General features: G+C 41.8%; 11 protein-coding genes across 11 annotated transcripts; 6 read left to right on the top strand and 5 right to left on the bottom strand.

The window, feature by feature from the left end:
• Positions 1-1,380: 1,380 nt before the first annotated feature.
• elmod3 (ELMO/CED-12 domain containing 3) lies at positions 1,381-12,986 on the bottom strand. Its single transcript, XM_083978903.1, has 13 exons — positions 12,830-12,986; positions 10,313-11,123; positions 9,447-9,518; positions 9,291-9,365; positions 9,135-9,204; positions 8,723-8,785; positions 8,536-8,624; positions 7,921-8,044; positions 7,680-7,802; positions 7,291-7,421; positions 6,726-6,802; positions 6,498-6,625; positions 1,381-5,956 (listed from the first exon to the last, which is right to left on the bottom strand). The coding sequence occupies exons 2-13, from the start codon at positions 10,346-10,348 to the stop codon at positions 5,706-5,708; spliced, it is 1,239 nt and encodes a 412-aa protein (XP_083835029.1). The 5' UTR covers positions 10,349-11,123; positions 12,830-12,986; the 3' UTR covers positions 1,381-5,705.
• A 2,044-nt stretch (positions 12,987-15,030) lies between these two features.
• Positions 15,031-18,957, bottom strand: star (steroidogenic acute regulatory protein; the record flags this gene model as incomplete). The annotated part of the gene is made up of 8 exons (XM_083978909.1): positions 18,818-18,957; positions 16,886-16,982; positions 16,492-16,599; positions 16,277-16,407; positions 15,924-16,082; positions 15,583-15,767; positions 15,296-15,389; positions 15,031-15,150 (listed from the first exon to the last, which is right to left on the bottom strand). Exons 1-8 carry the CDS (start codon positions 18,854-18,856, stop codon positions 15,031-15,033), a joined length of 933 nt encoding a protein of 310 aa, XP_083835035.1. The 5' UTR covers positions 18,857-18,957.
• A 3,705-nt stretch (positions 18,958-22,662) lies between these two features.
• On the bottom strand, positions 22,663-46,004 carry grk5l (G protein-coupled receptor kinase 5 like). The gene is made up of 16 exons (XM_083978896.1): positions 45,539-46,004; positions 31,627-31,722; positions 31,411-31,523; positions 27,322-27,399; positions 26,936-27,033; positions 26,707-26,799; positions 25,089-25,152; positions 24,844-24,984; positions 24,571-24,761; positions 24,399-24,436; positions 24,176-24,265; positions 23,874-24,082; positions 23,641-23,778; positions 23,272-23,409; positions 23,024-23,155; positions 22,663-22,892 (listed from the first exon to the last, which is right to left on the bottom strand). The coding sequence occupies exons 1-16, from the start codon at positions 45,588-45,590 to the stop codon at positions 22,809-22,811; spliced, it is 1,755 nt and encodes a 584-aa protein (XP_083835022.1). The 5' UTR covers positions 45,591-46,004; the 3' UTR covers positions 22,663-22,808.
• Positions 46,005-48,319: 2,315 nt separating this feature from the next.
• Positions 48,320-51,210, bottom strand: lsm1 (LSM1, U6 small nuclear RNA associated). The gene is made up of 4 exons (XM_083978916.1): positions 51,064-51,210; positions 50,869-50,937; positions 50,571-50,686; positions 48,320-48,844 (listed from the first exon to the last, which is right to left on the bottom strand). Exons 1-4 carry the CDS (start codon positions 51,107-51,109, stop codon positions 48,674-48,676), a joined length of 402 nt encoding a protein of 133 aa, XP_083835042.1. The 5' UTR covers positions 51,110-51,210; the 3' UTR covers positions 48,320-48,673.
• A 487-nt stretch (positions 51,211-51,697) lies between these two features.
• On the top strand, positions 51,698-56,044 carry bag4 (BCL2 associated athanogene 4). Its single transcript, XM_083978906.1, has 5 exons — positions 51,698-52,013; positions 52,597-52,716; positions 52,912-53,142; positions 53,346-53,615; positions 54,037-56,044. The coding sequence occupies exons 1-5, from the start codon at positions 51,921-51,923 to the stop codon at positions 54,505-54,507; spliced, it is 1,185 nt and encodes a 394-aa protein (XP_083835032.1). The 5' UTR covers positions 51,698-51,920; the 3' UTR covers positions 54,508-56,044.
• Positions 56,045-56,399: 355 nt separating this feature from the next.
• Positions 56,400-57,991, top strand: LOC310991271 (dual specificity protein phosphatase 26-like). The gene is made up of 3 exons (XM_083978913.1): positions 56,400-56,844; positions 57,328-57,539; positions 57,634-57,991. Exons 1-3 carry the CDS (start codon positions 56,666-56,668, stop codon positions 57,828-57,830), a joined length of 588 nt encoding a protein of 195 aa, XP_083835039.1. The 5' UTR covers positions 56,400-56,665; the 3' UTR covers positions 57,831-57,991.
• Positions 57,992-58,996: 1,005 nt separating this feature from the next.
• LOC310991264 (serpin A3-5-like) lies at positions 58,997-61,317 on the top strand. Its single transcript, XM_083978904.1, has 6 exons — positions 58,997-59,089; positions 59,559-60,189; positions 60,294-60,364; positions 60,501-60,694; positions 60,809-60,956; positions 61,042-61,317. The coding sequence occupies exons 2-6, from the start codon at positions 59,565-59,567 to the stop codon at positions 61,234-61,236; spliced, it is 1,233 nt and encodes a 410-aa protein (XP_083835030.1). The 5' UTR covers positions 58,997-59,089; positions 59,559-59,564; the 3' UTR covers positions 61,237-61,317.
• Positions 61,318-62,081: 764 nt separating this feature from the next.
• On the top strand, positions 62,082-68,027 carry carnmt1 (carnosine N-methyltransferase 1). Its single transcript, XM_083978905.1, has 8 exons — positions 62,082-62,448; positions 62,922-63,117; positions 63,236-63,402; positions 63,566-63,706; positions 63,919-64,097; positions 64,367-64,480; positions 67,029-67,132; positions 67,221-68,027. The coding sequence occupies exons 1-8, from the start codon at positions 62,315-62,317 to the stop codon at positions 67,413-67,415; spliced, it is 1,230 nt and encodes a 409-aa protein (XP_083835031.1). The 5' UTR covers positions 62,082-62,314; the 3' UTR covers positions 67,416-68,027.
• Positions 68,028-69,912: 1,885 nt separating this feature from the next.
• Positions 69,913-71,518, top strand: LOC310991272 (uncharacterized protein). Its single transcript, XM_083978914.1, has 2 exons — positions 69,913-70,420; positions 70,700-71,518. The coding sequence occupies exons 1-2, from the start codon at positions 70,013-70,015 to the stop codon at positions 70,868-70,870; spliced, it is 579 nt and encodes a 192-aa protein (XP_083835040.1). The 5' UTR covers positions 69,913-70,012; the 3' UTR covers positions 70,871-71,518.
• Positions 71,519-73,812: 2,294 nt separating this feature from the next.
• Positions 73,813-89,320, top strand: trpm6 (transient receptor potential cation channel, subfamily M, member 6). The gene is made up of 40 exons (XM_083978890.1): positions 73,813-74,018; positions 74,151-74,230; positions 74,453-74,491; positions 75,019-75,208; positions 75,531-75,744; positions 75,974-76,098; positions 76,182-76,353; positions 76,443-76,617; positions 76,767-76,890; positions 76,968-77,040; positions 77,285-77,379; positions 77,472-77,606; positions 78,239-78,292; positions 78,468-78,602; positions 78,729-78,851; positions 78,983-79,254; positions 80,691-80,919; positions 81,180-81,332; positions 81,431-81,571; positions 81,754-81,882; positions 82,061-82,312; positions 82,401-82,575; positions 82,997-83,111; positions 83,211-83,407; positions 83,512-83,644; positions 84,169-84,607; positions 84,870-85,548; positions 85,673-85,770; positions 85,920-86,022; positions 86,252-86,298; positions 86,435-86,496; positions 86,586-86,614; positions 86,728-86,778; positions 86,927-86,992; positions 87,114-87,409; positions 87,564-87,646; positions 87,735-87,940; positions 88,032-88,083; positions 88,242-88,354; positions 89,092-89,320. The coding sequence occupies exons 1-40, from the start codon at positions 74,001-74,003 to the stop codon at positions 89,184-89,186; spliced, it is 5,967 nt and encodes a 1,988-aa protein (XP_083835016.1). The 5' UTR covers positions 73,813-74,000; the 3' UTR covers positions 89,187-89,320.
• Positions 89,321-91,246: 1,926 nt separating this feature from the next.
• Positions 91,247-112,207, bottom strand: rorb (RAR-related orphan receptor B). The gene is made up of 10 exons (XM_083978901.1): positions 111,880-112,207; positions 97,115-97,200; positions 96,840-96,981; positions 96,212-96,643; positions 95,604-95,725; positions 95,220-95,352; positions 94,973-95,080; positions 94,653-94,763; positions 94,456-94,568; positions 91,247-94,310 (listed from the first exon to the last, which is right to left on the bottom strand). Exons 1-10 carry the CDS (start codon positions 111,884-111,886, stop codon positions 94,146-94,148), a joined length of 1,419 nt encoding a protein of 472 aa, XP_083835027.1. The 5' UTR covers positions 111,887-112,207; the 3' UTR covers positions 91,247-94,145.
• Between the last annotated feature and the right edge of the window lie 14,116 nt (positions 112,208-126,323).

The raw sequence follows: 126,323 nt of genomic DNA, 5'->3' as shown, positions 1-126,323 counted from the left end.
CAGTTAAGACAAACTATTAACAGCTATGAAAAATAGTATATGGAATTGTTATTTTGACTCAGGTTGGAAATATTTAAAAAAAAAGTTGGCTGAAATATTTTTCCATCCCGTGTGTGCTGTGATTCAGCAGGTCCACCGCAGCACAGTCATCTGGCACTGTGGGACCGGAGCCATGAGTCTGATTAAGGACAGATGTAGAAACATGCAGCACCAAGATTTCTTTGGAGGTGTCCCAAACTTTAGTGACCCACAACCAAAGCCCCTTTTCTCTGACCAGTTGAAAAATATTTCAACATTGTACTAGAATAAACTGGTTATGGTTATGTGACGTCTGAGAAATTTGTTTTGCTGATGATAGATGAAGCACAGACTGAAAAGAGTCCAGGAGGTTAAACAGCGTCTACACAGCCTGCCAATACTGGTGCTCTGGCCTAATGATGCTCTACCAGAGGAACTCATGAGGTTCACTTAAAACTAAACAATCAGAGGATGGATAAATAAGGATTAGGTTTAAATTTCACTGGAATTAGCTGAAAGCACTGGAAATACTTGGAAACATAATATAACATATAAATCAAACTCAGTATTTGCCACTGTACAGGCAAGAGTCGACAGATCAACCGGTTCTTGAAGGTATTTTAATACATACAGTGAACGCCACATATATAAAACATGGCACCTGTAGACTGTGGTGTGTTTGCTCACAGCCATGGTCGTTTAAGTTGTGGCTCTATCAGAGTGTGCACTCTAGTGGCTGAATTACAGAAATACTACAGAATAGCTGAAACCTTGGCAAACCATAGTGAATTCATTTCAAACTACATTAGCGATTCTCTGCAATTCCTGAGAGCTCAGAAATGTCACAATTGCTAAAAGTGAAACTCATGGTTTCTGTGCTGTTGATGTAGAGTACAGAGTTGTTAACAGTTGCATGGTTCAAAGAACAGGGAGGAGCTGTCGGTGAGATATAGTGAACCAATGAAGTAGTTGATCAAAATATTATCAAAATGTTTTTTTTTGTTTCAATTATAAATATATTTTTTATTTTGAACATTAAAATGTAGGGGGTGGTGGAAGAAATAAGTAATAAATCATTTTGTTCTCTCTTTGTATAGATTGACTTGCAATTACATTCAGTCACTATTTTACCCACGTCCATTGGTGCACTCTCATTTTTGTGTTAGCTGTCACAAACATAGACTTGCTGTATACTAACTGTATACCAGGACAAACAGTATCTTATGAAAAAGTGTATATGTAGTAAAGAATACTGGTAGATGGCAAATGTCAGAACAATTATTGATTAGAAAGTTTCGGGTGATTCAGTGATTTCACAGAGAAATGTATAGTTTTTAAACAGCATTTATTTAGCTTTCTCCATACAATACATTTATTGTACAACTGCACATACTGTATTCTGAAATAACTCTCAGTATAAAATAGGGCTTCTACAATCAAGGTACAGTCATAAAATGCTCTGAGGGACATGACGACGACAGCAACAGTAAAACACCTTCATATAAAGCGCAGGATATTGAGAAGTGATTGTATTTGCCGAGCTGCTGCTGTAGGAAGCAGAACTTCAGACCACACCTCTCAGAGCATACGACATCCCGCAAGAACCCGTGTTTTGTTTGTCTGTTTTTTAAATTTTTTGTTATCTTTCTCTCTTGGTTCTGGTTTCACAACTGAGGAGATTCCAAATGATGATCAACGCATAAGAATATGATCTATTACAACTGCTGAAAATAAAACTTTTTGTAATATGAGAGGATAAATCAGGCCTTGTTTGGATACTGAATATATACCAAGGTCAAAGCATACACAGTATTATGACTGCTAATCAAGCCTATATCTTTACAATCATATAATGAACGGTTTGTTTGTGACTGTAGCTGTGGAGACAGGATTGTTTCTGAGTGTTTTCCTGACATCAAACACTTAAACACAGCAAAAGTATACTGTACTATCACTGAAGCCACAAGAAAACCAGCTTATTTCAACATGGTAAACATCAGCCAATTATAGGTCGTTTTAAAAAGGATCTGCAGATGTGCATCAGAGCGTGTGTGGGCCTATATAGTGTCTATAAATGTGTCTTTAAATAGAATACACATAACATTGACCAGCTTCTGTGTTAGTTTGTTATTACGTAGTGCTTCAGGTAATGAATATACAATATATAACATGTCCAATTGGTATGAGAGAAGGCCTAGGTACAAGGAAACATAAAAAGATAGTGTCTGACTGAGAGGCCAAACAAACATCAGGAGAGAGAAAGGAGAGATTTGTCTCAAGTCTTGAGGTAAGCAATGTGTTTCAGTATAATGCCCTACAGACAATCATACAGTTACAATCATTAATTCTCTATATACAAACTTCCTGATTTACATACACTGTACTGCTCCTCAGTTTAAATTTTAATAAAACTAAATGCAAGATCATATCCATGGTGCAATTTTTTTTTAAGAGCAAGGAGGGGAATCTGACTCTATGAAGCCTGTTTAATGAGGTGGGCGATAATGAACATTATGGCTATTGAAGATGGCCTGTTTCCTCTTGCATACGTCACACATACTTTCAAAGATCTACAACAGTGCAAAAATTTCCGATCAATCAAAACACTCGCAAACAATTGGCAAAACTACATCAGCTCGTTTTCGAAGTTATACTGTGGAGAACGGAGATGTCAAAGAACAATTAAATCGAGAAGATGTCGACATTGAAAATTTACATGCCTGTGTTGTTTGTGTATATATCTATTAGGCCTGCATGTTTTAGGGGTCACAACAACTCTGTTTACTGCGTTAGATGAATGGAGGAAGTCTACTGTGGCACGGTGGCTCAAACAAATTAAAACAAAAACAAAACAAAAAAAAGGAGGCGAGGACCAACCAGCGTTCTACCCCACATGGCTGCACTGGATGTAGGCACCGTTTTTACCATCACCTTCTTAGAAGACAAGGTTGAGCTCAATAACATGTCAAGCCTATCCCAAATCTCTGCGAAACATACCACCGTAATGTGTGTCTACTGAAGGAGGCTTTATGAAATATGACATGGATGTGCTATAGTAGTAACAGTTTGCGCACTCATTGACACTACAGACTGTAACTGAGACATGACATCAACAAGCTTTACGAAGAGGAGGAGGCTATAAGATGCTACAGTACTAGTGCTACCTGAACATGCTACAGATTGAGACTACGACGATGGGAGACGGTTTCACATGAGCACAGAGCAGGAACCAGCTTTGCTGAGGAGCTCTACCCATTCCAGGCCACAGAGCTGCTGAAACCAGCTGTGTCCAGAGCCAACATCTGGCTTTTAAAAACGCAAACCAAAGAAGGTGTTCTTTGTTTTAAGACAAATCTTCAGCAATGTTATGTACCATTTTTAAAATGACAAAAGTACTGTCTTTGCAGCTTGATGGATCAAGTACTTAGTAAAGCTGGCTTATTGTGTGCAGAGGAAAGCACCCCATCTGTAGTCAGTTCCTGTCATACAACACACATATACACACACACACGCACACGCACACACACACTCTCTCTCACGCTCACTCAAACACACACACGTACTTACACAAGCACACAAACCCTGAAGTTAGGAACGATTTCTATCGTCACACAGCACTATCGTTTTGATTATCATTGAGTAAGAGCTGGGATTGCATACTGTACCATACATCTCCTAAGAGAGGCACCCTTCATCAATATCAGCTCAGTCACTTCTCCATGCACGCACACACACATGCGCGCTCACATGCACACACGCTCACACGCTCACATGTCCAGGCACTCACTCATACACACACACACACACACACACACACACACGCACACACACACAGAGGAATAAATTTCTAACTGGTCAAAAAAATTACAATCACATGCTTTGTAACGGAATGTAGAGAAAGCTCATACCAGACCTTTGACTTTAGCCGGGACCAAGCCAAGCACCCAGACTCTGTTATGAAGTGTCTCCTTGGCTTTAACCGTGACAACTCGAAAAGTCAGAGGACTTTCAGATGTTCAGGTGGAATTCAACAGTGTGGAAAATCCTCCTCATGGTCACTCAGCCATCAGTTGAACAACACGATTCTGAAGTGCTTTTATACATAACTGTGAAGTTATGACAGCCGTCCCTTCAGAAAGGACTAACATAGATATATTTTTTTAAATTATTTAAAATATATTCCCCCCATATTAAGTGGGGGCTCTGGACCTAGTCTATCACACCCCTGGCAACAGACACTACTAGAGTACACCAACAACTGGCTATACCTCCACACATCTGGACTGACGGTCCATTCTTGTACATCTTTCACATCTTTCACATAATGTTTGATTCATTCACACTCTGACAAAGAATGCAAAGTGATTAGACCTTCATAGCGAGCTGCACTCACAGGCTCTGACCTGGAATTAACATCTTCAGTGATCCGATCACAAGTTGTCAGCTCAAAGTGTGTCTTTTCAAACCTGCTTTAAATTAATCTCCACATGTCCTGGTATATGCAAAAACAAGTATGTTGTTTTTAGATGACGTTGTGTGTGTGTGTGTGTGTGTGTGTGCATAAGAGAGACAGAGAGAGGGGGGCTCTATAGCTCTAACTATAAATAGACAATAAAGTTTCATTCATTTAAAATTGTAAAATATTTTTGGTTCATAAAGAAACTGTGGCAGGACTAATTAGACGGTGGCAGAGGACATCAGCAGGGTCCGTCAGTGTGGCCAGGCTGCATTTGCACTCACACAGCAATGTGGACGCACCCATATCACCTTCAAATGTGGTCTGAGTGATCGGCTTTCCAATGTGTTCACACGTGTACTTAGAGCTGACCACTTGCAATCGGATCACTCAGGACAGATGTTAATACCAGGTCTGAACAGGACCATAGTCTACTGTTAAATTTCTGAGAACAGCGTACAATTTCTACTCCCTCGTCAAAAGCTTCTGTAACCTCTCTGGGTTTTCTATCTGCTCCTCCCCACTCATGCTGAGAGAAAAAAACCGACTAATGTTTGCTCTACAGAAGGGCTCGTAACTGGTTCACTTTCTCTCTTACTTAAGTTAACAGAGCGCTTAACAAAATGCCTAACAATGCCGACCTTCGGCTGCATTACGGGCTGTCAGCGTACTCATGTGAGGGAGTAGTATCTTGGAGTGAGAGGGATAGCCAAGCCTTTTAAAAAGCCGCTCCATGCTTTCTGCCCCTCTCTACAATGCTAACACAACCTGACTGAGAGATCCTTGGAACACAATTCAAGTGTGTATGTTTTGGATTTCTAGGCAGGTAGAGTTTATCCACAAGAATTTGGCAGCTAGTGATTTGGCTACTAAATCCACAGAAAAGTGCAAACATTCACTTTCTTGTTGTTTTTGTGACATCTTGTGTTTCTGACCTGCATCTGTTCTTTATATTTGACTGCTCTATGTTCTCTGTTCCAAAAAAAAAAATAAATAAAAAAAAGAGTCAAATATAACTCTGAAAGACCCCCAAGCATAATCTGATCAAAGTGCAGCACCCCAGCATCAATGGAAGGAGTGGAAGTGTTTGAAAAGGTCTAGAGAGGAGGTCCTAGATCAGGGTCTGGTAGGGTTCTTCTTCTAGCTGAGTAAGCCACTTGCAAATACACTAATAGATATACTCACAAGCAGGATTGCTCACACGCACACGCACACTCACACAGAGTCTAGCTTAGATGAGTCTGGCCTCTCCCTCCATGTCTGGCGGTAGATCACACACTCCTGTGAAGTGCATCTCCTTTCCCTTGCTGCCCTGTCCCGCCCCGACTCTGGCCGCTCGCTCCCCCAGGCTGGGAGAAGGCTGTTGGGCCTGAGGGTCTGACGACGTCCCACGGGGGATTCCACCTGCCCGCCTCTCTTTCAGGAAGACCTCTAATCGGCGCAGCATCTGCTTGGGGTTTTTTTTGGCAAACAGCTCCACTTCTATAGGGGTAGAAAACACAGAAGCTGAGGAACTCATGCTAAGATGACAATCTGTGTGAAAGTACATTTCTATAATATGAATGCACGTCAGTTTTTTATTTTATTTGACTTCTTTAATTTCTTGCTAAGAGTTGGATGAGAAGGTTGATACCACTCACATATCTATCTACTTAATATGAAAACAAAACCAGCAGCTGGTCAGCTTAGCTTAGCACAAAGGCTGGAAACGGGAGGGAAAAGCCAATCTGGCTCTTATGGTTACGTCACCCCTTACGTTTCTTACTACCATGTTAATACCTCGCCTGTTTAATCTATGCAAAAACATAAGTGTAAAAATGGCAGGTGGTGGTGTTTCTTTTCTTTCAGCAGAGTTATCTTTTCTTTCCAGGTATATTTTGTCAGCATCTGACAGAGCCAGGCTAGGTGTTCACTTCTCCCCTGTACAATACATCTGCTGCAGAATTACATAATTTCAACTTAATTAACAAGGTGATTTCTTAGTGTTTTATGGTTATAGAAAATGTTAACCACCATTCTTTACCTTTTAGTACAAAACCAGAATCGGCAATGGTCTTCTGTTGGGTCTTCCACAGTTGGTACAGGTGCAGATACGTGGCAACGTAGAACTCATTCAGCACACCAACCACTTGCTGACGACGATTGCACTCCCTGATGTGACAGAGAGACGCCATGTGAAAAACAGACAGCATACAACACATAGAGTCTCCAGAAGATGTGTTTAAACAATAAATGAGCAGCAGTGACTCACTTGGACAAGGCTTCCTCTCTGAGTACTTGCAGAGCAATGCGGGTCATGTTGATTGACATCACACTGAATGGAAAGTTCTAAACCAAAGGAAATACACAAGGAAGCTCAGGTCCCCATGGGATACTTAAAAAGGCCACATGAAGAAGTCCTGAAACATGCATGTCTTGTCATCAACTTTATTGATCCCTGAGGGGAAATTCTCTTTTGCCCTCTGGTTCCCTCTGCACAGAGGATGATGGTCAGGGTCAACTACAAAGCAGCACGCCTGGAGTGGGAGAAGTTCCACTCTCTCACTGTAGAGTTACTGAAATCTGACTCCTGAATCATTTCTCCAAAATGACACACAGAATTAGAGTTCATCTACATTAAATAAAGCACATTCATGCATTTATTTGCTGACTATGGAGCCTGGGGACCACTTGTTTAACAAAAAAATCTTGGCAAGTGAAATCTTACTGTTCTTCCTTCTTATTATTTTATGGTATAATATAAATTTTGCATATACTCCACTCATTATAGTTAAATTTTTTTCATTGGTTTTGAGAGCTGGCGTTTTGCCTTGTACCTGTGTAGGGTGCTGTGATAGCTTATAGATGTCTCTAGCCAAAGGCAGAGTCTCTGGGTCCATCACAAAGTACAGAGTATGCATCAGTCCCAGGAAACCAGTGCCACGTAGGTCAGTGGCCGGGTCTGTACCTACAGTGCAGAATACAAACCAACACAGAGATGATACAGCACATAGTCATGGTTTGGTGTGAAGTGAACCGTTATTAAAAAAACTCATATGCCTCAAAACCATTTATCTTGATTAAATAACATTTATTTAGAGACACATGAGCCTTCACGTTTATTAACAGGTACAAGACCAGTTGTTTACTATGAAGTTGAATCTTGAATGAACACCTACACACCTGAAACTCTGTATTTTGGTAAAGGGATATACAGGTGTCCTACCCTGAAAGCCGATGTTTTCCCAGTGCGCCCCATAGCGAGGACAATCCAGCCTGCTGCCAATCAACCTCTTGTAAATGGTCTGCAGGACACGCATATGGACTGTTTGGCTGTTGTCCACATGGCCTATAGAAAATACACGTAGCAGGTATGGAAAAGTGAAAATCTGTGTTTTTTATTAAACACACAAGTTTTACACCTGTTAGGATGATTACACAAACAGGCCACTCAAACACACACTCACACTGTGCGATGGCAAAAACCAGATCCCTTTCCTCCAAGAGTTCTCGGTGCAGTCGTGGAGGTCCAAAGAGGAAGTGTGTGATAGCGGCCAGACCTGTTCTGCGAATGGTTGGCTGGATGTTCTTCTACAGATGGAAAAGATGGCAAAAATACAATACCGTTTTTAAATTGTAGTTAACTTTAGTTAGCTATAGTTTGCTTTCAATACAATTCATCCACAAAAACGTTTTTGTGTTTACACATTTTTCTCTCCACATACGATACCACTTGAGATTGTTTAGATTTACCTCACTCACCAGATCTTAACTTGAGACAGATTTCTGTAAGTTCTGATTTTCTCTTCTTTCCTGTACATTTGCTAATTTCCTGGTGTCTGCTGTTTTGCAAACTCCACTTCCCCTGTTTGTTTCACAATAAAAGTTCCCTTTCCATCTTGCCACCTGGGAAGGTTTTACATGACAATGTTGTTTCACTGACAGAAATAACTGTGTTGAAATGAGTGTATGAGCCATTGTAATGCAGATAGACCGCATTCAGTGCAACTATTTGAGACTAGTCTACTATTTAAAAAACAGTTTTATCTGAGAATTGTGTGTGTGTATGTAGCATTTCTTACTAGCAAGTCCCCGAGGTCTGTGGTCTGGAAGTACTGCAGGGCTTCATTGAAGGAGATGAGTGGGGTCGGGGTTGAATCCTCAGTGAGAGCTGTGAGATATCACATAAAACATTATTCTTTCAAAACAAAAAAAAAGAGGTCATCTTCATCTTAAAGCAAATAGGTGAAACGGCATGATGTATCCGACCTGGTTGGACATTGTCCAGAGCCTCCCACTCCTGCCTTGCCTTTTCCAACTCCACATTTTCCTCTGTTGAGAGAATCACAAAGTTGGGTATTGAAAACAAACTAATACACTCAATAAACACAGTTTCACACACTTTCCACACACAAATTTCAGTGGCTGTAGTACTCAAGCTCTCCTCAGCCAATGAGATATGGTGTAACAGCCAACACCCATCCAGTTCTCTCATGTCATAAATCCTTCCTGCATCATCCAGAGTGCAATGCATGCACTCTGCGCTTCCTCCACACAGACAACCTTCACTCCTGAGGGAGGGTCTACGTGCAACAGCCGCCTGGTATCTAGGATACACTAACAAATTCCTGTGGGAAGAAGATGTGAGACAAAAGAGAGGCTGTGTGACTGTGTGTGTTACCTGTAGGCTTAGGCTGGTCCCCTCCAGCTGCCAGGGTCTGCAGAAGACCATTCTGCTTCAGTGCTGAAATCTGGACAGTAACAAAGAATGGATTAGCTAACATGAAAGGACGGTCCTGTGGGTTGAAGTGAGATACTATGAATGGAATGTAATTACCGGCAGGGATCTGAGTGGTGCGCTGCCGTTGGTGTGGTCTTTAACATTATGACCAATAATCAGTCCATTCATGACCTGTGAAGAAAGGAAAGTTTATAAGAAAAACAAATGGCAATGGATCAATGAGAAGTTTCTTGTTGTTATTGTTGTACTTACAGGCTTATGATTGGAGTGTCCATTGGTGATCTCCTCTAATGGTTTACATTCGTGGGACAAACCATTCAGACCCTGACAGAAGGGCAGTCACACAGAGCAGTTGCGTCAGACATGTAACATCATGTAGAAATAGTGCATCTTTCACTCAATTTAAGACAGCTAAACAATTATCACCAACATTTTATATTTTAATATTATTCATTTTAATCTTGGCATCCATGAGAACATTTGTTAAACAAAAATATTATATTAAGTACAACAGGCCAAAATTAAATCTCATAAGTTCACTTCTTCTGCCTTATTAGGATGTTGCTGCACTGGTAGATGTACACATTGAGAATTAGGTAATTTAAGGGTGCACTCCCTTTGAAGAAAACTTCCTCTGCCCTGTAAGGTTGCACTCAGAAAAGCATACTTGTCCAACTGTTTACAAAAGCAGCAATACACAAGGATAGAGGCCAGGGTGCAGGAGTTAATGTTACGGCTAGAAAACAAAGCTGTGGATAAGGAAATGCTCTGTCAGCTGCCGCCATGGAAACATGCCAAGCCAGACCAGAGATTACAGCTAAAGCAGAGAGAGAACGATTGACTTTAGGCCTTAAGTTAAACACATGTGACAGAACTGCTTAAACAAATGAGCTCTAAATTGTTTAACATTAAACAAGAGAGCAGGAAGGGAACATTTATCCCTGAGGGCGACTATATCAATATGGCGACGGTGGTCAGCTAGCACCCACTTCCGTTTTGTTGACCAACACAGCAGGTGTTGTCGTTCTGTTTTAATTGTGTTAACACTGGTGTAAACCCAAACACAGGAATGAGATTAAACTGTTAAACCTCCTGGATCAAAGGTGAAATAATGTTACCTCAGTGTGGGATGTGACATCAATGTCTTCTTCCATTGCATATGAGTGTGTTGGCTGGCGAGCGTGTTCCTGATCCTGGCCTCTACAGACTTCTGAAGTCTTGGACTGAGCTGGGCTGACGAGTTGATGCAAGGACCACCATGGTTTCTGTAGTGCACATTTGTAGCGACTGCAAGTATCTAAGACTTTCTCATTATCTCTTCATACGCATAGAGTACTCAACGTCCACAGTCTTCAGTATGATTTCACAAAAGTGTCACTGGCAATGTAAAATCCATGTTGTGCACATCATATTTCCTGTTTCTGTGCAATAGTGATGATTGTGTGGTTTTGATGGGAGCCTGGTTTTATTGGCTACTCCAAAGTCTAACCATGAAAGTGTACACAGAGAGGAATGTGCAGGTATCTGTCTACAAGAGCTGACCAAAGGAAATGGTTATCCATCAATACACAAGTTTCCTGGAAACTGGCCTCCTCCCTCTCCTCCACAGATCTGCTCTGCCGGTGGGTTCACTCCTCAGCCCCATCAGAGGTACACTGAAGATGGATGATGACATTGCTTTTCAGGGCTGGGTTCTCCCTGTCCAAGACACTTCATTACTTTGGCACTCAAGACAAATCTAGTATGCACCTAGAAGTGCCAGTACATGTGCAGTTCAAATGTCTTGCACCAAAGCTGTGTTATGTCTTCAGCTTCATCTGACACAGCAGCACACATCCAGAGCTGCAGGTGGACAGTGAGAGGTGGATCATGGATAGACTTCCTGTATGGCCAGATTCGTGAGGAGGGGCTGTCATAAGTACACAGTATCTGAAAGGTAGAACACAAAGAATTATTAACTATACAAAGTTACTCATATCTGTTTAATGAGCAACACACACATCAGATATCACCTACCTAGCCTACTTGGTGTACATAAAACACAGAGTAAAATACAAGCATTATCTCCAAATAGCCATCTATAGTCCATGCTCACTTGTCAAAGCGGGAAAAGGAAAAGCTATTTGTGTTACTATGGCTCTGTTACATCAACTAAGTCATGCCACTGTGCCAGCATGCACAGTATCAGTTATTATGTCACCAGTTACACCTACGGTTTTCCGACAAAAACATCTGCTGTGAAAAGGTCTATAAGATGAATGGCTTCAATATGTTGTCCCTTGTAATATTGTTTTTATATTTTACTTAATGGCAGAACAACCTAAGCTCTGTGGTGTAAAAGTAAAGAAGGGCATATATCCAAGTAGTGTTTATCTTGGATAAATGTAAGGTATTTGCATGTTGAAGCCATGATGCAAATGTATAGCTCTTATTCATTTTTATGTCATATTCATTTCACATTCATAATCCACAGTGAGCTAATGGCAACATTTATGTATATTTAACAGTATGTTACATAGTCAAAATCAGCTCCAACAGTAAAACAATACAACACATTTAGAATAAACGGTTTCTGAATTTGGTGCTGCCCAGTTATGGGAATAACGGTGTTACTAACGGCGCAGAGCGATCAAAAAAAGTTACTGTTTCTCACTTTATAACGCCGTTACCGTTACTGACAATAAAATGCGCCGTTACTTGACTCTAGAAGTCCCTACTTTGAGTTTGTTAGTTCCAGATAGACGTATTGTGGTTAGGAGGGTTAGGGGAGTTAGGGGGACGAGTCCAACTTAAATTTGACATAGCCTATTTAAGCTTTTTTTTAAGTAACGTAACGGTTACTTTCCCTGGTAATCGGATACTTTTATAATGTAGTAATTCAGTTACTAACCCAGTTACTGGTTGGGGAAGGTAATCGGTAACTATAACTAATTATTTTAAAAGTAACGTGCACAGCACTGGCGCTGTCATGAACGCGACATTTTCAATGCAGGACTTCTACTTGTTAAACAGTATTGATACAACACTGCTACATTTACTTCAAGTAAAATGCAAAAAACAAAAAACAAAAGAAGAGTCCGCTGCAGCAGAGTTGAAAGTAGCCGATGCAGAGCAGAAATGGCTGCAGTGGCGGACAGTGTGTTGTCTTTGCGGGCTGACAGTCTCTGTAGCAGCGCCGCTCTGACAGCTACAGCAGCGGACTAACTCATACCGTCAGCTAGCTCACTGTAGTGTCTGTAGCAGCCGACGAGCTAGCAGTATGTCACATAGCAGCAGCCCCGCAGGCACAAAGACGCAGCTACAGCTTCGTCTCAAACCGACAGTGCAACGCCCGCATACACACTGCGTGCAAGCTGACCTAAATGTGCAACACGCAGCTGAAAAGGTCAATGTCTTGAATTTAAAGTGCAGTTAGGAAGCTGAGAGCTGGCTAGCAGGAGAAAAGCCAGCTGTCAGGCTAACTAACGGGGCTAGCCTCTATTGAACTGTAACGGGGATGGAGTCTGTCCACAAATACGACAGCAACACACGGATAAACCTGCTTTTGTCTTTAAGGTATATCAAACACGCTACAAAACATTACATGCTGCTGCCTGTCCGAGTATATTATGTGTTATGGAGCATTTTAAAAGTACCTCAGTTTATGATTGTTTCTCCCTCCAATCTCAGCTTCCCTTCCCCCGTCCAGTGGCCACGGTAATTTCAAGTGCATCTTGGGAATTGTGGTTTCCTGTCGGACTCCAACTTCATTACGTCATTGCTCTTGCTCACTCTACCTCTCTCTCCTCGAATTGCAGACTATTGTTGAGAAGGCAGCCGGCGACCTCCTTTTCTGTCTACAACTCCCATCAGCTCAGATACTCTTCGTTGCTATAAAATACTGTAAACTGCTGTCTTTGAAACAGAAGACTAAGAAAAAGACCAACAACAGAGATTTAATCAAGGTTGTCATCAGTGCCAGCGACTGAATGCGGCTGCTAGATAGCTTGTTTTGTCTTCCTGGTCGACTTATCTGCTCTGGATAATCTTCCCCTTCCTACCCCAGAGTTTCTCCTCTCATTACCCAACGAAACAACATAGTATCTGAGTGGCTACAACAACCTTCCTCGCATCTGCTTATGCTCAGATTTTGAGGGATTTCAAGCAGATGTCAATTATTAGGGTGTTCTTTCAAGGAAGAAATGTTTGTTTTGCATTACACGCCAGCACTTGAAACTATTTTGCTGAAGTTTGTGTTGTTGTTTTTTAACACACACTGCAGTCATGCTCAACCCAAACTGGGAATTTCTCTCTCCCAAAGAGTCTAGTGGGGGAAAGTTTAAAAAAAAAAAAACACAGCTACCACAGTTCACAGGTTACAGCCAGCCATAACTTCCCATTTCACCTCAGAAATGTCCTTCAGGCTTTAGGTATGACATAATTGGGCAACATTAATCTAAAATAGTGCTGGTGAAAATCTTGCGGCCAACTAAATCATGTGAGACAGAGAGCGAGTCCTCAACTCGTCGGCTTAACTAATCTTGGCCCCTGAAGTCTGCACTGCATCCAAGCTGTTACAAAACATTTTGGATCAATTAAGGCTTAACAAAATAGGAAAAATGTTACACAACTGGCAATAATGGAGGACAGATTTCCTGTTTGGGATGAGATCCGCTGTTACTTGATCTCAGGGAATGTGCTGCTGGCTCACACCGGACTGCTCACTGCTGGACTCCTCACACATCTGAATGGCCAAACACCTGCTCATCCTGGCAGACTGTCAGTCTGAAAACCCATGAAGCAACAAAAAGACATTTTTCTTTATGAACTACATTTTTCATAGTTTAAAAAAGGACCTTCAGATTAATCCATCTCCCCGTTGAAGTGGAATCATTGTGCAACTGCTTTGTAGTTTCCAAGTTGAGTTTTCTGTTTTCTGTTCAGATTTATGTTTTGCTTTTGTGTGTCATTTTTTTCCTACAGGGATAGAATTGCTTTTATTTTCAAAGTAAGCATGTGTAGCCGATGTCATATCTGGCCCTCTGCATTGTGTTTCTATCGGTATATCCGTTACACATGCAAACTGTGTTTTTAGTCTTTATCTCTGCAGTCAAGCAGGCACTAAAATATTTTACTATACGTTTTATAAATTGTTATGCATCAGTATAAGGCAGCTCCAAAGCACTCCTTTCTTTTTCAACAGCATAATGTAAACATAAATATCAATGATATTGCAATCTTTTATTCACTTGGAAGTCACTGTAAAGTAACACATCTGTGCAATAACAATAAATAAAACACTGAAATGAAATTTCAATTTTACAGCACAGGGAGGGGACAATAAATGGGGTGTTATCAGAGGGAAACAATGTGCCATTTGTGTTACATGTTTATGGCTCACACTAGCTGAGTGTTTCTGGCAAGGTGGAATGGAGTGATGTGGATGAATGTGTCAGAAACAATCAAGGCACACAATGTGTAAGATTGGTGTCGGCTATGCAAAGTCTCACAACGGGGTTTCTGTTCACAGGGGCAAGAAAAACACAAGTTCAATTTCAAAATCATTTGTGTTTTTCTTCAAGTCCAAGTTCAAGTTTAACGTGAATTTCTTCTTCGAGGATAATAAAGTTAAACTTGAACTTGTACTTGAAGAAAAACACAAATGAAACCTACATTTGCGCTCAGATTTTCCTAAGATGGCACACAAACATCATCTTCATCAGATCTCCTTAATACTTTGGATTTTTTAAATATTTTTTAGCAGTTACAAGCAGATTTATATGTTTTTTTAATGAGCAGGGGTTGCTCTTCTGCCACTGTTGAGTGCACTGTGCCAAAGCTCAAGAGGCATCTTGTGTCAGCAGGCATGAGCCATCTCCATAGAAACATTATTATCCATCCTTTGCCTGAGGTGGTTGGCGAAGTCCATCTGCGTCTGAGAGAGCACTTTGTTTATGATTGTCTTGGGGATCCAGCCCTGTGTATGACAAGGACAAAAGACAAGATTGGATCACTTAATATATAGGTGCATTATTATTATTTTTTAACACAATTTTATGCTCCAGAATACATTTCAGTGCAAATCACAGTGGAAAATAAACTCAGACGTGACAGACATGTACCTTTAGATCTATACTTAGTAACCACGTGAACTTGGTCTTATTTGGGTCTTCAGCACATGGCTTCATAACTATGCAGGTGGGCCCATTCTCCGCCCTAAAGAATAGAAAGATCAGTGTACAGTTTCACTTTAAACAGCATGAGGTGCATGATATCTGCCTGTCACTGCTCACTAATAGCTACATTGCTCTTTAACCATTCTTTTTTTTTTTTTTACAGAATATCTTACAGAAACATTGACTTGCCCATATCACATAAAGTAAATGACTTTCGGCCACCCTTGACTCACCTGACTACCCCCCTCTGTTCAGGCATGTTTGGATGCTGGGTGGACATTCCGGCCAGGAAGCAGGTGGAGCCTCTGCGTTTAGCGCAGCGGACACTGACAAAGTCCCTCGGCCCCACCACGTTGCCGGGTGTCTCTGCAGAAACCTCATGGGTCACCATTGTGTCCTGGCCGATCTTTTGAAGGATCTGTGGAGTCCCATTGTGAAATTAGCCTATGAAAATAGCCCTGGATATACACTATTTGTTGAGATTTAAAAATTAGAAAAAGAAAGAAAGAAAGAAAAGAAAAGAAAAAGTCATGCACATTCACTTTTAAAACTCTTGGTGCTGCAACTATCGTACCTTGACCTTTTTGACATTTGGGTTCCACTCGCCCATTTGCTCCATGTTCCCCACCAACTCTTCATAGAGACTGTCAGGATGTTGCTCCAGCATCACCTCCAGCTTGAACACCTTCCCGATGTCAGGCAACACCTTACTCAGGACTTTGTCTCCGTTTGCCTGGATGGTGTAAACAAGCACAGGAAGTATTTAAATATCCTTTTCAAAATACAAATACAGTAGTTATACAGTTCTGTGGCTTCCCACTCAAACATTAAACCATGTGACAGCGCATTACCAGTGTAATAACAGCCATATGGTTTGAAATAACCCAATACTTTAGTGAACTGTTACTGTGAGTGCTTTGTACTCACAGCTACAGTTTCAATGGTCCAGCCGTCCTGCTCGCCGAGGATGCCGATGGCCTTCTGCAGTGCATCTTCACCTTGCTTGACATAAGAAGTCTCCTCCTCGTTGTATCCCTCCTCCTCTTTAATGCGAGAACCTGAAGGCAGAGTCATGTCTTTAAAAAAATACTACTACTAGACATCTTGCAGTGTACTATCACAAGTAATGTGTGACAACTCACTGAGAAGGGAACTTCGTCTGCGAACTTGGCTGATCCAGTTACTGGGTCCTGGACCTGCCAGTCTGTTCAGCTCACTGTGAATGGCCACCATGGCATTCTTCCTCAACCCTGGAAGACACAGACAAAAATAAGTTACTGCAGTTACTACTATCTAAAGTTACCTGAAGAAGCAATATATTAAATCCACCGATTATGCATGCAGCATAAAAGAGAGGATCTCACAAGAGAAGAAAATCATGAGAGAGCATATGGCTTTATTCTGTCTTTATCCATTCATTCAGCCAGTCTCATCCCCTAGCCCCATTCAGAACTCCATGAAGAAAATGTGCATTTTTTAAGGATAATTCAAAAATAACACTGATGAACATTTGCCAAAGTGGATTCTCTCACTCACCTGTCATGTTTCTCATGTGCCGGTAGGAGATGCCAGCGCACAGTTTGAAGGTTGCAGGCAGCATTTTCTTTTTCAGGAGATTTAAGAAAGCTGAAAACTATTAAAGTAGATCACAAAGATTCAAAATCTGGCTGAGAGTGCTGCAGAGAGGGATTTCTGGATTTCTGTCTGTAGCAGTTTGAGATTGTCTGAATATATAAGACCGCTGCTCACAAGGCCGCCGTGCTATCACCACGTAGATAAACACACTCATCACCTCACTGTACCAATGGCCATGTCACCAAGGTTGCCTCACGGACACGACGAGCCTGTCTCAGACTCTCATAAACACTGTGTTAGATAACATCCAGTGCCCATGCAGGCCCACAGACAGACACACACACACATTCTCATAACAGTGGGCGACAGAGGAGAGACAGCCTCTCCTCAGTGATGAGAGTCCAAAGCAGAGGTCAGAGGCAGAGACCCTGAGTGACTCATTCATCCCTTCATGGTCCATTACAGCCTAAACACTCACTGTGGAATTTAAGGGCAAAAAAATTCCACCCATTTTGGCTTGTTTCTTCCCCATAATGATTGATATCTTGGTATGCATCTCAATTGTCATTATCACTGAGTGGAAATGACCAGTCATTACGTAATCATAATGTTCAGCCTGGGGTCAAGAAGACTCTGGGCTCGCTACAGCATTTTAAAAGACATAAAAAGTCACCATTGTTTTATCACCTTGATACTAACTAACTTTAAGAAAGGTCTCTACCAAGAAGGTTTTTAATATGGTTTTAAAGTCAGATACAAAGATAAATGCATGACTTGTGTTATATGACTCAATTGTGTGACAATACACTCTGTATCAGTGATCCGAGTTCACATTACTTTCAGTCATTTTGGATTTTTCTTTTGTCTTTTGAACAATAGTTTAGGTCAGTTCAGGTAACAGGGAGTCTAAATGACCCCAAATAGGTCACATTACAATGCGCACTAACACACTGTTCCCGGTTGTGACATATTTTATATGAGACCATGTGTATTTAATATAGTTGGGTGTTAATAAGATGAGAAGAAAAATAAATAAAATTGGGTAATTTATTGATTTTTATCATCATTATATTGTTCCAAATAGAAAACAGCAATAAAATGTGGGGAACCCCAAATGCTGAGCAGGTAAAGCCAGTTTAATTCAACATTTTAGTTCTGTAAATTACAAAGATGAGAAACAAAAAGTAGCCAGCGGTTACATGACTGTAAGATATTGCCTGATGTGAGTGTTGATAACCAACCTCCCTTTGGAGAAGTGAATCTGCAATTTTTGAGCTAAGACCCCTCCTAAAACATCAACATCAACATCAACATAACTTTTTATGTTGCATAATGTGGCAGCTGCTTATGTTTTCTAACATATAAAATGCAGCATTGCAACAATATGCTCCGTTACTAAACCCCGGAGGAATAAAGGTTAAATAGTACTTCTCAGTCAGAGTTTAACATTTCTCAGAAGCAGCCCTGTCAGTTTTTCCATGGTGGTTAGACTCGTCAAACGCATCAAATTTCATAATGCCAACATCCAAACATCGGCTACATGAATCTGCTTCAGCCTCTTTGTCAGTGAAGGCTGAATCACCCTCTGGAAGTTCATCCGGCAGGCTTGCTTAATCGTCAAGTGACACAGCGTGATCTGTAACAAACATGTTTTATCAAGCTGTGCAAGTGTTTTGACAACCTTACTCACTCCACCTAAGCAAAATCTAAACTATCTAACAGCAATATTGTCTCAGCAAGCTGCACGTCACACACGCTGTAAGAGTCAACAGAGCACATGACTGCAGGAATAGAAACCTGTCAACAGAGTAGCAGGCTATCTGATTAGAGAACAGGAATGGGCACAGAAAAAACAAGAACAGATTAACAAATTGCAAAGAAAAAGTGAGTCACCTTAACCTGCAACCCCGCATCCCTCTGGCTGGATGGCATGACTATCCATCAGTCCCTTTGGCCTTCTACAGGGTGAGGTCTCTCATATAATATGAGAACACACAGACCTAGTGCTATCTGCCCCGTTACTCAGCTATGTCTCTTGTAGTGTAACGCTCTTTTTTTCTGAGACAAAGAATCAGGAGCAAAAGTGGGTCACATGTATCTATTGGCTCAGTATGTGACAGCATTATGTTTTAATGAGCCTCAGTCCTGGTGCAAACTGTAATGTGGATCCTGGTAAGAGCCCGAAGAAAGAAGGTTATGTGAGCATGTCCTGACAATCATTACTTTGTCATAAATGGTAGGCTAATATTTGTTATGGTCATGTTAGATTGGTGATGTGTAGCTTTGTTGGGTACTTCTTTTACTTGCATTTACTGCATTTAAATAAAGATTTATTCTGTAGTGAAAAGGCCTTAGGAAAAACATTTGTGTTTGTGTATTTCCCTGCACCTCTGTTTTTCCCCATAATTCCATCTGAGTCAGGCAGTGACGGCATTCCTTCACAAAGACATGGAGTTACAAAAGAGGTGTCTCATACACTACAACTTTCACAATTGTCTCAATATATTTACCAGTGAGTGACTCACAGTATCATAGGCTGGATGAACAAATTTAAAGGTATGTCTGAACCACGACACTATGTGCAAGGTTACCAGCTTTTTATTGCAGTATTTGTTCCTGCTGTTGTTAATAACTGAAAACAAATGGCAATTAAAGTGATAGAAAGAAGCACTGTATGTTTACAACTTTAAAGGGATAGTTCAACATTTTTGGCAAATTGTTCCATTGTCATAACCCCTATAGTTTTAGGAGTAGCTTCGTTACCTTTAATTGTCAGTGCAAGCTATTTTTAGAACGGCGGAGCAGAGCCGCGAGCTGCTCAGAGCTACGCTACGGAGGCTAATGGGATTTCTTGGTTTCCCTCATCAAATAGGCTACACAATCCAACAACTCCAAAATTTCATTGTATTTTAATTTGCAGTGAAAATAAAGACCTCTAAAAAAAAACCTCTCGTGGAGTTGTGACTGTTACGTTATTATCTCATAGTGTGGTGAATGTGCAGGTCACAACTTGTCCATAAGAGCGTTTTGGAGTTTAGTTGTTGGATTGTGTATTTGATGAGTTTGATGAGGGAAACCAAGACATCCCATTAGCCTCCGTAGCGTAGCTCTGGGCAGCTCGTGGCTCTGCTCCGCTGAGGCCAATGTTGGGCCAATTTGCCAAAATGTAGAACTATCCCTTTAACTGAAAAAAATATGAGGTTTCAGCTGATTATACAACCCAATGAGTATTTTCCACAGAACACTGTTCATCATGTAAAATACCACTGAATCCCTACACAGTGCTGCAGAGGAATGATTACAGCCACCATCAATTCTTTCACTGTATAGTGTGTATGTCTTTCATATGGACATGAAAGACTTAAAAAATGTTAACTGATTCAAAGTACACTTATGTTTGCCAGTAGGAGATCATGTTATGGTGACAGTGGAGTGGTTGTGTAATACTTCCACAACTAATAATAACAATAACAATGATAATCTATGGGGTCTATGACCTAATGGTCTCATTATGAAGGAAATTAAATAATATGTTTAAGAAATGTTAAAAGGCCATTAAAGGATGACAACACCACTGCAAACTGCATTACAGCAGTAATGTATTCCTATAAAGATAAAAGCTTTGCTGTCTGCTGCTCCTTGTACACGAGGAACTACAATAAAATGATGAGTAGGAACATACTATCTCTGATCAATAAGATTTATTCGCCTATGAAGGTTGAAATGTTCTGTGGTCACATGGGAAAAAGAGACAGACAAACTGTGGAGTACTCAAACTATAGCACAGAGTTTATTGGGACTTGAAGGACACAGTGGGTTTGGCTTTCACATGCACTCAGCACTTTGCTGTACATCACAATAAGAAAGAAAACTCCCTCATTCATCATCTCCCTCCTTCCTGCGTCCTTCCTCCCTCCTCCTTCCCTCCACTTCCAGCAAACTGGTGTGAGTCTATGTGTGTTTGTGTTGACGCGTTCCCCGGTGAAACAACCAGAGCCTGACAGTCAGAGAATAAACAAAGTGCTGATGTCTGTGTGGGCATTGTCTGGGAGATCATGCTAACAAGGAGGCACTTCAGTCTGATTCGTTATTTCCTTATCAAGTACGCAGAAGAAAAAAAAACAGGCTTGCAGGAGATTGTAAGGACGATTAAAATTACTGCATGGACCATCTTTCACTACCTCAAAGACAGAAAATACCACATTCTTAAAACAAGCACAAGAGACCGAGCTCTTCCTCCCTTTTGATTGGCTGTGCTGCTGCGAGAAGGCCACTTCTTTTGTGGTTGTGTTTGCAGGATCCTGTGGTGTCTTCCTCCCCGACGACCGTTAAAAATAAAAATTCAGATAAATTGGATAAATCTTCCACGCAGCCATTGATACCCTGTGTCCTCGAATAAGGTTGAACACAACACAAGAGGAAGACCCTTTAGATTTGTGAGGCATTTTGAAGAGCACATCAAGAGTAAGTGTAAAGGGGCAAAAATATAAAAACCTGTACATGTGACAACAATGGCTATGCAGCAATAACTTTTACATGGAAAAAAGGCATAGGGAGAGCAAGAACACTTAAGTTTCGGATGTAGAAAATAACCGGCGTGTGTGAGAATATCAATACAATAATGTGCCTTAATGATCAGAGGTAAAAACATTTTTCATTTGGTGACAAAACAGCATGACATTGTTTTAAATTGTGCAAATTGTAAGTCAGGCTGAGTGCATGTGTTGCTCTCCACTCTCCATGGGGGACTGTGCAGAAAATTGAGCAAAAAAAAAAAAAAGGAAAAAAAGGAAAAGAAGAGATTTTTGTTTCTGTACAGCATATTAATTTTTCAAACTCCACATAATGTCAAATATAAAGTGACACTGTAAACCGAGGGAGATGTCCGTGTGTATACGATGCTAACATCAGTGGAATGAGGTATGCAGAAGCGAGAGGGATATAGCTGTCCATACTTACACTTGTCCATGCAATGAAAACACAATTCACGATTCAGTCTGTGTGTGTGTGTGTGTGTGTATGTGTCTGTGTGTCTGTCTATGTATGCACTGTATGTGGTGTGCTTTACGTAAGCAATATGATATGTCTGCAGGCTCATATTTAGAGAAAGTGTAGAAAATGGATCACTCGTTCTGATCCTCCTGTGGTTCTAAACAATGGCTAAAAACCTTCAAAAACCAGGAAATCAACATGACAACAGTATCACAAAACTAAACTGTAATCTTTGGCCTGAGTGTACGCAAGGCAATGTACATTATGTGTTGAGGTTGCTGAGGTGATGTGTTCTGAATGTTTAAGGAGTGATCTGAGGTATGGGAGGTGGAAACACAGAGAAAGAAGAATAAGTTAGTGAGTATGAGTTGTACAGGTGGTGATGCTCAGAGGGCTGTGAATAGATCAAGAGTTACTGGTACGAGATACAGGCCAGAAAGTAAATGACTTAAAGTGAGTGAAAAAGAAATTCAGTTTCTGGAAAAACAAAAACAAAATTCACTAAGACCCCATCTTCTATTCCCTGTGGTGGTCTTTATTATACAGTGGATCCCCTGAATATTAGCTTGTTTTCTATCATTTTTTTTTGTTTTCATCAACATCAGTGGCTCTGTTCTATAGTCCAACAATCCTGAGGGTGAGTTAGCTTTGTCCAAATATTTCCAAACATCTCCGCAACATTGACCATCCCACTACAAATGCCCAGGGTCTCAGGGCCTGGTCACCCACCCCCCACCCACCCCCCATGGGCTGACCATTTAGGCTTTTTAGACAGGCTGTCTCCGGCTGCTGCTCAGGCCCCGGCTGTGGACCAATCAGCAGCGGGGAAGCCCCTCAGAGCTCCTTCCCTTTGTGTGTCTGTGTGTGTGGCTCCCACACTGTCGCTGTGCCACTAGGGGGCAGAGTTGGACATGGAGTCCACAGAGTTTACGCTGGAAGACTGCACACGGCTGTGGGAAATGGACAAGTCTTGAGGCTGCAGCAGATGAGGCGAGAGAGGGAGAGAGAAAGAGAGAAAGGAAGAGAATTGTGTGGGGTTAATTTCTATGAATGTGTGTAAATCCATGATGCGCCTGTGTGTCAGTGTGTTTGTGTGTGTATACTTACATGCCTTCTGAAGAGCCTGTCCAGCAGGCTGCGCCTGGGTGGCTCTGGTGGTTGATCCCAGTCCAGATCTGGAGGTCTCGTCCCTTGAGGCCCAAACACATTCAAATCTCTGAAACATTCAGTTTCTATCATCTAGAGGAGAGGAGAGGAGATGAGATTTGGTGAACTTTGGTAAGTGTGTTTTCTTCCAGCAGTTATACAATCTGCACTGAGCATTTAAACATGTCATATTAAGCGCACACACTTACCTCATTCTGCCATGGGATGGAAACACAGCCTGTAGCAAATTTGGAGTAGAAGTCATTGTCAGTTTGGTCCAAATTTACTCCCTTGACTGTGGAGAACTGCTCTATGTCCAACACATCCTTACAGTACACTGCTCGGGGCTGGGAGAGGGCAATGACCATGAAAAAAAACAAGGGGTTGGGAGGAAAAACAGGAGATTAGTTTATCTTAATAGGTGATTAATAAGAATGGAGTTTTTCTTCCGGTGGTGGTCAGTCCAGATAGATTATATTTGTTAGCATAAGGATTAAAAGAAAAGGTTTTTACTGATAGTTTAACACCAGATTTTAGCAGTGGGACTGACACTCTGTACAGTGATATGAGACACTCACATCAGGCACAAAGGGTGGCTCGACTATCCCAGCCTCCAGCCTCTTGAAGTTGATGTTTTTGAAGAATGAGTGGGCCTTGACACTCGCTGCCCTGTCCGCCTGGCACCCCAGCCTCTGTTTGGGGTCTTTGGTCAGCAGCTGTGTGAGTAGAGGCGAAGATGAATCATGAAATTGTTATATCATTCACCCATTTTTCCCCCCATACATATAAACACGTCTCCATCACACCTCACCATTCTACAGATGGCCTTAGTGTCCTCTGTAAACTTGTCGTTGTACTCCTCCTCTTCCTCCTGCACCCTCCTCTCCACCTCCTCCCGTTTTACCCGTTCTTTGCGGGCGCGGAAAGGCGATCGTCCGGCGGTCATCTCGTAAACAAGACAGCCCAGCCCCCACCAATCAGGACTCATGCCGTACTTTTCATTGTTTATCACCTCCGGAGCTAAAGAGAAAGGGAAGCAGGTTGTTATGGTTAAGGGCTTGTAATTACTCAGGTTAGTTTACTCATGGAAATGTTGACTGCTGTGTTTCTTACCCATGTAACCCACGGTTCCCACCCTGCCTCTGATGTGCTCTCCTTCAGGCACTTTGATAGCCAGCCCCAGGTCAGAAACACGGATGTGTCCTGCAGCAAAGCGGCGACGAGCATGATACATTCAAGTTATTGAAAGTGCGTCAGTGTCACTGTAGTTTGAAATTGTGCGTCAGCAGTGAAACAAAAGTAGCCGTAATCAGAAATCGAAGCTTTCAGAACTCACCATTATCATCTAACAGGATATTCTCTGGTTTCAGATCCCTACAATAAACAAGGCATATGAGTGTGTTGAGCAATTTGTCCAAGAATAGTATCAGTTCATTTGCAGGTCAAGAAAACTTTTAAAAACCCTTTTCATAATGTATTTAAGGCTGTGTAACATGTACTGTGCTCACCTGTAGACAATACATTCCTTATGCAGATGGTCCAGTCCACAGCAGATTTGAGCAGCATAAAACTGGACCCTGTCTTTGTCAAAGCCCGGCGTGCCCATGTTGTAGATGTGAAATTTGAGGTCTCCACCGTTCATGATGGTCAGCACCAGACACAGAGCGTCTTTGGTCTCATATGCATATGCTAAGCTCACCTAGAAGAGGACAACAACACGTTAAAGGAGGAAACAGACGACGTTTGGTGTGCTACAATACTCTTCTTTTATGTTGACTTACAACAAATCTACTGTTGACTTTCTCTAAAATCTGCTTCTCATTGAGTGCCATGGACTCTCCTTTCCTCTTCTTTATCCTCTTCTTCTCCAGCTTCTTGCAGGCGTACATCTTCCCTGTTGCTCTGACTTGGCAGGCACACACCTGAGAAGAACAAAATCACAAACATTACTGTTATTCAAATGACGAGCATCGTTATTATTATCATCCTCATCCCAACATTTATCACCATGAACTGTATCTCCTACCTCTCCGAATCCCCCCTTCCCCAGCACTCGGTACTGCCTGAACGTGTCTTTAGTGATTGGTTGCCTGACAGAAGACAGAGACAGCAAAATCCATTAATAGATGCTCAAGTATTATCGATTAGGACAGGGATATTATCTGTGGAACTCAATACCATCCTGTTTCCTGTACAGAGGGTGGGGCCTCTTGGACGCAATTTCACTTTCCAGACATTGGATGCAATCAAGACAGCTCTGAGAGCCTGCTCTGTCTCTAACTGCCTGTCCAGAGAGATGACACTCCTCTGAGCAGTCTCTGATGTGAAGTGTCGTTCTGTCCTAGTCAATTATTTCTACCTGCCACCTGACAGTTATTCAGGGTATATACAGGAATCTTGAAGTTAATTCTAATACCTTTTTAAGACTTTTTCAAGACCTTCTCAACATTTTTTAATACCTCACCGCCACTTCAAGCTGTAACCATTTACATCAGTGACACTTTTAACTTAACAGTTTTAGATTGTGATCAAGACCACTATGATACAACATAATTCAAGGATAATAAATCAAAGGCAGAGTTTATGTAAAAAAAAACATTGCTCCACTCTCAAAAAACAAAAACAACAATCTTCTTTTCTTTTTTATGTACCGGTTCATCTTTGTTTTTTAATAAAAATAATAAATTCACACACTTTTACAATGTTTTTTAGGACTCAAACTCTTGGACAGCTAATTCAGAAAAAAGACCTTCAACATTTAAGACTTTATAATGTTGTGAAAAGACTTTTTAATACTTTTTAAGGGTCTTAATTTTCCCAAAATTGATTTATCACCATTTAATACTTTTCAAGACCCCGCGGATACCCTGTTATTACATGAGTGAAGATGCATTTTTATATTCACAATGTTATCTATCTTAAAGTTTTTTTTATGGCACCATTTGTGTTGTTTCTAAGATTGAATATTTATTGATGTACCAGAAATGTTTTTCTTGAATGTAACATGTGCTGCACCTTTCGGATGCGCTATTATACTACTGTTTTTATCTGACATACCAGTCATGTTGCAGATCAATGTTTGACAAACAAAATATATGACCACTATATAAAACACAGAATAGTTTAGGAGGTTGAACTGCTCAACAATAAAAAGGGTCAAACTAGGTTCAACTGCAGCAACCAAATCATTTACATGCTGCTTAGATAGTATGCAAAGTTCATGGATACATAATGTTACATTAAAAAAACAAAAACAAAAAACAATTCTCCTGCATAATGAGCACTTTTACTATAATCTTTCAAGTATGTTTTGCTGATAATATTTATAATCTGACATGAATCTGAGACATTTAACTTGTATTATTACACTGTTATGAAGTTGTGAGGAAAATATCTGAATGCCTTTTCTATGACTAGACAGAAGAACTCACAAAAAGCTTGGTGATAATAATATATAAATAAATAATTATTAGTGTTCAACAATGTTCAACCCATTTGAGTGTAGTGACTGAAGTTTGAGCCAATCAGAAGATGTGAAGTAATAACATAAAAAAAAAACTGTGTACAATCAGCATTTGAGCAGCATGTTGAATACACTGTTATAAAAAAGCTAATACAAAAAAAGAGAAGAAGATCCAAACAACCTCTCCAGCATCTTCCACTGCAGGAACCGGTCAAAGTACATGGAGTTCTGGTAGTCTTCGAACGGAGCTGCACTCAGGTAGTCATGAACAGCCCTGGTCAGACACACAGACACACAGCTCAAAACAGGCTCAGACAACTGATAATGTAATGGAAGCTCATACACAGCAGGGGGAAACAGGTGAGGGTCCAGCAGACAGGTGAGAGGGAATATAGACAGCGCCAACTCACTTGCGGCAGTTGCTGAAGATCTCCTTACATGGACTCAGCTCGAGGTTCTCTCTGCACTGGTCGGCGAAAACTTCTGCTATGTCTACACGCTGAGGTGACTACATCAACACATGTAAACACACACGGTGACATACACACACACATAGACAAATACATTACCTTTTATTACACACACCAATCGAACTAAGCAGAAACATTACATTACTCCTCAGAACAGAACAGTATCCGTACATTACGTACAACTGCTTTGTGTTAGCGTTGGGAGGCTTTCATACAGCTGTAACTCAGCGTTAATGTCTGCTGTCTGCAGCCTTTTAACACTGGTCACTGTGAGAGGTCACAAGTAGGCTCAGGGGTTGATACATGTGTAAGATAAAGAAACTTACTTCTTTTGAGAGAAAGGTCTTGATGATCTGGTCCCCTCTGCTTTTTCTTTTTTCATCAGGTGTCACCTCATAGTCTTCCTATACAACAAAATAACTCAGTGTCATTTACAATGTTATATTCACTAAATTTACTGCATGTACAGTACTAACTATGCATAAGAGCAATAGGTATTGCATTTGTAGAAGTAGTTTTGTATTTCTGGTTGCCACTTTCTAATGAGTAACCGTTAATGTGAGTTTTATAGGCTGTAACTAAAGGAGTTTTTATTAATAATTTACTGTGGACATTAATAAAAATCAATTTCTGGGTTGGTGTTTTCCCACCACAACACTTTAATGCATCTGCAATTAAAGCTAAAACAATGGGTGGTTTGGTAGATTCATCACTGATTGACAAGTCAGCCTGGTTAACCTTTAACACTGAGAGAGAGAAACAATGTCAAATTGATTTTTACAACTTTGCTCAATAATGTACAAAGTGTTACTGTTTGTGACAATGGGACAAGTCACAAGCCCACAGGGACTTTTGCAGGAGTTGATACTAGCATTCATTTGAAAAGCATAACTTCTGACACAACATAAAAAATTAACACAAGCCTTGTCTCGTCTGTTCTGCAAATAATCTCCCACAAAAAGTAAAATAGAGTCAACTTAATCTGTATCAGAGAGGCCTCAGAATAAGAAAAAAGAAGGGACTCTCCAACGAAGTATCATAATCACTCCACCAGAAGATGTCAGCTAAGATTTGTCACTAGAAAGTAGATTAATATAAATTACCTTGATGATGATTTAGGATCAGGTTTTAAGCCAGAAAAACTAAATCCTGACGATAATCTTGGCTTCGCTACTTTCCAATATTAACAAATCAAAAAATCCAAACATCAAATTCTCTCTGTCTCTCTCCTGAGTGTAAAACAATTTCATATAATTTCCATGATAATTCATATGTTATTATAATTACTGCTGGTGCTTAGTGGTGAAGAGGCCACTTCAGACACACACCTCTCACTCTCTGTGTGACCCTGTCAATCTCACATTTAACATATGCTGCTCTTGGCCCCGTGTCTGAACGTATGTTGCCTCTGACACAAACAGGCCTGGCCGTCACATGCTGGACATTTTGGACATCTCGCTGAGGAAACAACGTGAAAATTGCTCTGAGGCATTACATAGATAGCCAGCACTTTTAACTTCTCAAAAAAGGGCGGAAGCAACATGGCTCCCATGCTACATGCTGGCCCGACTCTTTCTATCGGTGGCTTTTTTCCAACATGGTCCTGTGTTGCCTGGCAACCACACAGTAAACACCACGGGATTCCTTGAGGTCCTGGAGTGTCACAGTGTGTCACACCAGTGTCACCGTCTTTCCACTACAAAACACACACACACACACACACACACACACACACACACACACACACACACACACACACACACACACACACACACACACACACACACACACACACACACACACACACACACACACACACACACACACACACACACACACACACACACAAATGTGCATATATACAGTACATACACACATAAGCCCAGAGCTTAAGGACAAACAGGCTTTAAAAAGCCTCAGCGTCACTGACACTTCAGAACAAAGCCTAAAGAAGTCTAGCAATATACACAAGCTGTATACAGCTGTAAATATGCAAGAGTATGAGAGAGAGAGAGAGAGAGAGAGAGAGAGAGAGAGAGAGAGAGAGAGAGAGAGAGAGGGCGGGCGGGTGGAACAAAAAGTAAATTCTGATTGCTGCCAATTGTTGATTAACCCAGGCTTTGTTATCAGTGGCTCTAGAGAAATCACACACACTACCCACACACACACACACACACACACACACACACACACATACATACAGCGTATGAGCTGTCTGATTCCCACCCTTTGCCGGTGAGGTGTGGGGGGGGGGTCAGCCAAAGGGAAAAGAAGACGCCCCTTTAGCCTTTTGGAAGCAGAGGGGATCCAACACACAAAAGCAGACATAAAATTGCACACACACACACACACACACACACACACACACACACACACACACACACACACACACACACACACACACACACACACACACACACACACACACACACACACACACACACACACACACACACACACACACACACACACACACACACACACACACATCTTCTCGTGATGTAAGAGGAAACACTGGAACCCCCAAGCGCATTCCTTCCTCTACTGCACACACTGAAACACACACACACATACACAAGCACATACACAGACTCACACACGGTTGCGTCTCCATGACTTCAGAGGACATTCTGCTTATATTCATTTCCTGGACCATAACTACTACTTACCCAACCCTAACTGAAAAAACATCACATTAACTGTTATGATTTACATAATGGGAGCTTGCTTTGTGTCCCCATAAGGAAGTATAAGTCCCAACAATGTGACTGTGTAAACAGATTTAAGTCCCCAAAACACACACATAATCTCCCTCTTCCTACTGAACAGTCATGTCATTGCTTTCTCATGGCTTCTTGCATTTTAGTTCTGCTTTCTTTACAGAAACAAACACATTTTTAACTATATGTTGCTAATTTTTCTGATTGACCCACCAAACTCATCTAATTTACTTACTTTCTGGAAACGGTGACTGGTGACTTGATTGCATAATAAAATTGTTTCTAGTAAACCTCATAACTGCACTGGGCTCGAATGTTATTTAATCACTTGGAATACAAGCACCTGCCTGGTTGTAATCACCCTCGGCCTGGTTTATTGTTAGTAAAGTGGTGAGTGTAATGCTCTACACAGAGCGCATGTCTGCAGAATTAGCTCTAACATGTGTTTAGGATGAGCGCCGGCCTGTGAGTGGTTTCCCCCTCGTCCTGGGTGATGGTCAGTTTTATGGATGGGCTGGTGAAGGGAGCGGAGAGAGGGAGGGAGGGATGGGGATCTGTGAGGGTGGGAAGTGGGGAGTCAGGGGGGATTGGGATTGGGTGGGTGCTGTAATTGGAGGGGGTAGTGTGGGAAACAATGCTGTCCTTTCTGCCCTGTCGCATGCCCACAAAGATATTCTGGGCATAGATAAAGACTTAAATGTGTCATGTGTGAGGTATTCTGTCTAGACGCACAGAGTGAGTTCGGAGGACAGCAAGGGGGGTCAGGGCAGCAAGCTGGCTGGAGGAGGGGGGTGGGGGGGTGGGGAGTTGGGGTCTGAGTGTTTGAATAATCACTACTCAATTTAATTGTCTCCTCTGGCTGCATGACCCTGCACCAGTGTACTTTCAGGTTAAGTTGCAATCAAAGTGAGTGCATTGAAAAAGTGGATGTGTGAGTGTTTACTAGACCTGTATAGGCTATGTGCTAGAAAGAATGCTGTTTTTTTCCTGGTCTCACCTGAGAAGACCGCAGGAAACTGACCATTTGCTGAGGCCCTCTCCCATTAATTACTGCTGCTACGCCTGGCAGGCTCACCATCCCATAGCGGCACTTATGCAGATCACAATAATGACAGATTTACAGTAGTTACAAGTCAGCATCACATTCTGATAATCCAAATGGTTAATGCTTTAGTTTTATGCTTTGGTGATTGTACTTCCAGCATTAACTATTTAAAAAATAGTTTTGACACTGACATGTTACTTTGGCAAATGTATTGCTGTCTATTGCATGTTTTGGAGTGAAGGTTCCATCTTCCTCAAACCAATTAAAAAGTAGGGGGAAGCCACTCTAATTTATATGAAATAGACCACTAGCAACCAGAGGACTGTCTGACAGGATGTTGCTCCGGCTGTAGTTTTTCAAACATAACACCACACCTGTTCACTAGTGATTTGACTGTTGCTGTTTAATCAGTTCTTTACACTTTACTTAGAAAGACACCACCTATCATGAAACCACTACATAGCCAGCACTCGAGATATTAAGTACTAACCTTTTTACTAAGCTGTGATTGGTCAATTAAGTGGTGCTTTGACTGTGAGGGGAAAAAGATTGTTGACTCCCAACATTTTCCTGGGGGTATTCCCAGATTCCTTACTGCAAACTTCTGGTAAAGAGACACCCACTCAATTGATGCGTGTGCATGTGTGTACCATTGCGTCCAGAAGCTGGATGCATCGTTGCAGTTTAGGTCTGGTCTCACAGTAAAGACGGAAGAGAAGCCGTCCAATGGGCTGTTTCTCACAGATGCTGACATAGTCCCTGTCTGCAAAAACAACAGATATGGAACACATGCTTTAAAACGCAGCCTATACACACACAAACGTACACACTTGTACATGTAGGTTAGCTCACACACAAACACGTACCAATGCTGTTTCCAAGCTCAGTGCACTGGCTTATATGGGGGAAGCGAAGGATCTCCTTCCATTTTTTGCTCCTCCCTTTCCGCTTTCCTCCTCCACCTGGAGCAACAAAGACACACAAGAGGTAAAAATGATATAAGTACTTCATAAAGTTTTCAGTTTATTTTCACTGGTGAGAAGCAAACGAGTGACCAAAGGCTAAAAGAAGTGGGAGAAAGAGGGCTGGTGGAGGTGGTGATGGTGTGGTGGTGATGGTGGTGTGTGTGTGGGGGGGGGGGGGGTTGTGTGTGGCCTCTCCCCTGAATGAAATCATAGTCTCAGTGTGTATATATAATTCATAGATTACGTCTCACTTCCTCCGTAAATCTCTCCACTCTCTGCTGACTTTCTTCCTCAGTAGCTTTTCTGAAAGTGGAACAGTGTGTGTTTAGTGTGTGTGTGTGTGTGTGTGTGTGTGTATCCACACAGACAGAAAGCCTATTCTGACCGGCTCAGTTCCCATCAGAATCCAGGACTTTGCCAGACTGGATTCCTTTGCTCTGAATAACTTGCATCAGCTTCCTGGAGCAACGTAACACCATCATGAACAAAAATCACTTACATGCAGATCAACTCTTTAGGTCTATAAGACAAACTTCCCGTGCAGTTATCCATTAATCCAATTTATTCCGTCTTAAACTTTCCTTTCACGTTTGACCATCTCCACATTTCCGATCTAAACCACGTTAAAATCCCCTCTGCCTTATTTTCCTCTCTTTTGCTGATTGGATTAAACACAACTTTAAGCGCTTATTTCACTGTTTTCCATCCATTCCAGTTTGCTGTGCCCTGCGTCATGTTCATCTCTGTTTTATTTTTTTGTTAATATACGCAGACTGCTCTAATGAACTGACAGGGATTTCCTTTAACCGCTCTGTTCAGTGGAAATTGGCTGTGAGCAGCTTGCCTGATGTGAGAGGCAACATTCAGAGCATGAGAGCGGGAGAGGCAATGACAAGCAGACATCTTTAAGTAATAACCCAGGAATGTGAGAAGCACCACGTCATGCTGGAGCCTCTGAGTGAAAGCTTTAGCAGTTTCCCCATCAATCCTCCTGAATTACTGCCTCATCCTGCCCCATGCTGCCGTTTGAAATTCATCTCAGTATTATTCAGCGCTGCCTTTGTAGTGTATGACCCCGACTTGTAGGCTATTGACGTAATTCAAATGACTCTTTGTAATATAAAAATTAAAGACTCAAAATGTTTCTGTCTCACACAAATGCTCTACACTTTGTTGTATTTTTCATACTGTAAATGAAAATGTTGCAAATGAAAAAGTTAAATTGCGAAACACTATCAAACTGATTTTATGTTTTGGTCTTTTTCCTTCCTCATGTGTTTAATACACTACAGGCTACTAAAGACTACAAATAAAGCAGGATTTTATTTGACTTGAGGTTCCAACATAATTTCCACACCAGATGGGCACAAAGGCAGTTTGTCAGAAATTAGATATACCACACCAAAATCACTGCAACACTCACACAGTGGTGACCAACAGCAGACCATAATTCTGCCAACAAATTTAGATAAAGTCAGCTGAAAAGGCAGATTTCAATCAGTTAGCTGATGTTATCACAGCTTTCCTTTCCTTAATGCAATAAAGACAGGACAGAGCTGCTAATGTTAGCATAAGCTCTGATATCATCCAAGCCGCACAGCTCCCACACAGTGTGTAGCACTGCTGGACAAAGTTTCTTTTCTTTTCTTTTTTTCAAATAATATAACCTGAGTAAACTTTAACACAGTTACTTGGGTGCTCCGAGGCTTAGGAAGAAATGTTAGGTTACAATATAGGCTAAGATAGGCTACTGCTGCTAAACATTGTAGCAGAGAAGGCAGATACACTTTTTAACCTATTCCCTAATTTTATGATTCACAAGAAGGTTTTGCAGGCTTGTAGGGAAGTCTTGGATCCCTTCAGCTCAGATATTTTTTTTTATGATAATGAACCCTTCATCGCTCAAACACAGTGGCAGACAGCCGTACCACCACAAACACAATGAAGCATGAATGTATTAATAACTCAAGACAAAATATCCCCAGGAGAATCATTAACCCCTCGCACCTGCTCCTCATCAACATTACTGTAGACCAAACAAGCTATAAACAGGCACACTTCCTTATTTAAGCAACAGTTGTTCTCTCTAAACAGTTAATATGTAAAGTTATGCTCCATAACAAAACCTCAGCGCACGCTGCTTTGCTGCGTGGTCCAATATTTTAATCTCTTTTAATAAAAACACAAACTCTGCCAAAGAACAGAACAGTACAGTGAGCCGAGAAGGTCATTTCCCACGGGGCCCACCATGCTAAAAATGAATGCACTTGTGCTACTGTAAGGCGTTAGTGGATGAAAGCATCCACCAAATGTCGTAGATTTCCTGTGAAGGGTCAACGCCATGTCAAATAATTGTACCAAACATCAGCGCTCCACCCAGGCATTCAACTTCTACACAATGCTGAGACAACCACAAATAATGTAGTTCCTCCTTTTTCTCTTTGTGTCCTGTTTGCTTTGCTTTTCTTTCCTCTAAAGCTATTTATTTTTCATTTTCTCCCCACTCCTCATCGTTCCCTTCCTGCTTTTTGTAAGTTGTGTCTCTTGACGTCACCTTTAGCTCTTTCTCTGTTTGCTGTGTGTGCGTGTGTGTTTTATTTTTAACATTACTTCTACATCATCACAACTAAGTTGCTGCCACCCGATGACTGACCTCATTTGCTGCTTCAAGCCCATCAGCTCCCTTTGTTGGATTAAGTGTTCAGTTTTATGGGCATATTAAGCATCACAGTAGCAATTCCTTTCCTTTTTAACCACCACTCGCTTTTTATAACCACTTTTATTCTTTTAAATCCTCTTATTCCTTTATCTATCTCAACCCCTCTGCAGGTATCTTGTCCTCAGAGGTCAGGAACCGCTGCACAGATGATCAAACAGTAAGCGAAGATAGTGTTGGGGATTCATTTTGCCATATAGTGTATTTGATGCCTTATAAAACCTACAATGTCATTCTTCAGGGCGTGTGAAAAGAAGAGGGTTAGGGTGTGGGGAGGTTAGTGAATATGCAAACATCCACACCACTCGCCATGCAGTCTCTTACCAGAACCCCTGTCAGCATATTCAATTTGTCCAGCTGTAACAAACTACTTTGGGATTTTTTCCAGGAAGGAATAAGAGTAACAGCAGAGTCTTGTGTCGAGTACACAGACCTTAACGTCCATACACAAACATACCCAGACAAACAAATACATGCAAATGTTATGTATAAAATATTCTCTTTTTTTTTTTTTTACATAATGAGGCATCCATCTGGACGTAACAAGTAATTTCCTGTCTGGTCCCAGTGGCTTTTGACATCTCTGGTTCTTGTGCCCTAAATTCAATTAAACAACTCTGAATCCTTTCAAAGGAGTTCGAGTTGTGTGTTGCATTGTTGGTGGCCGTCAGCTGTTGTATATCTGCTTGCTGAGGGGGAAATATTTTGGCGCAATGCAACAAGCTATGTCTCGGGGGGGAGTTTACAGAAGGATTGTAAATATCAACATAAAAGGAAGCACTGTGATCTTAAAATCATGGTATGAAGCTGGAGGACGAAAAGCCCTACTTGGATGGGTTTTGTTTTGTCTTGTTGAGTTTTGTTTATGTCCAGATCAGTAACTCTGGGTTCCTGTTTAAGAAAACGCAGCTATTAAAAATATGAACATGCTCATAAATGTTGACCATGAATGAACCCATTTTGTCCTCATTCCCCCATCTATTTCATTCTCTGTTAATCAGTCCTCGCTTTCTCATAGTATGTCACTTACACATGAGTAGAAATATTCACTGCACCGTGGGTACGCTGCACACAGGAACTTGTCGGTCTAATTTGTTCCATGCGGCCGGTGTGGTCGCCGCCCTTTATTTATGTTTCTGCTTAGCAGCTCTGACATCATGAAGGCACGTCAAGTGAAGCAAAAATAAGGTCAGAGAGGGAATGACATCCGTCTGGCGCGACACCAGGGGGTTACCGGCATCCCAAACATCTGTGTGTGTTTGTGTGCACACAGTGTTTCCTCTGTGACCTCTCTCTAGTAATGTCCTCATGCTCAATTTAACCGACTAAGGCAGTCCTGCAGGCCCCATCTATCCACACATTCAAAAATGTCCCTGCTTAGCTGTGAGGTTATATTCATAAAGTGTTGACACACAAAAGAATCCAAGCCATTAACCAGTTTGAAGCGCTCTCTCTCTCTCTCCCTCTCTCATACACGTCACACACACACTTTCACACAGTGTCTGGTCTCTGAGGTATCAAACACCTTCACTTATACTGTCACTCCAGACCTGCAGTCAGATCTGCTGTGGACAAATAGTCAAAACCACATCCTGAAACTCTCGCTGTGCGTCTGGCATACAGCATATATGAAACAACATCTGCAGCAGAATGTGATGTGAGAGCTCTGGCAGAGATGAGAGCTGTGAGTTTGTGCTATTCTCTATTCTCTATATACACCTACACTGTGAACAAAGTGAGAAAGATTTTTTCAGATTTCTTTGACTCTTCACACTCACCTCCTCCCTGCACCAACCTAAAATGTTCATCCCTGTTCACAAACAACTGATCTTATCTCTCTCTGGTTATCCAACTCTCGCTCATTCTCACATCACCTCCTTTGTCTGATCTGTTAAATGTCGGCCCTCGGTTGAGTCATACCGTGGTGGTCAGCAAAGGTAGCAACTCAATGAAGCCAACCAACACCATCATACAGACGCCTTTGTTCTCAATGTCTTCCTCTTCCTTCTCTCCCAAAGTGTCCAGCTGTTCAATACTTGGACTCTATTTGCATTAAATCTGCATGTGAAGTCTCTGTTCTTTCTTGTGCATGCAAAGTTTGCATAGTAAATAGACAACAAGCAAAGAAGAGAAGAGAAGTTTGCATTGGTGCTTTCTAAAACATCCTCTTCCTGCTTTGCAGGGCCCTGCGGAAAGATTTTTACAGGCACGCGACTTTGCTTTATCACAAAGACATCTAGAAGCCACGGTGCTAGATATCTATCTCCAGCAAACACAGAAGAGGAGCTGTTTAGAAATACAGTATACCACCTTTCCAGATTGTGACTTTTGTGGTTTGCATACAGTGTAAGAAAAGGTGTAGGTATACAAGATGAACACACCAGTGTAAGAGCACTGCAAGAACTCCTACAAGCTACAGTTTTTGTTCGCTCTCAAAACGACACTAAGGCCTCAGCTTAGTGTCGCCCTCCACCTTTATCCCTACATGCATATGACTTGTTATTGAAAAGAGGACACGTTAAGGTAAATACCCTCAGGTTTAGTTTAACTGGAGCAAGTGTGTTTATGTGTGTGGCCTGTGTGCCACAGGAAGCCAGGGGAAACGCTGCCCAGACCTGAGCAGAAGGGGAGGACTATAGCAGGAAGACACTCTTTGTTGCCCTGTTCCACCATGATGTCATGTCGGTCCCTCTGTCCAGCTGCCTTATTACCATCCTGAAAGAGCCTCTCTGTCCACGTAGTCCTCATTATCGCAATAATAGCGGGATGATCTGGCTGTAACATCTGCTAACACGCTCAAACCAAACATCTGTGACGTCCACCTTTTATCTGGCAACACTCAACCATTCTTTGGATGGCTGTGGGGGTCACATGTTAAACCACTTAATGAGAGGTCATAAACTCAAAATCAGTCATAGACAATAAAAGGGAGATCTTATCAGGAGTATTGATGCTAGCATGCAGCTGAGTATGGCCCTGGCACCCGAATCTCCAAACTTGACCTTAACAATGTAGCTGTATTTAGCATGAAAGCTAAATGTGTTAAAGATTGATTGAGACATGTTTTCACTGTGTTTTCGCCCACAGCTACATTTGCACAAAGCCTCACAAGAAGGAAGAAATAAAATCAAGAGTGACTTTTTTTCCTGACTTTATGTCCTTGTAAACATTACTACTATAAATAGCAACCAGCTCAAGGGCAAAAGCAATGTGTTAATACAAACTGAGGTGGTCAAACCGGTCCATGACCTCAGAGCTGGTGAGCTGTGACAGTTGTCGCTGAAGTGACTATCTCTGTGAGGGTGTATGTTCCTGAGTGAAAGGTGCAGGAAGATACTTGGTGGGAAAACTTGCATGCAAGGACAGAAATTTGACAAAAGCGGCAGAAGCAGGGTACATTTCCTGTCTGGGAAGAGCAAGGTGCCACAAGTTTCCTGTTCTATAAATATCTAAAATATGGAATGTGAGGGGGGAAAAAACATTCAATAGACTGAAATTATATAACCCACCAGGCTTACCGATCAAAGCACCACACAGTGTAGGGCATGCTGGGTAATGCACAGTGTTTGTTCATCCATAAAGATGCAGAGGACAGAGCATAGTCCACATGAAGCTAGCCATAATAGCTCTGACACGGCATTACTGTGTTTGTTCACCTCCATAAATGTTTTGATAGGATGAACATTATGGCGATGTAATCTTAAACCTTCATGAGGGATGATTTTATTCTTCTCGCTCCGAGTGAAACTCTGCAGTTACATCACAAGTGAGCAAACATGGAGGAGAGTGCTTCCAATGAAAACAAGACTTATCAAAGTGATGGAAAACATGGTGCATGTGGATAGATATTATTGAACATGGGTGCGTGGGTGTGTGCGTACACACGCGTACACACAAACTCACGCACGCACAAACACACAAACAACCCCATTCCGGAAACAGGGTTAAAGTGATTACATTGCCCTTCTCAAGCTGTGTCTATGCTCTCAAGCTCGCTCTCCATTTCCTTATTGTCCACGCAGACACACGCACACACACATGGTACTGTCTTTTCTGTTCATCCCCCTTTAACTGTTTATGTTTCTCTTATTTTCCTATACTGATGAAAAATTCAGACAAAGCCATAAGGACAAGTGAGATTTACTATGATTTTACAAGATTAGATACCATAAACTGCTCTATTGCTCTCTCAGAATGCACACAGAAGCCCCAGGCTATAGTTTCCCATATGGTGGCCCACGGGACATTAATTATATTATACACACAAAGACACACAGACACACACACAAATGAAAAAATCCCTTGGACCTTATCTACTTGCTGTTGGCTTTACGCTAAAAGAAACAACATGTCCTAATGTAAGTGCAACCTCTGTAATATCTGACTTTGCTGTGTGTGCATCATCATGTTGCATGTGTACAAAATGAAAAAGTGCATAGGCAGCATTAAGCTTCTCATCCAGCAGGAGACATTAGGGCGGAAGCTTAAAAAGTTACAGTATTGATCATTCTCGGTTATGGCACATCAAATATTAAATGGATATTCCATTAAAGTGATATGGCAGCAGCACAGGGAGCACATGGAGACACACAAAAAAATACAGCATTAGTTATCACCTGTGTGTTTGGCATGAGAAAAAAAAAAGATCCATTTGGCTGCTCAATACATTCCTAGAGTACTTTAGTGACGCACTGTTAAAATTAATTTTTCTGCATCCACTTTCCCTCTGCCTGCATTGTCTACTTCTACTTTAGATAACTAACTCCTATATTTCCCAGAATTCCACTCAACAACCCTCCAGAGAACAGGCGTGAACTTGTTGCATCCAGCTGAGTTACGTATACTGTATGTGTGGGTAGAGGCAGCAATAACAATAGAGATAGTAAGAGCCAGAGAGCTGAATTTTTCCACTCAAGAAAAAATGACTCACACTCCTACTCAAAACACTGCGAGCCTTGTGGCGTATTGTCGATAGAGAAATGGGTATCTCTGCTTCTTCTTTGCTTTACATCTCCATGTAGGACTGCTGCTGGAAGATGGGGAGCCAAGAAACAATGGCTTACTCTTTTATTCTGAAGTATTCACATGAATAAAAAACCCTGACTTTAACTGCAGATGCATAAAACCACCACTACTCCAGTTTCAACTAAAACTGCTGAGAATATCTCAGCAGGGTGGCTTCTAGTAGCATTATGGTTAAGGTGCATTACCATGTATTTGCAACATACGGTAATCAATTGTATATGCCAGGTGGCGTGACCTTCGATGCACGTCTGCCCTGGTGTCTTGTGTCTTTCTGGACTGTCAAATACAGGCAAATTGTCAGAACTCATTTAAATAGAAAAGAAGCTATAGAAGACCTGAAGGTGGCAGTTCACAGACGGTTCCCATCTAGCCTGACAGAGCCTCAGAGGATCTGCCAGGAAGAATGGGGAGAAACTGCCCAAATCCAGATGTGCAAAAACAGACTTCTCCAAATCTGTAATTGCTGCTTTTATAAAGTGGAAAAGTTTCAGTACTGACAGATTTCAGTTTTTGATTTGTATTAAATTTGCAAAGATTTCAAAAAACGTGTTTTCACTTTGTCACTGTGGGTTATACAAAGTAGATTGATGAGCAGTTAAGTGTGCACAGGTTCGAATATTTGTTCATGTATTATACGCACTGACTGATCAGTTTATTAGGAACACCCAGCTGAAACTAATGCAGTCTAATACAACAAGGTGACAATTTTTGGTGTTTTTGAACTGCACTGAATTACTGTTATGTCTACCTTAAAGAATTTGATTGGGTGGTGGACAAAATAATTCAAACATCTGTCAAAAAAAAGTTTGACTTTTGTCAGACCCTTGAAAACCAGACTTTTGGACCCCACAATATCATAGAAACACATCAGTCTGGACCAAAGGGGTGGACGGTGCCCTTTTATTTTTGGGGCACTGACCTATTACTAACAGTATCTCCAGTAACCCTGACAGTCAGTAAACACAGCGTCTAGAGTCTAATGTTGCAGGTTGATTGCTCCTCAAGTATTCGCGCCAGACGTGAAAACATCTAAAAAAACACACATCTATGACTTCACTAATCCAACTGAATCCAAGTATTCCTCTGTTATCCCTCCCTTCTTTTCAGTCAGAAGAACCCAGTGAAGAAAAAACAGGCTGGTTTCTCTCTTCTGTACGCTACACTCTCCCCTCCATTAAGGCTTTCTTACCCATAAAAGTTGACATGGCCTAGTCTAACTCCAGGCAAGTGATTTTGTTTGTGGGAGTGGGAGAGATTTTGTGTGACAATAAAGTCTCTACTGTCTATTATTCATACTGACATTATTATTATGTAAAAGGAGGAGGATCAAACGACGACAGAATCTTTTGTGCTGTGTGTTTGATGGCCGGGGTTACAGAGTCAAACAGGTTACACAGCCTATTTCACTGTGATTCTGTTAGTTGTAACAACATCTGCTCCCCCCGGCCTGCCGAGACTTGCTGTGGCATCACATGAGAAAGCAACAACACCGCTACCACCCCCTATCCCTCTGCTTCAGGGCTTGAGGACACCGTGCACATTACTATACACAAATCACTAGTACAGACACCTCACATTTGTTATCTTGTGTTATCTGATCAGATCTGATCAGCTGTTCGGTAATGTTTGTACTAATCAAAATAACCTCTTGACAGTTAAATGGGGCAGAAACACAATCAAATCAGGGCTTGTTGCATGTTGAACACGGCAAGAATCCTGTTGTACAGTGGCGGATGTCAAAAATACAACCACGATTAGGTCCTGGTTGTGTAAGGTATTTTTTTCTTTTTTTAAACATCCTGCCTTTCCGACAATTCCTTTAATAGCATATTTTTCCCCAAAAAGATTTTGCTCTGGTTGGGCTTAGGCGATGATGAAAGGAGTTGGGTAAGTTTAGTAAAAAGACCATGTAGAGGCTAGACAGGCCAGATAGAGAGAGTCCAGAAGTAGGAGGGAGTCACCTGTTGAGTAACGCACATTTCCTCATATTGAAAGCCTAATCGGAATGGTGGAACGATGGCATGTCGGAATGGTGGTATGTCGGAGTGGTGGGATGTCGGAATGACAGCATGTAGCCAAACCCATTTATTAAAAGCTATATAATTCTGGACTCGCTTGAGTAATCAAATGAAGTCATTGGGCCAATCCTTGGACGACGACTTTAAAGATTTCAAAACAGTCATAACAGTTGCACATTCATGTCATTTCAGGAAATCAATTGATTAATGGACTAATCATTGCAACAGTACAACAGGTTTTGCTATTACAGTAGGCCTACATAGCCATAGCCGGTTAGCATGCTAACTAACTGTTCTGTTCTTGGCAAGGTAGCCATAGCCAAATTTACAAAAAGCTCCTTTAAATAAACACTATCATGACCAAAAGGCCTTAACAGATTTACATATAATTTTTTTCAGTAAATCTGGATTATAATCTTTTGTTTAAGGGTGAAAATGCAGCAGAGAGCTAGTCTCATCATGTCTTACCTTAGTTCCATGTAACTTAACTATTCTGTGTAAATATCCAGGTCACTTTGCCATGAAGATGTGTTTCTTCCAGTTTTAATGTACTGGATTGACTGTATGGAGCAGGTCCCTGCAGAGAATTTGAATAGATTTTTACTTGATTTTGGCTTAGGCTATGTAGCCTAACTATAACGTCCAAAAACACGACAGCCCAAATGAGAAAGCCAGCAGGCAGCCGAGTGGAATTCAGTCTAGTAGCCCGGACTAAATACCCCAACTCCATTACCGCAATTCAAGAAAGGCATCTGGATGCAGCAATGCAGTTTTTCGTCCTTACTCTCATTCACTTCGACAGCTGATGACGTTTGTTCGCCTGGCTTGGAATCTGCGACTGCTGCCAGCAAGAGTTGTGAATGGGGAGCAGGCAGAAACTCACACACTCACACACACAATAGGTTCAGGGTCTACTGCACTGATGTTACCCTCATCAGAGTGGCTGAGTTCAGGTTTCCTTTAAACAAAGGAATTCACCCCCACCCACCTCATCTGCTATAACGCACACTTAAGTCCACCCCCCAGATTTTGAACATTCACACCTAGTCCACCAATAATGTCAGCTAACAGCAGGCCCATTTGAACAGAGGAGTTTTAGGCCTGAAGAACTTCTTCTTGATCTGCAGTGACCCCTCAGCATCCTCAGCTGACAGAGATCACAGACAGCAGTGCTTTTCACATCAGCACATCAGCATTTCCTGCTGCTCGGACATGGTTAACAGTGCTGTAGCTGTCAGATGATACTCAGATGACCACGCCGGAGATCAGGGTGTTTCATTTCACTGCATACTCATCATCCATGAAGTATCTTCCACCGAGAGACCGGAGAGCAGCTCCACAGGAAGATGGAGCTCTGATGGCAGTGGCCCACTCAGTTTGTTATGTAACGATCAATTTGATTAAATAGCTTATGGGCTGCATCTGACTGATAGTGTATAATACCATTTGGCTTTATGTAAGATAGCGGTCACTTCACAAGATGGTCGGTGCGGCGCTTTTTCCTATGGAAATTAAATCTGTTCTTTTTTGCACTCCGTTATTATCATGAAACTGTATATTGAACATAAATCCTCTTTAATCCAAAAGTTCAGCTGGCTTTAGCCTCCTATCTCTAAATTCTCATAATCAATGACTAGTGTTCACAGGGCCTTTGCAGTAAAACCCAGCCCATAGTGTCAGAGCAGTCACAGCTGACACAGAAGAGCCAAAGAGCGATACAAGGTTGGCTCACGGCCAGTTTTGCTGTTCTGCCATGGGGATATCAATAGCTTTTTATTTCTACGCTTCAATGCCACTCACACTGTTTTACTGATTTGGGAGGTGTGGGGATGCTGGCATAAACAAGGCAAAGATTGCAGTGTAAACTGGGCCTTCCTGTCATGTGTCCCTGGGACAGAGGATACATGTCTGTCGGTTCAGCTGTGGCTCAAGACGCAATCGCATAAACAAACAGGAATAAACACTCTTTATTTGCTCCATTCACATTCTCGCACTGTTGCTGGTATGTGACCTAAAATGAGCCTCTGTGTGTATACTGTACTAGAGGCACAGGAGTTACCACCAGCACACAGGGATCTATCTGCACAGCCCTTTGGCACTGGGCCTTGTAAGATAAAACCTCTAATGATTCAGACAGTTAAAGGACACGGCCAGTAACACACTCACAACAACCTGTGACATGTTTCACTGTAGACACAGCAACAAATCTTTACTCAACTGCTGAATCAGTCTCACATGCTGCATTTGGAGGGCCATTGATCAGGCTGCTGAGAAAGTCGTGCCTCGGCTATTAAATCAAAGAACCATCTCATCCCTTAATGTGAAACTGTAAAAGGCCTTTTTCTCTCCCACACACAGTCAGGGCAGGGACTGGATGAGCACCAATGGAGCAGCTGGGACAAGCAAGATCTGTCATGGGTCATTAACTTCTCTTATTAATTCATGAAGCTTAATTCACCCGACCCAGTCCCGCTCGGCTCCCATGAAACAAACGTCCAGTCTGACGCCCAGGCAAATACGTCCCTCGTAAGGGTTTCAACAGCGTGTCAGCTTCCTGTTTCAATTTATTATTCCATTAATTCCCATGAAACTCCCTCTACCCTCTCCGCGGAGTACGTATGTCATCATTGTGAGATAAATGGAGGGAGCTGCCAGAGGCTCACAGACTTTTCCTGCGTCACCCTGCAACTCCATAGAGACTGTTGCCACATGAAACAATGTCTTGCATGCAATGAAACTTGTGTATGCACTTGTGTGTGAGAGAGTGTGCATGTTTGACACACCAAAAAACTGAGTCACTTATCATTTTCCAGTGCAGCTTGTGAAAGATTAGAGAACCTCTATGAAGAGATTTAGGCAAGCAGAACAGAGTTCCAAGGAAGTATGATAATGGAGAGTTGTTTTTTTTAAACAAGCTGGTTCCAACAAGTTTGGATATCTCCAGAAGGCTGAGATCGACTAGAGCCCAGAGTACAATCAGGATAACCTTTACTCCATTTTAGGTAAGCTCATTCGGCACTGACTCTATTTAAGACACACAAGAAAGTTTTTTTTTATTATTATTTTTTTTTTTTTTACACAATTCATCTTCACCTGGATAATGTGCTACATTGATATTCCCATTTATAACATCCAGGAAAGACACCTCCGTTTTGAGTTTGCAGCTCTGTATATTGAAATGTGAGATAGTTATGCTGTAATTGAGAATGAAATAACATTTCCCATGTATTAGCAGACTGCTGACGAGACTTAACAGTGTAATATTAGTGCCTGTGTAACCTGCAGTGACTGATGCCCATTCATGAGAAACAATCATGGAGTCAGACTGCATGCTGTTTACCTGCAGGCTTCCTCCGTCCCTCTGCACGACCCTACCTCCCTGAAAAACACTCATTCATGACACTGTATAGGCCTACTCTTTTTTATATATATAAAATATACCAGACTACTGTCACACGGCAAGATCTGGCCTTCTCAGACGTTTACCCGCGTATCCACTGATAACCTGAGTCTTTCTCTGTGCAGGCCTCACACATAGATTTCAACACCAGTCACGTCATCAGATCACCGTTCAAATGTCAGCCAGCCTGCACTCATTTATTCCCTCTCTAGACACGAGTTATTCCACGCTTCGGTGTGTGCCTCAGCATGTATAACGTTGCGAAAGAGCACATTCATTTGCACAGACAGCGAAAGCGGATGTGGGAGGCAGACACCCCCCACCCCCCCTTTCGTAAGTGGGAAAACGCATATGAGCTGTCAAAAATCAGTGACAATAAAACAATCCGCGAGATTGATCTCCGATTAAAACCGATCACAGACGGACGGTGTTCAATGTGAAGTATTGGTGTGGTCTGTAATATTGCATAAGGAGTCCCCCCTCCCCGCTCCCCTTCTGTTGCATCTGTAGGATTTACCTGCTGTGGGGAGCCGTACAGTCCGCAGGGCTACCTAGTGCCGTCATCATTACGATTATTCCCACCTTTTCTGCATATTGGTGACACAACCAGGCCTATGTACTATTTGCACTTAGCTTCACTGTGTGTCAACTTACCCTCTCTCGCTTTTAGCAGTACAGTGTTGGCTACTATGTTCTCCAGCTCCATCAAAGAAAAGAAAAAATCCTAAATGCAGAGGTTTTCGGTTCACAGGCGTCTGCAGCGAAAACTGCGTCCTTCCGCTTGTATGCTGTGTGTCTTCTTCACTCCTCGTCGGTATCCCAGCAGATTACACTCATATCAAAGTCATAACGGATAAAACAGGATGTCATAGATTTGCTTGCAATGTAAGCTGGGCATGGTTCTTGTTGTGGGCTGGAAGTGCGGCGCTGCATTTCTACTCCAATACCCCCAAAACCTTTCCATGCGTAATTTGGGCGCGGAATCTCCCCGATGGCGAAAATAATTAAGTTGGAGGCAGCTATGTATTAAAACCGAGTCCTTTCAGCGGATTTTTAACAGCGGTACGCCAGGATACTACCAGCTTTACATTACAACAGCAGGGGTTGGCTGAGTGCACCAGAGAGGACATCAGCGCGCACCCCCTCCTCCTCTGTTGGTGCGTAATCAAAATGGGCTGGGCCTCTGTGTCACAGCTACGTCAAGCCAGAGACAGAAACAACTCCACCAGAAGTTCACTCAATTTGGCTGCAAAATAAAACCACCATTGGGCCTAGTACTAGTAGTACTAGTTTCATTTGTCTATACCTTGTGGTACTTCCCAGCCCGGATTATGACCACGTTGTAAAAACGAGCATACAATAGAAGATATCAAAAGTCAGATTTTGTGTTTTCTCCGTGGAGCTGTATCAACTTACCGCATGAGTTATATGACCTCATATATAAGTGCATCATTCTTTGTGAGCCACTTTAAGCCCTCTGTGTCACATATCACATCACTACATCAATATATAAATAGCCGACAAATCTACAGACACATAGCATACACAATCTATCTTTGTCTTGGTACAGGAGCCGCATTGTGTCTCTGTTGCAATTACACAAATGAGAGTAAAATTAGCTGCTTCAACTGTGGTAGTGAATATTTGAATGGAGGACAAAAGGTAAAGTCGCCCTCTGGTGGTGAAGTTTCTGTACAATGAGCAGGAACTGTCCTGTGAATGAAGTTATGTAAACTGCCTCAAGAGGCCTTGCCGCTTTATGAGATAGTATAATATCTTTCTCTGATTGTCTGTGCAGACATGAACAAATCGACACAAGAGATTAGTGTTAGATGGTGTGTTTTCATAATAAATCATGTGATTTCTAAGTGTATAAAACTTCAGTCTCTGGATGACTATTGGAAAAAAGGTATAAAATGAACATTGTTTTGACGAGTGCATGCAGGTAGACATTTAAATCCTACACTGGCAGATATATACCCTCAACACCACCATCACCTCAAAGTTTGTCCCAACTTTTTTGTCATAAAGTATAAACACACATTTTGCTGTCATAAGTCTAGAATACCATCTTAATATTTGAGAATCAGTGCCAAAACAGGTGATATTTGTCATATGAAAATATGCAAATTATTACAATAAAGATATGTTAAGGTTTTTAAGTTATTAGTTATTATCACATTAACCTACACATTAATTTATGCCAATCAATTTAACAGTTAATTGTGTCAGCTGAGCTCTGATTCATATAGCCTATATTATTATTATTATTATTATTATTATTATTATTATTATCAAAATTGGACACCTGTCTTTCTCTCCTCACACTTAAACAAAACTAACTTTTTTTGTGAGTGGACTGCAAGGTTTGTTTCTGTTGGTCACCAATTGTCAGTGGGGTTTAACTCAGGCTCGTTATTTTGATGGTGCCACTTCAAAAACTGCCCTGCAGTAGGCAGTAAGATAGCAGTGTTTCATATTTTGATCATTCTTATGTGATTTGCTAATTTCCCATAGTTCATGAATTGATGGTTCATCCTTCCACATGCTGGGCAGGCAACACTACACAAAGCTTTACGGAGGACTCTTAGATTATTATGAATAAAAATGTTCCCTTTTAGCAACATTTGTATTAGAATGAAACGTGAGCCCATCATTTTTATATGTAAAGGCACAAAGTAGGCTACAACTACTTTATCAACACCTGCTTTCCCTACAACCCCTGACATACTAAGCCCACTGTCCAGCTTTGGTCTCTTTAAGGCAGGAGTTTTATTTTGAAGTCTCACCGGAAAGAATTTCTTATATAACTGTACGTCTTTAAGCTTTTTTTTTCTCCATCTACAGGCAGCAGAGTGTTCACTGTCAACAGGAGAAGGAAGAAAAAAACCCACTATACACCGAATCTCGTCGAAAGGCTAATTCACGTGGTGCCATGATTAGTGTTTGGCTGGTTGACAGCAGCCAGCGGCCTCATGCCCGCTGCTGCAGCCGGTGCAGAGGCCGCGCTCACTGCGCCTGTTTTATATTAACTCACTGTATCCGGACAAACGATTAACAAGCTTCTTATTGACTGATGAAAGCAGATAGGATCGATTGTTCCGGCCGTGCTCTTTATCTCTATAAACTGGACATGAGGTTGTCTGATGCACTGATATGGCGCCCGCCTTAAATTAATGACCAAAATAGAGCCCTTTCCTGATGCATGGCGAATAAATGCACAATCAGTCTCGCGTTTGAGGCAACATCGTAGAGTGCGGGGAGAGTGGCGCCATCAGACAGGACAAGAAGACTGATTATTATGGGTGAAATTTGCCTTAACACTTAAGCTTCAACGGTAAAGCATCTACTCCAGAGTAGGCTAAACCTGAAAGTCAAACATAAGATAAGGTGAGGACACTTTTTTCCAAAGCAGCTTTCCATAAAGGAAAAAAAAAATCAACTCTTTAATAGAGCACAGACAGTTTTTGAGTCCAAACAATAAGACTACCCATATCATGAAGAGAAAGTGCTGCTGTAAAATAATTGCTAAATTGTCAACATAGTGATCTTAAGACAAACATATGAATTCATAATTTTATCGCCATGATCTGCAAAAGTGAGAGCAGCCATGACATCTTCTCTCCTAATTGAAATTAAACATACAGTACACTACAATAAACAGGCCCAGCGTGATGCACCCATGTACCCTTAAAAAACACACGGTCATGCTCTCTCAAACTCAAATTCACCAGCAAACTTCAGTCCCATTCAAAATGAGGAGGAGGCTCGTGGGAAATCAAGGCTGTGTTAGTATTCGTCTAAGTTGTCAGCTTTGGGGACGGAGAGGCCTCGGTCCTTCAGGACCTGCATTTTGACTTTCTCCGTTTCCTGTTTGGCTTGCTGCTGCAACCGTTGCTCCTCCAGGATCTCTTCAATGGAAACTTGCTGCAGGACCGTGTCGCTGGGCTTATCCACGTCCTACAGAGACAGACATCATATTATTTAAACGCTTGTGACTACATCTTGCATTAAAACACAGTTCAAAAACACTTGCATGAGCCACAATGACCCATTTTGTGTTTTTCTTCTTAATCAGCTGTGTGCAGTTTTAGTATCCATGACACAGTAATGGCACATCTAACATTCAGTGTTTGGGTACTGTTGAGACAGAGCTGCCACTATTGGCCACATCATCCAATATCTCGCTACATGTACCTGAAGAGTCTCCTGCACTGCTCAACCACAAACCTAGCCTTGCTTTACAGGGACAATTTACACAAACCAGACAGGCTCAAGATAGAGGATTGGGGGCAAGGGGTATACATATAAAAAAAAAAACTAGCCTGCTTGCAGATTAAATCACTGCCAACAATTCTCGTTCTGATCACAAGTAAAATAGAAATGACTTGAGAAGGAGTGATGAATGACTCTCTCTGCAACCATAAAAAGAATGTGAAGATCACCTGAGGCACTGAGCTTGACAACAGTGGACTGACGCTTTGTGTCGGTGTTACATTATCACATTCTCTGACCCTCATAACTCGATCATTCATTATTGTGTATGTGAACTGATACACTCAGCACACCGTGCACTCTCTGTTGCCGTGTGACTGACTGCATGATGCATATTTATATGGAGTCTGGGTTCATGAGTCATGCTTGTGCCCAATACTGTGCCGATACTGTCACCGTAATGTGGCTGTAAGTGTCTTGGCTATTAGCTCACATTAACGATGCATGGTGGCTGCAAAAGGTTGCATATCTTAAAGCAGAAGTAAGCGGAATGTTTGTGTTAATATAAGTCTTAAATAGTTATATCTTCCGACAGCAATCACTTACATAGAGTGTTTGGTCTGAAACACGGGTCTGTCAGTCACTCTGCTCTGCTGTAAGCCGAGGAGAAAACTTTCCTTGTATCCTACAACCTTTATCCAATGAGGAGAGAGAACGGCATAAAGGGGCGGTCCTCTCTGTGTGTGCAGCCAAGGGATGCGCGTGAATGTGGTGACGTAGGGACGAGGGCGGGGACTGCTAACTCCATCGGCTGACAGAAAGTTAGCCAAAACGACCGGATCGCTTACTTCTGCTTTAACTTTTCTGATCTCAACTATTCTCAGTTTCCATCTATAACAGCTTGTTTAAGTGGCTGAGCAGGAGTGGATACACTTTATAAATATCTTGTATTTTTAATATGTATGTTTAGCATTCTAAGGATGGATTCATAAATTTGCTAAATTTCCTGTCATAAACTGCAGACAGCTGTAGGAGGCTTCACACAAATCCAGTTATGATACAAACAAAAACAAATTAGCAGCTATGTCATATTTTCAGTGACTTAGGCTATTTTATAACCTACCATCTTATAGCCATAAAAATTGAAAAATATAATATTAAGATCAGATAAGCATAATCAATATGCCCACCTACTGAAAATCTAAAAATGAAAACAAAAATGTAGACTAAAGAATTATTAATCTATTCAATTAATTGCAAGATAAATTTCTGGGTAAGTGTTCATGTTAACTTCTTTTCAAATACTCATTAGGCCTATCACTAAATAATTTTTGTCAGAAGACCAAATAATATGACTATAGTCCATCATTGGTTGTAGTAATTGCTTGACATGTAGCCCAGTGTTATTGTTATTTGTATGATGAGACTCAAACACATAGGTAAAACGTAAAACGAGGACATGTTCACTCACTATCTCTCCCAGCAGGACTACATTTTCTCCTCTCACTATGAAGATTCCTCTGGGGATGTCTCCAAATTTCTTCCCCACGTGGATGCGCTCAACTGTCTGATGAAAAACTAAATTGGCTGAGAGGACAAGAGAAACGCGTTAGAGAGATACAGAGCAATATAACACAGAACAGCGGGTATGCATAGGTTATATGTACACATGAGCATTCAAAGGAACTAGCCAGACGTGTTTTGATTGGTCATCTGCACGTTGCACAAAAGGAATCAAGAGGGAGATACAGTAATTGAATGATTTGTACCAAACTGATCAATGCTTCTGAGGTAACCGATCAGTGTCCTGCCATCTCGGAGCAGCACCAGGTGCTTCTCTGTGGGACACAAGCAGCACAGACAGGTTCAGACTTCATCCAGTTTGTATCAAACACGATGCCACATTTTGAAACGATGTTTCTTCTATAAACCAGCTCTCCCGCAACCTTTTCTCTCCAACTTACTGTCGATGTCGTCTATGAGGCTTGCCGTCCCCGGTACGTAGTTCATCTTGGGCTACTGTTTATCTGCTTCGTTCTTCTTGATGTAACGTTAAGCCATGAATGTTTCAAAATATGTTTCTTTCAAGACGAGCACAGGAAGCGTTTTTATACACGCCTGGGATAAACTTCCTGTAGACGTTTAACCCTTTGAGCGCCGGTGGGCTGTTTAAGTTTGTGTTGGTACACTTTGTAGGGCCGGTATTTTAATTATACCTCTTTAAATAAAAGTAACACCAAAGACGGAACGTTTATTAACAATAAGAAATGTGTTATTATTGGGCGAAATGTATATTTTATGACGTTTTTCCCATTGGCTAATAGCGTCTATGACGCACATGTGATGCCAAGGATCGTATATGTGACAGAGGCAGTGGCAGATTCGGAACAACGCACCCATTTGTTTGAGCAGCCATACACCATCAAAAATAATAATAGTCTTTCATCTAAACGCATCCAAACATTAGAACCTTAATATAATTACATTTTGGTAACTTCAGTGTGGACAAAAAAGACGGAAGGCCCTGACATCCCTCACTCCGCAAAGCCCTCTGCGGTGGCAGGAACCAGCGGCGGAGTGAGACCTCCGTGATTTGACGTGTGGCCCTCATTAAAGAGACAGGACGGGATTGCCCGAGCTCAGCGTCATTCAATCGTTTCCTGATTTCAATCAAGCGGTCTGTACTTCAGCAGAAAAACACAGACGTCGTTGAACAGTTCAGACCGACCGGTGGCACGGCTAAGTGACAGTAGGGCTGCTGAAGGTTTGTTTCTGTGCTATGGCAGGTGACAGGACGGCTGCCGCTGAACGCGCTTAGCTGATGCATCATCACCAGATGCAGTCAGATCTGAAGTCTGGCTGGCCCTCGACTTGTAACTCGGGAAATAACAGCGAAAACTGGAATAACACCATGGTAAGTGAGTGGATACAGCATAGTCAAATCCTGCGGCGTGTGTTCGCTGTCTGTGTGCGTGCTTATTTTATTTTATTTTCTTTATTTAGAAATTGAGTTTGTACTGACTCGCATCATTGCCCCGCTAGCTGACGTAGAGAGCTGTGTCCATGCTAGCTGGACGGCTAACGCAGCTAGCTGGCGTTATGTAATAGTTACCGCTGCCCTGCTAGTTCAGCTGTTGCCCGAGTTTGTCACGTTTATCTTGACGTGACGATACCACCGCTAATGTCGTGGCGCTTATTACAGCTGTGATAAACACGCGGCAGGATGCTGTCTCTTGTAGACACTCAGCCTGGCCTCGTCTCGGTCCGCTGCTGCTGCACAGACTCAGCCCGCCGTGGATAACACTTCACCAAGTAATGAATGAGTCAGTGCTGTTGTTTACTCTGTTGTTGTACCAACGGGGATGGGCTGTTCAAAGTGTGCTTCTTTGTTTCTCTGTTAGAGTTTACCAAATCACAGTCAAGTAATATTTATTGACATTTAATCAAAGAGATGTCCTCTGTAAATAACTCTTCTGTGTGATGCCCTGTGTTCACAGGATGCTCCCCAGTATCCCGGCTACCCTTCACACTACTGGTATCCTCAGTCTCACTCCACAGGACACTATGCAAACGCCTATCCCTCGGGATCAGATGTTCAGCCTCAGTACAATCCACAGGTACGGCTCATGATGCAACACAGCCCGGCCCTCTAAATCCATTGGTGTAGGAGCAAATCTTCTCATTATCCTAAGTCTCCTAAGAGCTTTCACCTTTCCCTCGTACTTTTCAATGGCGTGCTGCTGTGTTACATCACTGACTTACACTTTTACGCAGATTCATCATTAATTCCTCCTCTTGTGCTTTCCGTGCAGGTAATGCCTGGGGGTTATCCAAATGGCCATGGTGTCTACAGCCCAGCACAGGGTCAATATTCAACAAGTGGTTTCCACCCATCCAACCCTTTCTACTGTGCTGACCCCCAGAGGCCGGGTCCAGGTCCTTATCCAAACCAGGGCTGTCCAGCAGAGCAGAGCAGTGGGCCGTCTGGTCAGCCACACTCTCAGCACCAACATCATCACTATCCCGCTCCACACTGTCAAGGGGTGAGTTCATTTAATATCTAAACACAGGCCAAAGTCAAATTTAGGAAGTAGTAGTTGCCAAATGTCACATTGAAGTTGAATACCATGCACAGTGATATTTGTGGTTTGCTTCGGCTTTTTCCCTGAACCAAATGTACATTCACGCCTAAAGGAATCTGAATATTTTTGGAAATACAACATAAACCTGTCCTTCCTCTTCTCAGGCTCCTGGATATCCACCTGGACCGTATCACTATAGTGAAGGTGGTCACGCGATGCCTCCAAATCCTCCATACCCCACTGGCCAGTCTCTCCATCCCAGTCCTCAGGCTGAAGCGTGGGCACACTCCGGTGCGTACGCACCCCCCTCACAGCAGCAGTGGCAGCCAGGCCAGCAGCCTCCTCAAAACCACTACGGGAATCCTGTCCGTCCTCCGCATCCTCCAGCATGGCCAGGCACCGGAACTGGCGCTCCACCGCCTTATCAACCTAAGGTACGAAGCTACAGCTTTTCCAGAGTTGTTTTCATTCTCCAAAAGATTTGTTTGGTTTTGGCAATTGACTGAAATAAATGGAAGCAGAGGCCACTTATAAAACATAATTAAACAAACTGTTTATTTCAACCTCCTGAGATGAGAAACTGGAATTGATAAGTTAAGATGATGCACAACCGCACTATATACTTTATTTGATCTTAATTGTATTATCTATAAATATTAGGACACCTATCTGGTCTAGATGCACAACATTTGGTCTTGCTGGCAATGTAATACTACTGATGCCAAGTTTCATCACAGTGTAGGCATCAATCATCTAAATAAGTTTATAACATTCAAACTTGCTGTTCTTATATGTTAAACAGATGGAGGAATAACAAGTTTCTTAAATGCAGTCTTTTGTTTTGTGTCACTTCAGGACCAACAGCACCAACGTGCCCCACCAGTGGGACCTAAACCCAGGCCGACCCCATCCCCAAATCCCCCCAACGGAAAGCCAGCCGAAATAAGTTCACCCCCCCAAATGTACATCAAAACGGGGAGGGGTGAACCCAACCCTTCGCAGGGTGAGCCCCCACCCTCCGCCCCGGCCCAAGCTCCTGCTCCAGCTCCAGGCCAGGCTGGACATCAGCTCCTGAGCGATAACCCCGGCCTCGCTAAAGTCCAGCAGGTCATGGCCCGAGTGCTGCTGCTTCATGAGGATGTTGACGAGTTTGTTGGCAAAAAGTCAGACAAGAGTTACCGGTGTCTGGAGGAACTGCTGACCAAAGAGCTGCTGGAGCTGGACTCTGTGGAGACTCAGGGACAGGAGACTGTCCGGTTATCCCGAAAGGAGGCTGTACAGAGGATCCAGGCCATCTTGGACCGGCTGGAGAAGAAAGCCTTCTGAACTGGACATATTCATCAGTATGTGGGTCACTAAGTCTTGCTGTTTTTCTTCTCTCAGATCTTCCATGAACACAGTGAGGGTCCAGTCTTGTTCTTTGGAGCTGTGTTTTCTTTCGGTTTGTTTTTCCACTTCCATAATATAAAAAGCCTGAAATGTATGGACCCAAGAACAAGAGCAATTACTGGTACATGGAACCAACTTTTTAAACCCTATATTATGCTGGTGTGAGTGTCATGGCAGTAGAAGAGCAGACTGATGGTTGTACATATGTCAAGACTTTCAGCCTCAATGGGTCTACACAATCTGACACTCTTGCTCAGCCTATCTTTTACGTTATGCCTTTGCCAGCATAATGCCCGGCGGAGTTTCTGGAAGGTGGTTTTATTTAGTGCCACATTGCAACTGTTAGTTGTCTCTAACCTGTGCTACAGATTCAGATTATCGTCATGCTGTCCCTCAGGATTGTGGGTCGGCTTTAGTCTGACCCAACATCAAACAACACGTGCACTTCCTTAGCTGTCTAATTATTACATGTTGCAGTCCACTTGCATGGTCATGATATCGTCCTCATGCCTGATAGGGTCCATACACTTAGTTTCCCCATACTTACTACTTCACGTCTCTGCAGGAATAGGTGCAACGCTTTTCCTTTTCAAATGTGCTCCCAGCCCCGCATGCACTGTAATGTCAGATAAGCACTCAGTACAGTCATGACATCTCCAAGCTCATAATTGGACCTAGAGTGTAGCAAATTAGTGAAAACCCCCTGAAGAATTACTGTTCCCATTACTTCATCTTTTGGATGAAACTGCTTCTTAAGTGCAGACCTAGAATCAGACCTATTTTTGAATGACATGTATTTCACTCTAGGAACTGCTTTTATTGCAGATGCATAGGAATATGGTAGGAGTTACTTGAAAATATGTTCAATTGTGTTTGATCTCTCCCTTTTGAACACTTGGAACATGCATAGGAAAAGGCAGGAGAATTGTATTTTCAGACGTCAATCAGTTGCTGTAAAGCATAAAGGAACAGGTGTACTTTTTCTGTAATGTTTTTGTGCTTAAGGACAATGTTGGACACACCAATCTGGTCAGATGTTTAGTTTGACAGTTTTTTCTGTTTACTCTAGCACTGATATCCTTGTTATATCCAACCCAGATTTTCACCACCATCCATTTTCTTGTGTAAAGCAAGTCTTTTTTTCCCCCAGTCGTTCTTGATGTGTTGATTTAGGAAAAAAAGAGTGCCATATTTCAGGAGATGGTTTTGTATAATTAGAAAAAAATAAAATAAGATGACAAGCTTTGCATGGAGAAAAAAAAATCATCTGTCACATGTGTTCATTTTTGTGTTTCAATGGAGCCCAACTGTACAGTTTCAGATGTAATGCATGTTTCCAACACAGGATGGAAATCTTTGCCTGATGAATACTGAAAATATGACAAATGAGGAAAAAAAAAATCCAGAAATGATTAAATGTCAGTATATTTTTTAACCTGCAATCAAATGAATTGTATTTTTCTGTTATCGTTATTTTAAATTGTACAAATACAGTTAAGTTCAGTTACAGTTAAGAGAGCACAAGTTTTTCTGAGTGGTAACACTCAGGTCTTTGTGGGTAGTGGCTCCAGATGGATAACCAAGCATAATGTCTTGGCAGTGCAAACATCTGCTGTTGTAAAATACAAGAATAAGAATATCTTTTTCTTTTTCCTTCATTTTCTTCTATTGGTTTTTGTTCTTGTCAAGTTGCTGGTTGCAGGGGTCCACTCTCCCTACTTTTGCCAGCCAGCATTCAGACCTTTAAATAGACAGCTATTTTGATGCAAAAGCATAACACAGGCTTGTGCAAGCTTGAGGCGCACAAGCTAGATTTAATTTAGGGTCAAATGGCCTGACAACACTCGGGACACCCGGTGGTGAGTGACTCTGAGGCACAGAAGCCTGAGACTGAAACCACCTCTGGTATTCACACTGCTCTGCCTGACACAGCGGTTGTAGGGGGCTTGCTCGGGAATACTGCTCTTCTAGCTTTCAGACACATGTAAGAAGTTTTTTATTCTTTTAAACTTTGGATTTTTTTATCGACTAGTTTGGAAAATATAGAACTGCTGTCACGTACAAGTCCTGGTGGCTGTCACAAGTGGAAAAAGCTATGTCATATACATCTAAACTTCCTGCATCCTGGAATGATAAACCTCCTCCTCGGAAGGTGGAAATTGACCTGAGCTCCCCTGGTCTTGCTGTGTTTGAGTTGGAAAGGCTCCTGTTTACTGGCAAATGCATCATCAGCCATGCAGATGAAGTCTGGCCAAGGCTTTATATCGGTGACCAGTAAGTAACTTGCTTCACTTTTGGTAAAAACCCATAGACCGGGAGACAAAAACAAAGCATGGCTTTGTGACTTTTTCCTCTTTGAATATTCGTATTGTAACAGAGAGAGAAGGCTGAACCGCTCGTACAAATGTCACCCTAGTCTGGACCTGGATTCACTCCACGTGTGTCAAAGAGCTGCACTGATGATAAATCAGATTTAATTGCAGGACGAGTAATCCAAGACCCTTCGAGCTGCATGCCAGCTAAGGAACTTGAGTAAACTACAGCAATGATATGTGAGAGTTTCCACTAATGTAGGGACATGAAAGCATGTATCAGGATTCAGATAAGTACTAGCTCACATTTTTGAAGTAGTTTTCTGAATATCAATCCATCACTCCTAAATACATTGCATACAAATGATTCAGCAGGAAACCTGCAGCATTTTTACTGTGTATTCCACCTATTGTCAGATACCTAATACAGTGCTGTGTTTTTCAGACACAGTGCAGAGAACGCAGCTGATCTGTCCATGCATCGTATCACACACATCCTGAACGCAGCTCACAGTCAACGCAGAGGACAGCCCGATATCTACACACGCATGAACATCAACTACATGGGCATAGAGGCTCATGACGCTTGTAACTTTGATATGAGCGTGAACTTCCATGCTGCCGCAGACTTTATCCACAGTGCTCTCAGCAGAGGAGGTAAAAAAAAAAAGGAGGTGGGGGGCCATTATATGCTTAGTATCTGCTTGGAAATCGACCATGTAGGCTAATGTAATGTTTTTCTGGTTGACAGGAAAGGTCCTGGTGCACTGCCATGTAGGAGTGAGCCGTTCTGCCACCCTGGTCCTGGCTTACCTGATGCTGAAGCAGAACCTCACCCTCGTGGAGGCTATTTGTGCTGTGAAAGAGAACCGGGGTGTAATCCCTAATCGAGGATTCCTCAGACAGCTCATCAGACTAGATGGCCAGCTGTTTGGCACACATCACTGAACAATGTCAGTTCAAGTATTCTTTGTTTAAGAGATTACAGTGATGATTTCATTATCTTTTTCACTACAGGGACTACCACTGTATAAGGGACTAAACAGTCCTTTCTTGGATCAAAACTTTATATTCTGTCAGTATGTTATTGAGGTTTTACATTAAAATTATAACTGATGCATTGAATGTCTGGCTGTCTATGTAATTTACACATCAGTGCTACCTACCTTTTACATAACTCTGCAGAGATAGGCTGTGTATACTGATAGATGCATGTATGGATGGGTACTTCTTACACATTCAGTGGGTTTTTACTGTATGATAAGAAGACTGTAATCAACACTAACATTATTATTATTATTATTATTATTATTATTATTATTATAACCTTTATTTATTCTCGAGAGACATTGAGGTTGCCCTCATTTTCAATGTCGTCGAGTTTACAACGCAGTTAAAAAATATTGACAGTGGTTACAGTCATTTGAAGTGATTACAACCAATATACACTTAACAAGAAACAAGAAACACAATCATCTGAAACAGTTACAAATGGAAACACAGTTATTCATGACCAAGTACCTAAACTCACTAAGTGAAGGGAGCGCGTCCAATCTCAGGATGTGCTGTAACGCGTTCCAAGAGCTAGGGGCATCATAACAAAAAGCAGTCTTGCCAATACTCGTAAAGACTCGAGGAACTTTGAGTAGCAGTAGTTCAGCCGAACGGGTCCTGTAAGTACCAGAGTTCCATTCCAACATATTTGTTACATACAATGGCAATTTGCCTGTAAGAGCCTTAAAAATATATAAAAACCAGTGCCTCTTGCGCCTTTCCTCAAGAGAAGGCCAACCAACTTTTCCATACAAAACACAGTGGTGAGTATCATATTTATCAGCCGTGATAAATCTTAGAGCTGAATGATAGACTGAATCTAGACGTTTCAGAGTTGAGGCAGCAGCATGTCTATAGATGATATCACCATAATCAATGACGGACATAAACACTGCTTCAATTATTAATTTTCTTGAGAACATGTTTTCGTACATGTTGTCTACTTGTCGTTTGCAACCTCAGTAAGGGCTGCACAGTAATCATTACACAGAACAAATACAGCAGCCAAGCAAATAAAAGGCTTTGATAGAGAATAAACAAAACCAAAGTTCAGTTGTGGTGGTCAGTCCTATAAAATAGGATATCCCCCTCTGACCATCCTGTGCCTCACTGTCTGTGGTTGGTGAGACTCTGTGAGCAGTATTCAGTAGAAGGTGAGTTTTTTTTTGCTTATTACTTTAAAGTGCTCCACCTATAGATGCAGACATAGTGCACACCCAAAGTTCATGCAGCTGTTTTTTGGATGATGTGGGTAAAATCACATCTTTTGTAAAAAAAAAAAAAAAAAAAAAGTACATCAAAAGTGTGTTTGGCTGCTGGATGAGTCAAAAATGTAAATAGAAATTAAGTTCAACATGACGACACATGTTTTATTTTAGAAACACTGAAACACTGAATTGTGTAAATTTTGATAGCAGATTTAAAGAAAATGGCATGTTGTAAAATTTTGAATTGTTCGTGGAAATGTGCTTTTGGATTGACCAAAACTATAACTAACAATAACACATAATAAGAATAGTCCCTCAGAGATTTGAAAACAACATATTCATCATATGTTTACTGAGAATTTGCCCTAGCAAATATTGTGCAACCCAAATGAACAGTGGTGCACCTTTCTTTTAGTTCACCATGATGCATGCAGTCCTTGGTATCTGGATCTTATCAGCAGTGGTCTGCGTGGGAAGAGGCCATCACCACGAAGGTCATGTGCAGGCTGATGAACAGACTCAAGAGACTGTAAGCTCCCCTGTCTCACTGGTGTCCTCAGCAAACAAAGAGTTTACCTACAGTCTGTACAGGAAGTTGGCAGCACATGCTGACTCACAGGGCAAGAACATCTTCTTCTCACCAAGAAGTGTGTCCACCGCCTTGGCTGCCTTGTCTGCAGGAGCTCGGGGGGAGACCCACCGACAGCTTTTCAGCGGTCTTGGTTTCAACAACTCCCTGCTGACACAGGAAAATGTAAATCAGGCTTTCCAGACAATCCTGGAAAGGTCCAAGTTGTCTCAAGACACCAGTGAGGGGACGGCTGTGTTTGTGGATAAGCTCTTCAAGGCGAGCCCTGAGTTCCTGGATGTCTTGAAGCAGTCTTACTTTTCAGAAGGGTTCAATGTTGACTTCACCAAAACCACAGAGAGCGCCGATACCATCAACCAGTATGTGTCAGAGAAGACCAATGGGAAAATTGAGAAGCTGGTTGAAGACCTGGACGCAAGCACAGTCATGTATCTCATCAGCTACATCTACTTCAAAGGTAAAACAGTGACATGAATGATATATAGTTTCTCTCTCTCAAATTTAAGTTTGATGCATTACTATACAAGCTGAGTTGTACTCCTGCTCATCACCATCATACAGGAATGTGGCAGACTCCCTTTCAAACTTCTCTGACCAAGGAGGAGGAGTTCAGTGTGGCTGCAAACACCAAGGTTCAGAGTTCAATCATTTATTCAGAGTGGGCGTTGGGAGTTGCAATCATTATGCATCATCATCATCATCATGCCTCCAGCATGCTGTTTGCATTTTCCAGTTAAAGAGTTTTGTGTTTAAATTGTCACTTTCCAGGTTCCAGTCCAGATGATGAATATGGAGGACGACGTTGACATCTATTATGACCAGGCCATTAACACCTCAGTCCTCCACCTTCCCTTCAACAGCTCCAACTCCATGCTGCTGATATTGCCTGATGATATGGCAGAACTGGAGGGTGCCATTTGCCCAGGCCACGTCACGAAATGGCTGAAGTGGATGAAGTCCAGGTTGGGAGAAATCATCCTTAAATTCTAACACAAGTGGTTTGACACTCAATAAACTAATTTCTGTCCTGTCAGATCAATCACTGAATGTGTATCTATTTTTTCCCAATTTTATAGGAGATATGACGTATATGTTCCAAAATTCTCCATCAAGACTTCCTACAAGCTGAATGATGTGTTGAATCAAATGGGAATGACAGACATGTTTAGTGATCGTGCAGACCTGACTGGTATCGCAGAGGGGAGTAAACTGGCAGTGTCAGAGGTAAAGACCGAGAGCATGTAATGTTGTATTTCTTTCCCTGTTTTCTATCCACCTTTCATCTCACCGTGCCTTTCTTGTACCACAGGTTGTGCACCAAGCTACACTGGATGTGGATGAGGCCGGAGCCACCGCTGCAGCTGCTACAGGCATTGGTATCACACTTCTGTCCTTCCGCCACATCCCTGTCTTGAAGTTCAATCGTCCATTTATGGTCATCATCACTGACCGCGTCACAGAAGACACCCTCTTCATTGGCAAGATTAACAATCCAAACGAATGATGATGGAGAGAATTTGTCCTTACTCAAGCACAACTGTTGCATCAGATTATACAATTTAAAAAATAAAAACACATAAATAAATATTTAGTTTAGTGTCTTTCTTTCTTCTTTTATGACTGATACAATCAAACAACTAATTAGGCTAATTATATAATGTAATATAGCCTACATTGTTTTTTTCGTGCACTGAACAATTTGGAGATTGTGGGCTAGTTTGCTTCCTTAACATGTCGTCTTTCAGGATAGTGGAAAGAAACAGTAGAAAATCCACATAAAGGTGGTTATTTTACTTGATTTTGTCTTCTTTCGTTCTCCTAAATTCACAAAAACTGCCTAACCTTAAATGAGAATGTTGCATTTTGTCACAATATAATAGTGTCACAATTTCTTTACATAATGTGAAAACATTATGGGGCTGGACAGCCACTGGACCAAGCAAATGGGGGCACCAAATGGGACATGACAAATGAAATGAAATTATGAGCTATATGAAATCTTCTGACCCAACTGAGGGAAAGTTTCCCTTTTCTTTTTTTATTTGGGAACATTGAAAAGTTGTGGCAGTTTACAACAAACATAAAAAAAATCAACACTTGCTCCCCTACTCACTTGAAGCTCTTTTATTTAGTCATTTAGTCAACGTTTCAGTCAGGACCCAGAACCCACTGGGTCCTGATCATAGACTGTAAAAGGTCCTGATGAAGGTCAATAGACTGAAACGTCGACTAAATGACTAAATAAAAGAGCTTCAAGTGAATGCGGGAGCAAGTGTTGATTTTTTTTTATGTTGAACTTGACTGGGGATCTGCTCCCAGCACCACCCAAAGGAGAATGTGCATGCTGATTAAGCCTTGATAGTTTACAACAAACAGCCTACTATTCATTGGAGTGCTACAGAAGAAACATCAGCCTACATTGGCCCTCATAATGATTTAAACGCTGACTTGCTGCAGTGCGGTCGTCCGCCGGCAGGGGGCAGCGACGCGCCTCCTGGAGTCTGAGCTGCTGGAATCAAATACAACTAACGAGGAAAAACCTAACCGCGCTCTGATTGGTCGGACGGAAGTTTGTCTCAGACATGGCCGAGACCGGAGCAGAAGGGGCGCACGGTGGATTTTTTCGTAAAGAAAGAATAAAACGCAGCCCCGAAGAGGAGGCCAGGCTGGAAAGGCAGCATTTCTGGAGAATAATCGACGTTTTTAGGTTTTACAGGTATGATAAAGATGGGTTAAAGAAAATAACGGGGAGGCAACGGCGGGTTGTGTCAACAAACGATGTTGTTAGCATATAACAATAGGAGAAGACAGATTACTGGGTCCGGAGGGAAACTGTGATAGTGTAACGTTACCGGGCTTTGTCCTAGTTGAATCAGCCTTTACTTTACTTGGTTCTGTTGTCATTTATCATTTCATTTATTGGATGAGTTTTTGAACTCGGTCAGAATGTGTCTCCCTTGTTCTCTCTAACAATCAATGTCACATCTGTGGCTCACTTGAATACAGTAAAAACTGTTGCTATCATTATTGTTATTATCAATAATAATACATCCCCTCTGGACCCAAGGGTCAGGCCCATGAACTTTAAATCAGGCCTTACAACAACTGCTACTTGTGCTCCCTCCTTGGCTCCACCTGACATGAAGGAGCTTGTGATCCTCAGCTGTCTCATGTTCTCTCTTCCACCAGGGTCCATGTCCAGGAGCAGGTCAAACGCGCTGAGCGCCAGTTTCGGAGCCTACCGCAGCACCACCAGAACATGCTGCCCGGTGTCCTGTCCAACCTGGATCAGATCAGCCAGTGCGCTGAACACAACCAAGAGGTGTTGCAGGCCATCATTCACAACAGCCTTGATATGTTTGAAAACATCGGGTATGGCGAAAGGGTAAGACCTGAGAGAGGCAGGTCATGTACTGGGTAAATGTTTTGTTGTATGAACATTTATTAATTGTGATTTATTTCAAGAATGCATGTAGATGTGTCCCACTTACGTTTTCCCTCAGGAGGATCCAAAAAAGGCCAGACCAGCCTCCACATTTGACTTGGACAAGCTGAAGTCCACGATAAAGCAGTTTGTTAGAGACTGGAGTGATGCAGGCCAGGTTGAGAGGAGCACCTGCTACCTGCCTATCATCCAAGAGATCCAAAGACTCTTCCCAAGTGACCAATAGTAGGAAACATACATACTCCCGTACACTGATGCATGCATGCATGTCAAAAACAGATGCTACACATTTTGGCCAGGCATATGATTACATAATTATATTGAAAAAATTCTGATATTGTGACTTTCTCTGTGGTTTCCATGTGATATGTGTATTTTATTATGTCAGTGATGTGTCTAAGGTGAGCGTGCTGGTTCCGGGTGCTGGCCTTGGCCGCCTAGCCTGGGAGATAGCTCGCCTGGGTTATATATGCCAAGGCAACGAGTGGAGCCTCTTCATGCTGTTCTCCTCAAACTTTGTTCTCAATAGGTAACACAGACACTAACACTACCTTTCACCTTCTTACGCATACTTTCAGGCATATCTTTGCTTTCATGAGATTGAACTTTGTATGAAGTGCATGATGTATTTGTGAGTGTTTAGAAAGAAAATAAAAATGAATAATTCATACTCAATGCACCTATATCCAGAATGCTACTTCCATCAACCTCTCCTCCATGAATTTGGACTGCTCCATTCAGGTGTGAAAAGGTCCATGCTCTGACCCTGTACCCTTGGATCCACCAGTTCAGCAATAACAAGAAATCCTCTGACCAAATACGACCAATCAGATTCCCCGATGTCAACCCTCAGAGCTTACCTCTGACCTCAGACTTCTCCATGGTAGCAGGGGATTTTGTGGAGGTCTACAATGAGACAGGTAAGTAAATGCTGTTGTTGCCATTGTAGCAAGCAGTCAAAAGTACATAAACCCTGGGAGAGACTAATGCCTTTGTATGAACTTCTGGCAACTTTATGTATTCATTAGCCCCTCTGGGAATCTACATACACTTCACAATTCATTGCAATTGCAACATTTATTGCAATTGCAATGAATTGTGAAGTATAATTTTAATAATATATAAGAACCTTAAGTTAGTATGAGTATTAATCAAAAGTGATCATGTTATATTTTTCTGTGTCTGTCAGATTCCTGGGACTGTGTGGCTACCTGCTTCTTTATTGACACAGCTCATAATGTCATAGAGTATGTGGAAACCATCTGGAAGATTCTGAAGCCCGGTGGAGTGTGGATCAACCTGGGTGAGTAAAATACAAAATGCTATTGATAACCTGCTGTTAGTAGTGGTGCCGTACAAAATGCAAATACATGGTTATTAATTTGTGTAGCCAACTGTGTCTTTAGTTAGGTGTCGTATACAAAGGGTGCTGGCTAGTTTCACATCAAGGCAGTTGTCCTTTTCTTGTTCTGTACCCACATTTGTTAACTAGCAGTTGCACCCATTGTTTCTCTTAAAATGAGGTTTTTGTCAGCCACACTGTCGGTGCATTACATTCTGAGAATGGGATCGTTTGATTGAGCCAACAAAAACCTGGTCTGAAGTCAGTGGTGTAGCATTTTAATTTTCATTTTTTTTTTGCTGCTTTTCAAGCATTTTTAATTGCATTATTAATGGGGCAGTATGCTGGTACACAATGTGTACACAGCCTGTTAGAATGTAGCATAGCTAAAGGTTGAATATGGAGAATGAGCAGAATACCACCATCTATTGATTAGGGGTGGGGGAAAAAAACAATTCATGTAACTGTGCGTTCACACCAAAAGCTTCCAAAGCGTCAAAACCCCGAAAGTCAATTCATTTTCAATGAGAGCCCGGCGACACCGAGCGTCCAAAGCGTCAACAGGCGTCGCCGCGCTTCCAAAGTGTCCAAAGCTTCCAAAGCGTCACCAGATGAGAAGTTGAACCCTGGTTAACTTTAGGGTAATTAGCTATGACGCGGTTAAGCGGCAATCAGCTGCCTTTTTTTTCTTCTTTTTTTTGTATTTCGGCTCCCCAATGACCAGCGCGATCGAACTTTGACGTCAGTCACGTGACGAGCGACCAAAGCGGCTGAAAATATTTGCTGTTTTGGAAGCTGTCTTGCCTGACGCCCACCCTCGAGCGTTTTTGACGCTTTGGAAGCTTTTGGTGTGAACGCACAGTTAGAATCGCGATCCTTATCATCTACAATTCTGGATCGATTCAGCCCTCACAGGCTTCCATACACAGCGTTGCAGCAAGTCAAGATGCCAAGACGCATGTTAACCGATTATTAACCATAAACTGATGCGATTAAAATGCCCTATTGAATCTCTGTGACTAGACTTGTGCCCATCATCAACCTGATCCTCTATTGTCGATTGAGAGGATGAATCGTGAGACACCCTTGAGATTCACATCCCTGCTATTGATCATGATAGTAATCAAGGTGCAGATGGATCTGTAACTAGATCTGTAACTGTGTTGTGGAAAAGGGCCATAACACACCGTTGCGAGGGACGCCGCTCTGATCAGAGGATACAGAGGAGAAGAACTACGCAGGATATTTACCTTTGTTTCATTTTTACCTTCATTAAACAGTTTCGGACTAATTGTGATGTTAGATAAATGACTTGTAACTTGTTACAGGGAGAGTGGAGGCTCGCTTTGGCTGAAAACCAAACCTACATGATCAGAGCCTCTGACCCGTCACAGCTCTCGTCCCTGTGGCACCGCAAGTTCGCGACACAAACGCGCCCTGTAAACCGTTATGACAGATAAGACTACACAAATACACACATTGTAACATGTATGATAATCCATTGATCCTCTGATTGATTATAAAAGGCTTCGTTGAAAACAAATGCACACGACTGGGAGGAGGCTTAGCAAAACAGTGGAAGTGACTCCCAATGCCGGCTACTGGCTGGTACGAGGTAAACTGGAAGTCATTGTCGAAGCCGTCAAAATTTCTTAAATTATTTAATTCAGATTAAATATAATTTTTTTTTAAATGGAAAATCAATACTTTATATTCTGTGCCCCTCTAAACGCCCCATGGTGTATTATTTTTGAAAAAATATAGCTTTTAATAAGCATTCTCCATATTCAACCTTTTAGGTAGAAATCCTGCATAGTTCCTCTTCCTGAGCTGTGAGCAGCACATTGATTTCCTCATCTCCAGTGCCATTAAAATAGAAATGTGCCAAGATCAAAACACACCTGGCTGACACTCTGATTGGTTTACTGTACATCATGCCCAAAACAGTCAAAATCAACACTAAGCACGACCCTTTTGAATCATGCATAGCCCTCAAGCCCCCAAGTGGTTATTGACACATATGCCACTTCCTTTAGATCATGACTGTTAAAACAAAGCCCAATGAACCTGCAGTCACTTCTGCTTCATTTACATCACATTTATCTTTGTTTTTGTTATTTCTTTGTGGTTTTTCATATGTTACTTAATGTACTTAAATAAAAACACACCAGTTGGAAACTTTCTGCATTACTCAGATTACCGTGGTTGTGCCTGTTGAGATGTTGAGAGAGGGACCACCAGTGTCCCCTGTAGGGCTAAATCCAAACATTGGACACATTCAGATAGTGGCTGTAATGCATTTGGTCTATTAGGTCATACATTTATAAAATTACATTTATACTTGAGCTGTTATCAGTAAATAAAAAGAAAACAAAACCACATAATACAATAAGAATTTACATCAGTGTTACTGTTTGTCTGAAGAAGATGACAGATTGTTTAAGAATAGTCTTTTAGAGTCAAGGTGAACATATCTCTGTTGAGATATTTAACTTTGATATTTTTTCAGGTCCACTGCTGTATCACTTTGAGAACATGGCCAATGAGCTCTCAATTGAACTCAGCTATGAAGACATTAGGACAGCAATGGTTAATTTTGGCTTCCACATTGAGGTAAACCAACAACTTAAATTACAATTCATAACTTATATCATGTTCCCGATCAGAAATCTTGTCTCAGTCTTAAATATATCTCCTACAGGTGGAGAAAGAGTCGATGCAGACCACCTACACAGAGAACGACCGCTCTATGTTGAGATATGTTTATGACTGCATCTTCTTCGTGGCACGAAAACCTGCAGAGCTGTATTTCGACTGTCAAGAAGACGACCAACAACAGATTTCTCCTCCAGCTGCTAAGTCACCTCGGCGAGAGGGCACTGACAATCCCTCGTGACAAAAGGCCCGTGGACAAAATTGGTGAACTTAGGGGAGCACAACCATTGACTAAGAAAATATTAGACTGATAAAACCAAGAAAATGGAAATGGAAGAAAAAAAATCAATGGACATAGATTTTCTTTTTTCTTGTGTATATATATTTTTTATGATGCATCTCATGGAGAAATGTTTCCAACACAGCAGGTAATATGACATGATATAGTACTATGTAATCGGACAAATGTCTAAATGCTATATATCTCTTCAGCCCTTGGGCATGAGATGAGTCAGTTACCCTTGGGTGCTATTTTGCTTTACTGGTTTGTGTGTTGGCTACAAACCATGAAGAGCAAATTTCTTTTAACCAAGCCTGCAGTGTCATTTGTTTTTATCCCCATTGGCTTTCACTGCCTCAGAGTTTATGTGTTTGTGAATAGAGAATGTGACATCAACAACTGCTTTTGATATCTATTTATTTTTATTTTTTCAAATATGGTGCCAATAACCACATCTGTTCACTTGCATAGCTCATTGGATATGAAAATGTTATCAAAACATGTTTCGGGAATAGTTGGAGAGGATTTTCATCAACTTTTCTGATTTCTAATCACACTTTGGAATAAAGCCAAACATTTCAAAAATATGAATCTCTATAATTTTACTGTCAGATTGGAGATCTATACACTACTAGCAAAAAGTTATGTATATTTTACTTGGGGGTGAAATTTATGTATTATGTTACGCTATGTTGTTATGCTATGCTACAGCTATATGTCATGAAAGTAGGGCATTTTAAGTAAAAGTATGCAATGGGAATGTCTGTATCTCAAACATTGAAACAAAAGCTAACAACAGTGGTGGGTATACCACAACAAAAAATGTCACTGTGTCGATAAGTTGTCATGAGGCCAAAGGACGTCCACTTCTCTGCTTTTCTGTGGCTCTTCCAGTCTCTCTGTCTCTCTGTTCAACCTGCTGATGAGACACTCTGAGCCCAGTCAACACTTCCCTCTGAGAAAATCCCATCCTCTGAAGTCTCCACGTGTTCAGGTACTGTTGGTGGACTGTAACAGGTGTCGTCTTGATGATGTAGAAATGTGAATGGCATGATGAAGAGGACTGATTCAATACAAACTGTCATTGAACCAGAAAGCTTAGTGGTTGAATCATGGATCAGACGCTTGTTAGGGCACGATGTTATGTTATAAGTACTGAAACATTTAACAGTCGGACGTGTGCATTCAAAAGTTTAGAGAAGGTCAAATTAAGTTCATTAATTGATGAATTAATTCTGAAATTTGATCTGGAAGCTGAATATCCCTAACTTTTTGTGAGTAGTGTACATATAGGCTACATTTGTTCAAAAAGTGATGTCTAAGGATATTTAAACTTTTCAATAAAGTGTTCAATGAGCAGATTTAGTTGAAAATTAGTAAAACTGATTTGTGAAAAATTGTTTATAATGAATTGTGCTGCCTCTTCTAAGAGTTCTGCAACTGTGCGTAGCACTTTACAGTCTCGCTGTCGTCATGATTTTGTACAGGTCATAAAACGTTTCAGTATAACAAAATTTCCCCACACTGAAAAAGGATGTGGCACATTTCTCATGAGAGTCAGAACAAATCAGTTGGCACCCAGAGCGTTGTTAGCAAGCAGTGCTGATTACCACACCACAAAACCTTTTCTTTACAGACATATTTGAGATTGATTACTGGCCAGATTATTCAAAAAATAAAAGCTGCTGCTGATGTCTGATGGCAATCTGAAATTGCTCCTTAGCAGGTTATAAACCAGCAAGTATTATTTGATCTATTAGGTTGTACTTGTGCTCTTATCATAAAAGATGCACTAACATGGAAGGAGTATTTATTTATTTATTCTGTATAGCTGCATTTGTTCATAGGCATAACTTACCTGCAGATTTAGAGTATATTTTGGGGGATTTTTCGCCTGTAATTGTTAGTATAGTCGAGAGAAAGAGGAAATTGTGCTATACTAGCACAATGATGGATGGGCACTGGGTCTCAGTAACTTGGGGTCTATAATAATCATAAAAATAATTGTATAGACCAAGTATGAGTGGCAGGGGCAGACCACCACATGAGTGCAGTAATTCTAGTTTTTCTTTTGCCTTTGAGTTAAATTCTCAGATAGATATTGAAGTGGTGAAGGGCTTGACAAAGCATAATTTTACTTCTCTGGTTAGATATTACAATCACACCATTCAGTCATATTTAATTTTTAATTATTTTAAATGAAAATAGATGGTACACTCTACAAAATATACATTTCATGTTTTGGGTCTTTTCTCTGTGCACTGCCTGACACCTTATTTTTACAGTCTATGCCTGACACCAAGTGGGAAAAGTCCAATATTTGGGAGGGCGAACAATGTAGGAAGTGCATGCTGCAGACAGGTGGCAGTAGTCCAACAACCTGGGAGTCAGCTGCCGTCAACCCCCGCAGAGGAAGAAGAAGTAAGCTAGTATCTATCTACGACTGAACCAACACGTTTGTGCCTAAAACAAGCTGCAGTAAGTAGTTAGTAGTGTCGGTGTTACCACCTAATTTAGGTTTTCTGTTGCACACCAGGGCGCTGACAGAGCCGACATTCATGGCGAAGAGACGCCCCGAGGACACGCTGCTGCACAACTCTCCCTCCAAAAGATGCTGCTGCCATGCGCTGTGCAGTGTTGACATGCATCTGGAGAGCTGCACGCCGCCGGCGGCCGGGGGGGTGAGCCTCAGCCCGCCGTCGCTGCTGGCTCTGCTGGGCAGCCGCTGCAGGAAGAGGCCGCACTACTTCGAGGACCCGGAGCGGGAACAAGAAGCAGCAGCGGCGCTTCATCGCAAGACGACGACACACTGCGACACTAGGAGGAAGCATGCTGCAAATGTTTTGCCTGTGCAGACTTCTGGAAGTTTCCAGGACCGAGGCGTCTCCAGTTCTGCCACAAACATCAAGAAACGCCCTCGACAGGACTCGGCAGGTTCAGAGGCTGGTCCTAAAGCTAACGATACAGTAAGTTGCTGATTATGTAGAATAAGTCGTCAATTAAAAACATTCGAAGATAGTTGGACAGGGAATATAAATTGATGTAATGGCAGTACATGGCCACTAGATGTCACCATTCACTCACTGTACACCCCGCTGAGATACAGCAAAGTCTCACTAATATGTTTTTTCCCTTCATTGGTTGACCTACTATGGGTCATCCAGTCTAAAATGTCACTATTAGCTGCGTTAGACATGTCTCCTCTGCTCAGCCCCTCTCTCTTCTCTTTCTCATGCTTCCTGTAGGCTCCTGAAGGGGATACCAGCCATGAAGACTGTGCTTATAACTCCTTCCAGTACTGGAGGGTCCCCTTACCTGAGCTTGACCTCTCACTGCTAGAAGATGTCAGTGACCGTTCCCAAATAAAACAAAACTCAAAAGTCAAAGAGTCGTCTTCGGATGCCATGGAGACCTGAATGTGATGGGAGGGAGCAGTGAGCTTCTTTGACTTTGTGGTACCATCAGCATGAAAGCATGATGATGAAAATGTGACGCTCTGGGTCTGATGAGGTTCACATTAAGTCTGCTGGAGATGCACCCAGGTGAGAGGCTGCAGACTGCCAGTTTAGCTTACCGGTAGTCTGAGTGATACAGGCTGATCCAATTTGTATCGGTGTTAGATTATGGGTTTAGGCGAAGCACCAATAAGATCTGTATCAGCACTGTAACAATGATGGATACCCATCCACACCCAAGTTGTAGATACATTTAATTTTGTTGTTAGTTTTTTACTGTTATGTCCCTTTTTAGAAAATAATACCCATTTTGTGGTAAATATTTCAGATGGTGACAGTTTATTTTGTATTTTATGTTGGCACTCCACATGTAAAACCTACAGTAGTGTTTTTTTTTTTAAACTATAGGCTACATTTGTTACATTCATAACGGTGTCAAAGGTGTAATGAAAGTTGGGTCTGGATTACAGTTCATATTATAACCACTCAAATCTATCAGAGCTTGCTTTGTGTTACTCATCCCTGAGTTATTGATAGATTATGTGACTCCTTTTCTATTAGCACTTTTTTTCCCTAATACATTTTACTGATAAATCTCATTGTAAAAAAACTTTTCTAAACTCTTCTTGTGGTTTCAAATTTGCAGTTTTGCATCAGTGTACATGTCAGAGGCAGTGTTATGTAAAATTAAATGAACCATAATGTCAGCATTGTTGAATATATCCTGTTGTAAGAAGCTATAAAATGTAAAGTAAATATGGTAGCAATTGACAGGGACATGTAAATGTAAATTTAACAGGGTAGGTACACAGGTTAACTATAGAGAGTAATAACACATAGGCTAGTCAATATTCAGTAAAAGATGATATATTAATAACAATCATGTGTATATTGATAATTTAATTATGCCCTGTGATCCCTCCAGTTACCAAAAGTGTACAACACACTACCCATTCCTGCTGTTTTTAGCTGGGGATGTAGGCTATTACATGTATTTGCAGGTGCTGTGGTGTGGGCTCCAATTTTCTGTACAGTACCAGGCAAAAGTTTGGACACACCTTCTCATTCAATGGTCTTTCTTTATTTTTTATTACTTTCTACATTGTAGATTCAAACTGAAGACATCAAAAATATAAAGGAACACATATAGAGTCATGTAGCTAGTGACGGAAAAAGGGTTAGCCTTATTAAAACAAAAGTTAGTTATCAGTCACCTGGCCTTACCCAGTTGAGATGGTTTGGGATGAGTCGGACTGTGCAGAGGTCAAACAAGGTCTCAGACTGTTGGAAAACCACTCCAGATGACGACCTCATAAAGCTGATGACAAAATCAAGTGTGCAAAAGCCTGTCATAAAAGCAAAAAGTGGCTACTTTGAAAAATCTAATAAAACACATTCTGCTTTGTTTAACACATTTTTGTTTACTACATAATTCCTCATGTGTTCCTTCATAGTTTTGATGTCTTCAGTATGAGTTTAAAATGTAGGAAGTAAAAAAAATAAAGAAAGAAAAGTCATTTAATGAGAAGGTGTCTCCAAACTTGTGACTGTCAGTGTGTCTGTATACCTGGGGGAGGGGGGGTAAGGATGAACAACTGGATGTTTTTTTTTATTATTAAAAAAAATAAGAAGAAAAGAGTCGTTTACCGTGTGGTGGTTGGAGGTGGGGCAGCATATAACTTAGCACCTCCATCAGCTCAAGAGGCGGAACGGGTTGGAGGAGCAGGAGGAGGAAGAGGAGGGGGTCACGAACTCCTCAAGGCTACTTGGAAAGACTGTGTTGCCCTTTGGACCAGCGGCTGATAAAGGGGCAGTCGGTCCGTGTCGGGACTAATGATGAGGTGGTGGGATTTGACTCAAGACCCGTGCAGACCCATTGGTTGTATTAAACGCTTCACGTCGTTGACTCCAGGGTACAGCCATGGTAAGTTATCTGTGTCACTGGCACTTGTATCAGAGACTGTGAACAAGAGGCTCAGCAACTTGTGACAGTTTGAAACGTGACGTTTTTATTTATTTATTGCTCATTAGCTGTCGTTAGCGAACAGCTAAAGCTAGCAGTGTTTCCTTTAGATTTCTGTTAGCTAAAACAAAGTTAGTTCACTGGACTGGAGTTATATCGCCTCTAACATGCAGGTGGGAGTAATAATATAGGCTTTATAAACAGTTCACCGTTCAATTAGCTACATGATGGATATAAACTGAAGTGATAATTACCTGTGACTTTATGGTGTGTTTAAGCGTTTTTTCAACTTTGTTGCCTCGGGTAACGTTAACTTAAACAGTTAGCATTAAGTTACTAGCTGAGTCCAACTTTTCACTAACAGTACTTAGAGTCTGAATTTGCATTTTGCGAATCGCCACAACATCTCATTGGACAGCGTTGACTTCAGATACTCAGCTGTTTAACTTAACCCGAGGGTCATCTCAATATGGTACATGGCATCTCGCTAAGTTTTCATAAACATCAGTAATACTACTGTGAAGAGCAACTTACACAATCCATTGGTTTTGTCATAGGATGCATAAGTTACAGTAGAGTGGACGTCTCACTTAAAACATCCTCATTTGTTTCCTATATAATAAAATGTATTATTAAAGGAACAAATCATCATGTCATTACCATGCTGCCGTATGACCTTTTAAGTAATGCTCCAGCTGACTTGATCACGTGTCAGTTGTAACATTGCTGTGCCATGTGTTGAGGTGAGTAGTAGGCTATTGTCTTTGAAGAAACCACACTTCAGAGCCCGGTTTGGTGTTTACACAGCCTGAGCCAGGGAGGGTGTGCACTGTGCACCGCCCCTGACCATGTGTGTACTAATCTCAGGAAGGGGATGTGTGTATGTTTCCTACCAACAATGCTCTTCTCAGTAAGGCCATTGTTGAATCTCGATGGGAAACTGACCACAGAAGCAGGACAGACCCTGAAAGACCAGGGGAGCCATGAAGAAAAGACTCCCATAAGGCTGAATCAGAGGTTGACTGCAATATATCACATCGCCTGTGTGTTTGTAAGAGTGCAGTTCAGGTTTCTACAGATTGTTTCCTGTGGGTCCAACAACCAGGCAGCTGCCGGCATTGTAATGAAATGAGCTTCACTGAAAAGGTCACTGATTACATTTTTTCAGGAAGCAATGTGTTTTGCTGGAGGATGGATTTGACAATAAAGCTGAGAAAATACTGCTTAGCTGCTCCAGGATCTGTGTACGTAAGTAAACATTTTCTCTTGTCATTTCAGTCACGAAAGTCTTGGATTGAGGACACCTTCTGCAAGAGAGAGTGTGTTAAGTTTATCCCTTCTTCTCGGGATTTACACAGGTAAACTGGACTTACATAAACGTAGGTAATCAGAAGAGTTACAAAATGGTTTCTACAGTAAATGTACAGTAAATAATATCCTTCCCAGATTAAATACAGGCTGGTTTGTAACTGAAAACAACATTTTTCTGAGAGCAAAACTATTTGGCACTCAGCCCTTCCTTCCAGGAATAGGGACCATGTAGATTCTTTGATAATGTGTTATTTCCTGTTTTTTTCCAGATGTATTCCAGTATGTCAAGTATGCCAAAGCCTGATCAGGTATACATTTATTAATTGTGTTTATGTGTGCCTTTATACAATCTTCAAACCCTGACCCACCCTTTTCAAATGAAGTTCTTGATTTTTTATTGTGTGGATTTTTGTAATATTTTTTTTCTCATTTTTACATTTCCCTTGGTATGGTTGTTAGTGACATAAACCGTCTAGTTGCTCCATCAATGAGTGAAAGATGTGTGCAAATTCTGTGGGTTGTAGAATAATAATCACATCCAAACACAGAGACAAGAGACAAGGCTCAAGGACAAAGGGAGGTGAAGAGGAAGGGAGGGAGACAGGAAAAAGGGAGGAATTGTTGAAGCCTGGCTTACATAAACTGAGGGGAGGTTAGAGGGCTGACAGGTGAATAATACCCATCAACCCTCTCTTGATTTTGAGATGAACTACAGTGCACACACCAACATTTCTCTTTGCCGAAAATGGTCAAAAAAGACCCACAAATACATATGAATGAAGTGTCTGTTCCTATGTTTAGTTTCCCACCTGCCTACCATCTTTTCATTGGCTAGATGTTGTTGTGGCCGCCTGATGGCGGAGCACTCTTGGCAGGAGTCGCTTCCTCCCATATCATTCTTTCCGGCTTCTGGACAAGACATGGAGGAGGACTGGTCCATAGAGCTTCATACCAAAGCCAGTCCCACCAATGCTTATGGGACCGTAGATTTTGAAGACACTGCCACTCGCGTCTGTCGGGCCAAGGTGTGTGAGTTTACCAACTGTATGTGTGTTCCAGTCCAGATAACATACAGAATTTAGATAAGTTACAACTAACTTACCTTAAACTTCTTTATCATAACTTGCCCATAAAATTAAAGTAAATGCTTCAAAATGAACAGAAGAATAATCTGGATTTTGGTGGTTGACTAAACAATCTTAAAGCTTGCTATGATATAAGCAAAGATTAGAGAGTTGTACAAAAGATGTTATCTGTTTCAAACTGTAGGGGCTAAACAGTCTGACAAGTAGTATCTTGTACAAAGAGTCTTTCAGTCACAAACTGCTCCACTTGTGTCCTCTTCAGTATGTCCGTGTGGCTGTAGACTCAAAGGCAGAGGCCCTGCTCCAAATGATGCGAAGGGAGTGGCAGATGGAAAGACCCAAGCTGCTGCTGACTGTGCAGGGAGGCTCAGACAACTTCACCCTGCCTCCTAAAGTAAAGCAGGCCTTCAGCAAAGGGCTGATCACTGCTGCTCTCAGCACAGGGGCATGGATACTTACTGATGGCATTAATACAGGTAGGTATTTCAAACTGTGAGAGTTAGTACTTCATGGACAATCAACATCCCTATGTGAAATGTCGGTCTATTTGCTCTCATCGCCCCTCACACTGATCTGCTCTGTTCATTTGTTTGCTTTTTGAATGTTATGCAGCAAATAGGTGTGTTTGAAGTCTGAGGAGCTCGTTGTTATGCCTTTGAATTGTATATTTGCTGTGCATTCAGCTGCTCTCTCCATACCCTCCAGGTGTGTCCAAGTATGTAGGTGAGGCAGTGAAAACATTTGGAAGCCACGACCTCAGAAAGAGGAACACAGTCGGCATAACACCGTGGGGTGTGATCGACAACAACATCGACCTCATTGGCAAAGATGTACGTATTAAATGTTCATGTTGATAACACTACCTCACCAATGTGACACCAAAAAATGTTTTGAGCATTGTTGTTTTTTTCAGGTGTTCAGGCCTTATCAGCCATTGGGCAACCCTTTGAGCAAGAGGGCCTGTCTCAACAGCTTCCACTCTCACTTTCTGTTGGTGGATGATGGTACGCTGGGAAAACATGGCTGCCAGCAAGGCCTCAGGAGGAAGCTGGAGAAACACATCCAAATACAGAAGATACACCCTCGTGAGTCAGTTTTTATGGGTGTGGGTCTTTGTGTAATATACAAACAGGAAGTGAGAAAGCCCCTTGTTCACTCTCACTGTCTTTCCTAGGACTGAACCAAGGAGTGCCTGTGGTGTGTGTGGTGGTGGAAGGAGGCCCTGCCGTTGTGTCCACAGTGCTGGACTATGTCAGCAGTGTTCCCCCTGTGCCAGTGTTCGTGTTCGAGGGCTCTGGCAGGGCTGCTGACCTGCTAGCCTTCTTACACAAGCAAACTGCTGTTGACAGGTGTGCACATCTGCCTCACTGTATCTACAGTAGCAGGTCTAATGGATCCACCTTATTGTGTGGAATGAAACTATATTTTTCGTAGCTCATGGAGTCAGATGACATGTCACATACTGTATATAACGCACACTTTCACTGCATGCCTTTAGACAGCTGGATGAAGACATTAAAGAGGACTTCCTCGTCAGGATTGGAGACGTGTTTGGGGTTGATAAAGCAGGAGCCTCTCACGTCTTCAGTCTCCTCTTCCAGTGTATGCAGCACAGACAGTCTGTAAGTGAAAGACAGATTTGGAATGTGTGTGTTGGGACGTGACGGATTACTCACTCAGTATGTCTTTTGCACAACAGATAACCATCTTTGACTCAGAGTCAGAGGACCAGATGACACCCGATGCAGCCATCTTGACAACTATTCTCAAGGGTTTCTCCTCTTTTTAATTTTGACAATTGGTATGCTGACCAGTCTTAGCTGGAAATCCACGGGTGTAGTTGATAACATGAAAACGCTGCTGACTGGCTCACCAGGATGACTTGAACTGAACAATAATTATTAACCTGGACTAATGATTGGACTTTTCATGCCATGATAAGCCATGAAAAGGTGTGTTATAACCTGGACATGCAGTGTTACAGCTTCTCTTGTTTGTTTTCTATATGGTGAACAGGCACTAGGGCCAGTCCTGCAGAGCAGCTGAGTATGGCTCTTGTCTGGGACAGGGCTGACATTGCACAGAAAGATGTTCTCATGCATGGACAGCAGGTGTGTAATTGCACACCATTGTTGCACATAAGGAACCTTGTACATTGTCAGGTTGTTTTACCTACTGTCATCATTTCTTGTGATGTATCTAGGTGGGTTCCTTGGAGCAAGCCATGCTGGATGCTCTTGTGATGGACCGCGTCAGTTTTGTCAAACTGCTGATTGACAATGGCATGACTATGGGTCGCTTCCTCACTGTGGATCGCCTTGAGGAGCTCTACAACACAGTTATTATATATTTTTTTCTCTTTATCTCAAATCTTTATCACATTTTCCTGCAGTCTCTAATTTTCTTTTTTTCTTTTCTTTTTTCTTTTTTTTTTAAATCAAAAAATACCTTCACCCCATAGCACATCTGCTTCTTGCAGTGCTATATTCTTCTTTTGTTTTCCCTTGACTCTCACTTTGCTTTATAAACACAAGAAAATCAGTTCTTTTGTTTGTGGCTCTTGAAACACAAATTCCAACACTATGGCTTTGATTGAAATCACAATAATGCACTGTAAGTATTTTGCACCAGTATTCTCTGTGTCTTGTGGTCAATTGCATCTAGGGTATTTTTTCAGTTGTTGTTGTTTTAGGATACTTCTGAGATCACAGAACTGTTTGTCATCACCACTCTCACTCTTGGCTTTCTCTATGCTGCCTTTATCTTTTGTGTATTAGAGCTTGTTTACTTATTCATAACTCTGGGATAATAAGTCCCTCTAAGAAACAAGCTACAGATCCCAGAGCTGTTACCATACATGCAATCTGCAGCTGTGTTAAAGTAACCAGTATGTTTTTTTTGTTTTGTTTTTTACTTTTTGTTTACTTGTATCTCACCATGGATTCTAATGATTCAGATTTCTCTCCACAGCCACATGGGCAGACAGATCGCTTCCTGCACCACCTTGTTGAAGATGTGAAGCAGGTAATTAGTGAGCAGAGCAGCTACAATCATATAGATATAAGTTATGCCCTTGTTCACGTAGACCTTCTTAGCGTTTACTCAGAATATTAACTGTAGCAGACATATCTAAATCTGTTTACTAGACATTAATTTAGTTTATCTGTGTGTGTGTGTGGATGTCTCTGTGTGTGAGTAGACTTCTCTCCCCATAGGTTACCGTCTCTCCCTCATCGACATGGGCCTGGTGATAGAGTATCTTATTGGAGGAGCATACCGCAGCGTTTACACACGGAAACATTTTAGAGCTGCCTACAGCCGCTTGCAAAATAGAGTGAGCAATTTGTTTATATAAATGTCCTAGAAAAAAGTTTGACTCTGTTATTTTCCTATGTTTATTAATTGGATTTATTCTAGAATTTAACTGCAAATAATCCACTGGCCTCATTATTGTTCATAGGAGGGAAGAAGAAACAGTAGTTCCACCTCCTTGTACACAGAGAGACGGGGATTTATGCCGCACTCTTCAAGGAGTTTGCAGGACCTGCATTTTTTTAGAACTGCTCAGCCCTACAAGCCCAAGGTGTGTGGGGGGTTTATTTCAGCATGAGGCATGTTTTCATAAGTCATTCAAACCTATGAATCAGCACTGATGCTGCTCGGTTTTATAATTAATTACTTTCCCATTACTTCCCTCCATTTTCCTCCATCTAGGAGCAAGATGCATCACCTGGGAGCAGCGGAGACGTAACGTTGAGCTCTGGCCTCGGTGATGCTCCGCTTTCAGTTTCCTTCAACTTCAACGACCTGTTTGTATGGGCTGTGCTTCAGCAGCGGCAGCAGATGGCACTGTTCCTGTGGCAACATGGCGAGGAAGCACTTGCACGTGCAACAGTGGCCTGCAAGCTTTACCGCTCCATGGCCTTGGAGGCACGACAGAGTAGCATGGACGACAACATTGCAGAGCGATTTAAGTCGTATTCGCTGTAAGTATATACTCTGTGTATGTGTGTCATAGTATGAATCAACATGCAGTCTATTTATGTTCATTTAAAGGTCCCATGTTATGCTGTTTTTCAACCATTTGACATAGGTCTAAGTTGTCCAACCACATTGTATTAGTAGTGTATTGTCCCCAAATCAATCTGCAGCTCTCTAGCAATCTAAAAGTGTCTCTCCTGTCCTGAGAATGAGCCGTTTCTGTGTCTGCACCCCGCCCGCTGAGACTTTTTTCTAGACTGACCCAGGGGGAGTATAAGGAAGTACCGGGAGGTGGAATCACTAGGTGCCTTGTGACGTCAAGTAGGACAGCACTTCCAATTCACCTGTTTGGAGACACGATCTCAAAAAAGTGAAGCAATCAATTAAAGGGATAGTTCAACATTTTTGAAAATTGGCCCATCGCCATGATCCCCCTAGTAATAGCAGTAGGTTCGTTACCTTTAATTGTTGGTCCAAGCTGCTTTTAGATCGGGGGAGAAGAATACCGAGCGGCGCAGCTACACTACGGAGGCTAATGGAATTTCTTGGTTTTGCTCATCAAACTCAGCAAATACACAACCAAAAAACTCAAAAACGCTGTGGTGGACAAGTTGTGACCTGCACATTCACCACGCTATGAGATAATAGCGGAAAGTTGCGAGATGGAGTTGTTTTAGAGGCAAAGTCGGACTTTACACTCTAGACGGCTGCTCGGCGGAGTGATTTCAAAAGCGCCTGTTTACTGCAGATACGTCCGTATACTACGGCACTGGCTGAGGTGCGCACACTGTGTCCCTCCGACCAGTGGTTCACTGAAGAAAGTAGTTCTGAGTATTTGCTTCACTTCTCTTAACTTTCCGCTATTATCTCATAGCGTGGTAAATGTGCAGGTCACAACTTGTCCACCACAGCGTTTTTGAGTTTTTTGGTTGTGTATTTGCTGAGTTTGATGAGCAAAACCAAGAAATTCCATTAGCCTCCGTAGTGTAGCTGCGCCGCTCGGTATTCTTCTCCCCCGATCTAAAAGCAGCTTGGACCAACAATTAAAGGTAACGAACCTACTGCTATTACTAGGGGGATCATGACGATGGGCCAATTTTCAAAAATGTTGAACTATCCCTTTAAGGGAGCGAACAGACTTTTTTCACCTCCATGTGTCATAGAAAGGCCACGGTAACACATATAAGCGCTACAAAACCAGTATAAAGTTGATTTTTCATAATATGGGCCCTTTAAGTTATACCTGTGTTGTCTCATGTAAGGTGAGTCTGTGTATTAAAAATAACAGTAGAGACAGCTGTGTGTTTTATGGTTGCAGTGATGGGTTTTTGCCACCATTCTATATGTTTATTCTTTTACACTGTTATGGACTACATGCAGGTTTTTGTATGGGAACCGTCTTACAGTATGAGTGCATGTCTCTCCTGCCTCTGTGTCTCAGTGAGTTTGGTCAGCTGGCGGTGGATGTGTTAGACTGTGCGTTTCGTCAGAACGAGCAGATGGCCATGAAGCTGTTGACTTCAGAGATGGAGGCATGGAGCCACTTCACCTGTCTGCAGATGGCTGTCTCCTCATGTCACAGGCCATTCGTCTCACACTCCTGCACCCAGACCCTCCTCACAGATCTCTGGACCGGACCGCTCAACATGAGAAAAAACTCCTATTTGAAGGTGAACACTGGAAACTTATTAATCTCTATCATGTTTATTTTTTATTACACTGAGTGTCAAAACAAAGATTTTCCTGTGTCGGTGTATACATTTTTTGCATTAACTGATGATTGAAAAACACAAGTTGCCACTGCTAATGTCACCATCACAAAATGATAATTTATTTTATTCAGTATTAACTAACATTGATTATTCCAGCTTATGTTCCCCGATGTGTCAGGATAGAATTACATAACACACTTGTCATTTCTTCCTTTTAGATAATTTTGAGCCTTCTTCTGCCTCCTGCCATCTTGCTGCTGGAGTTTAAAAGCAAAGCTGAAATGTGCCATGTACCACAGTCCCATGAGGCAATGCTGTTTGGACTTGACCCTGCAAAGTCAGTGCCAGCCAATGAAGGAACTGATCACACGGTAAAGTTGTGCTAGTGAGATGTTTGTCCAGCATGGTTAGGGGTGAAACTGTAACTAGAATGTTAATAGACTTAGTACTGTTCTTCTTGTGTTCACAGGACAGTCAGGATGCTGAGCAAGGCAAATGTCTCGGTCCTGTGTCAGAAACGTTGTCCTCTATGAGTGCACACTGTCTTTCCTGGATCACAAAACTCTATGAGTTCTACACAGCTCCTGTTGTCAAGTTCTGGTTTCACACAGTAGGTGAAATCACTGTTGTTATATTTGCGAATGAATCTAAAATATTCCTTCTCCTGAAAACACATTAATAGGACAGGCCCAGAGTACCTCCTTGTCCCTAATGCACAGTATACATTTCATTGAATGTAAAGTCCTCGTGTTTCAATTTTCTGTCAATTTTTTGGCTCTGTCTTTATTTTAGATGTCCTACTTGGCCTTTCTGATATTATTCGCCTATGTTGTCCTGGTGAAGATGGAGGATCGGCCCAGTGTTCAGGAGTGGCTGGTCATAGCGTACATCTTGTCAACTGCATTGGAAAAAACCAGAGAGGTGAGACGGCCAGTATTTTTATGTGTATTGGTGTAGGCATTTGTGATCCATTTTCTCTGCATACCAGTAGTATCATCTTGAGGATGCAATAAAAGTAATAAGAACAGAATACAACCCATAAAGATGTTGTTTAAAGAAGCTTAATGCTAAGTAATGACAAAATGTACCTCTAAATTAGGTGGTCATGTCTGAGCCAAGGAAGCTGTGCCACAAGCTGAAGATTTGGTTCTCAGAGTACTGGAACCTATCAGATTTCATTGCCATCCTGCTGTTCCTGGCTGGACTGGCAATGCGGTGGCATGCCGATCCCTACCGGACGGCAGGGCGCATCTCTTACTGTTTGGACTTCATCTTCTGGTTTGTCAGAGTGATGGATCTGCTGGCTGTCAATCAGCACGCTGGTCCTTACCTCACTATGATCACTAAGATGGTGAGTCTGGAAACTACTTGGTCGAGTGGAAGAAACCCGAGAATATTTTTTTTGTAACCCCAGTTTTCCTCTGTTTGTGTCTGCACAGACCAGAAACATGTTCTTCATCGTGGTGATGATGGCAATAGTGCTGCTGAGCTTTGGGGTCTCCAGGAAGGCCATCCTGTCGCCAGATGAGGAGCCGTCTTGGAGCTTGGCAAAAGATGTGGTCTTCCAGCCCTACTGGATGATCTATGGAGAAGTCTACGCAACAGAAATAGATAGTTAGTGGTTTAATAGGAAATACATGATACCTGTTACCAAGCTTTGATTTAGACTAGTAGCGTTTAACTTTGACAGCTTTGGATTTGCCTTCAGCTTTTTAGTCAAAGTGATTAATGCAGGTTTGCTGCATTTACCACATGAGATGACACAAACAAGTCAAGTGATGCAAAACTTTGTTAAAGCAAAGTGAGTTATTGGTTATAGACAAAAGTTCGGTCAATCAGTCTCACCTCATTTGAAGTGATGCTTATTTTGTTTTTGTGGCTCTCTGTTTCAACATTGCACATCATGTGTCGCAATCAAAATGAGATAAGATAAATATTCTATATTGTATTGATAAATTGGTTATCAAATATATGAGTAACGTACTGTATGTGTCACCATACTAAAGTCTGTGTTTGTGTTTGTGTGTGTTAACAGCATGTGCCAACAATAGCACCTGTCCTCCTGCCTCATTTGTTACACCGTTCCTCCAGGCTGTCTATCTGTTTTTCCAGTACATCATCATGGTCAACATTCTCATTGCATTTTTTAAGTACGCCTGGTCCTTGAAATAAAGTTCAAATTTAATTTCACTAATGGCGGACCCCAGTAAAGATCACTTTCATGGAACTGAATGTTTCCTTCCCAACAGCAACATCTACTTCGACATGGCTGCAACATCCAACAAACTGTGGAGGTACAACCGTTACCGTTACATAATGACATATCAGGAGAGGCCATGGCTGCCTCCACCTCTTATCCTCCTCAGTCACATGGCCCAGGGGTTGACGGCCATCTACAGGAAATTTAAGGGAGATGCTGAGCGAGAGGAGAGGGGCACTGGACTCAGTGAGTATTGCAGTTTGTGTCATAAAAAACGTCATCCAAGTCAGTCCACAGCACATCTACCGGTACTAATAGAGTCACTGTCCTGTCTTGCACATCCTTACCAGAACTCTACCTGCCCCATGAGGATCTTAAGAGGCTCCATGAGTTTGAGGGGAAATGTGTAGAAGCCCACTTCCATGAGAAAAGTGAGGGTCTCCACGGCAGCCAAAATAACAGGATCAAAGCCACTGCTGAGAGGTCTGTTTGATATTCTAATAGATTTGTAGAAACCATGAGTGTGGGATTAAGTAAAGACATACAGTACATACTGTATGTGCTGTTGCCCTATATAAGTGGGGTTGTGTAGTGGAACATAGTTCTCATAGTAAATGGAAGATTAGTCTTGCTTCTATAACACCCATAAGGACGTCTGTCCTTATATTTTCTGTAATTAGACAGTTTTCAATGACCTCATGGTCATCCAAAAATTACCCTTTTTCTGACGCATGTAACTGTATGTAAATGGTAAAAATATTCAAGTTAGAGTGCTTAGGAAAAAAATATTTTTACCTATGACACAGTCACTTATTTCATATTTGACTAGCAGTATTATAAAAAATGTTTCCTGTTTGTGGCTTGAAAAAGTCAATCACATTGTGACATTGGTATGAACTAATGTGTGTATGACACATGTTTTTGTCAACCATGAGATTTGTTATATGGCAAGAACAACTAACAATAAAACATGATGAACAGTATGCATATCTTTTTGTTCCCACCAGGACAGAGGAGATGTGCCTGGTGGTGGGGGAAGTCTCAGAGAAGGTGCACTTCATTCAGGACAGCCTGTCAGACTTGGACTGTCAGTTGGGTCATCTCCAGGACCTTTCTGTGCTGGCTGTGGACACCCTCACCCTGCTGTCGGCCTCAGACAGCCTACATCAGGAGGAGGCACGTCTGGCTCAATGTCGACCTGTCATGACTTCTCGACACATCCTCCCTCACAGCTGGACCCTCCTGCACAGAAATGGAGCAGACGCTGATGTGCTTAATATGCGTCGGCTTATGTCGAAGGCATGCAAAAGTACCCCACCTTCTTTGCTGAACGGCTACACTCTGGCGACGAGTAGGCTGGCATCACAGGAGCGCCATGTCGGAGCCAGGGGGAGCAGGGGAGGAAGGCAAGAACATGCCGAGGAGGGAGAGGAAGGAGGAAAGGAGGTGCTTGCAGTTTTCTATTGACAATGAAGTTGTAGGAAGTGAAAGAAAATGAGCAATAATATGATAATGTTGCATTCCTGACCTCAGCCTTTGAGGGGAGCTAAGACAAAAGAGAGTTTCCTTACAGGGACTGTTAACTATTATCATTTTGATACCATGCATGTTGATAGCTTTAGGACTCGTTAGAACCACCACATTAAAATAATTTACAGTAACTTTACATTTAAAAATGTGTTGTGTTAACACACATTTTTTCTCCTAGGACTCACTTTCTGCTAATGCTGACTATCCCAGTGAGAAGTTGCTGGGAGTTCCTCGACCTGCATCCCATGCTTTCTCTCACTTTTATGGAGTTCATCCTGGTGGTTTCAGGGATCAGACAGCTTGTGAGTCCTGTGGACATTCCCGCTCTGCATCTCCTCTGCCTCCCAGAGGCTTGGAGTCACCACATCTTAAGCTCTGGCCATGTGACCCATACCTGTATCCCAGTCAGGAGGAGACTCCCATGGTGGAGGAGGAGGAAGGAGAAAATGAACAAGAAGACGAAGAACAAGAAGAAGAAAGGAAAAGGACACAGGGACAGCTGTCTGAAGCAGCATCCAGAGCTTCTAGCGGTGCTGTTCTTCTGTCTGACCCTCGAGACGTCTCAGAGGGTTTGGTTAATCCTGCCTTTTCTCAGGACAAAAGCCAACCAAATTCTCGGTCCAGATCTTCCAGCCAGTTGGTCAGACCTGTGAAATCGTCCAGGTGGGCATGTCTGTCCAGAGACCGTCCCTACGGCTACTGCAGATCTCTGTCATCCAGTGTGGAGAATGTGGCTTTCTCTGGGGCAACTCTCAGTCCAACAAGGGGATCATTTCCCTCTCTTAATGAAATGACCAAAGAGTCCTGTGTGAGGGGCTTCAAGGACAACACATCGCTGCAGCGCATCAAGAGCAGAGGTAGTGTTTAAGTTGAAATTCGGGGGCTATATGGTATTACAAAAATCACCCTAAAAAGAATTTATTATTGTGTTATTACTTAGCCACAATTTAAAACAGATGATGTGTGTTATTGTATCTGCAGAGTGGTCCAAATCCTCCGACTTCACTCAAGTCTTGGACAGCAAAGGCAAACCCCAGGACCGGAAGACAGTGAAGATACAAGAGAGCGGTCAAGATACTGTAATGTCACAGAGAGCTTACTGTTTCGATTTTTATGCGTGACACCTGAAGTTTTTCCATCCATTAAGATTCAGTAAGGCACTGAACATAAATCTGAAACCCTGTCAACCTTGCTATCTTTCCATGTCTTTATTTCTTATGGAAAGCAGAGCGCCACGCAGTCACATTTATCAGATGCCTGCTGGAGAAGGCGGCGATGGCTCAGAGGAGAACCTACGTGTTGGTCGGCCTCAACTAGCCTCAATCAGCTCAGTAAGGACCTACAGTCATATAAAGATTGAGTACCTGCTATACTGTATAAGCAACTAGGGGCTCTCAGCCAGCTGTGGAGATGGAGGAGCAGAATTTATTATGCAACAAACCCAGTGTATGTAACAAGACCAAAAACAATAGCTTCATAAGATATTATACAATGTATGTTACCTTCATTGTAAATTTAGTTATACATTTCTGAAAACTGATCATATCAATGTTGTTTCAGATTTTGAACCCATGGATTTGTTGCAGAAACAAGTGTTTCCCCATCAGGTATAGCGGATTTTGTGGTAAATTGTGATAAATATACTGTAGTAATTATGGGCTCACTGAGATATATTTAGGTGTATTTACTGTATAAGGTATATTTAGAGAATAATGCTGTGATCATTTTTGCTCTGACCTGAAGGATGCGCGCAGCATGGAACAGCATGGTTCAGCATGGAACAGATCCATGGGCCACAGGTCTTCGTAAGTCTGCTTTGCTATTGTCCTGCCATAATGTCTGTGAATTTCTGAACACTAATTTCTAATTACAACATATTTTCTTCTTTTTGTAGCAGTTTACAGAGTGGCATTGCTGCAGAAGGTATTTCAGAACTTTCAGAACACGTGGACCTTGGATAATTTTCTTGTAAAATATGTTTTATTAATTTGCTCATTATTGTGTCTTTTGTACTTCAATTTGTATGTTTGCTGCAGCTAAGGGCTCTGCGTTCCAGTCCACTGAAAATTTGTATCCACACTATTCAGGTAATCCAAGGGTTTGTCTTTTGTTGAATCAGTGACATTAATATTTTTTGTGCACTTGATATCTTTGAATCATCTCTCTGTTTTTGTACGGCTCTGAGAAACAATTTCAGGTCTCCATGTAGTTTGACTATTGTGTCTGTGTTTACAGCCATGGAGAGAAACAATCTGATGAGACTGGCTCATACCATCCCTTTCACTCCTGTTTCCATTTTAGGTAACTTTATTGTGTCAGTTATCTTATTTTTTAAATGTATTCTTTTTGGTTCACTTTGGTATTTTACTATTCATTTCTTTACTTTTTTTCTACTGACTCATTTATTCCCCAATCTCTTCAGGAGGTGAAGAGGTGAGCATCTACTCTCTGGAGGATGTGCCCTCTGATGCTGACCCTGAATCCAGCACAGTCTCCTGGTCATCACGAGGCCTGTCTGCAATGCTGCAGCCCCTCTCCAGTGAGGAGGGCTCTCTGGATGGGGGGCTCCGCTTAGGCTGCAGGGTGTTGTGTACGTGGGCAGAAAGGGATGTGCTCAGACCTGGGAACATATATGTGGTGAAAGCCTTCAGGCCCGAGGTGGTCCGTGCCTGGCAGAGGTATTTTCACAGTAGCACAGCACTGCAGCTTTGTTTAAGGGTAAGTCTGAAATGCACCTAGGCAGAGAATTACTGACATTTCTACAAACTGATGACAACGGCAATTCATAAAATTACATCAATTTAGATACATATTATTCACATTTTTGAATTGCCAGTAACTTAATATGGGTTTGTATTTGACATCCCTAAAGGAGATCCAGCAGCAGAGAGCAGCCCAGAAAATGATGCAAGTGTTCAACCAAGTCAAACCTGATGACATGCACCATTCACCAAGGTGTGTGTGTGTGTTTGCGTATGTGAGAGTGTGTTTTATCTCTAGCATCTGTATGATATACATTTAGCTATTGTTTTTTCTTTTTAAGATTTCTTGATGTGTCACTCGTCCTCTGGCATTCCAATGGCCAGTGGCTGACCATTGAGAGAAACATGTCCGGTGACTTCAGGAAGTACAACAACAACACAGGAGAAGAGATCACCCCCTGCTGTTCAATGGAAGAAATGCTGCTTGCGTTCTCCCACTGGACCTACGAGTACTCGGGCAGAGAGCTGCTGGTGCTCGATATACAGGGTGGGTCCTTGTTTGTGTTTGTGGAAAGTCTGTGTATATAACAACGTCTATGTTTTTTTTCTGTATTTGTTCATTTACTTCTTCTTGGTAGGAGTAGGAGAGGAGTTGACTGATCCAACTGTGATTATGGCAGACGACCACAGGTACAGTGACCATTTATGCATCAAGATTGTTAATGAGATTTGGTGTGTAGATTTGAATTAATCAATAAATCAATACTAATTATCAAATTGGTATTGATGATGGGCAGATAAAACACTTTCCAGTCTCTTTTCTCATTCTGCCTCTGACCCTGTTGCAGTGGTGGCAGGGGTGAGATGCTTTTTGGTCCTGATAACCTTGGAGATGCTGCCTTCAATGGTTTCCTGCAGAAACATTCCTGCAGCGTCTGCTGCCGCAGACTGGGCCTAGAAGGTGAGAAATAACCAAACAGTCTGTCAGAGAAAGAGAATGTGAGTTTAAATACTTACAGGGTACTGTGTCTGTGTCTAGATGAGTGTGTGACATGTTTATGAGCATTTTCTCCGTATGTGTTTTTTATTTCTGTTGTGCGTGTGTATGTGCTCGTATTCGTATGTCACCTCTGTGTCGTCACTCAGGAGGCCAACTTTGGCTCTGAGATAATTCCCCAACAACTTCAAATGAAGACAGCTCATACCAACAGCCAGCTAATTAAGCCACGAATGTTCGTTTATTTCTCTAACAACAGTAGTGTTTGAGGCATGGGGGTGGGCCTTGCTTTGTGCGTTGTGCTGCGCGGCCTTTGATTACGTATTAATCATTTCTTTGTGCTGGCGATGTGCTGCTGAGACATTAGCTTTGATTAGCTATTAATTAACGTCTCTGGGTAGACATGATACCGGCATCTGGAGGATAACTGCTCGGAAAGAAACTGTGCTCAAAAACAAACAAGCCCAGCAAACAAACACACTAACACAAACATTCAGACACAGTTGTTTTGATATTTCAAAGGTGTGTTGTATTTCCTCTTCCTCTTCTTGTGTTCGCTCCAAGATTTCTCCAACAAATCAAACCAAATTATTCATGCTGGATGCGTGGACTTCCTCCCAGGCCTGTCAGTATTCTCTTTCTTGTGGTAATGACTGTGTTATTGGAGCGACATGTCGCTAACTGATGTTTCTGTTGTTCAGATTTAAGGAAGCATCTGGACAGCCGCGAGAACAGCAGTGAAGAGGAGCCTGTGTTGGCCCAAGGAGAACAAGAGGACTATCAAAGCAGGGTGTAACCTTTGACCCCAGAAGTAGGGAGAAAAAGACACACACACATGCCTGCACTACTGTACGTCACACCTTGTTCCTTCACAGTAGAAACAAGGTGATAGAGAGAAACATAAGCCGTCTGTGATTGGCACTACTTAACTGTGTAATTTGCACTAAGGATGCTAATATATTATTTCAAAATGTTAAGTAAATACTGTCAGGAAGACAGATATGTTTCAGTGTATATTTATAAGAAAGTTTCATTCCGAATCTCTTGAATCATAATAGGAACCACTACAGATTTCTTGACAATAGGGAAAGAAACTATTTTTTGTACTTTTATAAATGTTTTGATACTGAGAGAATGACAACTTTTGTGATATATTGTTCCATGTTTGGCCAAAATAAAAAGTTGAACGTTACAATCTTATAATGTGTATGCAGTACATGAGACACAAAACGAGGCAGAAATGCACCCATAAAATTTCTTTTATTTTTTTTTCTTCCCACAACAAAATGTCTACAAAAGCGATAAAATATAGAATTTAACAAAAATCACTTCAGACCTTCACATTGTATATACATCTCAAAGGAGGACTCACTAAGGGCCCTGCATATCTCTGAACTTCAACCCAGTCAGATCCATCAAATGTGGGTTTTTGTGGCTCTTTTTAATGCAAATGCATGCACCTTTCATTCTCGTGTGAAAATGACTGTACAGTAGAGCTCATGGAGTTTAAGTAGAGTCAGAGTTCAGAGTCAAGCAGAGTCCCCCTCACCAAATGAAAAAAGCATAAATGTAAAAACAGTTTGTCAGTGTAATCAAATACACATTTTCCGTGGAGTTCCCCTTTTTTTTGATTGGTTTCTCAAGTAAACTCACACAGTAAAGCATCTACGCCCCACTCTGCCAATCCCTCGTCTCCTCACTAGCTATGGCACTTTGAAAACAAAAAAAAGTCTTTTTTTTTGTGTTTTTTCTTTTGTTTTGTTTTGTTAGTCCTGTGTAAAAGAGGTTCTGCAGCCCAAGTACCTTTTAGGTTTTCGGTTACAGATTGCTACATTTTGTTTTATTTGCTCTGGCTGGGATGCAAAGACATTCTAAACAATAAATTAACAATTTTCAACACTACTCCAATTGCACGCATGTGTAATGCATCAAGAAAGTTTACAAAGCATTGGTAGAGCAAACATCTCACTCTCTCTGTTTCTTTGTCTCACACACACACATGCACACTCACTCACACACACACACACACATACGCTCACACAGGTTTTCTTAGGAAAGGGAGGAGGAGGCTTGGGGTGGAGTTTATTTGACTAAGCGTAGGAAATGCATTTCAAACCAAGTGTATTAAAAATGTCTGCGCAATTTCTCCAAGTCGTCACATAAAATGACGACTAGTTTTACTGTGCGCTCTGCGATGTCAGTCCATGTCGATGGAGTGGTAAAGGCGCATGATGCGTTCAGCTCCTCACACTGAACTCCATAACATTCAGAATAGATGACCCTCCCCACATCGTTCCCTCCTGCTGCAGGGTCTAAGGGTCTCTGATCTGGTTCAATAAGGCCAGTTCAGAAAAGGGCCGTTCACTGACTGGTTAAACCAACTCACACATTCAAAGGTTGAGAAAAAAAAATCATTTCAAATCCAACAACATATGTTTAAATTGGTTGTGTATAAATAAGAGCATTTTATTCAAAAATTCCTTCAGCTTGTGAAAAAAAATTGCTTTGAACTTGATTGAGTTGACGTAGCATTTGCCCTGAAACCCATCGCCCACCCTGCCAATAGCCCCTCCCTCGAAACCCACAATATCATGAGAAGAGAAAACACAAATAAGCCCCAAATGTTTCATTGCAATGAAACGTCATGCAAATAGAACAGAACAACAATAGGCTAATAGTAATAGAAGAATAGTAGTCATAATAAGAACAATAATAATAGTAAATAGTAATAAAATAAAAAATAATCTTACAATGCAAACATGACAGTAGTAAATGCCTCCAGTTCTTATTGCTACAGTATCTTACTTACAGTGTTGCGTTGCCACTCGTTCTTGCCAGCACATCCCCTTTCACAACCCCATCCCACCCCTCTGATTCACAGTCTAACAAGGGAAATAAAAACATCACACACAAAAACGTCATATTCAGAGTTGGAATTCACTGTCCCAGGGGTGTTGTGATGGCGCTTGATTCACAGCTTACTAGTGGACTTCCCTCACTGTCCCGAAAGCAGCAAAATAAGCAGTAAACATGAGTGTACAGTGGTGACAAAAGCACACTGACATACAGTGTTTATATAGATAGATATAGTATATGTATATGTTTTTTTTTCTTGTGCTACGTAACAATGCTTGTCATATAGTCTGGGCTCTAAAGAGAGTTGGACAGTGAATTCATGCTCTATACACACATACACACAGACACACACTTATCAAAGCCTTGTCTGGGCAGATGCAATTGCAGGCATACGTCGACGACGGCATACAGTATGCCTTTTTTTTTTTTTTTTTACCCTAAAAAGTTATTCTTTCATAATTAAATGTTTGTAAATTTGCAAAAATATTAAACCCTCTTTTAATGCGAACAGAAAAAGAGCTGCTCCCTGAGAGATGCTGCGTAGTGCATCGAGCCTTTATGAGCAAGTGATTGTCTTATAGAGTCACTGGCCTCTGATCTGGGGTCAGGTCAGGGGGGGTTGAAGGAAGGAAATTGCTGCGAATGGATCACCGACACAGCATGGATCAGATGAATGCAAGCAGATCGCTAATGTCCAACGTTAATGCTTGTTCCTCATGCTGTCGACATGTGGAGAAAGCATGTACTAGTACTGTAGGGAAGTGCCAAAACGTTCAAATGTTTTAGCTGAATGCAAAACTGCTGTGACTGTGTCCATGCATATAAAAATGTAGACATTTGGCCACTGTGCAATGAATATCTACTCCAATCTAGTCCACTAATTGAACTTTTAGTAGGTAAAGATGAGGTTTAAGTGCCAATTTATCAAACAAGTATTTAAGTAACAAACTGTAAATTTACAGACAGCAGAATATGTTTGTGCTAATAACAAACTTCGTACATGTCAGAGTTCATTACAGACCTCTTTATCAAACCAGTGCATACAAAGCATCTAGTGGCTGAACGCAGTACTGCACAAACCTCTTCAATGTGTTGTTCAAATTGTTCCTTCACCACGAAATGTAGTGATTAACTGCCAGATGACAACAACACCGTGATTACACAACCAGTGTGATTTTACACAGTGGCCAAATGTAAACAAACATAACATTAATGAAGCGTCTGTAAGTGCTAATATTTATGGAATGACTAAAAAAAAAGCAAAAAGTGATTGTCTATCACAGCTTTCTGTAATCAATCATTGATGCAATGTTGCAGCATTTTTTCCACATCTTTCAGTCAGTGCTCTGTCGTTTGTCCTAACTCTGGATCATATTGTGATCACTTCAGAGTCTGTGGTGGAATGAGTACCATCCATAGAGATGATTGTTAGACATAATTAATGATGAAGTGTCAAATATAGTGCATTCCAGTTAAAACTGCTACCCTGTTCTGAACAGCTGAAGAGTAGGAAAGGAAAGGAAGGGAAAGGAGAGGAGTAACATCAGAAAGGCAGTGTGAAAGTTATTGCTCTTTAGAGAAAAGGGTCCTTCATATTCTCAGCCCGGAGTGATTGACAGCCATGGACTGGATTGTGCAAATAGTAATTGGAGGGATGAGGGCACACAGTGCTTACACACACTTTAAAAATTGGGAAGTCGTGAGTTTGATAGTTTGTCTTGATTTAATCTTTTTTCTTCTTGGTAGAATTTCTATACACTTCTGTCTGCCGAAATCTCATGTCAAGGCCCTGGTACAAAAGAAATGAGGGAAAGGTTTAGGGGACTTGGGGAAGAGGTGGGGTTCATTGTGAGGTCCTAGTTTCTGATTGGTTGTTTCTGGTTGATTGTTCGAAAGCAGTCCAGTTTTTATTGGACGGAATTATTGCAGCGAGAAAAAAATGATTGATAGGATGGCAAATCTGCCAGATTCTTTTTCTTGCAAAATAGAATATTTATGTATATATATATTCACCTTGAAAAGTAGTAGTACCCATTATTTTCTTTTTAAATCCTTCATATGCTCTCTTTACATTTCTATAAGTTCTCATCAGAAGGCTGCGGTACCTTCTTTACATATGAACAAAATCCAGACAAGGCTTCTGTTTATCAACAAACCCGAATCAGCTCCCGGTTTTTACCCAATAGTCTTTTACAGTCTCAACTTTACAAATTCTGTACACAAGAAACTATCAAATAAAATAAAAACACATAGACAAGGTATAGACAGCCTCAGTGGGCTGCTGTATATTTAAATTAGGACTAACTTATTTTAACAGAACAAGAATAATACTGGAATCCGCTCTGCACTAGGAGAATATCTACAATAGCTTCTCTAAATCCACGGTTCCCTCCCCCATCCACCTTTTTCAGCTTCTTCACAATGTCTTCATGTGAAAATAAAAACAAAACAAATACAAAAAAAAAGAAAAAAGATTTTTTTTCAAAGTTAAAACAAATTAACTTACCCATTTTTTTTCTTAAAGATTGACAGCTTAAAATTGTTCCTAGATGTTTTAAAGTCTGTACATTTCTGGTCAGTCAGTTCAGTTCAGGAGACAGGAGGAAGCCCCCTCAGGTTGTGGCTTGGGGGTGCGTTTCATTTATATATACATTCTTCAGACTGTATCGGTGAACAGGATGGGATAAGTGCTGGACATTCCTAGTATTGTTGGCGGTAACTGTAAGTTTCTGGCAGATGATTCCTCATCCCCCAGGCTGAAATGAGGCTGGGGGAGCTCAGGAGTATGTGGTTGCCGCAATGATGACATAGTCAACACTGCTGTCTCGTCAGACGTGGCTGTGGTCTTATTTTCTTGGTCCTGCGCTGGCACCGTTTGTTGCATTTGAGCCACAGGCAGTCACTTGGGCATGGCCATGGCAGAGTTGGGGTCGGGATTGAAGAGTTCTTTGTAGAGCGGAGGGAAGAGGACGTTGACTGTTTCTGGGTGGAGCTGCTGGAAGGCCTGAAGCTCCTCGGTGTGGAGAGTGCACAGGGCTGACAGTGTTGGGATTCGGCTGATCAGCTGCCAGACGAAAAGGAGACACAGTCAAGGACGAGGAAATTTAAACTGATAAGCTACAGGGGTAGACAAGGTTTGAGCCGCCGTCTATGTTTGATATGTCTGACTATCTCAGTACAACTTATGTCACTACAAAGGCTTGACTTACCTTAGCCAGTGCATCCTCGTCCATGTGGTTCTTCTGCATAATGTGCTGCAAAGCAAAGTAGATCTTCTCCTGGAGTTTCTGGACTTTTCGAGGCTCCATCAGCCATGGCCGATCTGTGTAGAAAGATATTCTTTTTTATAAGTCGCCGCAGATAGCTTCCTTTATTATTACAATGAATTTAGTAAATGCTCACTGACCTGTGGAAATTAGTACAGCTGCTGAGAAGAGAGCGATCTCCTCCTCTGTCAGTTGCAGTGAACACAAACTCTTGGCAAAGTCAAACACTGCACTCACTAAGTCATCACAACCTGGATGGGAAATCAAGAAGAGGACAGAGAGGGAGAGACAAAAAGAGAGATTTAAATTACACTTTGATGAGAGCTGATGAGCAAAAATACCTCACAGGTAGAGGATTCTTTTGATTTCATTTTTTTGTATTTTACTTTTTTCTTTCAGTTCCAATTGGCCTTTTCCTCTATTTATACCAAGATGAAACACCTAGGTGGTGATGCCTTACCTAGAGCTTTGAACATCTGCATGCCTCCGTACTTCCCCTCAAAGAGCACAGTGTTGTTGAGAGGGTTGAATGCTCTGCACATCCGCACCAAGACTACCTCCAAACAACCTGGAGACAGAAACACCGTTAGAGCCTGACAGTGATAGACGGACCAAAGGGCAAAATAATTGGAAAGGCCCAATGAGTAACATTATCTGATCAGTCAAGAGATGGGCCTGGCCCAACATTACCAGTCTAGTTGTCTCACCTGACTTAAGCAGGAGGATCTGGTCATTCTGGCACAGTTCCATGAACCCTGAGATGCGCTTGGCGAACTCCACCACGTACTGGATTGCATGGGTGATCTGGATGGCACACTGCTGCCACAGCACGTCCCGGGGCTAGAAAACAAAAACATCCAGTTGAGAGTTATATATTCAGTACTTGGAAAAGCTCCTGATGAAAAATTGTTTCAAAGTCCATAAAAGGCATTAAATGCACTGACAACATATCTAAGAATGCAACAAGACCTCTGAACTTGCAGGTGTAGCTGAAAACTAAACTAGAATAACAAAATCAGCAAAGATACATACGTGACATTGTAAAAGTCACATTCTGTGCATGAGAGCGGTGTCGTGACATGAAGTCTCACCTTGCTCTGGTACATCTTGACCTCTTCATAGGAGTGTGTCTGCCAGGCAAGCTGCTGCAGCTCCTCCGTTGTGTACTGACATGTCTCCAAGTGGGACTTGATGATATTCTGAGCAATGCGGTCTGGAAGACAAGATTTATATTCACTCAATCTTTTCATTACAGAATGTCAATTCACTTTTTAGTTAAGTTATACTTTTGCTACAGCAGTGTATGGTGTATGTATGGGTAACGGAAGCAAGTATTCTGCCCGTTATACTGAGGATGCTGTGATCTGTTGAAAATAGATTTTCTTTCATTTCTACCCTTTACAGCTTAATTTAACATTCCCTTGGATTTGTGTTAAGTGATTAAATTTAACTAATTCTCAACATGCGCAAATTGCCTGAGCTGTACATACAGTAATATGACACCTTGTCAGCTATCTCTGTAAGCCTGTCTGATCTCCTGTTCTGCACTCAGATTAGCACTCTGACTCACGCTTTCTACCAGGACTACTTTGTGGGTAACCATTCGTTTTCCATACGGATAATTCATGTAGTTTTTAGATGGTGAATCATTCTCCTGTGTCTGTTTCATAAACCAAGCCAAATATCATATAGTCTTTACCCAGCTCTCCCATGCTGACGTTATTGGGTCCCAGCTGGCTGTCCTGGTAGCCTCCGTAGCTGAAGAGGTTGGGTACGGGCGTCAGGTCGTACACCGGCTCCTGCTTAATGTGCTTCATACCCGACATGTCCAAACCTGACTGGTCTGGAGACGGCTGGGTGGAATCCATCCCATAGTAGCCCCCCGGGACAACGCCTCCATTACCATGACCACCTTTGGGCAGCTCAATGACATGACCATTGGCATAGGTGCCGCCAATCTCATGGTTAAGAGTGGACAGTCCGTTGGTTAGGCTGGATGAGTAAACGCGCGCAAGAGCTTCTGCCTCTCCTGTCTGCTGCTGCCGCTGCTCCTGCAGTCGCGCCTGGTGCTTCTGCACCTCTGCATACAGGCTGTCACGTTGCTTCTTGGACATGCGGCCAAACTTTACCGCTGTAGGTGGAGAAAATGATGTAAAGACAGAAAATTTGAGAAAAACCTGCTGCAACCTTTCAGCTCCTTTAGGTGAAATAGAATAATTGGCGGAAAACAGTACAAATTAGATGTAAATGTGCACTGGTTGTGCATGCTGTTACACTAATCACTAATTTCTTTCTATAGATTTCAATATAGATACACTGTGCCTCACCATCTCTGGACATTCCTAGTGCGAGACATTTCTGCAGACGGCAGTGTTGACAGCGATTGCGGTTTGTTCTGTCGATGAGGCAGTTCCTCTGGCGGGGGCAGGAGTAGGCTGCATTGTTCTGCTGACTCCGTCTGAAGAAACCCTGGTTGCATATCAACAAAACGCATGAATACAGACTTCCAGGTACCCATACACACATACTGTAATACATAAATTGCAAGAGTGCAGATTTTAAGAGGAAACAGACTCTGTCGAAACAATGCATCATGTCTCACCTTACATCCTTCACACGTAATGACTCCGTAGTGGATACCTGATGATTTGTCTCCGCAGATTTTGCATGGTATAACTTCTATTTGGGCTGCAGGCAAAGAGAGAGAGAGGAGAAAAGACATGTGTTAAAAATCTAATTTTGGACAAAGAATAAACTTTCGTTTCAGGTCTAATTCAGTCCTACTTGTACAGTAATGGTCCACTTTGAGGTTTGAACAGCACATAACCTGGGTGGCTGTGGGACTTGACTGAGATGTGTGTGTACGTGTGCACAATTTCACAAGGGCACAGTGACATCTGGACTTTCTATGTATGTCCTTGTAGTACTTTTTCTATTGACTGAGGCATCATACATTCACACCGTACATGCACACAACTGTTCTTTGTGTTAGGCTTGAAGACCCCTGCAGGTTAGAAAGGTTGCCCATAATGAGAAAACAGGCTGAAGGACCTCTCTCGCTCTTCAGGTCTGATTCTCACACAGTTTCAGAAGCTTTTACTTAATCTACAAATGTACTAATGAACTACTTGCCATTGCTGTCAAAATTTTACTCACTGTGTAAAGGTAGCTCCATGTACAGCTCAACCAAAGGCACAGAACAGCAAGTCTTTCAGTGTAACACACCGAAGCACCTCTCAGTAGTGTCTTTCAACTTATTATCCATAATATATGGAAAGGGAAAGCCGCTGTTCCTGTTAAGTGATATGAGATGGATGTAGAGGTAGGCAGGTATGTCTGCTGAGATGGCACACCCTCTATAAAGAGATTAGACAGCCCATCTAATCCTAAATTATTTCCCGACGAGCTGGTTCCCTCCTCTGCTGAGCACTGGCTTAACCACAGCTGAAATAGCCATTCACATGTAATCACCTTGCATATAGTCCCAGCTGCAGGAAATACTTTTCAAGTTTTATGAACTTCACTAGAAGTTCCCAAACGGTCAACAAGCAGAACAGAAGACGCGGCTTTGTCAGTTTTATACTGCAAATATGCATAGCTTTTTCCTAATTTATCCCCCTTAAGAACAATATAAAATTTACATTGTGTGACTGGAATTAATGCTTTTGGAGGTGTGAATTTACAGATGGCATTGTGTCTTCTGTGTTTGTGTTACCATATGCGTTTATGAGTGCGTCTTGTGTCCATGCAAGACACATGTGTGTATATGTAATATGCACGTGTGGGTATATTAAATATCTGTGGAGGAATGAGTGTGCAGTATATATAATTGGATAATCCTATATGCGGATCAATGGAGATAGTTCTGTCTGTCCAAGCAGCTGAGCAGGCGTAGACATTGACTGTAGACAGTGACTGCTGTCTATACACGCTATAGTCCGCACCTCAGGGAGTTGGACTGTCTCACAGTGTGTGATCACATACCTGCTATAATAAACACAGATATCGATTCATATGGAATACATCTCTACTATATGTATATGTGCTGTGTTCTCCTTACACGAACCTATACACACTTTACAGATATAATGATGGTGAAGCGACAAGAGCGAAGAACCTTATAGGTCCACAAAGCTGATACAGTCATTCATTTAGTTACCCCTTCATTCATTAATTCTTTAATTTCATTCATCTGCCCCCTAGTGGCCATTAGTTCACGTAAATGTCTACTAACTAAAAACTGACGCCCTGAACTACGCACCGTCTTTCTGTATGTATTGTGGTAGTTATCTTTATAGTTGGGCTTAGCGCTCTTATTCATCCCAAATTGGTATATAAAAAACAAATCACTGTATCCTTATTCCTGCCGCAGCAGCCTGCCTGTGAGCGAATGACCTGCAGATGGAACGACACGCTCTTTGACTGTGTGTGCTCAAGGTAGCGCGGCTCATGCTGGGCGATCTGGTGTGGCTCAAGACGTGACCCATTTCCACCAATTCCCGGCCAACTGGTTCCAAACTGGGTCAGAGCGGAGCACTGGACTGGGACGACACACAGACTACACATACACTGAGCTGTCAGTGAACATGGCCTGCAACACGCTATTTATAGTCGGTTAAAAACAGGTCAGTTGCACTTGGGACATGGATGTTATCATCATCAGACCAAATAGACGACAGGACAACACCACCACGCCAGTCGATGTCATATCGCCTTCATTTGCAGCTTTTCGCAGTCGCCTCTTTACTTTCTCCTGTTGCGGAAGCTTATCACAAACTTCTCGACAAACTCTGATTTAAGTTTCGAGCATGAAGCTAGAGAGTCTCTGTGGGTTTAGCTGAATGTGTTCAGCCCACACCTGCTACTGCTGCAATGTGGACATACTGTCGTTATCGTACATCGCAATGTATGAGACTGTGTATATCCACATGTATTATTTCTGTAGATTTTTAGAGAAATCCCTTTACATTTCCCTACCCCAGAGGGCTGTGTGTTTACTGTTTCTCTCCAGTGATTACAGTATATCTTCAGTGCATTTCTTTGTACCCCATGGGAGATAGTGCTCCTCTTTGTATCACATAATTATGCCCAAAGGAGTATGGGCATGTGGGCATGTGCATTGTTTTAGTGTGTGTTTCCGAGAGGGTTTGAGTGAGTGATTCACTTATAAGAAAGACACAGAGAAATGTAAAGTATGCGTACGTGTCTGCGTGTGTTCGACAAAGTGTTTGTGAATGTGCGTTTGAGTGTGGGTGTGTGCATTGTTGAGAGTGTGTTGTGCTTACTGCCAGCGGGGACTGTCAGGTAGGATATAGGGAGACGGTCATGACAGCATCGCTGTTGCCAGGGTGACCACCCACTCCCTGCACTCGTCTGGCTGTCACAGCGATGATGTGCTAAGCTGTCACAGTCTTAAAGGAAGTGATGTCATCGCTGTGTGCAGCCAACTCACTGTTCGTCCTGTCGCCCTCTCTCAGCAGCGGAGGCTTTGTGAATTGTTTACCAAAGGACTCCCACTTTCACATCCAGTCAACAATAGAAGCCTGCCGCCTTCTTACACTTTAGCCGCAATGGTGGATTATACGTGTAGCAGAATTAAGAAGTGTTAAATGTTGGCTGTTCAGAGGAGGCTCTGTTCTCATTGTTTTCAAAGTTTGGATGGATGATAATGCATTTTGGGTATTTGATTCCATGGTTTTAGTTTAGAGAAGCAAACTCACAGCTTCAAAGTTGTAGTAGAAAAAGGGTACAACTTCACAGAAAGGAGTCTAATGCAGCGATTCCCCTAACGTCTCTCTGACAGGCAGCCATTTCCGAACAAAACCTTAGCGGAAGAAAGCCACTCATTTTGTTTGTTTTGTTGTTGTTTTTTTGTAGCAATTACTTTGCTCCTAGGTCTTTCACAGAGGAGAGTGGGACTTCTTTCTAACCTGAGTTGACCCGCTCCGATCAGAGTGACTGACAGCATCCTCGGCCAGTGAGAGTGCGAGTGTTATCCTGAGGTTATTATGTAAGAGCGGGACTGCAACGCTGGCGATTCCTCAGCTAAGAGGAGGATCAGGCCTGCGCAATCTCTTGAGAGAGAAAGTGATAGAGAGAACTAACTGGAGGTGGATTTCATAAAGGCACAGATAGTCGTTTTAGTGTGCACTACACTACTGAGAGTTTGCACACGTGCATGTGTGTGTAGCTGATTGTGGCCATGAGGTTTGTATTGCACTGGCACGTGTGTTATGATAATTGATTTTTAATGAAGTGAGGATCTCCTGTGTATTTCCTGGGCTGGCCCTCTCTCTAAATAGAGTCCTAATTATCTACATTGCAGTGCAGAAAAAAAGCAGAGCCTAGCACCAATATCTTAGTAATACTTTATCTGAGGCACATACCGGTATGTAGCTCACACACAGAGCACCAGAAATACACACATGCCTGCACCTAGATATGCACACAAAGCACAGCTCTCCCGATCCATACTGATAATGTACCGGCCAATGAAGGCCACTAGGTGTTGCTATACATGTTTGGTTTCTATGTGTGTGTGTGTGTGTGTGTGTGTGTGTGTGTATGTGTGCTTCAAAAGGGGCAGACTGGACATGCATGTTTCATTTATTCAGCCTCCGGTGTGGGTCGACAACAGAAACTTATCCAACAAGCAGCACACACATACAGTAGACACTTAGGCATACACAGTATCATGTGTTAACAATAGAACGGCGGTATACACTAGAGGCTCATGCTGTGGTATCACAGTTAATGGAACAGTTAAAATCACTTTCTGGCATAACTTTTGCCAAATGTAAGGCACTTCAGAAATGCAAACACAACTCCTACTGCAGTCCCAGGGGTTGATTTGTTGGGGATGAATGTGTGGGTGGTATCTCCACTTCATTAAAAATATGCATAGCTTCTTCCCAGTTAACTAGATATCTTCTGGGAAAATGAAGGAGATCAGCACTTTACCCCCCATCCCTCCCACCCCACCCCCACCCCTCCCCTCCTTGTTAAATCTGAACAACTCCGACGCTGCTCTTAGATGTCTCTATACTGTGAATTATGCTATCACTGTTCGCCATCCACTCCACTTCAGTCTGTTTGACTTTTTCATTCCTCTATGAGTGTTCCTACACGCTGTAAGTGGCTGTGTGACTGGGAAATCATTTCAGTTTCTGTATTTCATGATCTATTTCCATATCTCAGTGTAACTCTGTCTTCCGTGTCTCTCATAGAGCTTAGAAAAGAACAAGCGTTTTTTTCCTTTTTCCTCCGCCGATGATGAAAAACACTGAGAAAACTTTTGGTGGCGTGATCGCTGAGTGGATGAACACACACAGCTGGGAATAGCGTATAGCAGTGCTGCTTGGGTTACCTCCCCTGTGTCTCCTGTCATGTTTTCACATCATACTGTCCCATTAAAATCAATGAAACACTGCCACTGCATATGGTTTCAAACGGACTTGTGCTGTGTGCTGTCACACTTTTCTCTCTTTCCTGTCGCTTTTTACTGTCTGAAATATATATGAATATTCTGAAGAGTGGTGGACTATCTGCTCTGATTTTGAAAAAAAAAAAAAATACAATAAAATAAATGTATTTCATTCACTTTTATCTGCCCTGCATACTGTGCATCTTCTTTACATAAACCAGTGTGCAGTATTTATCATGAATTCCATTGTTTTGGGAGCCTAAATAGCATTATGGTTTAGACATTGACAGTGTAGTTCAAAGTGCAAAGCCTCTCTCTTTGTTTACTGCCTCTATCTACTGTCTGCTCTCTCATTAAGGCTTTATATATGTACATACTATGTCATCTCTGGTCACCCAGCATTTAATTGAAAAAAAGTTTTTCAGTCCTAGTGCCAAAACAATGTCATTTTCCCACAATTTCTTTTTTTTAAACAAACACAAGTGGTTATAACAGGACTTGAATGGGTTATGGATTCAACTAAATTCAATAAACACAGGCAGTATGGTTTAAAAAAAAAATTGACCACACATCTAGCTGACTTTTGATACTTGAACATTTGCTCTTCATTTCAGTTTGTTGAACGCTCATATTAAACATGAGCTCTTTGGATGACAGCACCACGGTCAGAGCAGTTGCTTTAGTAACAGCTTATAAACACAAAAAGACATGCTACAAATGATAATTTAATTAATTGATTGGCTGATCAACAGAAAAATGAGTGGGTAACTTACAGTAAGCAAAAGTGCCCCTGGTTTAGGCTTTCCTGTTTCTCTCTGGTTTATGTCATTGGAACATTTAACCAAAATAATACAGCTGTCCTACATGATATTTCCCAAAGTCTCCCTGGAGTTTGAGAAAATAAGGTGTATGTTTATTTTCTATTTTATGACATTCAATAGAGCAAAGGTTTGCTCAGTTAATTGAAAAAAAAAAACAGCTCCAGCAGCGCAGCAGTGAACTTGACACTGGAGATGACCATCCCTCGACTCCACCATCAAGGCCAGAGCTGACTGATAAACAGAACAGCGACTAACAAACTCAGTGCATCCTCATTAACACAAGGTGACACGACGGTGTACCGGTTCTGTCTTTGTTTGTCCAGTCCGCTCGGCTGTGTGCTACTGTAATAATCATAATGCCATGCAGCAGGCCCATCTCCCCTCCCCCAGCCCCATCCCTCGCTGCCAAGCATGTCTTTGTCCACTCTGTAATATAGACAGTCACACTGTTGCTGCATGTAGTATGCTACTACCCCCCACCTCTGTTTTTCCCATCAGTGTAACGTCATCGACCCCCCCCCCCCCCCACACACACACACACAAATGTACAAACAGTCAGAAAAACAGTCGCTCTTGCCCTCCCCCCATGCTGTATGTCATAGGGCATGAGCTTGTCCAGCTTGCCATGCGGCCCCAAAGCACTCTGGGTAATTGCTCAGATAGCAGGTCTGGGATCAGCTGCAGTTTGCTCATAGAATATTGTGCCGCGGCGTGATTGGACGCTACAGAAAGGGAACAGAAGGGGGCCACTGGCTGTCATCCAGTGCATCGATTCACACACACACACACACACACACACACACACACACACACACACACACACACACACACACACACACACACACACACACACACACACACACACACACACACACACACACACACACACACACACACACATTCAGACAGACAGACAGAGGCACACATTCAGACATGCTTGAATGCATACATTACTGAAAACTGCTTTTGAAAAAGCAGACTACACTGTATGATTTCTGCTTGCCTCCCCCCACCCCACCCCCCAACCGCACCCCCAACACACACACACACACACACACACACACACACACACATACTCACGCACTCTCCCACCCAGTGCAGCATGTGTCCTCAGATGGATAAGAGGAGAGGGAGGCGTGGGAAAAAAATCCACAGGGTAAACCCAACCCCTGCCTGAACACATACATATATATATACACACACACACACACACACACACACACAGTGTGCCCATCTGCCCCTTCAGATCTGCCTCTCATGGTCACTGTACACACTCGCACACACAGGCGTGCGCTCACACTCCAGCCCCCTGGGTGACCTGTAGGACCCGGACGCCCTTTGACCTTTCCTTAAGGACTGAGAGAGTGCATCAGAGTGGAAGCAACGAGTCCAAGTGTGAGAGGTCTGCATCTGGTCATTACCGTCCTGAGAGCAGCCATGAGAATGCACACACACTGAGGCGTACTTGCTGCAGCAGACATGCACGCACACACAGACACACACAAACACACAGTGCTTTAAGCTCTGTCTCTTATATATTTCTTTTCCTTTCCTCTCACGCCTTCTCCGTCACGTTAGCAGACATGCATGTGTGCACACAGAGCTGTAAAACACCGAGCCAGTTGTGGTGTTCTTGTTTTGTTTAGGATGAGATAAATCAATGCAAAAGAGGAATATATTATTTACACACACACACATACACACACACACACACACACACACACACACACTGACATAGATCCTGCTGTTTCAATCTCTTAAGTGAGGAAATAATGTTTTGTTGGCGTTGGCCATGTCCTCATCCTCCCTTAACCTCACGCTCCGCCTCCTATGGTGTTTCTCTTGAGCCTAATTGTAGATGACAGTGTGTGTGTGTGTGTGTTTGAGGGGGAAGGGAGAGGAAAAGGTGGCTTTCCCAGTGTGGAGAGAGAAATAGAAAGAGAGGGACATCCACAGAGAGACAGACAGAAAATCACTCTCAGTTCTTACATAAGGTGTAGAGAAATGTGCCCTCAGATTCGCTGGAGTCACATCCTTTGTTGTGATGGTCTGTGGTTAGTCCGATAAAATCGGCAAACAGGAACATCAACATGAGTGAGGCTGAATGAACTTTAAAGCATTAATGAAGAGAGCAGCACTTAGAGTGAATAGCTGACAGATTTAAATCACTGAGAAGGATGGAAACCATGTGTGTCAAAGCTTGTTTGAAACGCTATCGAAACTGCTTCCCTTTAATTCTAATTAAATGTTGCGGTTGTTTGTGTGTGCATCTATACATACAGTATAGGCTGTATAGACATATACAGATGTGTGTATAAGTGTAGATGTGAGCAGTGGTGGAGGCAGTGCACTATATAACATAGCTAAGATTGGCTCCTACAACGTTAAAATAATTTGAGCACATTTATTCATCCATTACATATGTCCAACAATAACAACTGTTTAAAAAAAAAAAATTTTTTTTATGTTTGAGCCAAATAACTACCTGCACTTTACATTTCTACCAGCTGTATCTTCAACCATGCAACAGAATTTAAGCTTTTGCAGCACTTCAGTCAAATGAACAAATTCTTCAAAGCTGGCTTGTCAGCGATGAATTAAGTTGTAATAAAAATGGCACAGCACTTCAACGTGCAGGAAAAAAAGAAAAAATCTTCAAAGCTAACCACTGTGGCCAGTGCAGCCACTGGAGAGTGGTATTTTTACACTGTTGTATCACCTGTAAGGAAGTTTCTTTCTGTAGCACTTCTCCAGAGCAGAGCGTTGCAGCGTCACTGCCGCTCACCCATGTGCCACCCCTCTGGTCGTGGGTGTACGTGTCTCTTTGAGTGGGACTAACTGCCTCCTTGAGAGTGAACACGAGCATATGAATGAATGAGTTCCCATTTGAGTTCGAGTGCGTTTTCAAAAGGTTTGAATGCATGTGTGTGTTTCGGCTCGTCTGAGCGAGCGTGTGAGCACACGTGTGTGAATTTGTATGTGTGTGTCCTCTCTCCCAGGGATGGCCGCTAATAGCTCGCCTCGGGCAACAATTTAACTCAGCCTAACAAGGTTCTCCCCAAAGTGGCCCCAGGGGCATCTCTCACAGAGGCAAATTGATCACAAAGACTATCACACAGCTCAGCTTGGCTCGACCCGGCCTGCTTTGCTCTTCACCTGCTCTCTCTCTCTCTTTTTCTCTTTCTCTTGTGGGATGATTTAACAGAATGTGTTATCAACATTAATTCTGAGTTGAGAGAACAAAAGCAGCAGAAGCAACAGTCTTGGTTTCATAATTGCATTCTCTTTGTGAATGACAGGAGACTTCTCGTCAACAGTCGCTGCTTAGGACACACACACAAGTGAGCGCGCGCGCACACTCATGGGTTAAGTGAGGGTAACTCAGGATTTGGACACAGTGAGAGAGAGAGAGAGAGCGAAGTGGAGAGAAAGAAACATAGACCTAATAAGAGTCTCTTCAATGAGATTACAAGCACTAAAACAGGCTAATCTTTGTCATTAAGAAAAGATGCCGCACTAGGCTAAGTCATATTATAGGCTTATTGTTGTTAGTGCGTACTATGCACCTGCCAGAACCGAACACCTTCACAGAATAGAGACATTTAGTAACATTCAGTAAAAGAGAAAATACAGTATCAGTCTTACATTGTTCTAGTGACTATGGGGAGAAAAACAGGACAGTAGTCAGAGTAACAACAATTCAACTACTGTCACATAATCATTTTCTTTTTCTAATAAAAAATATTTATAAATCAAGGTTTTATTTTTTAGCCTGAGACAAAGTTTTCTTAACCTACAAAAGAGCATTTACTGTAATGTATATGTACTGTATATGATTATGTATGAAGCAAACGTTGGAATGTTACAGTGACACATACACCTACAGAAAATGAGCTAATCTGCTTTGAGTGTTAACTAAAGTCTAATGGTTGGTTTGCCAGTGTGGACTTTGGATTCTACTATTATGGGTGCTGTCGTTATTCATTGCTAAGGTTTGCAAGTGTGATGTGAGGACAGGATAGTTTATTTCTGGTTGTGTGTGTGTGTGTGTCTGCGTCAACGTGCAAGTAAACACAGATTCAGCGTTTTATCCACCCTCTATTCTGTTATCCCTCACTCTTTCACTCTCTCTTGCTCAAGCAAATTCACACACACACACACACATGCACTATTATGTAACTCCTAAGTCTCTCCCTCACTTGCTCTCTCTTTTCTTATCTCAGTCGTTCATTCACTTTCTGTTTATCTCCCGCTTCAACTTTAATTTGACATGCATTCACTCCACAGATTCTCAATTCTACATGGCGATGACCCCTGAAACCAGAGTTCAGAAGTGCAGATGAACATGCTGTCTTACTATCAGCTGTCAGACAGTGACCCTCTAAAGCGTTTTCCATAAAATGAGATTGATTATAAGACAGCAAAATGAATTCCTGCCCTTGATATGAGCACATTTTTCATGAAAGCTACCCCTCCAATGATATTTCTGGTCTCTCTGTTCATACATTAATCGGTTTCTGCGTTTAACAAGCGCAGTCACTCTCTTCCCTCAGTTTTTACTTGAGTGTAAATTGGAGGAAAATGTGAATATTGAATATCATTGTGCCTCCATTGAGACATGCTGCCTTCATGGATGAGTAAAACTGACAAAACAGAGGGAGCTGTCAGAGGACTCTATGACTTCAAGGCAGATTTAGAGTTTAGGAGTGGTTCAGGCTAAAATCCCTCCCGGCTGAGATAAAGTGAAGACACAAACCGAAGCGTGCCGTATAGCCCACGCTTTGTGTGTGTAAAGATTAGAGAAATAGGAGGAAAGAGAGAGGGTAGAAAAACTGTTCGCCTAGACTCCCTCAGACAGCCGCGGAGAGATAAAACCAACATGGAGTGCACGCTGAGCACATGCTAAACAAACACAGGCTATGATAGGCTCAGTGGGACCACAGAAGTGCCATCCAGGCCTCACGCGCGCACACACACACATGCACACACAGCATGGTGGGATGTTTTTAGTAGACGGCTTGAAAAAAGGTCAAACAGACACTTAAGGTGAGGAGTAGACTGTGGGTGTCTGAAGACAGGTGCACAGACAGTGGGAAGTCAGTCCTGAATGTGAGCCTCTATGTGTGTGTGTGTGTGTGTGTGTGTGTGTGTGTGTGTGTGTGTGTGTGTGTGTGTGTGTGTGCGTGTGTGTGTTGCGTTGCAACAGTGCTCTGGTGGTACCTCAGTCAGTCAGTAGGGCTGTGTTGAGGGATTAACAGTGTGGCCTGCATGGGCTTGGGGTAATCTCTCCTCTCTTCTTACATAACACTGGACCATTAGTCAGCACAAACACACAATAAACAACACAATCAACAACACAGAGATCCACAACAGACCACACATACTCTGATAACACTGCAAACCAGAGAGATTCACTCAGGCCAGGTGCCCACTTTGAGTGCAGTGGTGAAAACAGAGAGCAGTGAGTACTACCTACTGTTTCTGACTGAGGTTGGAGCAGCAGTTTCCAAACAGGCTCTGAATACTAAGTGCTAAGTGCAGTTCAGTCATCATACAACTCTTCAACAATGATTTCAGTCATCTTTGGAGTTACATTATTTGTCAACATTTGTAATTTCTCATTTATATATACTTCTCATATACATTCATTTACTTTTTGCCTATAAATGCTAAATAGGGAACTTAAAATTAAAGTGTCATCAATATCTCAAAACACTCATTTCAACATATTATAACTAAAGATATAGGAACAAACATTACAACAGCAGAACAAATAAGAAATAAAGCAAGAATTAGCCTAAATATTGAGAACTGCTGCTAAGAGATCAAATTACCAAAAGGTACAGACTTTTAGCATTAAGAGTAAAGGAAACCCATTGACGTTATGTGAAATAGATTTATCTAAACAGACTGTTTCCGTTGACTGTGACTAAAAATTGATCCTGGGATGCTTTAGGATCGGCCAAATCAATGCTCACACAAGCCTCCAAAGCAAAGCTGGATAGGACTAATTCTATTGGCATGGGGCCGTCATGCATAGTATTGCAGCCATTCGCGTGTGTGTATGTGTATGTGTGTGCGCTCGTGCGTCAGTGCTATCTTCGTTTGTATGTGTGCACATGCCATCTTGCAAGGTAATAATGTTGAAGAGTAATGATGCTGCTGTATGTTCCAGCCACTTAGCGGTCCCTGTCCTCGTCTTTTGACGCCGCTCGTCATCACCTCTCTGGTTTATTGCTCTCTTACACTCTCCCAGTTTCTGTCACTCTATCTTTTCCCATGGTGAAGGAGTGTGAGAGAATGTGATTGACACATATCGCTAACAGAGGAGATCAAATGGCGCTGTGAGCCCCTCCTCCCTTTGCTGCTCCCTCCATTGTTGAACTCTTTGACATGCTTGACCCGGGTGCATCTGTGAGATGTAAAATGCTCTTACAGGCTTCTGCCAGTAATACACAGCATTCCCACACACAGACTAATGGGGACTAATGTAAAGTTCACAGAAAATAGAAAAATATTGAGGCACAAAATACACATCTACAATGTCAGTTAAGTGTGGTTTTGTTAGTTTGTATAAATTTAAGTGTGGTTGTTGCTTTAGCAGAGACCTCAGTGCTGTTCTCACACTGACTGTAAGTGAAACATTTCCTATAGGTAGGTGTTGCTGACTGGCTCTGGAAACCTGTGCTTATTTCTCCAACATAACATGTAATTGTGATAATTATGACTACAATTAAGATCAGAGCAGGTTCCAAGAATTTAGTCACGTGTTATATTATTTATATATCCATTTAGACTTTGTTATAATTCATATTATGTCCTGAAACTAAAACTTTGCTATCACCAAAACTTTTGAATGGAAAAATATAATGCTCCTTTTACTGTTGTTATTTCATCACGCAACTTCTTTGCTGGTTTTGAGAGGAACACGATTCACAGCACTGCATCATCATGGTGCAATAATTATCCTGTTTACAACATCCTACACAACACTGAGCCATGTTGGGAGAAACTCACAATGCTCCATTTTCTGACATGAAGAAAAGGCCCTGATGATATTATTTTATCTGTTATTTCTCTGTGTTTTCCTGGCCGGGTGATGGGGTGACATCATCTTCGGTCAGGGCTTCAGGAGTTGTGGCTATTGTTAAATGATAATTACCACAGCTCATGAGGGGCCTCTATTTTTTATAACCTTGTGGTTGTGAGCACATTTCTGTGTAAGGGCAGCCGAGACTCCACACACACACACAGGTCGAGAGTGGGGGCCGCACGGCCCACACTGATTTAATTCTATCTGACAAAACCCTTTGGGGCGTGCAGAGGGAGAGAGGAAGATGGAGAGAGAGGGAGAGAGGGAGAACGAGAGAGAGAGAGAGACACGGAGAAAGAGGGGTGAGAGAGACGCTTCAGGGGCCTCTTCTGCCAACCACAGCTATAAAGTGAAAGCAGGAGCTTTCCGTATACCCCCCAAAGCTTCCCATGCACGAGAGTGGTCGCGAGGCCCATTAAAATGTGGATAAAATACAAGGTGCATGACAGAGGAGTTTGCCATGGGATAAGAGGAGAGAGAGAGAGGTGGGGGGTGTTTGGCCTTCTCATGCTTTTTCTTGCCTGAGGATTGATGGCCTGAAGTTTTGGTAGCAGAAAGCTTTATATTACATTGAAACAAAACAAAAAAATACATAAGTGTAATTGATAGATAGATAGATAGATAGATAGATAGATAGATAGATAGATAGATAGATAGATAGATAGATAGATAGATAGATAGATGTTTAAAATGATTTACCCTCTGATATTAGAACAATTACTACAAAACTCTACAACTAATTACAATAAGCAGTGGGAAATGTTGTCAGTGTGTTTTATTTTGAAATACTCGAGGTGTATTCTAGTTTATGATATTATTTTTCCTCAGATTATAACGGCGAGCTGTTTTCATTTTAAATGAAGTTTAGACTTTCATGCATGTGAATCGAAATTCTCCAACAATAATCCTGTCTTTCTTCTCCAACTTGACGCGGGTTCATTCAAACACATCCACTTGTCCATGACATTAATTGTTTGAAATGTCAGATCCACTCAGAATTTAGTGTTCACGATCATCCAGTTGAACGAGTGTTGCAACTTTGCGCCAGCGATAATTGCACATTAATCTGCCACGGAAAAATATAAAGATAAATCCAAAAAAGGACCAAAAACAAATAAAAACAAACGTATAGCTGATAATAATCAAGTCAAATATTGAAACATTTAATGTTAAACAACTGATCAACAGAAACAAAAAAAAGCTGCTAAACCAATTTTTTCTGATTTAAAGGAAATTCAAACATGGAGGAGAGGCACAGTGAGAGTGGAGAGAGCTGCGTTAACCTGTGTGTATGTATGAATGTGTTATCTGCGTGTTAGACTGTGTGTGTGTGTGTGTGTGTATGTATGTATGTATGTGTGTGCTTGTGTGTGCGCGCACACAGGACGACATTGACGTTGAATTTCAACATACCCGGCGCGGTGCAGAGCGTTATGGAAATGGGTTAGTGGAGCGCGTGAAAATTAGCGTATCCCTGAAACATATTCAATAAAGTTTATCACCATAAAATGACAAATGAAAGTTTGTTTTCCTGCACATCATCTGATCGGATCTGGTGGGAGCCTATCCGTAATTTCCGCTGGTGTGGAGAGCAGCTCAAATGATTAAAGCTTTAATCAAATATCATGCGCCACTTTTAATTTCCAGTCACAGACTCCAGCGGCTTTACGCATGAATTTGCAAAAACTGCAGGCCTGTCCCTCACACAAACACACACTTAGACTCAAAACACATACACACTCACACATAACACACACTCATACTCATACAGACAGATCCAAATAAAGTTTTATGCCTAAGGTGGCTGATGAGGCTGCAGACAAATCACAACCACAGTCCCTCAGTTTTGCTGGGGGAAAAAAGTGACAAAACCGCTTTTTAGCTAAATAAAAACTCCCAGAATAAACTTTCAAGGCCAAATCTTGGATAAAGCCTGCGATGCTGTGTGTGTGTGCATGTGTGTGTGTTAAGCGGGTTGAAGCTTGGGGTAAAAAGTGGCGGCGGTGTTTGGAGCAGTGTGATGGTCTTACCTCGCATGGTGTTGGCGTTGCTGGAGCTGGTGCTGAGGCTCGCTTCCCAAAGCAGCAGTCATGAAGAAACAAACATAAACACTTAAAAGATGGGGAGGGGGTTGCGGGGGGTTGGGGGAAGATCCTCGGTTAAAAATAACAACAACGGAGAGTGTAGATGATCTGCGTCGACGTCCACTGGCTGCCCTGAGTGGAAGCGTCTCTGCGCTAAAAGCATCCCAGACCGGGGCGCAGGGAGGCGGGCTGAGGTTGGACGGTGCGTCGGTCTTTGCGCTCTGGTCGTGTGGTCGCTTTTCTCATGACATCTGCGCTCTCACCTCTATGGGAGGGTTTCACTGTTTTCTGCGGGCTGAGGGAGGGAAGAGCGCATAGGAGAGGCTTTACCCGACGGCCCGGATTGGACTGGAGCACTTTCCGCTCCTCCCACTCTCTCCTGCTCAGCCTCCAGCCCGGAGCCTGCACACACACACACGCACGCACGCACACGCACGCACACACACGCACACATACGGCCTGAGCGCTCTCTGCCGCTAAAATGCACTGATACAGTCACAACAAAGTTTTTAATATTACCTTTCGACTATATTTCATGCAAGCATAGAAAATAGTCAATCTTTAATCCGGCCTCAATCTTGTGCAAATGTTTTTTTTTTATTCCCTTGTTTGTCCCATTGCAGTTTTACTTGTTTGCAATTTTTCATAGAAATTTAGGGAACAAAACTGATCATCTCTCTTTGACTGAGAAGTAAAACTTTAAAACCTGATTTTATGAATGAAGGTTGTGGTTTAAACGGGACATTTAGATAAGTAAGAATTGTGGAAGAATAAAAATAGACAGAAGAGCTAACTAATAGTCCTCAGACTGATAATATATATCATAGAAACATAGTCATGTAATCTGTGGAGATAGAATATGAGGCAGGTTTGAAGTGTTTGGAGCACCATGATCTCTGTGAGTGTGCTGATGTTTAACTCAAATCACAGTTGTTATAGTAAATTAGTAAATGACACAACACTATAATTATGGTTTAAAAGTATGTGCGCATTAAAAAAAAAGAAGAAAAGAAACAAAAACTTTTTACATATATATATATAATATACCCACATGCACAGAAAGGCTAATAGATCTTATGTCACAGAAAGAAGAGCTGCTCAGGTGACAGGAGTTGTCTCAGGTGTCCTCAGGATGGCTTTCAGGGTGGGGTCGTCTCCTTCCTCTGAGAAGCACTGAAACACTGACCTGGAAAATGAAAGAGTAGGTCCACTACTGTGCTGAACAATGACCGACCCAGCGTAGGCTCCAGTTATTAGATGTATAACAATATATATGAAACTACCTTAACCTGTGATTCTTGCATATCATAATAATGAACAGTGTCTTTCAGTTATATAAAAAAAATATATAAAAAATAGCATCTTCAAAGCCATCACTGCTCTCAGGGTGGGATGGCAACACTTACCATTTGTGAATAGTTACAGTGTGTTTCATGGACTAACACTCAGGACCATGGACATTTTACATTGTATTGGATGTTGCTTTGAATTCAAGACCACCAGGTTGAGACACTGCCTTTGTCAGTGTGTGCTGTAATCACTGTTATCAAAAACTCCAGCTGTCAGTGATGCTGCCGTACACAAAAACAGACACATGTAGAAATGGATCATACATTACTTTATCTTATAACAAATCATTACAGAATTGAATTACAGTATAGTATTGTAATATTTCTGCTCACCTGCTACATTTTTTTAAATAATTGAGGCTGCAGCACATAATTTTTTGCCTTATTTGGTGTTTTTGCAGCGCTAAACATGGACAATTGATCCATTAGACTATTCATGTTTTATTACTGCAATGTACAGGACACATAAGTCATCATCATATAGGGGGTGAACCCTGACTGACTGAAAGTGAAACAGTGCCAGGTCCTCTTTGACCCTGCACCAACTCCTGGTGACCTCTGGTGCCATGTCCAGTGAAATATAAGCAGAATTTAAAAACCGATCATGTCATGAATGTGCAGAAATGAATGTCAGTCCTTTCAGTACTAAAAAGAGCCACTCCTGTCACATGCAGTTAGCGTCATGGCCGGTGTTCAGCGTCTGTCATTAGAGCGGTTTTCTAAGAGATAACACTGTCGGAGCTTCTGTCGGTGTGTGCGAGGTAGGAGAGAGGCAGGTGTGGGTGAGAGGCACTTTCACCCCCAGTCTCTTTTAGCCTCTTTAGCTGTGGCTCAGGGAGAGAGACACACAGAGAAACAGAGAGAGAAACTGCCCCGAGCACATCTCCACTGACCTACATTTCATCTGTCGCTTTTTTCCACTCTTCCCTTTTTTTTCATCTCTTATTTCTCCTGTACCAACAGCTCCATAATTGTGATGTAATGACCAAAGCAAGCGTGATAAAATGCCAGACTGGTCAGGATGAAACACTCTTGAAGACAGGCAGACAGAAGAAAGAGATAAAGAAAAGAAGAGACAGTGGAAGACAGACAAGAGAGAGAGAGGGGGGGGGGGGGGTGAAACAAGGGAGTAGTTAGCTCTTCAAAATACAATAAAGGTTTCATCCCTTTTTGTCAAAGCAATAAAATGTGTCCTTATGTGATCTGAGTGCTGCGTGGACTTCAATGCATCTGAGAGCTGGGGACTCCATTAAGATGGATTACCCCTCATTGCCAACTAGTCACTATTCTCCCAAAGCCGCAGAGATAGCAGAGAAATGACTTTAAACATGAGCAAATATGTGCTTTGTCTGTTGAGCAAGATGGGGGGAAAAAAGAAAAAAGAAAATAAAGGGTTGCATTTGATGAGATACACTGGAGTGTAGGCTGCCCTGTCCATATGGTGGTAAGAGGGAGGAAGGGAGCAGGAGAAGCAGACCGGGCCATGCCTAAGGCTGGAACTTGGAGAAGGAGAAAGCAGCACTCTGTGCCGAGATGGGATCTCAGGTCCTTCTGCCTTTATGTTTCACTGTCTATTTCTGTTGGCTCCCCGATCGCCTGCTGCATCGCTGTCTGTCGACTCGTCTGACTGACACTCATCAAGTCTGTACTAATTGCTTGGCTGATTGTGAATCTGTTTTGTGTCTGTCGTGTCTGTTATTTATCTCAGGGGCTTGCATCTGTTTTTTTCTGATTTAAATGTATCTCTTTATTTCACTTTGTCTCTTCCGTCCTTTCTTCCATCCCTTTTTTAAAACCCTGCTAGCGGCATGGCTTCAGGGTTGCCAATGTTGGTCTGTCAGTCGGTCCACCACTTTGGCCTCTATTGAAACGCCTCAGCATCTGTTGGATGGATTGACTTGAAATGTGTATAGACATTACAGACAATATGTCCTGATGGCTTTGTTGATGCTCAGATTGTCCCTGTTGTGTTTCCGTGAGACTGACTTGCATGGATTTGAGTGATATACTGTATCTCAACAGCTCCTCAATGGATTCCAAGACATTCAGGATAAACCTGGAATAATGTCTCCAGAAATACATAACAAATGAATAACATTGTCCCAGTAAACCACAGAAAGGGAGTTATGATCTCCAGTTGGAGTATACATTTCAGCATAGGACACTTGAAGCAGAACATGGGAAACACATTTCCTTTTAAATGCCCATATTGCTCTGTTTATAAATCCAATTTCACTCACAGTTGTTACATAGATACAGTACAATACAGAGTTTTTCTTTTTTTCAAATTGTCTATTCAACTTAAACTTGAGAATGAACTGAACAGAATTTGATGGTCAGAGGTCAAAGGTCAAGGTCAATGGGACCTCTCATATGTTTTTGCCGTAACTCAAAAATGAATATGCTTATTATGATAAAATACACTTAATAGCTTTTATCTACATCTTTATTAACTACAGTACATACATTTTTATCAGTCTGGACAGAAGTTCAGACTGCTTGACAGGTTGGTGGTGGGATACAACCACTAAATGGTAATTGCAGTTTTCACACCATTTACACTGATTTCTTCCAGGTTTTTTCTTCACATTCTGGTTTCTGAAAGAGGTCTACTTCCTAGACATATACACCAAGCCTGCGGACACATTACTGCCAGCCACAGGTGAACTCTGTTTTACTGCTAAATAGCAGATTAGATTATATAGCCAACATTAGCAAACTACAAGTCCAGCCTCACAGAGCTCCTATGTAACACATTACATTCTGCCTCACATTGACCCTTTAATTCATCAATATCATAACATGCAAAGTCTTTTCATTCCCTGATTCATCACCATCAATGCATCTTTTTAACTTTGTACCTTCTACACAGAAATGCTTGCTTTGATGGAGGAGTAGACAGGAAATGTTCCCCTACCAAATCCATCTTGATATGCAAGTTTAATGCTGCCAGCCAGTATGTCCCAGAGATGGTTTTTTTTCTTACATCCCACCACCTGCTGCCAAATGATTTTCAAGTGATAGACACTTCATATTGCCACTACAGTTACCCCCTATAGAGTCAACATCTGATTAGAGTTTAAAACACTCCGAAGATGCTGATGCTACAAGGAAAAACATCAGGACTCTACTGCATGGTGTATTTTTATCAAGCTTTTAAAATTGTACACTGTGCGTATGTATGAGTATGTGTGTGGGAATGTATGTATAGTCTTCTGATAACATTTATTGTTGCTCTCTTTTTATTTATTTATATATATTAATATATATTATGTTATATGCTTTTGTATTCTTTTTTCTTCTTTCTTTGGGAAATATGGGGAAGGTAGGGATGTTTTTTTGTTTTTTTTGCTGAATCATTGTGAAATAAGACCTTAAAAAGGTTTAAAAATTCTATTCAGATTGTCCATAAAATTAAAATAGAGCATGCCAGAGAGGTTGGCTGTTGTTCTTTGATGTAATGCAACTAAAACACAGTTTTAAAAAAGTAAAGGACTGAACCTGAACCAACTCCCACAAGAACACCCTCACACGCAAATGCGAGTAAACGTACATGCACAAAACACACGCACATAATCATGCAGTCACGCAACAGCAAAACAACTTGATGGCTAAGTTACTATTGTGTATGAACAGGACACCATTTGAGAGATATGATTGTTTGTTGAAAGAACGGAGAGAAAACAGCAAGTCTGAAGAGAACTAGATGTGATAGCCTTGTTTCTTTTAAGGCTGTTCATTCATACCAGTCAGTGCTGCCCTTGAATCGACCACTAGGAAGTTAACTTATATATAATTAGATAAGTTTCCTCTTGAAAATAAGAAATTAGGCCACAGGTCTCTGAGGAATCTCCCTCTCCAATCTGACGACATGTTCCACACTGCCTCTTATTTTCCCCTGAAACAAGCAGGTGATTTTTCATTGTGAAACTATATAAAATGTGTGCGGGGGGTACGAGCACATGTGTCTGTGACTTTGGGAGTGTGTTTGTGTGTGTCTGTGTATGTGTATGTGTATGTGTATGTGTCTTTTTATTTTTTTTTATATGTAGTCTATAGTAGCTATGTATAAATATGTGAGCATGACCGTATACCTCAAAGACAGGCTGTTTTGCTGGTGGAAAATAAAGAGGTTGCTCTTTTTTTCGATTATGCACCAAATTGTTTCTGGTATATTGCCTCCGTGTAATGTGACATTGACACATTGACATGTCAAGTGAGAGCTCAGAGAACGGAAGCCAAAGAGGGAGAGATGAGAGATGGAGAGAAGAGACAAGAGAGAGAGGGAGAGATTGAAAATACACTTGAGAAATTTGCCAAGAGATACCACAAGTGACATAGGCAATTTCTGTAGAAAAATTACTTCATCATAATTTCAATCCCAAAAAGAATTGAAAGGAAAGCCCTGAAGGAGGAAGGCCAAGTCACCTTGAGAGGCATTAGGGGAAACACTTACCCACCACACACACATGCAAGCGCACACACACACAGACGCACTCTCTGAATATGGTGCAGTACAATTTTGAAGTCCTCATGCAAATCTAAAATGTGTCTTGCTTTAATGAATTACTCCATTATAAGTATTCAGTCTCTTTGTCAGCGCCCCTTTCTTAATGCTACAGTGTTACACATCTGTGTTAAGTGCTCAGAGCCTGTGGTATATCAGAGTTAAAAATATACAACCTATTAGTCTGGCTGCTACTATTACTAGCATCATCTAATCAAAGCTTTATATAGAGCCAGCGGTTCAGACAAACAGTTTCATGTCTCTACCTCACAGTGCCAATCATCAGATTTTAATTGGATTTCTCTATTATCTGTTTTTTTTTCTTCATACAAAGCCATTAAGATATTAAATCTAGTTTTACTTTGAGTCAGTCATTTTCCCCTTCTCTCCTCTCTCCTTGTTCCTCTTAATAAATATATATATAAATATATATATATATATATATACATTTTTTTGCTAGGCATATCAAATATGCCTCTGTAGCCGGAGGCTCTCTCTCAAAATAATTTAGTCGTCGTTCATTTCTGTGGGAGAGCTTAATAAACGTCGATGTTGAAATGGGGAGGAAATTGCAAACTGGGACTGTGTGAGGCTTTCATGTTCAGGGCTACTTGATAGTTATGTTGATTTTCTGAAGTGGTTTATAATGATTTAAACCAATGCAGGATACAGTAACAGCTTTGCAAATCAGTATCTTCATTTAATATTCACTGATGGTTTAAGAAAGACAAGCCCAGAGAGAAATGCTTCCTGGTATTTATGGACGAGGTCCACTGAAACTGTATGTGTCTGATTTCAGTGTGTGAGTGTGTGTGTGCGCACGCGCACAAATTTACCCTTTTCAGAATAATTACAAATCATTTCATGTCACATCCTGTACTGTTGTTTTGTGTAATGTCAAATCATAATCAGGTTTTTAAACCACCATTTCCCCTCAAATCTCATGCTTAAGTGAATTTGAAGCTTTTCTCTACCTTACTCTCCTGAGGCATCACTCGGATGATGTACGCAATAATCCCTCTCATCAAAACAAACAGATGCATCTTTTATAACCACCTCATCTTATACCCTTCCTACCCTTAACCATTGACCTCTGCCCCCTGCCCCATCTCTAGGTGTCCATCCCAGGGGGGGTTTCTAGAAGACCAATAACGGAACCCTGGGGGACGCCGCCTAGAGATCCTCTTACTGTCTGTTGCACAGGGGCAGCACTAAGCACTATAATCTGAAGGGAGGGGTTGTGATCGTGTGTGTGTATGTGTGTAATGATGGTGTGAGGGTGGGGGTGGGTCTGGGCGGCATGTTTTTAACCCCTCCCTCGCCCTCATCCCCATCCCCTCTCGTTAATCTGGAGTCTAGCATGTGGATTAGTGAACACTCTGCAGCACCACTGTTTGACAGAACACCGCGTTTCCTACAGAGCATATAAGATTACGTCTTTAAGCAGTTTACACTCACAGCTCTGTGAGAATATTAGAGTTAGCACATTGGCTAATGACATCCTATGCAGTGCTCTAATATTAGGCCTGATGTATATTCCGATGTGTGTTTTAGGGTGGAGGAGAGAGTATGCATCTCAGGGACATTACGAATGCTCACAACAGGTGTGATGAATTTCAGCCTTTTCCTTTTTTACCTTTTCATCATGGAGTGGAAGCCAGATAACCCCCCACCACCAGCACCAACCACCCACCCAGCCCACAAACATACACACTCATTTGCACACACACACACACACACACACAAACACACACACACACACACACATACAGCTTCATCACGTTAATACGATCATCACCTTTAGCGTTGGGTGGATGATTTGACATCTCTCTTTGTTTGGGCTGAGGTAAAATGAGTCTGTTAGTCTGTTAATCCACCAGGATTAAGAAACAACAACAATCCCCCATGGAGTGTGCGAATGTGCCTGTGTATGAGTGTGAGAGAGAGAGTGCAGTACAGTACTGTGTGATTGCATGTCTGAATTCTGAATTCTGATTTTGATGCGTCCGTGCCTCAAAATTTTGTCCAGTTTAGAGATGTTGGGAGAAATATGATCTTAAGTGTTTAATGCAACAACATGGTAGGATGATGATGGTGATGATGAGTAGGAGGAGGAGGAGAAGAATGGATGTTGAGGGAGGGGTATAGGGTAGAAGAGTGTAGGGATTAGTTGATATTTCCCTAGCATTACGTACGCTTTGGCGAACATCTACTTAAGTCCTGCCTTATGCGCCGCTGTCTGGAACACACACACAAAAAGCCCTCTGTCCCATTCACACACACAAAGACTATTAGTACAGTCCAGCTCATCCTCTCAATACGCAGAAGAAAAGAGAGAAAAACATGTTAAGTCTTTGTCCTCCTCTGTCTGGGCCTATTCATTCTCCCATACATGGGAAGAAGAGTAATGGGGAAAAGAGAAAGAAAAAATTGGAAAGACATAGATGATGATCTGTCCATTGAAGTTTATGGTTGAGATGGTAAACACTAAGTTACTTCAGAGTGGCTTTACTGAGTTTGGATGTGTACAAAATCATAACAAAGGGATGACTGCTACAGCTAAAAGAAAAGCACTGTTTTACAATATCATTGATCAGGTATTTACAATAATATGATGCTACAGGAGACAGTAAAACTAAAATAAAGGTCATAATTCTCAGTGATGTCAGCACAACAACATTTTAACATAATAACTTACCGGTACTGAAGGAAAGAATGACAGTAAACATAAAATGTAAACAGGCAAAAATGAAGCAAATATACAGTAATATTACCACACTTGGTATATTGGTATGCTGTAATAGATTTCTCTTCATATTATATTATTGTAACAGCTTGTTGTAATGAATGGTACATATTTCAAAACATAATTGCATCATAGACACCTGTGTGGATAAGTGATGTAACTAGTGGGCGGGTGGATGTACAGATGGAAAAGCATCAGCATCTGAGTGAAGTTTCAGGTATAAATACTGTATGTGATTTGAAGCCAACTGGTTTATGTCTTTGACTGGTTCTACTTTTTACTAAATGCATCTACAACTAACCATTATCATAGTTTGTATACAATATTATAGTTACAACTTGGACTTTTAATTTATGGCTACTAAACAATAGAACAGTTAGTTATATACATGCGCTGATGAGTTTCAAAGTTCACAAATGGTTAATTAATGACTGCCCTCCTTCCTGGCTATTGAAATCAACTGAAAATTTTATCACAAATTCTAAACAACATTGTTATTTACATAAGAAGGCTATACATATCTGACAGTCACAATAAGGTGATTTGATGATAGTATCCTGATGTGAGTATTGATGCATCTTCTCAGTGCTTTTATATATTATGGTGATAATGTAATGTCTGTCGATGTCCTCGTGGGATTTCTTTTTCAGTGCTCTCTCCTCTGTTTCTTTTGCTTTACATACTGTACTTAGCCAACGCTCTGTCTTTGCTTTAGTGGCTGCCACTTCCAATCTCTCCTATCCTCCTATCCCTTCCCCCTTTTAACTCATTCTGAATTATCCATAGCCGCATCGCTCCCTCGCTTTCCCTCTTTTCCCCTCTCCATCCCCCCCTTTCCTGTCTGCATGTTCGCTCGCTTCTCTGTCTCTCGTTCCCATCTCTTTCCCCCCTCCTCTCAATTTGCTCTCTTACTTTATGGCAGCCTTTCACTTTCTGCATCCTTTCTTCATGTCTCCCCCATTCCTCTCCCTCTCTCCCTCTCTGTTCCCTTGCTCTTCCTTTCTCTCTCTCTCTCTCTCTCTCTCTCTCTCTCTCTCTCTCTCTCTCTCTCTCTCTCTCTCTCTCTCTCTCTCTGTGTTTCTCTATGTCTCTCACTTAGTGTAACTGTAGGATATAGGTCAGCAGGGCGGCTTGGCTGACTCGTGTCTAGACTCAGCCTCAGTCTTGGGGGCATGCAGTCACACACACACACAGCGGAGCACATTGACCAGCACAATCACCGCACAACACTGGAGCTCCATTGACTGCCTGAGTGTGTCTATGTGTGTGTCCGTGTGTGTGGAAAACACACGCATGGAGGAAAAAAGCTGAGGGGCAAAGTTCTTATAAGGAGGCTTTGCAACCATGCTGGGCATTACCAAAAACATTACAGTAACGCCATCTGCGAAGAGAAACAGAGTGGTAGAAATGTCAGTGTAAATGCCATTAGTTAGGAGCTGATATTTACAGCAGGGCAAACATGACCAAAGGGCACTCCTTTAAATTGATCTGAAATATCCAAGCGTGCATAAATGCAAACTCAGTGCTGAGTGCTACTGGTGCCTTCTATGAAGTTGCCTTTATTGAATTGGATGAACGTTATAACCTAAAAGTATGAAATTAAATTAGATACAGCGCACGTGCAGCTGTTTGAGCTTCTGTGTGAGTTAAAAACACTGTAACTACGTCTGTGGTAGAGGTGGTTAAGGGGGGGGGGGGGGGGGGGGGGGGGGGGGTCGGCTGCTGTATGGCAGTGGGTGCTGCAGGGTGCAAAATGCTGTGGGGAAGGGTATGGGGTGATGCTGTGTGTGTGTGTGTATATATGTGGGTATGTGCATGTGTGTTAGCGCAATGATTCATTCAACTGAGTTTATGTTCCTCCCACCTCCTCCTCCCCCTACTCTTCCTCTTGCTCAGTCTGTGGTCCAGATGTGATCCCCTCTTTCTCCCTGGATACTGATTCAGTTCCCCCCACCCAGCTTTGCCAGCCCTCTGTCTCCACATTAAGCCAGACCAATGTCTATCTATCTATCTATCTATCTATCTATCTATCTATCTATCTATCTATCTATCTATCTATCTATCTATCTATCTATCTATCTATCTATCTATCTATCTATCTATCTATCCATTTATAAGGAGTTAATATAAATTAGTCATGGATTAAATAGATTTACATATATGATTTAAATGTAGATTTCCCCAGATAAAAACACATGGGATTCCACCAGAAAATCTGTAAGGCTAGGCTAGCAAGCTTGGTAGCATTTAGCTTGTTAGCTAAGACTCATTTGTCCTCTCAAATATGTGTTAGATTTAGCCACTATAATATATCTGCCTGGATATCTGTCTGTTGGTCCGTCCATCAGTCAGTCTTGACTCCACTGAGGAATAACCACCACAATGTCAGTGACTTTCTGACTCTGCTTTTCAGTCTTTGATGCAATAATTTTGTCATAATTGATGCTGATTATGATTTGTAAATCATTATTGCGTAGTCTGCCTGGTAACAGTGGTGTCCCCACTCTGCCAAGCTGAAATATTGATAGATGAATGGGATTTGATGTGTGTTAGTCTGCTATTGCGTGTGTGTTGTCAGCATATATGAGTGTTTCGGAGTGCGGGACCTAGAGTGGGAGAGAAGTGAGTCTTTGCATGGCTTTTTAGAAGACAAAGTCAATCTGTGATGTAGCTTCATGTTACCTTACTCCCAGCCCATAAATAATGTCATGTCTGCTGTCTGCCTTGACTGCCTCCTTCTGTCTCGACCTCACCAGTTTTGTTTCTTATTTTACTCCCTCTGTTTTCACTCCAGTTTCTTTTTTCTCTCATTTAAAACATATTACTGTAAGACACTCACTGAGTCAATCATTGTCTCTTTCTCCATAATCTCCCTCCCAGCCCCTGTCTGTCATCCTGTCTCTCTCCCTTTATCTTTAGAGTCTTGTGGGTTAAAAGCATGAAAAGAGCTTTCTTTATACACTAATGAGAAAACCTGCTGGCACTTTCAACTCTTGCCTAACATGACAGATACAGGGAGACACACTGTACTATATACAGGTACACACACACACACACACACACACACACACACACACACACACACACACACACACACACACACACACACACACACACACACACACACACACACACACACACACACACACACACACACACACACACATACTAAAAAAGGATAATGTACAATAAGATCACAAATTGGTGTCTTATGAGAGTTGTCTTGATAATGACTCCTTGTATTAGCTAATTAGAGGTCTTTAGATCATGTGGACTTAACATCCTCTCTCAAAGAATCTGAAGTCATTCAGCTATGGATTTACACACATTTTGTCACATAATGTAAACACATGCATGCATGCACAAGCATACACACATGCATGGATGGCCATGCATTTGCTCGCCATGCATATGCAAATATTCAAACATGGTTTTCCAAACACAAACACACACCTCACACAGACCTTGTTATATCACCCTTCATTGGCATAATGCTAAAAAGCATCAGAGAAAATGTCAGTCGAGTATTTTTGCTTTTTCTCTCTGTTCTCTATCTTCTTCTCTCTGATTGTTTTTCAGTACCTCTTGGTGCCAGAACCAATTTCTGCCTCTTTCTTTTTGAGAGGATTCAGACGGGCTGAAATCAACGGACGTGTGGCTGAAAACCTCATTACAGAGCATTATGAGGCAGTGATGTTGTTATGATTATTCTGCAATGTTACCTTTGCAGGCATATATAATAATAGTGGAGCTGAAGGACACCATGTTAGAGCCTGCTCAGCACGATGTAATCAATCACACGCATCCTCTTGATACAAGAACAAACAACTTGACTTTCAGAGCATAATATGGGATGGTTATTCTTTTGTTTGTACTGGAGTGTGTGTGTGTGTGTGTGTGTCAGAGACAAGGTTGTGAGGTCGGCGGTCGCTGATTTCTTACCAGTATGTGCAATTTGCACAACTTGTGACCCTGTACTCTTACAGAACCGTAATGCCACCTTTACTTGTTTAAGTCTACTTGAAATATATTTACAGTTTCAGGATTAAATCTTTTCAGAAAAACTTGGATATCTTTGTATTTCAGACCACTGGTTGGACAAATCCTTTGGAACATGGGCTCTGGTAACTTGTGATGGATGCTCAGTCATCTCCCTCATTTTGATATTCTTTGGACTAAATGACTGATCAATTATTTGAAAAATAATTGACAGATTTTTTCAAAGATTGAAACTATTGCTGGTTATTGTTCCTGTTCAGTAGTAAATCATATGCACTTTATTACTTTATCTCCACATTGTCCTGTAGTTGCATATATATATATATATATATATATATATATATACTGTATATAGAGAGAGAGAGATGGAAAAGAGGACTACTCTAGATCTGTCTGTCTTTCTTATGATTGAAGTTACTTATTGCAGAATTAAATAAAATGAATGATCTTTGCTTTCTTTGTAAGAGTCAAGCAAGAAGATCCACTTTGACGTCTGTGATATAGATCAAGGCTGGCGGCAGCTTAGCTTAGCACAAACACTGGAACCTGAGGGAAACAGCTAGCTGAGCCCAGACCACCTCTGAAGCTCTAATTAACTTTTTATATCTCACTTGTTTGACCCCAAAACCACCTGTGTGTGGTTCTTCAAATGTTTTCCTCAACTCTATTGTTGCATCCAACTCAAAACATGTCAGAGGAGAAAACCCAGCCTGCTGATCATCTGTCCCTCTAAACCTTTTACTGCTGCATAGTACAGCTTATATGTGTGCATCACTATGTACACTGATGTAACAGTACAGCTCACCCCATCCTCTGTTTCCCTTCCTCTTTTCCATCTCTGTCTCTCTTTCGCCCATGTTGCCCCAGGCACCACTGTCACCTCCCATCATGCCTTGCCTTAGCAGTAAAAGTGACGCTGCATGGCTGTGTGGTGTGTTGCAATGTACGTTGTTTCTGCCACAAACATCACTGCAGAATCTTAATTATCATAGATAGTTTGAACTCTATGTTGTATTTTATTGTGAAGAGAAAGTGCAAATGTGTTTCTGGCAGTATAGCAGAATTTTCCTACACAATATGCCCATACTTTTCCTTTTTTTTTTTTCCAGTGATTTGCATCATGTAGGAAACAAACTGCTGTTACATGTGAATTGTTCTGTGCGTAATCCACATTACAGGACACAGCAGCAATGTTATGTCTTACCTTTTACCAAAGCACATTGATCCCATTGTGCACAGGTCTCATGGGAAAACCACAGCTGCAAATAATCAATGATGGTCAATTTACAATCCAACCATACATCCCAACTAGTCATCCATGCAGCAGACTAGATATAGGGTACTCAACAAACAGCAGTCTCTACTCTTCTCCGTTCCGCTAACTATTCATCTATACATCTACGTTTATATCTGTTACAGAAGAATGCACATAATGTGTATCTGCCTGAAACAAAACTCAGTATGTATCCATCCATCCCGTGCACAGGTTGTGGTGACTGGACAAATATTAGACATACTGTACCATCTGACTGTTATAGTAAACTCATAAACTCATGTTTAAATGAAGAATGACAACTCTCTCCTCACTTTTATTTTTACTGGACGATATATATATACATCATGGATACATCATGATGCAGCTGTGGGTACATAATACAACCATTAAAACTATCACATATGAATGTTTGTCCTACATTTTCCCATAATGGGTTTTGCCATAATCTACAGTCTAACTGATCCCTTCCTTTGTCATTGTCGTCATTATGTCATTTATGTCTCATGTGATATT

Source organism: Trachurus trachurus, assembly GCF_905171665.1.
Source record: "Trachurus trachurus genome assembly, chromosome: 9".
NCBI lineage: Eukaryota > Metazoa > Chordata > Actinopteri > Carangiformes > Carangidae > Trachurus > Trachurus trachurus.
The sequence above is the reverse complement of the archived record's forward strand: the minus strand, read 5'-3'. Positions and strand labels throughout refer to the sequence as shown.

Coding starts and splice junctions, on each gene's coding strand:
- elmod3 (XM_083978903.1), bottom strand. CDS start 10,348: ATGGAAGAAGACATTGATGTCACATCCCACACTGAG. Junction 8,625..8,722: donor TCTGGACAATGTCCAACCAG/GTCGGATACATC, acceptor GATATCTCACAG/CTCTCACTGAGGATTCAACC. Junction 6,803..7,290: donor TATCACAGCACCCTACACAG/GTACAAGGCAAA, acceptor CCTTTGGTTTAG/AACTTTCCATTCAGTGTGAT.
- grk5l (XM_083978896.1), bottom strand. CDS start 45,590: ATGGAGCTGGAGAACATAGTAGCCAACACTGTACTGCTAAAAGCGAGA. Junction 25,153..26,706: donor CAGTGGAAGATGCTGGAGAG/GTTGTTTGGATC, acceptor GTCTTCTGTCAG/GCAACCAATCACTAAAGACA. Junction 24,985..25,088: donor GGAAGGGGGGATTCGGAGAG/GTAGGAGATACA, acceptor TGTTCTTCTCAG/GTGTGTGCCTGCCAAGTCAG.
- lsm1 (XM_083978916.1), bottom strand. CDS start 51,109: ATGAACTACGTACCGGGGACGGCAAGCCTCATAGACGACATCGACA. Junction 50,938..51,063: donor CCTCATAGACGACATCGACA/GTAAGTTGGAGA, acceptor TGTGTCCCACAG/AGAAGCACCTGGTGCTGCTC. Junction 48,845..50,570: donor TAGTCCTGCTGGGAGAGATA/GTGAGTGAACAT, acceptor CTGTCTCTGTAG/GACGTGGATAAGCCCAGCGA.
- bag4 (XM_083978906.1), top strand. CDS start 51,921: ATGCATCATCACCAGATGCAGTCAGATCTGAAGTCTGGCTGGCCCTCG. Junction 52,014..52,596: donor AAAACTGGAATAACACCATG/GTAAGTGAGTGG, acceptor CTGTGTTCACAG/GATGCTCCCCAGTATCCCGG. Junction 53,143..53,345: donor CCGCTCCACACTGTCAAGGG/GTGAGTTCATTT, acceptor TCCTCTTCTCAG/GCTCCTGGATATCCACCTGG.
- LOC310991271 (XM_083978913.1), top strand. CDS start 56,666: ATGTCATATACATCTAAACTTCCTGCATCCTGGAATGATAAACCTCCT. Junction 56,845..57,327: donor AGGCTTTATATCGGTGACCA/GTAAGTAACTTG, acceptor TGTGTTTTTCAG/ACACAGTGCAGAGAACGCAG. Junction 57,540..57,633: donor CAGTGCTCTCAGCAGAGGAG/GTAAAAAAAAAA, acceptor TCTGGTTGACAG/GAAAGGTCCTGGTGCACTGC.
- LOC310991264 (XM_083978904.1), top strand. CDS start 59,565: ATGATGCATGCAGTCCTTGGTATCTGGATCTTATCAGCAGTGGTCTGC. Junction 60,190..60,293: donor CAGCTACATCTACTTCAAAG/GTAAAACAGTGA, acceptor ACCATCATACAG/GAATGTGGCAGACTCCCTTT. Junction 60,695..60,808: donor CTGAAGTGGATGAAGTCCAG/GTTGGGAGAAAT, acceptor CCAATTTTATAG/GAGATATGACGTATATGTTC.
- carnmt1 (XM_083978905.1), top strand. CDS start 62,315: ATGGCCGAGACCGGAGCAGAAGGGGCGCACGGTGGATTTTTTCGTAAA. Junction 63,403..63,565: donor CTCTTCCCAAGTGACCAATA/GTAGGAAACATA, acceptor TTATTATGTCAG/TGATGTGTCTAAGGTGAGCG. Junction 67,133..67,220: donor ATTTTGGCTTCCACATTGAG/GTAAACCAACAA, acceptor TATCTCCTACAG/GTGGAGAAAGAGTCGATGCA.
- LOC310991272 (XM_083978914.1), top strand. CDS start 70,013: ATGGCGAAGAGACGCCCCGAGGACACGCTGCTGCACAACTCTCCCTCC. Junction 70,421..70,699: donor GTCCTAAAGCTAACGATACA/GTAAGTTGCTGA, acceptor TGCTTCCTGTAG/GCTCCTGAAGGGGATACCAG.
- trpm6 (XM_083978890.1), top strand. Junction 75,209..75,530: donor CTCGCGTCTGTCGGGCCAAG/GTGTGTGAGTTT, acceptor TGTCCTCTTCAG/TATGTCCGTGTGGCTGTAGA. Junction 78,603..78,728: donor ACAGCCGCTTGCAAAATAGA/GTGAGCAATTTG, acceptor TATTGTTCATAG/GAGGGAAGAAGAAACAGTAG.
- rorb (XM_083978901.1), bottom strand. Junction 95,726..96,211: donor CGTCAGCATGGGAGAGCTGG/GTAAAGACTATA, acceptor CTTGTCTTCCAG/ACCGCATTGCTCAGAATATC. Junction 94,569..94,652: donor AGCTGTACTAATTTCCACAG/GTCAGTGAGCAT, acceptor CTTTCTACACAG/ATCGGCCATGGCTGATGGAG.